The sequence below is a fragment of the Numenius arquata genome, chromosome Z, assembly GCF_964106895.1.
Source record: "Numenius arquata chromosome Z, bNumArq3.hap1.1, whole genome shotgun sequence".
NCBI lineage: Eukaryota > Metazoa > Chordata > Aves > Charadriiformes > Scolopacidae > Numenius > Numenius arquata.
Window position 1 is genome coordinate 3,787,861 of NC_133616.1, and position 142,058 is coordinate 3,929,918.

The 142,058-nt window shown below is 44.8% G+C and overlaps 4 protein-coding genes across 9 annotated transcripts; 3 read left to right on the plus strand and 1 right to left on the minus strand.

Annotated features, from left to right (window-relative positions):
* The first annotated feature begins 4,507 nt into the window (after positions 1–4,507).
* LOC141476956 (immediate early response 3-interacting protein 1-like) lies at positions 4,508–9,117 on the plus strand. Its single transcript, XM_074165921.1, has 3 exons — positions 4,508–4,629; positions 5,945–6,046; positions 7,763–9,117. The coding sequence occupies exons 1-3, from the start codon at positions 4,539–4,541 to the stop codon at positions 7,816–7,818; spliced, it is 249 nt and encodes an 82-aa protein (XP_074022022.1). The 5' UTR covers positions 4,508–4,538; the 3' UTR covers positions 7,819–9,117.
* Positions 9,118–11,013: 1,896 nt separating this feature from the next.
* HDHD2 (haloacid dehalogenase like hydrolase domain containing 2) lies at positions 11,014–30,225 on the plus strand. Of its 5 annotated transcripts, none has more exons than XM_074165920.1 (7): positions 11,014–11,076; positions 15,267–15,368; positions 17,489–17,697; positions 20,580–20,664; positions 25,498–25,714; positions 26,083–26,146; positions 27,967–30,225. In XM_074165920.1, the coding sequence occupies exons 2-7, from the start codon at positions 15,268–15,270 to the stop codon at positions 28,068–28,070; spliced, it is 780 nt and encodes a 259-aa protein (XP_074022021.1). In that variant the 5' UTR covers positions 11,014–11,076; position 15,267; the 3' UTR covers positions 28,071–30,225. The 5 variants fall into 5 exon arrangements, with proteins under 5 accessions (XP_074022021.1, XP_074022019.1, XP_074022018.1 ...); XM_074165918.1 differs by having other exon boundaries at positions 11,031–11,076; positions 15,263–15,368; positions 27,967–29,853; XM_074165917.1 differs by lacking the exon at positions 11,014–11,076 and adding an exon at positions 11,086–11,303 and having other exon boundaries at positions 15,263–15,368; positions 27,967–29,853.
* Positions 30,226–30,388: 163 nt separating this feature from the next.
* Positions 30,389–65,486, minus strand: KATNAL2 (katanin catalytic subunit A1 like 2). Its single transcript, XM_074166184.1, has 16 exons — positions 65,436–65,486; positions 58,421–58,491; positions 57,855–58,021; positions 56,097–56,139; positions 55,556–55,679; positions 53,970–54,065; positions 53,424–53,522; positions 52,754–52,831; positions 49,500–49,598; positions 48,933–48,996; positions 47,317–47,435; positions 43,584–43,675; positions 41,548–41,658; positions 32,429–32,591; positions 30,849–30,951; positions 30,389–30,528 (listed from the first exon to the last, which is right to left on the minus strand). Exons 1-16 carry the CDS (start codon positions 65,484–65,486, stop codon positions 30,389–30,391), a joined length of 1,620 nt encoding a protein of 539 aa, XP_074022285.1.
* A 5,842-nt stretch (positions 65,487–71,328) lies between these two features.
* Positions 71,329–105,945, plus strand: PIAS2 (protein inhibitor of activated STAT 2). 2 transcript variants are annotated; one of them, XM_074165651.1, is made up of 14 exons: positions 71,329–71,404; positions 80,448–80,922; positions 84,112–84,196; positions 84,854–84,904; positions 85,031–85,121; positions 90,411–90,545; positions 93,829–93,934; positions 94,176–94,249; positions 95,131–95,291; positions 96,598–96,731; positions 97,164–97,335; positions 99,507–99,646; positions 101,460–101,497; positions 103,955–105,945. In XM_074165651.1, exons 1-14 carry the CDS (start codon positions 71,381–71,383, stop codon positions 104,150–104,152), a joined length of 1,884 nt encoding a protein of 627 aa, XP_074021752.1. In that variant the 5' UTR covers positions 71,329–71,380; the 3' UTR covers positions 104,153–105,945. The 2 variants fall into 2 exon arrangements, with proteins under 2 accessions (XP_074021752.1, XP_074021751.1); XM_074165650.1 differs by having other exon boundaries at positions 103,952–104,842.
* The last annotated feature ends 36,113 nt before the right edge of the window (positions 105,946–142,058 follow it).

Here is a 142,058-nt window from a genome sequence, read left to right on the forward strand (position 1 = left end):
CCCCTCTTGGCCTGCTTTTGCTATCCACTGTCTCCCAGCTGAGACACGGACTGGAAAATCCCTGAAAAATGTCTGAAAAATACCTAACATGGTACAGAGCATAACAGGCTTCGGTTCTGGGCTGGTGTACTCCAGCAGGAGCACAGCACGAGCCGTGACTTGGGGGAAGATGCCAGTAATCACGGTACAATATAATGTAGCGTAATGTAATCCTGCACTATCGATAATAACAAGATGAATAGTTATACCAATAACTAGTGCCTCTGTGTGCACACCCACACTAGATGACAAATGACTTTTAAAGGCTGTTACAGTGACACAGCCAAGCACGATAAACATAGGAAATGGCATCAATAAATTCAGGTGTAAATTCACAACTTTGTATTTGTTTTTTTTTTCCTTTGCTCTTCAATCTGCTTTTGTGCACAGAGCCGTATTAACGTCCTCTGAAGGTACAAATGTTAGGAAAGCTGTCTGGCTGTGGTTTTGGCGGGGATGGCTACTCAACGTTCCAAATCAGCAAGGGCAGAGGTGCTGCTGTGGAGCACATTTAGAGTCATGGGCAAGACAAAGATCTTTTCTGCACGGGGCTGCTGAAGGGTAAGAACCAGATGCACATTCTATCAAATGTACAAAATTTTGCTGCATTCCCAGCTTTCGTGGTTTAAACAAACAACTTTATCGCTGTCTACAACTACCTGAAAGGAGGGTGTAGCCAGGGGGGGTTGGTCTCTTCTCCCAAGGAACAGGCGATGGGACAAGAGGAAATGGCCTCAAGTTGCACCAGGGGATGTTCAGATTGGATATTAGGAACAATTTTTACAAGGAAAGGGTTATTAAGCATTGGAATGGGCTGCCCAGGGCAGTGGTGGAGTCACCATCCCTGGAGGTATTTAAAAGCCGGGCAGACGTGGGGCTGAGGGACACGGGTTAGGGGTGGTTTTGTCAGTGTTAGGTTCATGGTTGGACTCAATGATCTGAAAGGTCCCTTCCAACCTGGACAATTCTATGATTCTATGAACTGGACATATATTCAGCTGAATATTCAATTTGTGCTTACAAGAGATGCGTTACCTCTGTAGGACGCGTTGTCAACCTTTGCAGCAGTTCGGCTCTGCAATAGGTGTGATGACTGAAGGATGACAAGGCTTTAGTTTAGCTGCAAAGTGTAGCTATGGGATTTATTTACAGCACATAACTGAGCCACAGAACCTACATTTTTCACATACACAGAATTTTTCAGTTAATGGAGTGACTCACTGTAAAGGTTGGTGCAGAGGCGGGTATAAGGACTTGGCTCCTTGATACAGTATGCTGTTCCACGTAGCGCAAAGGTTTGTGTCAGTTCAGAGCCCCATGAAGGTAAAACTGCAACGTAGCAAGCTTTCTTCTCAACTCTAATGGCGAATATTTAAAGTTTGCTCATCTTCAGCTCATACGGTGTTAACAGGCCCATGTGCAAATATCAAAAGGAGGAAATCGTCAAAGCTAGTTCAGAAAATAAACTCAGGAGCTGGTGGCAAGTGAAGCAATGGATTTAGGGATTGAAGTCATGAGGAGACTTCCTTTGGCCTGGTGTTTGTTCACCAGGAATAAACTGGTGAGGGCTGGAGTCCCTGTGCTGTGAGGACAGGCTGAGAGAGTTTCGAGTGTTCAGCCTGGAGAAGAGAAGGCTCCGGGGAGACCTTAGAGCCCCTTCCAGTCCCTAAAGGGGCTCCAGGAAAGCTGGGGAGGGACTCTTGATCAAGGAGGGGAGCCACAGGATGAGGGGGAACAGTTTTAGACTGAAAGAAGGGAGATTGAGATGTCAGGAAGAAATTCTTTGCTGTGAGGGTGGTGAGACCCTGGCCCAGGTTGCCCAGAGAAGCTGTGGCTGCCCCATCCCTGGAGGTGTTCAAGGCCAGGTTGGATGGGGCTTTGAGCAACCTGGTCTGGTGGGAGGTGTCTCTGCCCAGGGCAGGGGGTTGGAACTCAATGGTCTTTAAGGTCCCTTCCAACCCAAACCATTCTATGATTCTATGAACTAACATCATCCTCAAAACTCGCGTGCAACAAGCTCGAGGCTCGTTAATGGCAGAGGATAGTCAGACCCGCAGAGCTGAGCTCTGTCTGATGATATTGAACAATAAATGGGAAAGAAAAAATAATACCAAGGTGTTCACAATATTTCACCGGCCCGAAGTTTAGTCCTTTGACATCTGTAAGGTGGTTTAAAACTCTCCTTTAAGGTGACTGACTGTGCTCTGCAGATGACATCGCAGGAATTCACTGCAATGAAACATAACACCTTACTGAAGAAAAAAAAATAAAAAAATGCTATTCTTCTAATGCAGGCGACTTTGTCTGGTTTTCCCTTCGACCACGTAACACGATGCTTCAGAGCTAAGACTTGTGTGGTGGTTCAGTTGCCATGATGGATTTTACAAAGGGGAAAATCACGTCAAGTTTATGTATGTTCGATAGCAGCTGCTCTTTGGAAATATATCTTAATTGTGGGTAAAAATACTAAGCCATAACTTGTATACTTATTTTAAAAACCTAATTTTTTTTATTTCTCAGTGCCATAATTCGAAACATTATCTCTTCACTGAGGTTAGTATTTATTTATAGGTTGGATACTGTAAGGAGGTAGCCCAGGAAATGCTACTTGATGATGGTGGTTATTAGACCTGCCTGTTAGTGACCCCTCATATTTATCTGTATTTAATTATAGAATTACTGCCATCGGGCCCTAAGTTATGTCTGAGAGCAAAAGGCACTTCCATTTGTGAGACCATTAGCTTCCAGCACTCATAACGTCTTAAAAAACAGTAACGACCTTTGGGATGAAATCTTTTCAGCCCAATATTGACTTGCTCTATGTGTGTGTGTAGTTTGGTAAAAATCAAGATCAGCCTTTTTTATTATTTATAGACATACGGAAAAAGATGGTTTGGATGATTAAGAAAACCTTTTTGCAAACTTCGGAGGCCTCTGGGTAACTAGAACTGGCTCCATTTTAAGATGTTAAACTGATAGTTTTGAGGAGGTTTGTAGTTATACCCAGTTTAAAAATCTAGATGGGAAATAAAGAATTACTGTTGTAATTCCTGAGCTTGCAAAGTGTGTGTTCACATGTGCCGCGACACCTGAGTGGTGTCCTGAACTGCTGACATGCACGAAGCCAAGCGTACACATACGCATTTGCAGAATCAGAGCCAACATTTGGAAATGTTTTGAGCTTTCATACAACAAAACACCTCAGCATATGCTTAAATAATATTGATCCTACTGGAAGCGCAATAGATGTTTTACTTGCTTTCCTGAATTGAGACTATACTCCTTTTTGAGACTGGAATGGCAAATAATTTTGACCAGACGACAAAACTCTGATGAATCTGTTTTTGTTCTCTATTCTCTCGTAATTAATACTAGCAATTTGGGGGGCAAGTTAGTAACAAAATACTCTATGTCTCTGATGATGGGGTGCTTTTCTCCATCATACGGTCCCGACGCTCGATTCGTCGCTGAAGTATTGGATCACCTTGCGCTTGTTGGTGAGTGGATCTTAACCCAGAACTGAAGCGTGGAGATATATAATAGTAATAAAGATAATAATAATAATAATGACAATGATGATGATTGATGATGATAATACTAAAAAAAATAAAAATCATAGAATCATAGAATGGTCTAGGTTGGAAGGGACCTTTCAGATCATTGAGTCCAACCATCAACCTAACACTGACAAAACCACCCCTAACCCATGTCCCTCAGCACCACGTCTGCCCGGCTTTTAAATACCTCCAGGGATGGTGACTCCAGCACTGCCCTGGGCAGCCTCTTCCAAGGCTTGACAACCCTTTTGGTGAAGAAATTTTTCCTGATATCCATCCTAAACCTCCCCTGGCACAACTTTAGGCCGTTTCCTCTTGTCCTATTGCCTGTTCCTTGGGAGAAGGGACTGACAATAAGAATGACAATGAGAATATAATATTGATCAGCTGTGAGTAATTAACCCAGAAGGCTCTGGCAGGGCAAGGAATCGAGCTGGGGTCTGAATTTCACTGAACTTCACTGAATTTTTAGAGTTGGAAGGAACCATAAAGATCATCTAGTCCAACTCCCCTGCCGAAGCAGGATTGCCCAGAGCATGTCAGAGCACGTTACTCAGGACTGCATCCAGGCGGGTCTTGAAAATCTCCAGAGAAGGGGACTCCACAACCTCCCTGGGCAGCCTGTTCCAGGGCTCTGGCACCCTCACCGTAAAGAAGTTTCTTCTCATATTTGAGTGGAACCTCCTATGTTCCTATGTCTCTCCAGTCCACGTTAAGCCCAAACTTGTCATTTCTTACGGCGGGGAACGAGCCTGAAAAACCACCGAAGCGCAGGGATTTGGGGGTGGGGGGCGGGGCTTGGGGAGGGGGCGGGGGAGATGGGCGGAGCCGCCCTCGCCCCCTCCCCAAGCCCCGCCCCCCCCCCCCCGGATCCCGCCCCGCCACGTCCCGCTCGGTCGCCGGTTCCCGCCCCGGCGGCGCATCGCGGCGGCGGCGGGGGCCATGGCGTTCACCCTTTACTCCCTGCTGCAGGCCGCTCTCCTCGTCGTTAACGCCGTCGCCGTGTTGCACGAGGAACGGTTCCTCCGACACGGTGAGTCCGCCACACACCGACCCCCGGGGAAAAAACGGGGGTAGGCCCGGCCGCGGCGCCGCTTCTTCCCTCCCCGCCCCCCCCCCCACCCCCCCATCCCCCCGGGCTTCCCCACACACGGCCTCGGGAGGTACCGGCCGTCTCCCGGTGGGCCCCGGGGAGGGTGGCAGAGGGCTGGGAGGCCGCTGCCGGCCCACCGGGCTCCGCCGTTCCCCGCCCCCCCCACCCCCCCCCGCCGCCGCCGCCGCCTTCCCTTACCGGGTGTCGCCCTTCCTGGCGTCGCTTCGGGCTTGAGGCTGGACCTTCTGCCGGTGCGGTTGGTGTCGCTCGTGCCATTGCTTTGTCTCCTTTTTTTCCATAATTTCCTTTGTTTTTATATTTTTGTTACTGTTTCGTCTCCGTTTGTTCCTCCCCACCCCATTCCATGACTACGGTGTCATAGCGCGAGGTGGGTTCTTTGGTCTCCTCATGATGGGGGGTGGGTGGGTGGGATGATGGGGCTTCTTGGGTCTTCACGCCCGCAATCCCAACGGTACCGAAGATCCCCAAAGCTGGGACATTCTCATCCTTCAAAAGATGACCAAAACCCTGCAAAAAAAACCCAAAAACAAACAACAACAAAAACCCACACAGAAAAGCCACCGACACAAAGATCTGCAAAACACAGCTAAAAAAAATACCAATGATTCCAGGGTTTCTCCATCCGGAGAATCCTGACTTCTCCAAGTCAGGCTGAGCTTGGGTTTTTGGCCGGAGCACAGAGAGTGGTCCCGTTTTCCCGTTCTCCTGTAGGATTCAGCAGGGACGGGTCTGCTCAGGGTGGGTTTGGGGTGTTTTCTCCCTTTTCCAAGGAGCGGGCGGAGGAGGGGGGACGGGACACTGAGGGATCGAGCCACTTGTTGGTCCCCAGTCACCTGGGACCAACTGCCGAGCTCATCCGGGTGGGAAGAGCGGCCGGTGAGGGAGAGGACTAGGAACAGGTTGTTTGTTTTTATGTTGTGGATGTTTTTTCTTGTTTTCGAAGCCCAAATAAACTCATTTATTTCTCCCGCGCCCTGGGAACAGCGGCGTATTTAAAAGGTAAAGGGTCTCCTGTACAGAATCATCGATCTGTCGTTATTGTGGCGTTCATTAAAAGGTTTAACAATTTTCAGTATATTTTTTTTTAAAAACCTGATCTTGAAATAAAGCAAGTTGCAGTTCGTTTTTACTAATGTTACTGATAACCATAATCAAGATAAATCACTCATTACTATCACTTATTTTATGGTTTTGGGTTTTTTCTCACGTGTCTGGTGGTTTTGGTGTGACACAGTGGGCTGGGGAAGCGACCAAGGGATTGGAGGATTTGGAGAGGAACCAGGAATTAAAGCACAGCTAACGAACCTCATTCGATCCATACGAACCGTGATGAGAGGTAAGGTGACCATCTTCTGTTTAAACAGTACTGCCTGTAAAGTTTTCCTTCTGTGCTTTAATGAAGTTACATCGGAATTTTGACTCTTTTAGCAAAGAGCTGATATTTCATAGAATCACAGAATGGTTTGGGTTGGAAGGGACCTTAAAGACCACCCAGTTCCAACCCCCTGCCCTGGGCAGGGACACCTCCTACCAGACCAGGTTGCTCAAAGCCCCGTCCAACCTGGCCTTGAACCCCTCCAGGGATGGGGCAGCCACAGCTTCTCTGGGCAACCTGGGCCAGGGTCTCACCACCCTCACAGTCAACAATTTCTTCCCCAGATCTCATCTCAATCTCCCCTCTTTCAGTGTCAAACCCTTCCCCCTCGTCCTTTGGCTCCCCTCCCTGATCAAGAGTCCCTCCCCAGCTTTCCTGGCGCCCCTTGAGGGACTGGAAGTGGCTCTGAGGTCTCCCCGGAGCCTTCTCTTCTCCAGGCTGAACCCCCCAACTCTCTCAGCCTGTCCTCACAGCAGAGGGGCTCCAGCCCTCGCAGCATCTCCGTAGCCTCCTCTGGCCCTGCTCCAACAGGTCCATGTCCTTCTGCTGTTGGTGGCCCCAGAGCTGGAGGCAGCACTGCAGGGGGGTCTCCCCAGAGAGGAGCAGAGGGGCAGAATCCCCCCCCTCACCCTGCTGGCCACACTGCTGGGGATGCAGCCCAGGATGTGGGTGGCTTTCTGGGCTGCCAGCACACGTTGCTGGCTCATGTTGAGCTTCTCATCCACCAACACCCCTAAGTCCTTCTCCTCAGGGCTGCTCTCTGTCCATTCTCTGCCCAGCCTAGATTTGTGCTTGGGATTGCCATGACCCAGGTGCAGGAACTTGCACTTGGCCTGGTTGAACTTCATGAGGTTCGTACAGGCGAAATTTCTGCCCATCATTTCCAATGTCTCTTTCCTTTGGGTTCCTCTCTCCACGTGTGGGCTCTGCAGAGGAGGATGCAGGTCCCACCTAAGGTGCCCTCAGCTTGATAAAGTATAAAACATTCCCCGATGCAGACTCTGGCTTGTGGTGCCACTGCTGTGTCTTGTCTTTTCTTGGAGTTTGGGTGGAAGCTTAGTGATCAATCAGAGCGTGCTATTAGCTTTGCCTTGGCTAAATTCAATTTTACATGAACTACCTGGGGGGGGGGAAATGTAATTCCTGGGATTCCTAAAGGTAATCCAGGCTTACATGGCTTAAAGGATAGTGGGGAAAAAAAGAGTCTTAATTTGTAAGCAACTTGCAGGTTTTTTACTATAAAGCACACCAAAAATTCTTTTTATAGGTGATGACAAACAGGAATTAACAAATCTTACCTGTCTTGCTCACCGCAGAGTGAAAACTGATATATTTCTTCTAAATCGCAGTGAAGCCAAGGATAGAAACCGACTTTGAGGTGGTTTTGTTTCATTTGGAGGAAGGACCTTTTTTGGGTCAAAGTTATAACATGATGGGCCATATACAAATATTTATGCTGTTGCTTCCTAATTTTTAGTATCCCAGGCTTTGATCCTGGCTCCTCCCACTAATCCCGATATTTGCATAAGAAAATACAGTGTGTTTTTACAATTTTGACTGATTTTGCTCCTTAAAAGGCAGTTTCCCAAGAGAGGAAGTTCTATCACTTTGTGATGTGCAGAAGATGATGTTCACAATTGCTCTTTTATTTTTTTTTTTTTTTTTTTTTTTCTACAGTGCCATTAATAGCCGTGAACTCCATCACAATCGTTCTCCTCCTGTTGTTTGGTTGAAGATGCCTGGTGAAAGTCAATTTTGGATGCCCAAAGAAGCGAGTTGCTCATCACCACCGCTCCTGAGTTTCCTGGGATCCAGCACGGTTTAGCTGACAGCTTGACGCTCGACTTAAAATAATAAAAGACACTCTTGTTTGTATTTAATCCTATTTCCAAACGTTCACATGCAGTTTCATTGGATGGGGATCAATGCCACGGCGCTGCAAATATACCGGACTCCTGACAAATTGTGTTGCCGCCTGTGATTGGCGTTGGCTGTTGCGAGCGGTGACGGTCGATAGGATGCAGTCTTTAAACCTCTCGTTACTCAGGGATTAATTTCCTTCAGTAGACATCGCGATTTAATTTTTACATTAAGGAAAACAACAGTGTTCGTTTTTTAATTTCAGTGACTACACGATGCTATTTAATACGAATTGGGCTCTGAAAACACGATATAAGTTATTGAAGTTGGGTTGTAATACTGAGGGAGACAAAACTTGCTGGTAAAAATCCTGATTTGCTTCACTTCGGAAATCAAACTTTCCCGGTTTGATTGAGAACAGGATTTTTCTCTTGGTGTTCGATTAAGACTTTCCAAATCCAAGAATGTTTGGTGTTGATGGTGAAGTAGGTTGAAAACAGGGGCGATTGCTATGCAAAAAATCTTTAAAAAGTTGTACCTACAGCTGGGCAACTCTGTGTTAATTTAGACTAGCAGGTGATAATTAGCAATTAGCATTTGTTACTGTTCTGTCAGAAGTTATGATACTTTTTAACTTCTGTTAAAACTTGCAGCTTCCTCTGTTGCTCCTCCTTCCCTCGCCTTCCATCTTCCTTCGTTAAATTAACAGTTAACTGAAACTAGGGGGTATTACCTTGCAGTTCTGTGGCAGAGATGGTCGCTAATTGGTTTGGTACAGATCTTGCCCCAATTAAGGCTGCTGGGTTAGCAAGTGTAGCAAGTCTGGATTGAAGAAGGCTGGTTCTCCTGTACTTTTTAAGAAAAGTTAGAAGTCTTTAAAGCCTCAGCTGAAGTGTTGTAGCTTATTTTTAAAGAGGGGGAGGCTGAGGGAAACCTGGCAGTTTCATTATTTTAAAAGAGCTTAGTTTATCCTCTCTTCTTTCAACGTCTTAATGATTATAGCATATGCTGTTGTATACACAGGTAAATCTGTAAAATGTGTAAATGGATTTAATCATCTTTGATTGCAGTGTTTTACAGAGTAGAGTATATGCAGGAGGAGAGTTTTCTGTTGTTTCTTTTTTTTCTTTTTTTTAGTGAAAACTTGTAAATAAATTCTGAATTTCTAAGTTAAGCACTCTCTTTCATAACTCGCCCTATATCAGTGTACAGTGGGGGTATCTCAAAACTCAGCTTCATCCTGCTCCAGATACCAGAGTTACTGTTCTTACATGCTGTACTTTTTTCTTTTCCCTGTGGCACTTTTATCATCTTTTCATGATGAAGCTGTATTTTTGGTTTATTTAGCAAACCTAGTGAGTCGTGGTAATGTTGGCCAGAAGCATTATAGGATCACACGGGGCTTTAAAGTCTGGAGTAGGTAGATCTGTTATAAAATATTTCTTCATAATAATCTTCATGTAATTCACAGGTGACGAGGGTTTGGTCTGGATCAGTTATTTTCATATATCTTCATGGAAACCGGGCAATGTGTGCATGGAACAGATAAAACATGGAAGGTGTGCAGCCTTCTTGTATTTTTGACAAAATTTTACAAATAAGCAGTGGTTGATGTGTCCACTGCCTCGGAGTATGGAATGGTTTGAAGCACAGCTTGGGTGTCATCTATAATGATTGTTAAAACACTAGTTCTTACTAAAATAAGACCTAGTACTAAAGATTACAAGCAGCTGCTTTAGAAACAGGCGAAAAACATTTTTCCTTCCACCTTCCCGTCCTTTCCGAAAGGCTGAAGTTTCCATCCATGGCATGCAGCACGTGGGCTGATCACTTCAAAATCAAATTAGGCACGTGCAGTAAAAAGGAGCAGCGGTTCTGCGCAGTGTTTGAGGCAAAACTGGGTCATGTTTTACCTGGCAGATGCAAAATAGTGACTCAAAGTGGAGCAACGGCTGAAGATTCAGGTCTCCCAGGTAATGAGCAGGGATGAGGGCAAAAGGGTAGACAGCAAAGAGGTGGAGAAAGGAGTGTAGAGATAAACAGCCAGGGAATAACGACACTGTCACTGCCTCCTCATGTGGCTTTGAGCAGTTCCGCTGTGAATAAGTTCAAACAAGGCCGCCTCTTCTCCTGGAGAAGAGAAGGCTCCCGGGAGACCTTATAGCAGCCCTCTAATACCTAAAAGGGCTCCAGGAGAGATGGGGAGAGACTCTTGATCAGGGAGGGGAGCCAAAGGACCAGGGGGAAGGGTTTGACACTGAAAGAGGGGAGATTGAGATGAGATCTCAGGAAGAAATTCTTTGCTGTGAGGGTGGTGAGACCCTGGCCCAGGTTGCCCAGAGAAGCTGTGGCTGCCCCATCCCTGGTGGTGTTCAAGACCAGGTTGGACAGGGCTTTGTGCAACCTGGTCTGGTGGGAGGTGTCCCTGCCCAGGGCAGGGGGTTGGAACTGGATGATCTTTAAGGTCCTTTCCAGTTCTAACCGTTCTCTGGTTCTATGAATTTAGTAAATGGGGGCACATCATTACTAAATCCTAACTACAATAACTTAAATCCAACTGCAGCTACCCATGTGTTCTGTACGTTGCCTCTCCTGCGGGCGAACAGGGCGTGCTCCGCTGCCACCACAGCTAGAGAGTGGCCTCCACAGACTGGAGCTTGCTACCATCCCGGGGGAAGCACAGTCCTTAACAATTACATCTCATCTTCACAGTCTCCACGCACACCTCGCCGGGCGGCTCCAGCCGGGGTGCCCAGGCCGGCTGGGGCATGAGGCGGCTGCTTCTCCGCCGTCCTTCCCTCGCCGCACCTGACTGGGCTCCATGGCGGTTCCCGCCCTTCGCTCTGAGGCGCCGCGCGCCTTCCGCCCCTCCTTGGCCCCCTCGGGCTGCCCGGTGCGCTGCCTGTTGCCGGCCGCACCGGCGGCCGCCGCCGTCCCGCCTGTCGCCCGCCGCCTCAGCCCGGCCGGTCGTACCGGCCCCAGACAGCCGAGTACCGCCGCCCTCCCGCCGTTGTGGCTGCCGCGCCGGCGGTCAGGCGGGCCCCGGCGCTCGGGCGGGCAGCCCCGGCTCCGTGAGGGCGCTGTGGGGCGGGGCGGCGTTGGGCAGGCGGCGTTGGGGCGGCCGGAGGCAGGTTAGTCTCGGGGAAGGGGCGGGGAGGGCCGCCGCGGCCGCGGTGCTCTCCCCTCTCGCCCGAGTGGGCTCGCCCGCCGCTTGCGGGCGCGAACGGGTGGGCGGAACCATCCGCCTCAAGGGAAAGGGGAGCCCGGCGAGCACGAGGGCTCCCCCGCCAGGGAATGGACCGGCTCACCTGACCATTGTAAACTGGCGGAGGGAGGCGGTACCATCTCCTTGGCCGGGGTGTGTGTGTGGGGGTGTGCGTGTTGGGGGGGGGGGTGTGTGTGTGTGTTGGGGGGTGGGGGTGTGTGTGGGGTGTGTGTGTTGGGGGGTGGGGGTGTGTGTGTGTGGGGGGGGGTGGAGGTGAGGGGGTGTGGGGGGGGGGTTGGGGTGGGGTGTGTGTAGGGGGGGCTGTGTGTGGGGGGGGGGGGTGGGGTGTGGGGGGGGGGGGCTGTGTGTGTGGGGTGTGTGTGGCTGTGTGTGACTGTGTGTGGCTGTGTGTCTGGGGTGTGTGTGTGTGGGGGGGGTGTATGTGTGTGTGTTGGGGTGTGTGTGTGTGTGGGGTGTGTGTGTGTGTGTTGGAGGGTGGGGGGGGGGGTGGGGGGTGCGGGAGTGTGTGTGTGGGGTGTGTGTGTGGTAGATGTCTCCTCATGCCATTCCCTTCACGGAGGGAGAAAGGGAGGGGATGGCGGCCGTCCTTGTGGGGCAGGGGACGGGCCCCGGGGCTCCCCGGTGAGAAGGGAGGCACTCGCTGCTCCTCAGGGAGCAATGGCAGCCCCGCAGGGGAGGCCGTGCGGCCTCTCTGGGTGGCCCTGGAGCCCCGCTCCCCTTAGCGTAGGCCGGGGCAGCTCTGCTGCCATGTCCTGGGCCTCCCCGGTGGAGCTTTGCTGCTCGGCCTGTGCCGTTATCTGAGGGAAAGGCCCCCAAGGGGTCGAGGCCTCTTTCCCCATCAGTTGTGAGCCCCTTGTTGCGGCCCTGTACGGCACGTTGGCCCCTCAGGCCGCCAAGGGCCAGTTGGGGTCCGACCAGATGGTCCCTCGGATCCTGACCAGCCTAAATTATCATATATGGCTTTATCCCATTGCTGTAACTGTCATGCCAGCGTGAAGGTGAAGTTCCTGTGATGTGTTGGGCTGCCATTGTGAAAACTGAGGTACTGGAGGTTTCTTTAGGATTTCTTGCTAGGCCATGAGCTTTTTAGTGAATTAAAGAATAAGGCTAGGTATGGCTTGAAGGTTTGCTTAGCAAATATAACTTGGCTGACCACAAATAGGGGCCTACACCCCTGCAGAGCTACGATAAGTAACAAGACAGGAAGGTACCTATGTAGATAGCAATTGTGAGGCCAGCACAATGTTATCTTATCTCTGACAAATGGGGGGGCTCCAAGAGGGAGGTAGCATATGGTAATGAGTTACTGGAAACTAATGAATATGTTAAAACTCCTTGCATGAATATGTATGTATGGTATGCATATATGTTGTTAAACTGACTCTGTCGGGCACGCACATTTGGAGGAGCTATCCCCTGTGCGTCCAGCGCTGCAATAAAGGATACCTGCTTAATAGTCATCCCGACTATTGAGTCCTGATTTCGTCTTTCACGGCATCATTAGTTAAAATTAGGCCATGCTGAAAGCTGGTTCTGCAAACAACCGCTGTACTGCCCAAATAAATTCACTGTGAACAGGAGAATCAGTGGAGGTCTAGGATAAAAGAGGAATAATGATAATGATAAGCTCTACAGAGAGACCTAGATAGATTGGACCATTGGGCCAAAATCAATGGCATGAGTTTCAACAAGGGCAAGTGCCAGGTTCTGCACTTGGGCCACAACAACCCCGTGCATTGCTACAGGCTTGGGGAAGTGTGGCTGGAAAGCTGCCTGGAAGAAAGAGACCTGGGGGTTCTAATTGACAAGCGGCTGAATATGAGCCAGCAGTGTGCCCAGGTGGCCAAGAAAGCCAACGGCATCCTGGCTTGTATTAGAAACAGCGTGACCAGCAGAAGCAGGGAGGTGATTGTGCCCCTGTACTCAGCACTGGTGAGGCCACACCTGGAGTATTGTGTCCAGTTTTGGGCACCTCAATCCAAGAGAGATATCGAGGTGCTGGAACGAGTGCAGAGGAGGGCAACGAAGCTGGTGAAGGGCCTGGAAAACAAATCCTATGAAGAGCGGTTGAAGGATCTGGGACTGTTTAGTTTGAGGAAGAGGAGGCTGAGGGGAGACCTCATCACTCTCTACAACTGCTTGAAAGGACACTGTAGAGAGGTTGGTGCTGGTCTCTTCTCACAGGTAATTAATGACAGAACGAGAGGGAATGGCTTCAAGCTCCAGCAGGGTAGGTTTAGACTGAACAGTAGGAAAGAATTTTTCACAGAAAGAGTGGTCGGGCATTGGAACAGGCTGCCCAGGGAGGTGGTTGAGTCACCATCCCTGGATGTGTTTAAGAGACGTTTAGATGTGGTGTTGGGGGATATGATATAGGGGAGAACTTTGTAGTGTAGGGTAGATGGTTGGACTCGATGATCCCAAGGGTCTTTTCCAACCTGGATGATTCTATGATAATAATAATAATAATAGAAATCCCATTTCTGCTAACCTAGGATATTCTGTCCCCATCCTTAGCCGTGCTATCTGTGCAGGCCCGGTGCAGTTGCTCTGCAGTCATGTGTCTTTGGCTAGAGAATTTATATAAATAGCACCTTCTTCAGTCCTCTTCTTAACTTCTCTCAGCACTCAGAATTCCCTGTGCTGGGGGTTGGTTTTTTTTGTCATGGAGTCATGCAAATTCCATTCTGTTCAGGCACTTTGTCTGCACTAAGTATTTTACTCAGAGAAGTTGCCTTAGAAACCCGGTGCCCTCTTTTCCCGTGCAATTGATGAAGCTTCCTTAGGAGTCCTGTTGTCGGCTTTGTATCATAGGCATTTAACTTTGGCCTGTGTAGCAACAGACATACTATAAAATATGCGTATTTATTGCAGGGAAGCAGCAGGAATAACTAAAGTGGAATCTCAAAGATTTCTGCACCTGTGTCTTGTACCTGAGACATCGAATTCACCTGATACTGATCATTGACAAAACTGTCTCCAAAGATAAAACTGTCCTGATAGAAACTTGAATTTTTTAAGGCAGGTTCTAGTCATTCTGTCGACTACTCTGCATGCTTTTTAAAAGTACATACATGTTATGTGTTCTGTCTGTAACCAAAAGGGCTCCACATAAAATTGTGATGACTTGCTAGTGATGGCAGATCAGATGGCCGGTACTGTCTAATAAACATGAGAGAAGCTCCTGTGTTGGAAATTTGCTAAGAAACAGCTCAGCAAACTTGCTTGTGGAGCAGAATAACAGCACTTGCAGCAAACATAAGGAGAAGTACTAGTTTCTGAAGACAGCTTTTTAGCCAGACGACTTGCACATTATCTCACTGTTTTCTTCCCTAGTGCCTTTAGCTTTTGAACACTGGCTTCTGTTTTGGGCTGAGTGTCCTGTACCTGCTTGTGAGACACAGAAGCTCGCTGTAGAAAGACTGCTTGACTGTCCCCTTTGCAAGAGGCAGGAGTAACCCTTTGGGAAACTGAACATCCCTGAACCCTGAGAGCTTCCAGGTTAAATCCATGCTGGTATACAGGCAATCAACCACTGAATATCCTGAGAGTTAGGGCCCCTCAATTGCGGGCTGGATCACCGTAGATCTCGCTTACAAAAAATAAAATTAACAACACCCACTTCTGCGGAGCATTTTGAGCTTTATAGTTGGAGCGCTGTATCATCGCTCAGTAGTATTGTATTTATTTTTTACTTGAACGGCGCCGTTGGTGTCGATGGGACTTGCCGAAATGTGCTTGCTGAGGCCTTGAACCAGCAATACCACACCTAATGATCCTCTTCCCAACCCTCTTAGTTGTTTAGAGAATTTTTTGACGTGCACAAATAAAGGCACTTAAAAAACAAATAGCACCTGATTTCCATATATAGAGTCTTTGGGAAAATACCACCCCATCAATTATGTATTTTTTTTAAACGCTGCCTTTTATTTCTCTGTCTAAAGGGGCCAATTTAATACTGCGAGTAATGTTCTGAGTAATACCGGGCTTGGCACAAATGAGGCGCTTAACTGAGTTCCTTATTTTTATTATCCATTGTCTGCTAACCAGTTTTTTTGTTGTTTCATTTATTTGCCTTTTCCCTGGGGAAGGAAGGATGGCAGCTCGGCGTGCGCTGAAAGCTGTCTTGGTGGATCTCAACGGCACACTTCACATTGAAGACTCAGCTGTGCCAGGCGCGCAGGAAGCTCTTAAAAGGCAAGCTACCGTTTTGTTTTTTTTATTTCCTCTGATAGGTTGTGTCAGCGCTGTTTGCACAAAGACCCTTCTTTAAGTAAAGCCGTGGTAACAGCTTCTGCCTTTTTATGCTGTCGTTTATAAGGAAATATGCAGCCAAATTCTGCTTTTATTTACAGTTGTATTAATACCAAGAGAAATCAGCAAAGGGCCTAGATATTGAAAAGTTGCCATGTATCACCTGAGCCCCTGCAGCTTTCCTAAGTTGCTCTCTAGGACTTTTCTAGATAGAAAAAGACAATATTCAGAGTGTTTTCCTCTAATTCATATGGGACTACAGCCTTAGCTGAAGTGGCAAGTAGTTAAATTAACCTGAACTACCCCATCTACACCACAGGCACTTCAGCTGAGCTGTTCCTCACTCAGTGCTTTGTTTAACTACAAGAACCTCATTGTCTGAGCCTTTCATTATTAGTGGAATAACAGAGAGAATAACTTGGCCCAGAGAGCAAGGCATCCTTTGCAGTGTTCTCATTTCATTTGGTCTTTCAGCCAAGTTTTATTATTTTTTAAGATTTTATTTCTGCTAGGTAAATGACCTCAGTCGTTTTTGAGTTTGAGAAGCACTTGATAATACAGCCTATCCTTTGTGGGAATTTCAACACATTAATAAACAGGACAGTTAAGTACTTCTTTGTCTTCTGATGAAAGGGTGCCTAAAGAAATCGAGGCATAGTCAAATGACTTAATCTGTCCAAGTCAGTGGCAAAAAAAACAAAAAAGGATATGCAACCCCAGAGATCTTTGTGCTGTATTATGACACTGTTTTCCTGGAGAAGACATCTTGCAATGGATGGAAAAAAACACGAAGTGATATATACTGCCACGGTGAGTGAGGGAGAACACATTAAGATGCTGGGACAGTAAGAATTAATCAGGGGAGAGGACTAGGGTTGAATTAAGGAAGAGAAAGAGAAGTTTTTACTGGAGTTGTATTGGCTGCTTAGATTTTTATAAAGCTAGACTGTTGCTCAGAGGAAAAGTTCACAGAGGGATTAGGAAACTGCATTTCTTCTCACAAATAATTTTGTGGAAATAATTATCTCCTGAAGATGTAAAATTGCAAGGAAGTAAAAACTGCTCAAGTGTTGGGCATTCATTCATTACCCTTTTACTCACTGGACCTTGTCTGCTTGGTGTTTCATGCTGCAGGGAGAGCTTGTGCCAGGTGAGAGTCAACGTTCTCAAAAATCCATATATATAAAAAAGTGATGATATGGTCGGGAAGAGCTTGGTATCAGTCCAGTCTGTTTCTCACCTCCAAGCCTCTGGGCCTTGGACTGGACAGAAGAAATGGCTTCTGTAGAATCAGAAGACAAACTGTTCTCTAAAGCCACTGGTCCTCCTTTGTCTTCTGCTTGATTCCTCTTGAGTGGTGCCCTTGCAGGCCCTGTACTGGCTTTGACAAGGGAGGGAGTTAGAGAAGGGATATTTATTTCCAGGAGGGATTCAATTTTTAGCGTTCCTTCTCAGTATTGAGGTCCATAGGAAAAAAAAAAATTATTAGCAGCCAGGGGACTCTTTTACCAGCTCATCCTTGTGAAGGGTCAGTGTATCTGAAAAATAAGAGGAAGAAGTGGCAGGTGCAAGCAAGTCTTCAGCGATGATCAACTTTATTCTGATGTTCTCCGTGCAGTCATGATGCCAGTGTTTGTTTCTATAGCAACAAAGAGAGAAAGTGATGATGGGGGAATAATTAAAGGGAATGGTGTTGAAATTGTCACTTAAAATTATTTGATTGTTTGGTAGCGTGTACTGTCGGTGTAGGGCAATAATGGGGTTTCACGTGGTATTGGTGTTCCTCAGGAAAGGGAGAAGTGGCTACAAAAGCTGACATAAAATTGCCACAGAGGTGACACAGGCTCCTTGAGCATCCTGCATCTCTGGATGAGCCGCAGCTGCTGTGACATTCTCTCAGCACGTGGAGTTCAATGTATTAATTTAGCAACAAGGTTCTTCTGTTTATTTATTTTGGTTCAGGATGCTTTAGACAAACAGTCCTTTTTCAGTCCCAGAGAGAGGTGCAAGTGTGTAAACAGAGGGATGCTGTGGCCAATTTGCTGTTGCTCTTCATCCATCAGGCTGCGCCGCGCTCCCGTTACCATTCGGTTTGTGACTAACACGACGAAGGAATGCAAGAGGGACCTGCTGGAGAGGCTGACGAAACTGGGGTTTGACATCACAGAAAATGAGATCTTCACGTCGCTGACGGCAGCCAGAAACCTCCTGGAGCAAAAGCAGGTGCGGCCCCTCCTCCTGGTGGATGATAAGGCCCTGCCTGATTTCACAGGTGAGGTGGAAGTTACTGAGCAACTAAGGAAACATGGCGCTCTCCGTTTTGTAGGATGACAATCGTATATGTCACCAGCCATGGTGAAGCTTGACATGTGGAACTCTCCAGAGTCATAAAGGTCCTTTTCTTCTTTCTAAATTAACATTAAACGGTCTGCAGTCACAGCTTCTTGGGGAGTAGTGGAAATGGCAGCCAAAGCCTTCAAATGATCAGGAATTTGGGTAAAATTCAATATTTTTTATTAATTTCCAGTGTAAGAAAAAGTAATACTTATCACTAGATCACTGGACATTTATTGCACCTACCAGTGCTGGTTTGTTTTATAGCAAGGATGTGTCAATTTGTTGGACATCAGGTTTCCCTCAGCTATTGCGCAGAGGTTTCACTCATAAAGAGCTGAAAAGCCAGCGTGCAGGCACACGCAGGAGGCTTTCTCTCTTAATAGATTGTTACTAAGATGTAAAATCTCCAGGTAATTATTGTCACTTATTTTGTATTGAACATCTCAGCCCATGTACTTTGATACCTTAATTGGTGACAAGAGGTTCATCTCCATAACTTCTCTGGATTGACATCTCTAAAGACCTGGTTAAAACTTGCTTTATTTTGAGATGTTCCCATTTCCCTCCCTCTGTAAGGGGAGTAGAAGATGGTATATTTGAACTTGGACATGTCTGGCAGGTGCCTGAGCTGGGATAGTTAATTTTTGACTTAACCATGTTGTTGTTTCAAGGCTGGTGGAGATACCCATGTTTTTAAAATACTCACGAGTTGAAAACCATATCTTGTATATTCAGTCTTTTGTTTAAAGTCAAGGCATTAAAAAATGTGGATGGCTCCCCGCAGCTCCCTGTCCCTTGCCTTACAAACTGAAATCCTTGCGGCTGCGTAATTTAAGTAGGTTCTGGTCTTGCTGGGAGCTAGAAATTTCCTGTTAAATTTTAGTGCCATAGTATAGTCAGTAATCTTCTGAAAAAAAAGTGCCCAGGAGAACAGCCTCTTTGGGCTCTGAGAGCAATGAAACCTGATGATCTGCTCTACCTAACGTCGTATCCTGAGAAATATGCCCCCAGCAATATTCTGTGTTTGTGTTCTCAGGGAGGCTTTCTTGGGTCAGAAACAGCAGAGACAGCAGCTATTTCACTGCAGGTATTTAAATCAGCTTAGTCTCCATGTGTCTGGGATCTTTCCGTCAGTTTTACAGTAGCTGATGCTAATTTTGTAGAAGGTGGCAAAGGCAGAGACATCAGCAGAGTACATTGGTGGCATTATCTGGATTGCTTGGGTCTGGAATGGATTGTTGAGTTTCTTTTTGCTACGAGCGGTTTGGCTCGTATTCTCTCAGTGCTGCTTTTGAAACATTTAAGTACAATGGAGAACGCTTTAAATTCCTTTTAATGGCTGCTGTTGAACTATTCTTTGCTGATGTCTCCGTAAAGTTGGTCACAGATGGATGAATATAATCCATTCTTGGTTAAAGGTCCCAGATGCTTTTTGGAGATGTCACCAATTCCATGTGGCATCTCTGAGTGTACATTTTGCTGTCTGAGCTAATTGAAGGACATGCTGCAGGAGACATCAGCCAGTGGGCTGCGGTGACCTTCTCCAGAGACCTAGGAGCTATAGTTGTCCCAGTAAAGGTGTGAAGGTGGAACAAAAACCCCAGCAAATGCAGGATGCAGCTGATAACTTAACCTCTTACAAATAAAACTCTCTGTTACTCCCATTTCTCCTGTGGATGCTACTCTGCTTCCATTGCTGGTTTTGTTCAGAGGTGGCACCACCGTGTAGAAACAGTCATGGTCCTCTGGAGCAGTGCAGGACAAAGCAGGCCCAAGCCGTTCTCGAGGGGACTAATCCACATTGAAAGATAGACCTTCCAGAGGAGCCCAGACTAATCTAGTGTAACACCTTCCAGGTCATGCTGCGATACCATCTTTGCCATCATAACCAGGCTGATAGAGAGACTGAGAGACCTGGGGCTGTTCAGCCTGGAGAGGAGAAGACTGAGAGGGGACCTCATCAATGCTGAGCATTCTCTAAGGGGCGCATGGCAAGAGGATGGGGCCAGACTCTTCTCAGTGGTGCCTGGTGACAGGACAAGGGGCAACGGGCACAAACTGGAATACGGGAAATTCCATCTCAACATGAGGAAAAGCTTCTTCACTTTTGAGGGTGGCAGAGCCCTGGAAGAGGCTGCCCAGAGAGGTGGTGGAGTCTCCTTCTCTGGAGACATTCCAAACTGGCCTGGACGTGTTCATGTCCAGCCTGCTCATGGTGACCCTGCTTTGGCAGGGGGTTGGACTAGATGATTTCCAGAGGTCCCTTCCAACAACGTAGCATTCTCTGATTCTGTGATATGTAGAACAAGAGTCAGACTTTATAGCCTAAGTGGAGTTTTCTCCTCTTAGGAGAGAGTTTCTTCTCTCTTAGTTTCTTCTCTTTAAAGTGGAGTTTAAGTAGAGGGAATAGAAAAACTGGATGGAATTCACTAGTCTTCCTGCTTTACTGTCTTAGAAAGCAGATGAATATATGTAGAAAGGGATTCTCAGATAACAAAAATTCATTCAGTTGAAAAAGTGATTTGTGGATTCTGCTGCATTTTGGTGAAAGAATCACTGTTCAACGCTCGCCGTTACGACTGTCCAGCTGCAGAGCTGTGTCCATCGTGAGGGACGGCAGTCTGGATGGATCGACACCTTTTCCACAGATGCTTTCCTCGTTTCTAAAAGGCATAAAACTGGTCTATGTGATGTGTCTGTGTCAGAAAACGCTTAGGTTTTTTTTTGCTGTAAAGCGATTTATTGTGCTTGCTGAGTGGGTACGGCTAAGTATGAGTGAAATTCAGTTCACTCAAGAGTCACGTTTTGGTTTTCCAGGGGTAGCCACCGATGACCCCAATGCAGTGGTGGTAGGACTGGCTCCTGAGCACTTTCACTATGAGATGATGAACAGAGCGTTTCGGTAAGTGGCTTTCTTTCTCCTCATGGCTTTCGGAGTTGTGGCTGTCTTTGTGCTGGGCTCTGCACCTCTACACAGCCGAGGAAATTCTTCTCATGCGGAGAAAAGAAGGTGGCAATGTCACTGTTACGTAGCATGTCTTCTTCCTTGTCTGAGAGAGAGACACCAACCTTGCTGAATATGGGGCCTTAACCATGAACTTCAGGCAGTGCAGCCTTGGTTTTCCTGGCTTTCAGTCTGTAAATTAACTATAGAAGTACAGTCATGGTTGTCGTTGAGGTGAAAAAGTCAGCAGTGCTTCAAGAGGAGATACACAAACCCAAGGATGTTGGGAAGTATTTGAGAGATGGCTTCCAAGTTCAAACCTCAGCCTTTGGAGCCCAAATATTATAGAGAAGGAAATCCAGTATTTAGGGCAGATTATTCCTTACCTACCTAATGCAGGTTTTCTAGCAACATCTGCTGGAGCGTTTTGCCTTCAGGAGTGGACATCACAATGTCCTGGGCTACTTGAACTATGGATCAGATTTGGTCTTGTCTGTGCAACCCCATGGACGCTCCAGGCCTGGGGCAGAGTGGCTGGAGCTGCCCGTTGGAAAAGGACCTGGGGGTGTTGGTCGACAGCAGCTGAATATGAGCCAGCAGTGTGCCCAGGTGGCCAAGAAGGCCACCAGCATCCTGGCCTCTATCAGGGTGGCCAGCAGGACTGGGGCAGTGACCGTCCCCCTGTACCGGGCACTGGTGAGGCCCCACCTCGAGGGCTGGGTCCAGTTTTGGGCCCCTCGTGACCAGAAGGACATTGAGGCACTGGAGCATGTCCAGAGAAGGGCAACGGAGCTGGTGAGGGGTCTGGAGCACAAGTCTTTTGAGGAGCGGCTGAGGGAGCTGGGGGTGTCCAGCCTGGAGAAAAGGAGGCTGAGGGGAGACCTTCTCACTCTCTACAACTCCCTGAAAGGAGGGTGTAGCCAGGGGGGGTCGGTCTCTTCTCCTAAGTCACAGGCGATAGGACAAGAGGAAGCAGCCTCAAGGTGCACCAAAAGAGGTTTAGGATGGGTGTTAGGAACAATTTTTACACGGAAAGGGTTATCAAGCCTTGGAAGAGGCTGCCCAGGGCAGTGGTGGAGTCACCATCCCTGGAGGTATTTAAAAGCCGGGCAGACATGGTGCTGAGGGACATGGGTTAGTGGTGGTTTTGTTAGCATTGGTTGATGGTTGGACTCAATGATCTGAAAGGCCCCTTCCAACCTGGACAATTCTATGATTCTGTGATTTCTAAAGCTCTTTGTCTTGTGTGTTGATTAAGGGGTAAATAAGATAAAATTTATCTGTAGCCGTACGGGTGCAATAGTGTGTGCAAAGGTGCACGGCCACGTGTCCTTCTCCCAGTTGTAGCTCTGCACAGCGCTCTCGGTTTCAACTTGAAAAAAGCCCTTAGCTTCAAAAGACGTGAACATGAGCCTGTTACTGAGTTTATCCCCGGTGATGTGCCTTTTGTTACTACATCCAAAGAGGGAGTATCGATTACTGCTCACCAGGATCTTGCGGAGGCTCCTTGGAGTAGGAAACCGGCACTGTCCTTATCTGCCTGCCAGTTCTGTGCCATAAGGACGTGTATTGACCCAAACTGACTCCCCGTCTGCCTCATTAGCGCATCTTGCCGGTGGCATCGATTTTAGGGTTTTACAGTGCGCTCATGAGCGGACTCTTAATTTCACAATCATGAATTCCAGTGCTTACATCATTTTATTTATTGATATTTCTGTCATGAATATATTAACTGTCGAGTAATAGTCGTTAGCTGCCTGGGGCTGGAGACTGGGGCACTCGAAACAAGAGTCATCGCAGAGTCCCTGCGGGCCCCAGGCTTCCCCAGGCCAGCAGAGGGGGGAAAGCCTGTGGAGCTGGCCCTCTGGAGGTGGCTGAGGTTGTCCCAGGCTGGATTTGGGCTTATTGCATTAAAGGCAGAATGGAATGCTTGCTCTGGTGATGGAAGGAAGGTGCTGAAGGCCAAATCCAGCCCCCCGTGGCGGGCAGTGGGTTTTTTCCACTGGGTTTCCCCCCCAGTCTTCTGTTGAGAGGACACTGTTCTGCTGGTGTCCATTTTGTTTGGTCTAATGGAAATACTAACCATTGCCCACATTTTCTTCTTCTTGAGCTTTATGCCGTGTCCTTTATTCCTTGCCCTTTACTGCTCAGATAATTAAATCACTTGGGATTTGCTTTGCTCACAGCAAAACTTTCAGGTGAATCTGATTAAATGCAGGTACCTACCGTGCCGATGCCAGCATCTGAGCTGCTGACCCGGGCTCCTGAGGGAGGGAGGAGGCCCCTGCAAGGCATCATTCATTTTTCCCCTAGTAGTGCTTAAAATAGGACAGTTGAACTGTGCCCTAGAAGTGTTTTTTTTTCCTCTCCACTGACTGTGAAGAGCCCAGGCTGACTAATTACCCGGTAGGCAACTACCCGGTTGATATCCAACATTAGGTTAGGTAAATCTAACCCAATATAAGTCCCAAGACGAGATAGACAGAGAAATGCCATTCTCCAGGCACTGTTTAAAATGACTGAGACTAAATTTCTGTATACGTGGGATTTTGATGTCACACTTAAAAGAATTCTCTCAGGTGAGATCTTTCCTGCGAACTGCTGAATATAAGTGGTTGTGGTGCTGCTGTCAAATTAAATTTTCCTGTGTCCTAGAGGCATCCTCCCATCGTGAACACGTCTGGCTGCTCACAGATACACTTGCCAGCTCTCTTCTTGTTGAGCTAGCTTTGGAAAGCATTGATTTGTGATAATTAAGTGCAATGAAGTATTATCATTTGTGTAGTGCTCAGAGTTCCCAGCAGGTGGGAAGGAGCAGACGGCCTCCAAGGAGAACACAACTCACCTAAGGCAGCCTCTTTGGGTAGAGCTCCAGAAAGGCGGTGAAGGGGCAAAGCAAGATTTTATGTGGTTTTTGGGCCCCTCACAACAGGAAAGACATTGAGGTGCTGGAGCGTGTCCAGAGAAGGGCAACGGAGCTGGTGAGGGGTCTGGAGCACAAGTCTTGTGAGGAGCAGCTGAGGGAGCTGGGGGTGTTCAGCCTGGAGAAAAGGAGGCTGAGGGGAGACCTTCTCGCTCTCTACAACTCCCTGAAAGGAGGGTGTAGCCGGGGCGGGGGGCAGTTTCTTCGCCCAAGGAACAGGTGATGGGACACTCCGGACAATGCCGTGTTCTGTGCAGATTTTTAACAGGTAGGTCAGCTGTCAGAGGAGGAACCCCGAGGAGGGTGCATGCTCTGTGACAGGAAGGCGTGAGGATCTGGGCTGTTGGGCAGGGAGCAGTTCCCAGTGTGAACCTCAGGAAGTTCAACCAGTCCGAGTGCAAGGTCCTGCACCAGGTTCAGTGCAACCCCAAGCACAAATCCAGGGTGGGTGGAGAATGGATGGAGAGCAGCCCTGAGGAGAAGGACTTGGGGGTGTTGGTGGATGCGAAGCTCAACATGAGCTGGCAACATGCGCTGGCAGCCCAGAAACCCCTTGCATCCTGGGCTGCATCCCCAGCAGCGTGGCCAGCAGGGTGAGGGAGGGGATTCTGTCCCTCTGCTCTGCTCTGGGGAGACCCCCCTGCAGTGCTGCCTCCAGCTCTGGGGCCACCAACATCAGGACATGAACTTGTTGGAATGAGTCTAGCAGAGGGCCACAAAGATGCTGTGAGGGCTGGAGCCCCTCTGATGTGAGGACAGGCTGAGAGAGCTGGGGGGGTTCAGCCTGGAGAAGAGAAGGCTCCGGGGAGACCTTAGAGCCCCTTCCAGTCCCTAAAGGGGCTCCAGGAAAGCTGGGGAGGGACTCTTGATCAGGGAGGGGAGCCACGGGACGAGGGGAAATGGCTTCAAACTGGAAGAGGGGAGATTGAGATGAGATCTGGGGAAGAACTTCTTTGCTGTGAGGGTGGTGAGACCCTGGCCCAGGTTGCCCAGAGAAGCTGTGGCTGCCCCATCTCTGGAGGTGTTCAAGGCCAGGTTGGAGGGGGCTTTGAGCAACCTGTTCTGGTGGGAGGTGTCCCTGCCCATGGCAGGGGCTTGGAACGGGATGGTCTTTAAGGTTCTTTCCAACTCAAATCATTCTATGATTCTAAATCCAGTTTCATTTCTAAAAGGCTCAGTAATAGCGCTATTAACTGGGGAATTTGGTGGAATACGAACACACCTAATATCTTTGTGCTTTTTCATGTAACTTGTTATTGTCATTCCTCCAACGTTAAAATATAAAGTTAAGGTAAGATGATTTATCCTGTACCTGGGACTATCCTGAACACCCATCCCTGCTGGAAACAGGTAGCTGTTTGCTGTTAGAGGTGATACTAACACCCCGAAGAGCTGCCGGGCTGTGGATTTCCTGGCAGCAGAGTCTAGAAGGCCCTACTGGGTTCTTGGTCCAGGCGAGAAGATTAAGGCTCTGCCCATCAACCTGCTACCTACAGCCCCTACCTGGGGTTAATGTATTTTAACTTATTTGCATGGCGACATCGGCTGGGTTCTAATGTTGGGATGTTTGCCTTAGTGAAAAATGAGGCAGCTTAGAGTAATGGACCTTATTGCAGAGATACAGGCAGGACTTAAAAATCCTGCTAGAATCCTCAAGATAAGGAATTCTTTATTTGGGGGGTTTATTTATTAGCTGTTCCTGGGGAAAAGAAAGGAAGGAACTTTGTTAAACTCTCCAGATGAATGCAGGCTTGCATTATAATTTGGGTCTTCGTGAAAGTCAGTGTCATCAACTTAAAATGAAAGTCAGTTCGGGCCTTCAACTGTGAATATAATTTCTTTAATATAATTTTTGGTACTTTCTTTAGGTTGGTTTTGGATGGTGCTCCTCTCATAGCTATACATAAAGCCAGGTATTTCAAGAAAAAAGATGGCTTGGCTCTGGGACCTGGACCTTTTGTAGCCGGGCTGGAGTATGCGGCGGACGCCAAAGCGACGGTGGTGGGGAAGCCGGAGAAAACCTTCTTTCTGGAAGCTTTGCGGGGGACCGACTGTACCCCAGAGGAGGCCGTCATGATTGGTGACGTACGTGGGGGACCTTGTCACCTGCCTTTTCACGTGGTTCTCATCTCCTCTGTGTGCCGTTGTCTCCCAAATGCCATGAACGGGTCTTTCTAAAAGCACTGGGATTGAACGAGGGTTGAAAATTGAACCGGCAAAACTTGCAGGATTTAAGGTGTAGTCCATGGGGCGGGTTCTCTTCATTCAGTTGCTAAAAGCCCGTAGTAAATCTTTCCCGTGACGGTTTCCCTAACAGGTAGCTAAAGATTTGACCCCGTGCAGCTGCTTTTAAGTGGGTGGTTAGTGATGTGCAAAGCAGAGAACGTCATGAGAAATATGTTGAGAAGGAGGGCCTGTGACCACTAACCAGCTCATCTCCTCTTCTGTCCCAGGACTGCAGGGATGACGTTGGTGGTGCCCAGAACGCGGGCATGCGTGGGATTTTGGTCAGGACTGGTAAGTATGCAGTGGAACAGTCATTTTGGGAGACGGCTGATATTGTAGGTGTGAATTTTTTTCCTCTAACAACTCTAAAATCCCGAGCACTGGTCAAAGAACAGAGAGAACCTCTACTGTGACATCTTAGATCACCGAAATCAGTCTTAGCAACGCAACCACTGATCCTTCAGGAGCTCTGGTGACATTCTGTAGTGATTACACTGGTCATAGAAGTCATTTTCCTTCAGACAAAAGTGGAACCCGAAGGGAGTAACAGGTATTATCCATGTTATGCATGGTACCATGGAGTGGGGAAGGTGTTTCTGAGGTGGCAGCTGCTCATGCCACACAGTCCGTTGTGTTGAAAGTGAAAGCAAGTGATCGTACTCTTCCACATAAAACCCAGAAGGGAAGGTGATAACATTGTTATTTCAAGAACCTATAACATGACTGTCTGAATAGTCAGTGAGTGAATAGTGCCAGTGCATAAGTAACACTAATTTTGAACCAAACCTGCCCCTGGAGGAATCTTCAGTCATGGCCAAGTTGCCCATGAGGCAGCAGTGTGCCCTTGTGGCCGAGAAGGTGAGTGGTCTCCTGGGGGACATTAAGAAAAGCGTGGCCAGCAGGTGGAGGGAGGTCATCCTCCCCCTCTGCTCTGCCCTGGTGAGGTCCCATCTGGAGCACTGGGTCCAGTTCTGGGCTCCCCAGTTCAAGAAGGACAGGCAACTGCTGGAGAGAGTCCAACGGAGGCTACAAAGATGATCGAGGGGCTGGAGCATCTCTCTGATGAGGAAAGGCTGAGAGACCTGGGGCTGTTCAGCCTGGAGAAGAGGAGACTGAGAGGGGACCTCATCAATGCTGAGCAATATCTAAAGGGTGCATGGCAAGAGGATGGGGCCAGACTCTTCTCAGTGGTGCCCAGTGACAGGACAAGAGGTAAGGGGCACAAACTGGAACACAGGGAATTCCATCTCAACATGAGGAAAAGCTTCTTCACTTTTGAGGGTGGCAGAGCCCTGGAAGAGGCTGCCCAGAGAGGGTGTGGAGTCTCCTTCTCTGGAGACATTCAAAATGGACACGTTCCTGTCCAGCATGCTTGTGGTGACCCTGCTTTGGCAGGGGGTTGGACTAGATGACCTCCAGAGGTCCCTTCCAACCCCCACCATTCCATGATTCAGTCAGGCTCAGTGTTTGTTTATCACGGAATCACGGAATTGTCAGAGTTGGAAGGGACCTCTAGAGATCATCTAGTCCAACTCCCCTGCTGAAGCAGGGTTGCCCAGAGCACATCACTCAGGACTGCATCAAGGCGGGTCTTGAAAATCTCCAGAGAAGGGGACTCCACGACCTCCCTGGGCAGCCTGTTCCAGGGCTCTGGCACCCTCACCGGAAAGAAGTTTCTCCTCGTATTTAAATGGAACCTCCTATGTTCCAGCTTGTGCCCATTGCCCCTCGTCCTATCGCTGGAAACCACTGAAAAGAGTCCGGCTCCATCATCCTTCAACCCACCCTTTAGGTACCTGTAAACATAGATAAGGTCTCCCCTCAGCCTTCTCTTCTCCAGGCTAAAGAGCCCCAGCTCTCTCAGCCTTTCCTCATAAGGGAGATGCTCCAATCCCTTAATCACCTTAGTTGCCCTTCGTTGGACTCTCTCCAGTAGTTCCCTTTCTGTTTAGGGAAGATTGTGAGATGTTTGTTGCAGAAGAACCTCAGATGGGAACTCCTCCTACCACGCCTGGTTGTTACTGATCTGAGGAGGCTGTAGTTTTCAGGGAAAAAAAAAAAAGATACCCAAAGGAGCTTGGAAAATGCATCTTTTTGTTAATCTGTTCCAGGTAAATATCGACGGGCAGATGAAGACAAAATCAATCCTGCTCCTTACTTAACCTGTGAGAATTTTCCAGCGGCGGTGGAGCATATCCTAGAGCATCTGCTGTGAGGAAGGGAATAGTTAGTTTGAAGAAACATCCGTATCACATAATTTCCTTTACTTTGGCTTCAAAAATTAAGGTCGCAGGATCAATGCATGCATCAGCAGCCCAACCGTGAGCTCCTTCCATTCGGCAGAGCTGGGAAGCCCCTTTCCTGTAGTAGTTTCAGGAGGATGCGATGAGGGACCGCAGATGTTCAGCAGGTGAGATAGAGGGGCTACGAACTGCTGAATAAGCTAAATGGAAAAAAAAGACCACAACAAAACACTGGAAATACTCAAATATAAACCTCCAAGACTAACAGAGCCTTAGTCAGCCTGTAGTGATTTCACTGAGCACGCCTCTGCTCTGCTCTAATTTAAAGGTAGAGATTATGCACATTGAGAAGTGACTTTTAAATTAAAACATCACCATTGTTTAATAATAACTATTGTTTGATATCTTTCCTCTCATTAGAACAGATGCTGGGGTTTTTTTTGTTTTTCAGATTTTACATCAAGTTAAAACTGTCAGCACTTTACAGATGTTTTAATTAGATTCTGTTATTAAAAAGAATGGTACAGAAACAAAAAATCTGGTATTAAATGCCTCAGAGACTGTGAATTTTTGAAATTAGACTTCAGCGGGGTCCTATTAATGCTACAGTTGCAAAATTTCACTATTGTTGGCGGGGTTTTTTTTGTTTCTTTTTAATGTTATGGAAAAAAATCCTTCACGAGCCATGGGGACAGATTCCAGTTTTTCCACAGTTGGTTAGTAGAGCCGTAAAATGAAATTTAATTCTGTAGTAGGCAGTGCTTTTCCTACGCGCTAAATCCCCCAACACAAACCAACTTTGTAATGACGGTAAATATCTTTTCTGGTCCATTTGCAAACTGTAATAATCAAAGTCCTTTACAGTTTGTTTTACAGTGCTCCTGAGTGTTAAATTATTAGATTGTAATTATACATTGCTGGAGTAGTAACCCTATTGAAAATATAGTTTTGTGTTAATGAGCCGTTGCTTGTTCTTGTTAAGAAAAATCATGTTGATGGATGAAAGGGAAGCTCTCCTTAGATGAAAGATTGTCTGCGGGCTCAGATTTAATTTCTGTCCGAGACACAACGTGTGGATGGAGCAGACTTTGCACTAGAAATACAAGAAATGATAACCCTCCCAGGAACAAAAAACGCCTTTAGATACCGTTTGGAATAAATTCACACATCTCATAAGTGGTGTTGCTTTACGGCTTGGAGTACACCAGGGAGGTTTTTGGTCAGGTTCAGGAGGAGAGAGATCGACAAGAAAAATCCCGTGGAGACATTTCCCAGGAAGACTTGTGACAACTGAGTGACACTGGAATGAAAAATAAGAGACTGTTGGCGCTTCAGAGGTCCCAGAGCTGGAAATCATGGAAAATCGTGGTACCTATCTCACAAGCCCATGCAAGGAAGACACTGGGAGAACCGCAAAGAGGGTAACTGTCTTGCCAAGTGAGAGAGGGGCAAGCAATGAGACCTGAGAGCCTGAAAAAATGACTGATTATAGAGTTTCTAATTAAAAGATTAAAGGACGTGTGGCAGTCCTGACTCTTATAAGCAGAAAAGTCTCCCGCTTGGCTAATACCTCTGAGCTGCAAAGACTCGCTGTTTGTGAACAGCGGGTAACCACCAAGCCAGTTTCTAGTTAGATTGACCTAAATCGACTGGTTTTCTACAATGTCTCCAAGTTCCTCTAATTCCTTGCCTTGGAAATAACCCAAACCAACTGGAAAACAACGCATTTGGCACATGGAGGCTTTGATTTTAGCTAAAAATGACAAACTAAAAAAATCCACAAGGTATTGCTATGGTCCCGAATTTCACCAAAAGTAGTCACATTTCATTAAAAAGGGTGCAGGTGTCTACTGGTTGTGATGCTCTGGTGAGTCTCAGAAAGGGAGAATTACACTAATTATCTAACTGTTCTTAACAAGCTTTCTGCTCCGGTTCTTCTACCCCAAACCTGTAGTAGGTACCTGTAGTACCCCAAACAGTAAGAACTGTTGTGAATAAAGACAGAGAAGCAATCGATCTTTTAAGTCTTTATCCATAAAACTAAGGCTGGAGCCTTCATTACACAGCAACTGCCATCACGTTATTTCCATGAAGGATGTTTTTTTTCAATGGTCATTGGAAATGGCTAATAAAAAAATAACCAAACACCCTTCCAGTTAAACCCCCTGGCATTTGTCACTGCGTTCTCTTCCCTGGAAACAGCAGCATTTCCTTCCCCATCACCATTGGATCCTTTGGCGGCAAAAGGCTTGGAAGTTTTCAGTCTTTTGGGGTTTTTTTTTTTTTCTTTTTAAACTGACTCAAATTCTCTCTGCCAAGCTGTGTATTTCTGGCTTAGGTTCTTTGCCGATGGCTTGGTGTGGGCGATGACATCCAGGAAATCTGCTGTTGTGATTGTCTCTAATCGGATCACGGGGAAGTTACTGTTACCTAAAGAGAAAAAAAATGACTAAATACTGTTATTATTATCAAAAGACATGCGTTTATGTCCCTGCCTAGTGCAACACTTAATATACGAAAACAGTATAAAGAAAAATTTATATTTGTGCACAGAGCACAGATACAGCTTTAAAAAAAGCCCTAATTTTCCAAAACATTAGCTTAGGTGGGTGTTTTAGAAGGACAAAGTTTAAAACTTTTCTAAGCAGATAACAGAGCTCCACCTGCTGGGGCTAAAATTGTAATTCCCAGAGTTAGAGCAGGAGATCAGCGTTTCCCAGACGGAATTCTCCGCTGGGAGCTGGGGTTACCTGGCTGGTGATTTTCAAGAGCGTCGAAAATTTTCCTCACTGGTCTCATGGCTGCTTCCTTGCACACGAGTTTTATGTCTGAGCCAGAGTAGCCCTCTGTTTCCTGGGATCAGAAGGACACATTACAGCTTGCAGGCTTACAAATCGCACAGCAATGGCATTTACAAGCATATATATTTTATATAGATATATATATAAAATATGTATAAAGACTATTCCTGTCTAAAATACGTGTGTGTATATAGATACATACACACATAATATTTTTATGTTTACCTATTATGATGCTTGTTCTTGTTTTGATTTCCCACAGTAGGAGCAAGGAAAATACTGGGCATTTTCTTTATAAAGGGCAATTTCCCATAGATCAAGTAAACCCCACCTTTCTGTGTCTGTTCCCAGCTTCCCTGTTAATAAATAACTATATTCCCTTATTAACATTTATGAAACAGAAACTGAGCAGCATCGTCTCCGTGAACAGATGTAAAAAGGGCCAAATGGACCCTCTATAAATACAAGATATTTAGAAATAATTATTTACAAGATACTTTTCAAAGAATTCAGGGTGTGACAAAGGGCTGAATGAAGAAAGCCTGGGTTTCCAGTGAATCTCTTCGCTGTCTAAATGCTCTTTTCTCCCGCAGCAGTGCAGCTGTGACAAACCTTCCCCACACAATTAACTGCTCATTACCCCGATGAATTGGAAGCGCTCCCAGCTTGGTGAGAAGAGCGATAAAATATCCTGTTGCTGGAAGTCTCCCTGTATTTAAGGCTGCAAAGTTGGCCCAGCAGAGAGGATGAGAACACACCAGTTTGCCAGCAGAGCTGCGTGAAACCAGTGCTTTCCACGGCCGGGTGGAACGCTCGGCCCCGTGTCTCGCTGGTCTGCCTTTGGCTGGAGGCTCAAACCAAGCTGAGGTCCTACCTCCAGCTCTGCATCTCATCATGGTTGCCCACAGAGGTGATGTCCCAACTCCCTGGACCTCTTCTGCCATGACATAATGCCACTGCTGTGGGTGATACATCACAGAATCATGGAATGGTAGGGGTTGGCAGGGACCTCTGGAAATCATCTAGTCCAAGCCCCTGCCAAAGCAGGGTCACCCAGAGCAGGTTGCACAGGAATGCGTCCAGGTAGGGCTTGGAATGTCTCCAGAGAAGGAGACTCCACACCCTCTCTGGGCAGCCTCTTCCAGGGCTCTGCCACCCTCACAGGAAAGAAGCTTTTCCTTGTGTTCAGATGGAATTTCCCATGTTCCAGTTTGTGCCCGTTGCCCCTTGTCCTGTCACCGGTCACCACTGAGAAGAGTCTGACCCCATCCTCTTGACATCCACCTTTCAGATATTGCTCAGCATTGATGAGGCCCCCTCTCAGTCTTCTCTTCTCCAGGCTGAACAGCCCCAGGCCTCTCAGCCTTTCCTCAGCAGAGAGATGCTCCAGCCCCTTGATCATCTTTTTAGCCTCCGCTGGACTCTCTCCAGCAGTTCCCTGTCCTTGAACTGTCACTCTTGCTGACTGTTCCCACCCAGAAAGACCTCAAGCACCAAGTGGGCATTGTCCCATCACTCTGCTGCCTCACCTGGCCCAGCAAGCAGTAGTCCAGATCTGTTCTCAGCTCCACTCCTCTGCTGTTGCTCAGAGGGGGCAGCCAGTGCTGGATCATCGCCCGCCGGGCCTCTTTACTGGGGAGGTCCACCAAAATCCTCTTCTCCAACCGCCGTAGCATGGCAGAGTCTAACTCCCTGCAAGCAAACGAGGAGAGGAATCATCTCAGCGCATCTCGTTGAGGGAGACTCGGCGTCAACAGCGAGCTCCTCGCTGCAGGGACCGACGCTTTTCAACCCCACCTGTAACTGTGTCAACCTAATTTCAAACAAAAAAAAAAAAAAAAAAGAAAAAAAAAAGGATTAATTATCCAGGGTATTCCTGTTGTAGTTCTCTTCCCTGGTTCTGGTACTCATCTGCAGCATCTCTCATCAGTAACAACCTCTCCCTTTCTCCCCTTGCTATTAAGGAGACACTACGAATTGTCTGGGGCACTGTTGGGACTAATTAATCGCTACTTTGTGAGGGATGCTTAGTGGGTACGAAATACAGGCTGAAGGTCTTGGATGCGAGGGCCACGTTTATGGCAGATCGAGATGTTGAGCTGAGACTGCTCCTGCAATACAAATTATAAATAATGCAGCCACAAAGGAAAATATCCTTATGAAAAGGATCATCTGAAGGACGGACAGGCTGGATAAATACGTCAGCGAGCCAAAAAAGCACGATGCTGTCAATATCAACCCTGATCAAGGTGTTTTACCTAAAAAAAAAAATGAAGGAAAAAGAAAAAATACAAAATTTTAGGACTGCTCTTCATTTTCACTTGCTTGTGATGCACAAAAGAAGCGTGAAAGAAAAGCGAATGTTTCTTTCTGTTCCTTTCTCAATGCTTTTCACCACCCTCTAGAACTAGCCCTTCTTGCCAGTGCCACAGACTCTGTGGAGCCTCAGAAGGATGCCCAGATGCCAGCTCCTCCCCCTCAAGCATCCAAACAGTTCACTTCAATCTAATTTTTTCCCCAAGTTTGAATCGAAGGGTAACACAACCCAACAACAGAGTACAAATTCCTGCTCCAGTCCATCCCTCGTCACTTGCGTAGTGGGAACGGTCTACAAGTACCTCAGTCATCCATACAATTTTCTAGAAGAAATAGCTGCTACAAAATATTTACTCGCTCTAAAAGTCTCCAGTGCCTTCCAGGAACTGCTCTGAGCTGTGATCCTTCCAAGGCCTGTACCAGTCTTTCTCTGCTGGCGCCATTCATGACAGATCCATAGCACAACAACAGACCTTATTTCTGTCACCTTTGGTGACTTGTCCTTGGTTTTTAATAGCAAATGTTTTCTACTGGCATAGCACATGATAAAGAAAACCAAACAAATGGGCTCCCAAAAAATAGAACCATAGAATGGTTTAGGTTGGAAGGGACCTTAAAGACCATCCGGTTCAAACCCCCTGCCACTGGCAGAGACACCTCCCACCAGACCAGGTTGATCAAAGCCCCATCCAACCTGGCCTTGAACCCCTCCAGGGATGGGGCAGCCACAGGTTCTCTGGGCAACCTGGGCCAGGGTCTCACCACCCTCACAGCAAAGAATTTCTTCCCCACATCTCATCTCAATCTCTCCTCTTTCCATTTAAAACCCTTCCCCCTCATACTGTGGTTCCCCTCCTGGATCAAGAGTCCCTCCTCAGCTTTCCTGGAGCTAGGAACTAGAAGGCCACTGTAAGGTCTCCCTGGAGCCTTCTCTTCTCCAGGCTGAACCCCCCCAACTCTCTCAGCCTGTCCTCACAGCGGAAGGGCTCCAGCCCTCACAGCATCTCCATGGCCTCCTCTGGCCCTGCTCCAACAGGTCCATGTCCTTCTGCTGTTGGTGGCCCCAGAGCTGGAGGCAGCCCTGCAGGGGGAGTCTCCCCAGAGCAGAGCAGAGGGGCAGAATCCCCCCCTCCCCTGCTGGCCACGCTGCTGGGGATGCAGCCCAGGATGCGGGGGGCTTTCTGGGCTGCCAGCGCACGTTGCCAGCTCGTGTTGAAGGTGTATCGGTGCCTGTTGAGGATTTCCACAGACCTCAGCAGGAGCAGAAGCACTTCTTCCCCAGAAAAGGACCTCTCGCTTTGGGAGAGCTGTTCCACATGCAGTGAGCCAACGGCAATGGAAGGGAAGATCAAGAGGAACTCAGAGAAAAACTGGAATTCACTCAGCTCCGTCCCAGTACTTCTAATCGAGGCCTCAAAAGTAAACACATGATTTCACTAACCAATGGCTTTTGGTATATTGATATTATTGATATTTTTAGGCTGTTAAAGATGCCGTCCAACATTCAGGCCAACGCCTCTTGCACAGGTTTCTGCCCAGAATGGACAAAGAACTCTGTGAGTCCCAGCTCTCCTTCCAGATGTATTTTTCAGCTCAACTTCTTCTCAAAATTGCTTTGCTCGGCTGGAAATAATCACTCTCTGGCTGACCAAGCCCTGTGCTGTTATTTACCCATATCACCATCCTCTGCATGAGCAGGGCAGATCTTCTCAGGGTTTTAGAGGTGCCTGAGGAGGTTCTCTAACCTCCACCTTGCAGGCAGAGGACAACCACAGCCAGAGTCTCTGCAAATACCCAACAAATCCTCTAAATGATGACATTTTCTGTCACTCCTCCTGCTTCAGAGCACCGCTGGGGTGTCCCCAAGGATCACAGTTTCATGAGCTCCCTGCCATGTTCTGGAAATAAGTCCCCCTGATACACAGAATTTGCTTTATTTATCCGGAAAAGTTACACTGACCTTGCTTGTTGGCTAAAGAGGAAAATAAAGCCATAATATTTTTGTTACCTTAAGTGTTTAGGTTTGCTAAATTGTTTTGTTAGTGATGAAATGCAAGGTTAAGTGACATTAACAGAATAGAACAATAAGCACCGAGCCAACCAAAATATTCTCGGAAACAACAGCCAATAAAAGCGTTAAGAAATGCTCATGAAAAGACACCCAAAGCTGTACGGAACCTATAAAACAGGTGACTTTTCGGAGCTCCCTCAGGTTGACATCAGGAGGCATCGTGCCGTGTTTTCACTCACAAATTTCATGACGATAAACAAGACAAACACCTACTTTAGGCAGAAATTAAGAGACCTCAACAACTCTAGAGGTGAAGCCAGAAACAGCAACAAGGGCCGATAGTTCCAGAATTAATCCCTGGCCAGTGCCATCGCCACCACAGAGCTCTGGAGGAAAAGGCACCACGAACAAGCTTCTCACTCTTCCCGCCTCCTGTCCTCCCATGCACACAGGCTGGGCAGAGATCCCCCCACTAGCTGAGGGCTTATTCTCACTCCACATCTTCTCCTGCTCCTCTGAGGGCTTCCCCACACTGTCCTCCATTCTCCTTCCTGCTGAGAGTGATGGAAAGGGCTTGCTATGGGCTAATCATAGAATGTTTTGGGTTGGAAGGGACCTTAAAGATCATCGAGTTCCAACCCCCCCTGCCATGGGCAGGGACACCTCCCACCAGAACACGTTGCTCAGAGCCCCCTCCAACCTGGCCTTGAACCCCTCCAGGGATGGGGCAGCCACAGCTTCTCTGGGCAACCTGGGCCAGGGTCTCACCACCCTCACAGCAAGAACTTCTTCCTGAGATCTAATCCCAGATCTGATTTGGATTTCACAGCCCAGATCTTCAACCCATCTTGGCCACGCAAAACATTCACGGCCAGGATGGGCAGGGCTCTGAGCAACCTGATCTAGTTGAAGATGTCCCTGCTCATGGCAGGGGGTTGGACTAGATGGCCTTCAAAGGTCCCTTCCAACCCAAACCATTCTGTGATTCACCCACCCTGAGTGTGGAGAGGGAGAAAAGCACTGCAATGGAAGTCGAATTAAATAATACACTAATACATTAGGAGACATTCATTGCGTGGTTAAGGATCACTTTGTTTCTTCCCTAATTAGGCCTTTATTTTATATAATTACGTTGACTCATTTCAACAAGTAATTTGTCGATAGGGAGTGCCTCGCTGACAAGCAGCAGGAAGCGAGGCTGGGCAGCAAACGCGGGCTGCAGAGGAAGATCAATAGCTGCAGCGCAGCTTAGGAAAGCGTAAAGAGCTTTGTTTAGGCTTCTTTTCATTCATCTAAAAGCAGCTTGGGACTAGGGTTTTTTTTTTTTTTTTTTCCCCCATGATCAATAAAGATCCAAGTTAAACAAATCTCTTGAAATCCAGCTTAATACCAAATGTTTGCAAGAGCACAGTCCTGTGCTGGGAAGCCACAACCTCAGACTGTAGGACGTGGGGTTCTGACACTTTGTTATGAAATATATGAAGCGCAGCTGAAGTTTGGGGTCTTACAGTCGGGCTGAACGTCACCTAATACACATTAAAATTAACTGTAAAAATATAATTGGGACCTTAAAGGGGGTTCAAACCCCGCTGACCTCTCTGGAAGCAGACACTCCCAAATTCCTTGAGGCCGTGAGCCTCAACAAAAATGCTCGAGGCTCTGTCTTTTTGTCCCTCTAAGTCACCTTTCTGAGCACACACTCAGCAATACCTTAAAGCATGTTCTCTGCAGCAGGCACATTTCTGCTGGACAACCCAGTCATCACCTGTAGCTTGGATTTGCTTAAGAGAGGGCAAAATCCAGCCTGCCCATGAGTGATGTTGACAAAGTCCAAAATGAACTTTTGAGATGGGTCTGTGCAAACCTCATGAAGTTCAACGAGGCCAAGTGCAAATTCTGCACCTGGGTCAAGGCAACCACAAGCACAAATCCAGTCTGGGTGGAGAATGGACAGAGAGCAGCCCTGAGGAGAAGGACTTGGGGATGTTGGTGGATGAGAAGCTCAACATGAGCCAGCAACGTGCATTGGCAGCCCAGAAAGCCACCCGCATCCTGGGCTGCATCCCCAGCAGCGTGGCCAGCAGGGCGAGGGGGGGATTCTGCCCCTCTGCTCCGCTCTGGGGAGACCCCCCTGCAGGGCTGCCTCCAGCTCTGGGGCCACCAACAGCAGAAGGACATGGACCTGTTGAATGGGTCCAAAGGAGGCCACAGAGATGCTGCGAGGGCTGGAGCCCCTCAGGTGTGAGGACAGGCTGAGAGAGTTGGGGGGGTTCAGCCTGGAGAAGAGAAGGCTCCGGGGAGACCTTAGAGCCCCTTCCAGTCCCTAAAGGGGCTCCAGGAAAGCTGGGGAGGGACTCTGGATCAGGGAGGGGAGCCACAAGACAAGGTGGAACGGTTTTACACTGACAGAGGGGAGATTGAGATGAGATCTGGGGAAGAAATTCTTTGCTGTGAGGGTGGTGAGACCCTGGCCCAGGTTGCCCAGAGAAGCTGTGGCTGCCCCATCCCTGGAGGGGCTCAAGGCCAGGTTGGACGGAGCTTTGAGCAACCTGTTCTGGTGGGAGGTGTCCCTGCCCATGGCACGGGGGTTGGAATATGGTGATCTTTAAGGTCTCTTCCAACCCAAACCATTCTATGATTCTGTGAAATTTGTACAAAACTTTTGAAAGCAGGAGCTGGCTTCTCCCAGTGGCTCAGGGCCACCCTTGTACCAACAGAGATTTCCAGCTTTATGTCAGAGCAGTTCCCCTAAAATAGAAAACTTGTCCTTTTGGATTTACCTTAAAAAACAACTGTGTCACCTTTGACATTTCAGAGAAGCAAATTTTACGGAAGTTAGCACTTCAGAATTGATCCAAAATCAAATGTGTAAAATGCTCAAGAATGTGTTCTGTAATTTTTGCATGAATTTCCGGAAAGAGTTTATTGGTTGAATAAGGCAGACCCACAGAAAGAAGACGCATATGGGTGACTTGTAGCATCATTGAATCATAGAATTGTCCAGGTTGGAAGGGACCTTTCAGATCATTGAGTCCAACCATCAACCCAACATTGACAAAACCACCACTAACCCATGTCCCTCAGCACCACGTCTGCCCGGCTTTTAAACAGCTCCAGGGATGGTGACTCCACCACTGCCCTGGGCAGCCTCTTCCAAGACTTGACAACCCTCTCGGTGAAGAAATTTTTCCCAATATCCATCCTAAACCTCCCCTGGCGCAGCTTGAGGCTGTTTCCTCTTGTCCCATCACCTGTTCCTTGGGAGGAGAGACCGACACACCCCCCCCCGGCTAGACTCTCCTTTCAGGGAGCTGTAGAGAGCAAAGCGTATGGAGGGAGCTCAGCCTCACGCTTAACACACCTCCGTGACGCCTCCATCCAGCACCAGCCACACAGTGACCTTCAGACCCATTGCTATCCCTGAACTTTTCATTTCTGTGCAAGAGTAGAAATACATGGATCCTCTAAAGACAACTGATCCTTTTTAATACTGCCACACTGCAGCGTTACATATGAAGCTTAGGTCCTCATGGGATAATTTAAAAGACCATGGAAGGTGTAAATGAATTGCTTGGAGTTTCTCTTTCTAAAAGGGTAATGATGCTACAATAACATAAACATTTATAGCACGTTATTAATGAACCACAAAGAGATGAATGGGTTATTAATGTATTAATTATCTTTCAAACTTAAATACTCACAGAGTAGCTATTTATTTTTCAGAATTTTCTAACACAGCTTAGGATAATTAAATCAAATTCTGTTCAGTTCCTTTCATGTAGATACTGTAACACAAGTTTGGAGTTTGTACTGATTTAAATTCGTGAGTTTGTCCAAGGCATAAATCCCTCAAACCAACACACAGACTCTGCCATTGCTCTGAATTGCTGCATCTCTTGTGTCACAGAACCACAGAATGGTTTGGGTTGGAAGGCATCTGGTCCCTTCCAACCATCTAGTTGGAGACCATCTAGTCCAACCCCACTGCCATGAGCAGGGACATCTTCAACTAGATCAAGTTGCTCAGAGCCCCAGCCAACCTGGCCTTGAATGTTTCCAGGGATGGGACATCTCCCACCTCTCTGGGCAACCTGGGACAGGGTCTCACCACTCTCAGAGTAAAAAATTTCTTCCTGTCATCTAGTCTAAATCTCCCCTCCATTACCCCTTGTTCTATCACAAGAGGTCCTTGTGATAGTCCTTGAACTTAAAAAGTTCATCCCCATCTTTCCTGTAGGTCCCCTTTAAGGTCTCCCCGGAGCCTTCTCTTCTCCAGGCTGAACCCCCCCAACTCTCTCAGCCTGTCCTCACACCTGAGGGGCTCCAGCCCTCACAGCATCTCTGTGGCCTCCTTTGGACCCATTCAACAGGTCCATGTCCTTCTGCTGTTGGTGGCCCCAGAGCTGGAGGCAGCCCTGCAGGGGGGTCTCCCCAGAGCGGAGCAGAGGGGCAGAATCCCCCCCTTGCCCTGCTGGCCACGCTGCTGGGGATGCAGCCCAGGATGCGGGGGTCTTTCTGGTCTCCCAGCACATGTTGAAGCTCATGTTGAGCTTCTCATCCACCAACATCCCTAAGTCTTTCTCCTCAGCGCTGCCCTCCATCTCTTCATCCCCCAGCCTGTATTGATACCAGGTGTTGCCCCCGCCCAGGTGCAGACTTTGTATTTGGCCTTGTTGAACCTCATGAAGTTCACACGGGCCCTCTTCACGAGCTTGTCCAGTTCCCCCTGGATGGCATCCCATCCCTCAGGCGTGTCAACTGCACCACTCAGCTTGGTGTTGTCTGCTGTTGACTGTCTCATAGCAGGGGAAACTTGCCTTCTGCCTTAGGTATCAAAATTATGTGAGTTGAACACTGCCCACAAAATTAATGAAAGATGATGGAGTGGGGTTACCACAAACTTTGCAAGAGATTGTTAGGTGGTGTGTCCATGAGCACCAAGCTGATGCTTTTTCATACGTACTCAAAAGCAAGGAGCTGTGGATACACCACGTCATTCAGACTTGGACACTCCCTACAGCCAGCAACAGCCTGATCGCAGTCTGAAGTCCTCTAGCCACAGAGAGAGGCTTTTCCAACCCATCTCATTTGGCAACCTCACGAGAACCAGCCAAAAATCACTAATGGTGAAAAACAACACCCCAACCAGGGATGAAGCCTGGGTGCAGAGCCTCCAGTTGCTCCCAGCCACTCTTGGATGCCCTGCTCTGTCACACTGTGGTGCCAGGTTAGTGTCACATCAATGAACAATGTGCCTTTCAGTCCATTTTCAAGTATCGCCACTCCAAATGCTGCTGAGCTGCTGCTCACACAAGGTCATTCCTCTGAACACCAGCCATTGGGTTCCGCCAAACATTTCCCAAACCACAGTTCGCAGCTCCCTGGAAACAGGTCTTCTCCTCTTTGGACTCCTAACTCGATCACCTCTACATGTAAGAGGTGAATAGGCCCAGCTAGATCTGCGTGCCTTTGGGGACATGGATATCAAGAAAGACCTCAGTGCTATGATGATCAACAAACTGCAAAAACATTAGCCACTAGCCATCAGCCATTCTGCCCCCAGCAGACACTTTGTATTTCTCTTTTTCATGTGTACTTCAGGGAAAGGAAGAAAAAAACCCCACAAGAAAAACCCCTTCTTATGCCTCAGTCACCATTTCTGCAGACATCTGCCTCCAAGACTGTCCCTCACCGAACAGGTAATTTCCACAGTTTACTTTGCTGAGGTTCCCCTCTCTGCTTTCAATGCAGATTTCTCAGCAGGAAAAGATGTTCTTCTACTGGAGATTTCGTGGATTGGTAGCCCAGGGACAGGAGGAATCTCAGGCCAGGGAGAAATCCAAAGACTAGTTCCAGACATATGAAAACTTAACTTCAAAAACAAGCCCATCCTTAGTGTGCTGAAGAATTTTTTCCCCTCAACTTTTAAAATTCACATTTGATACCAATAAAATCCAACATTCCTATTTATGGAGTATCCTTCTAAGCACTAGATGTTTTAAGCACCTTACAGTTCCAGGCTGAAACCCTTCTTAGCTTAAACATAGTAAATAACTTGCCTGTAAAGTCAAATACTCCATTTTAAATATTAGCAGCTGGTAGCACCAGCATATGTTGACTTTATTATGGATTATTCTCATGTGGCACAAATAGCAAGAATTGTAGAGTTTAAAAGTAAAAGCTCCAAATTAATCTTTAAATGCTTTAACCAAATATCAAGGCTTTTTTTTTTTTTTTTCTGCAAAAGTCTAAATAAAATCTTTATCTGTGCTTAGAAGCTCATACAAATGTATTCAAAAATGTACTCTCTGGATCTCTTACCATGGCAGATTGGAAGCTGCTAAAACAAATACAAGATCATCAGATCGGGCCAAGCCATCCATCTGCACCAGTAATTCTGTTTTCATCCGCCGACTTCCTTCGTGTTCACCGCTACCAAGATTCAGAGAAACATTATTTGCCCAGTGCATTAAAGTAATCATCTTTATTTATGCAGTGTCGTTCACAGCAACTGAGCCCTTGCCACAGTTTTGCCCCAGTTCAAAGCATGATTAAGCTCCATTAGCCAACATCTAAGCATTAAAATCAAGCTTTCTAATGATTACTTAAATGGACTCTTTTCAGTGCATTAAAGTGAGGAGAATTCACTATTACTGAATCCAAAGAAAGTATTTATTTTTATTTTTTTTTCTTCATATTAATCCCCATGTAACGTTGATGTTTACTGGAAAACAGCTAAGGCTTTGATTGATTCATCTATATAAGAGAATTTTAATAATTTGATAGTTTTCATTAAATAACTAACACATCTACCTATTCAGGACAACTACTGGCATTTCCCTGTGAGTGAATGTTAAGTGCCCATAAGACGATACTGAATAAGAAGATACCTCCTACCGAACTCAATATTTTGCAAAATGTTCTATCAAAAGCAAACAGAAAAATATGCTCTATCGAAACCAGTTTAAAAATGGGGCCGTGACCACCCAGAAAGACTCCTTCCTCAAAAAGAGGAGGGGAACTGAAGCAAAACGCTAAGAATTCTGGCCATGCTCCAGGTAACCATTTTTTTTTTTTCAGGAAAAACAAGTTTGAACTCTTGGTCCCAGGTGTGGAGTTCTTGGAAACTCCTGGATCAAACCCAGAGAAAACGTCAGGGCCTTAGATGGCGAGAGCTGCAATTCGGCTTTAATGGCTTGTTTCTACGAAGGCATCCACGCATCGGTGCCAAGTCAATATGTAACCAGGATGTGTAAAAATAACTACATATTCTTAGATAACAATTTTTATTAGAATATATAATCCCGTGATGTTAATGAGAGCTTTTAAAAGTATATATGAAGGGAAAATTTGGCCCATAATTTATAGCTATTAACTGACAATTATTATAAGTTGTGTCTTTACGATATGGCATATTCTATTTATAAACCTTTGTGAGCATATAATTTGCAGTACATTAAATCCACTGTAATGGATTTCTAATGGTTATAACAATATTTTTCTATTTCTCCTGCTCCTTCCCCATCCCTAACCTTTGCAATCTGTTTTTTAACAATAAACTGCCTACACCATGGATGACAATAACAACATCCTCCCAATCCTGCATCTGGAAGTTCTGACAATGCCACCAAGATCTCTCCCGTTAAAGAAAATGCCATCCCACCGTGTAGGCTCAATCTTACCCTGCAACACGTAACCTCTCCAAAGTGTCCCAAAATCAGCTGCTTCTTACTCGCCTCTAACAAATCATCTGGTTTTCACCCCCACTGCCTTTAAAATAAGAGATTTAAAATCCCTAAAATGAGGGATTTGAAGTGGAAATAAAGTGCAGCACCGCTGGTTGTATGCTCCTGCACCTCCCTTCTTTTCACAGTCTTGCTGGACCCGTAGTCCTTTGCTAACCTTCACGCAGACTGTTTTTCACGCTCGCTTCTCTGCTGATCTCGTCTACTGTGACTGAAACACTCACTGCATCCCACTCTTTAAATCCCCCCAGCGCATGCAAGGCTTCCACGAAGCAGCGCTTTTGGAGCCGATTCTGACAATAAACACACTGCGAGGCTCCTGAAGTTGACAACAGAGCGAAAGACAAAATACTTAAAAAGTCGTGAAAATTACCATTATCGCTCAAAGCAGTTATAATGTCAATAAAATCTAAAAGGCAGGACTTTCAGGGGCCCAGTTGTGCTGCTGTTGAAGTTTATAGAGTAGCCTCAGGCTTTAGTTTGGGGGAAGATTTGTTTCTAATGGATACACTCTATGATTAAAGCACCTGAACACACACACTACAGAAAAGATGCAGGGAAAGGAGGACAAATATTTTCCTAAAGCCAGAAGAAGCGCTCACAATCAGTTACCCAGAAATAGTGCCTCTTTGACTCATAACTGACTCCAGCTCATCCAAGAAAATTGTGGAAGGAGCATGGTACCGGGCAAGCTCAAATAATACCTGTTTGGAGAGAAGAGGAAACATGACAAGAGAAGATTAACAAGAAAATTAACACAAAAAGGCATTAAGGGCCATGGGCACAGAGGATAAATAACAGTACCCACTTTCCAAACTTCTAGGACAAAAAGGCGTATCTGCTGGGAAAAAGCGCTGGGGAGGCTGAGGGTCCCCGAATCCTCTCAAATTCTGAAAGGTTTGTAAAGGAGATAGAAAGAACACAGGCTCGTAATCCTGTCTTTATGTATAAATCTTTCTGGCTAAATCCTATCAGAGTACCCTGCGAATAATGGGATAGAAGAAAGTGATCCATCAGAGGATTCTGGGAACTCCTAAACTGTTATCAGAGATTAAACATCCGTCTTTTGTTGTTGCTCCATTTGTAGTTTTTTAAATAAGGATTTGAGGAAAAAAAATATTAAAAATCAGCAGAACCATGATGAAATAAAATGGACTGATTCTCTTGCTAACAACCAAGTAGCTCTTACGTTTTTCCTGGTGAAAAAACCCCATCAACTGCTTGAACAATCAAGATTAAAAAATGGAATATTAAGGTGACACACAAAACCCATGTCTGCCCTTTTCAGAAAAAAGTTTAATCTATTTTTCTGTAAACATGGAGAGGTTTATATTAGCAGTAAAAAAAAAATTGTCAGTTCTTCTTAAGAATTCTTTGAGTTTTTAAATAAATATCACTAACAATATATATTAATCCAGCACTTTTTAATCTGAACACTTAAAAAAACCCAAATTTAAAATTATATATATAATTTCCTACACTTTGGATATGAAGCACAGGGTTTAAATTATTTGCCCAGAGTCACAAGTATCACAGAGTCACAGAGTCACAGAATGTTTTTGGTTGGAAGGGACCTTTGAGATCATCAAGTCCAACCAACAACAAAAAAAAAAAATTTAAAAAAACCCCAACACCAAACCCAAACAAACACCCACAACCACACACCACACCCACCCACAAACAGACACAAACCAACAATCTCGGGCACTAGAGCATGCCCTGAAGTGCCACGTCTACACGTTTCTTAAATACCTCCAGGGATGGCGACTCCACCACCTCCCTGGGCAGGCTGGTCCAGTGCCTGACCACTCTCTGAGTAAAGTCGTTCTTCCTAATATCTAACTTAAACCTCCCCTGCCACAACTTCAGATCATTTTCTCTGGTCCTGCCATTATTCCCTTGGGAGAAGAGGCCAACACCCACCTCTCTACACCCTCCTTTCAGGTAGTTGTAGAGGGCAATGAGGTCTCCTCTCAGCCTCCTCTTCTCCAAACTAAACATGCCCAGTTCCCTCAGCCTCTCCTCATATGACTTGTTCTCTAGACCCCTCACCAGCTTGGTGGCTCTCCTCTGGACACGCTCCAGCAGCTCCATGTCCTTCCTGTAGTGAGGGGCCCAGAACTGAACACAGCACTCGAGGTGAGGCCTCACCAGTGCCCAGTACAGAGGCACCATCACTGCCCTGCTCCTGCTGGCCACGCTGTTCCTGATACAGGCCAGGATGCCGTTGGCCTTCTTGGCCACCTGGGCACACCGCTGGCTCATGTTCAGCCGGCTGTCCACCAACACCGCCAGGTCCTTTTCTGCTGGGCAGCTTTCCAGCCACTCTTCCCCAAGCCTGTAGCGTTGCCTGGGGTTGTTGTGACCGAAGTAGTCCGTGACCAGTCTAAAATTTTCCTACAAATCTAAAATATAAAATTACACCAATACAGCTCAGAACTGAGGAAAACAGGAGGAGCCAACGTTCTTCCAAATGACCACAAAACCCACCAAGACTTCACACAAGTTCAGAAAACTCCTGTCCCAGCCTCATGTCATTTTAGGATATAAATTCACACAATCCTTTTCTTCAAGCTGTCCCAATACACAATCTTACTTCATTTCTGGATTCTGCCAAAAACTCAACTAAAGGTGAAATGCCACAAATTCAGTATCATTGCAAAACGCTGCGGTGTGTTCACAAAAACCCTTTTGGAAAACCAGACTGTCCCATCCCTGCTCCTGCCAGAAGGGAAACTTCGAGGAAGCTACTGAGACAGACGTCAAGAGGATCAATAACATCGGAGGCGAATGTCAGAAGAAAAATGTGCCATTTAAAAGGACAAAGGACACATGAAGAATAATTATGTGTTGCAGACATTGCCTAAATTACAAGAGAGATTAACAATGTTTGTAATGCCATTTCATCAATGACCTGGATGAGGGGACAGAGTGTACCCTCAGCAAGTTTGCCGATGACACAAAACTGGGAGGGGTGGCTGACACACCAGAAGGCTGTGCCGCCATACAGCGAGAGCTGGACAGGCTGGAGAGTTGGGCAGAGAGGAACCTGATGAACTTCAACAAGGGCAAGCGTAGGGTGCTGCACCTGGGGAGGAATAACCCCCTGCACCAGTACAGGTTAGGGACTGACTTGCTGGAGAGCAGCTCTGAGGAAAAAGACCTGGGAGTCCTGGTGGACAACAAGGTGCCCATGAGCCAGCAATGTGCCCTTGTGGCCAAGAAGGCCAGTGGCCTCCTGGGGTGCATTAAAAAGATCATGGCCAGCAGGTGGAGGGAGGCCATCCTCCCCCTCTGCTCTGCCCTGGTGAGGTCCCATCTGGAGCACTGGGTCCAGTTCTGGGCTCCCCAGTTCAAGAACGACAGGGAACTGCTGGAGAGAGTCCAGTGGAGGCTACGAAGATGATCGAGGGGCTGGAGCATCTCTCTGATGAGGAAAGGCTGAGAGGCTTGGGGCTGTTCAGCCTGGAGAAGAGGAGACTGAGAGGGGACCTCATCAATGCTGAGCAATATCTAAAGGGTGCATAGCAAGAGGATGGGGCCAGACTCTTCTCAGTGGTGCCCAGTGACAGGACAAGAGGCAACAGGCACAAAGTGCAACACAGGAAATTCCATCTCAACATGAGGAGGAACTTCTTTCCTGTGAGGGTGGCAGAGCCCTGGAAGAGGCTGCCCAGAGAGGATGTGGAGTCTCCCTCTCTGGAGACATTCCAAACCCACCTGGACACGTTCCTTTGCAACCTGCTCTGGGTGACCCTGCTTTGGAAGGGGGTTGGACTAGATGATCTCTGAAGGTCTCTTCCAACCCCTGCCAGTCTGTGATTCTGTGATTTGCCAAGTACAATCTGTTACTATTATTCATTTTCTGGAGCTCTGTATCTACCTGAAGAGTACCCTAAGAGATGAGCGTAAAGAAAAGCTAAGAATTTGTGGATTTCATACACCGAAATGGTGGACATTACAAAGAGTTTAGGATGGGCATCTTCGGGCAAGGATGCAACACCTGAATCCCTGAATTTTTTTGTACCACAGTTGAGCCATGCATGCTACTTCCTAGTCTATATGCAAAAAATGCATTTACCATCAAACCACCTTCCTTAAAACAACATTACATCTGTGTTTGACTGTAAGATCTTTGTGACAAGGGAATCCTGTGCCAATTCTGTGCCCTGAAGACTAAGAATAGCAGGGAATTTGGGAACCTAAATAACATGTTTTGTCCAAGATGGGAAAGATTACGAAAATTAATGGAATACTAACTTTCCAGTTCTGTGTTAAAACTCCAGTTCTTTAAGTAGGAACCTGATGTTTATTAAAGTACAATAAATAAGATAATAATTCTTACCCGGACAAGTTTTTCTGAATCCCCCCTCCATTTGCTGACGATGGTGGATGCTGATATGTTGAAAAAAGTTGTATTGCATTCTGTGGCAACAGCCTTAGCAAGCAAAGTTTTTCCAGTACCTACAAACAGCAGCATTGAAGAAAGTCACTCTCTAAAGAAGTAAAATGCAAATATTTGAATAATTCCCTTCATCCTACTATCGGTCAGGTAAAACCACTAAAATAGAAAACGTCATTGAATCATAGAAAATAGAATGGTTTGGGTGGGAAGGGACCTTTGAAGGCAATCAACCCCCTTGCAATGAGCAGGGACATCTTCAACTAGATCAGGTTGCTCAAAACCTTGTCCAACCTGACCTGGAATGTTTACAGGGAAGGGGCATCTAACACCTCTCTAGGCAACATGGGCCAGTGTCTCACCACCCTTCACCTGTGGCCTCCAAACTGTCTGGAGAAACTCAGGTAATACAGCACTGCAAATGCTTTCCCCAAATTTTGAAGTACTCCATGCTGAAATGGTCAAGATGCCTTCTGTGGCAAGAACGTCTAAGGGCAGAATCATAGAATTGTCCAGATTGGAAGGGATCCTTCAGATCATCAAGTCCAACCATCAACCTAACACTGACAAAAACCGTCGCTAACTGATGTCCCTCAGCACCACATCTGCCCGGCTTTTCAATACCTCCAGGGATGGTGACTCCACCACTGCCCTGGGCAGCCTCTTCCAAGGCTTAATAACCCTTTCCGTGTAAAAATTGTTCCTAATATCCAATCTGAACCTCCTTTGGTGCACCTTGAGGCCATTTCCTCTTGTCCCATCGCCTGTTCCTTGGGAGAAGAGACCGACCCCCCCTGGCTACACCCTCCTTTCAGGGAGTTGTAGAGAGCCAGAAGATCTCCCCTCAGCCTCCTTTTCTCCAGGCTGAACACCCCCAGCTCCCTCAGCCGCTCCCACAAGACTTGTGCTCCAGACCCCTCACCAGCTCCGTTGCCCTTCTCTGGACACGCTCCAGCACCTCAATGTCTTTCTTGTTGTGAGGAGCCCAAAACTGGACACAGCACTTGACGTGGGGCCTCTCCAGTGCCCAGTATAGGGGGATGGTCACTGCCCCAGTCTTGCTGGCCACACTGTTCCTGATACAGGCCAGGAAGGTGTTGTCATGGGGAAAACACCCAGCTAGCACAGCAGAGGGCAAAACTTCTACCCCATTTCCAAAAGAACCCTCAAATGTAGAAGAAAGAAAGTACATTTTCCTTAAGAAGGTGAGTCCATGCCACATTTATTCACATTTTGTAAGATCAGGTCAAGTCAAACTTGATTAGTAAGTAAAAACAGCGATATGAGTTCTCACTCCTTTGAATGTTTAGTATAAATACTGTTTGTGGAAGATTCAAGTGTAGAAATAGTCACTGGAATAGTTGTGAGAAAGGCAAATGGAGTTGTTTGAGTGTCAGAGATGACAGACGTAATCATGCAACGTTGTCTCCTTTTATTTCACAGTACAGAACATCTTCTTTATTAATTCACTTGATCTAATTAGCATCAATGATTTATCCATGGGACAAAAGCAGAAGCAGCGATAAACGAGCTGATACAGTATATAAAACTCTCCATACCTGGTGGTCCATACAGCAATAATCCTTTCCAAGGAGACAGAATGCCTGTAAACAGCTGGGGGTACTGTGGAAAGGAAAAAGTAAACCAGGGATTAAAAATGTATCATGTATTAAAAGATGCAAGGGATTCTAACCCCCTACCCCATGCATTTAGGAAATGTAAGACATTTGAAGAGAGGGGGATAAAACCACTCCAAAACAACATAATATATATGATCTGAGTACTGAGAAAAACACTCTATTTACCATTTGAAATCTGTTTTAAGTGCATTTTTCAAATGCAATTGGTTTGATGTTCTCTCCTACAAGTCATTTCCCATGGTGTTCATATAAGCCAAATCCAGCACCTCTTACATTGCCAAAGGTGCCAAAGAATAGGACCCAACACTTATAATTTTAATACTGAAAGGCAATGTTCCTATAGGAGACTGCATACACCATTGTCAGATGAAACAGGAACAGTTCTAATATGAACTGCTACAAAAGCACTGAAATACTGAGAACTCTAAAACACCACTGTAACGACAAGGAATATGCTAACGAGCCCAGAACTATTTAGTGCCTTACCCTTATGGGATAAACAACCGCTTCCTTGACTAGCCTTTTAGCTGCATCCAGTCCTATAATGTCATCCCACTTCACATTTGGATTATGGAGATAAATGTCCTGCAACACACATCGCATCCTGTTAGTAAAACTTAAGTTCTTCTGCACTAGGGTAATGAAAGTAAAACACTTGACTCAGTTAGGAATCACAGAATCATAGAATGGTTGGAGTTGGAAGGGACCTTAAAGATCATCCAATTCCAGCCCCCTGCCCTGGGCAGGGACTCCTCCCACCGGACCAGGTTGATCAAAGCCCCGTCCAACCTGGCCTTGAACACCTCCAGGGATGGGGCAGCCACAGCTTCTCTGGGCAACCTGGGCCAGGGTCTCACCACCCTCACAGCAAAGAATTTCTTCCTGACATCTCATCTCAATCTCCCCTCTTTCCATTTAAAACCATTCCCCCTCATCCTGTGGCTCCACTCCCTGATCGAGAGTCCCTCCCCATCTCTCCTGTAGCCCCTTTAGGAACTGGAAGGCCACTATAAGGTCTCCCCGGAGCCTTCTCTTCTCCAGGCTGAACCCCCCCAGCTCTCTCAGCCTGTCCTCACATCAGAGGGGCTCCAGCCCTTGAGCATCTTCGTGGCCTCCTCCGGCCCCGCTCCAACAGGTCCATGTCCTACTTGTGCTGAGGATTCCAGAGCTGGACACAGTACTCCAGGTGGGGTCTTCCCAGAGCAGAGCAGAGGGGTAGAACCACCTCCCTCGCTCTGCTGGCCATGCTCCTGGGGATGCAGCCCAGGATGCGGGTGGCTTTCTGGGCTGCCAGCGCACATAAAATACTTTTGTTTGTTTTAAACTTAATGCTCAGTAACTTTATCGCTGCACCTATTACTTACGTTATTACTTATGTAACAGTGAAAAATTGATATTTACTCCACACTAAGCAAGATTTTATATGCTGCAAGAAAATGTGCGAGAAACTCTGTAACAGGAGGAAAAATTTGCCCTGAGCATCTATCAAAAGATAGTCGGTAATTAGTCTATGCCCTGAAGCACTCATTAAATTAATTTCATTTAATTCATTGAACTTTCCAAATCTTCTATGCATCTTTCCATTTTCCTTAGTAATATTCGGTGATTTTATGTTTCAGAGACTAATTGTTCTGCAGAAAATATCATATCCTCAATATAAATACTTGGGATAAATTCTGCTCTCCAATAAAAACAGGGAGACCCCAGAGACTGAAGAAAAATTATGTGCTTATATCCGAGGGGAAAATTTGATTTAATACAATTAGAAAAATTATTTATATAGAATAGATTACACTTTCCCTTTCTATTAACAGCAAATTAAGATGAATCAGATTTATGAGACTAAGTAGAGACTTCCATAACTGTTTCCAAATTAAATTAGATTGTTGTGAAATAGATACCACATGCTATTTATTTTTATTGATTTGCACAGTGTTGATTACCATAGCAACTAGGAACATACCAGCACAATTTAAAAAACATAACATAATGAAGGTTAAAGCAACCTTATTGCTTTCTGCAAAAGCACCAGCAAGAACAACACTATTTTAAAGGTTTACCATAAATTAAGAACCAGACAGGAATTGAAATGAATGAGAATTTTCTTACTTTAAGGTTGGAAATGTCTTAGAGTTCAGTTCTACTAAATTGCAAATCCAAAGCTTGCAGACCACAAATTTGGGCTGTTTGCAGCTATAAAAGTCAGAAAAAGTCTTAGAGGCTTTTTAAACAGCTGATTTTAAGTACATGGGAGCAACAGCTGATACCATTTCTGATGCTTATATCCAGAAAGAGTCACAGAATCATAGAATGGCTTAGGTTGGAAGGAACCTTAAAGATCATCTAGTTTCAAACCCCCTGCCCTGGGCAGGGACACCTCCCACCAGACTCATCCAACCTGGCCTTGAACACTTCCAGGGACAGGGCGGCCACACTATCCAATATCATGATACTATGAAGCCTTTTGGATCTCATGGGGTTTGGGAGGTGATGCATGCGAAGCGTTTACCTGCTTCATAGCCAGGATGATCCCCAGTAGCCCAGGGCCCGTTTGTTTGATTGCACCTTGACCCATGAGTGAAATGAAATGGTGCTCATGAAGCTGGGATTCCAAATTGCCCATCCTGGAAGGATCCCATCCCCTAGAAGGAATCTGCCCTGGGACACGGCGTATTACCGATGCTGCTGATGCAGCTCCTGTACCGGGATGAGGGACAGGCCCTGCTTGCAGAGCCTACAGTAACAGCTTCTCTCAAGTTGTGCCAAGCGAGAAGAGACAAAGAGTCCAGCTCACGCAGGCAGCACAATCATAGAATCATTGAATTGTCCAGGTTGGAAGGGATCCTTCAGATCATCAAGTCCAACCATCAACCCAACACTGACAAAACCACCACTAACCCATGTCCCTCAGCACCATGTCTGCCCGGCTTTTAAATACCTCCAGGGATGGTGACTCCACCACTGCCCTGGGCAGCCTCTTCCAAGGCATGACAACCCTTTCCGGGAAGAAATGTTTCCTAATATCCATCCTAAACCTCCCCTGGTGCAACAACCTGAGGCCGTTTCCTCTAGTCCTATCGCCTGTTCCTTGGGAGAAGAGACCAACCCCCCCGGCTACACCCTCCTTTCAGGGAGCTGTAGAGAGCGAGAAGGTCTCCCCTCAGCCTCCTTTTCTCCAGGCTAAATGCAAGGCACTGGACTAGTATTAAAAAGAATGTGGGAATATCAGTGTCTAATCATTTTGGTACATGGCGTCTAGTAGATAAACTCAGAATCAGGATATTGCTGTGATGCTGGCACACCATCCACACTGAATATAGCCCAACAGCACCCACAGAGTTGTACCAAGGTTTTTCCCACCATTTGATCACAGTTAGATAATACATTAGTTTAGTTGGTATTAGCTAATGTATTTAAATCTTTTTTCAGTGAAGCATTGTACATTTTCTGTAGCAATAAGAACAAAGGGAAAAGCTACAACAGTCTCATGGGTACAGCATGATTAGATTACATGCTCGCCATTAGAAAGGAATGGTCTTAATTACTTCCTCCCATTGTGTATCAGAAAGAGATGTTGTTACATGTAAAGAAATGACTTGTTGGGGGCTGCATGATAAGAAAAATAGCTTGCACATTCAAGAATAAGCGCTCTCAGTGACAGTAAAAAGAAACAAACAGCATTGTCAGTTGACAAAGATAAGCAAGATCTCTACACAACCGAAATGGAGATCTGATCTTACTTTGCTTACAACCGTTGCAAGTTCTCTCATCTCACCAGTCATGCCAATAAAAGCACTAAGGGGTTTCAATAATCGGTCCTAAAAAAGACAAACAGAAGTTCTTGTCAGACTTCAATTATTTTTAAATAGATGAACTATGAAATAGTTTCAAAAAAAGCTGATACATCATAATAATATGAACATTTAAAGCTGTAAAAATATGGATAATAATAAAGATTTTAAAGTAAGACATATTTGCAGTAACTCAACATTTCCTCTGATAGAATTTAATCCTGAATTAATATTAAAATGAGCAGCTCTCTTATTACACATGTAGGACATGTGTCAAGGAGTGATTAATTTACTGAAATTTTTCTGTCTCAACCATCTAAACTCTGTTCTTGTCTCAGCTGAGACCTTATGTGAACGCTAAACAACATACTGGATTTTTTTTTGGTGAATCATAAGGTATAATTTGTATTTGTCATCCTTGTCAAAGAGTAAAAAACTGTCAACAAATTAGACCGGTATCAAGTATGACTGTCCGCTCTAGAAGGAGATACACCACTTGGAAGTCTAAGCCCTTTTTTAGCACTTGGGAATGAAGGCAACACCACTGCAGTATTTTATTTTGCTCCTGATTATATCAAACTGATGCTCACTGGATAGAAATATGAACAGAAACACTTACTGAAGGATCTGGATCACAATTAAGGCTGTTCAAGGCTATTCCATTTGACGATATTTTTACAGCATCCTGAATCATCCCATGGAAGTCAATTACTTGGCCCTAAAGGAGAAAATAATGTTTTGGTAGGCTTTAACTGTTAAAACTGCGATGGTACAGTCCTAAATACGGCACAAACTAACCACAGAATCTGGGGTAGCAACAGGGAAAGAGCACACATCTCCTCAGTCATTGCAACGATTTAACTGCAGAGTCTCTTATCATCTCATTCAGGAATTTAAAATTTATCTTCAATTTTTACTACTTCCTGGGTTTTAAAAACAGAAATATTCTTCCTTCTTGATGATGTTTGGAATACTATTTAATGCAAGCAGAGTCTTCTACGCAAACAATTACTGCCCAAATCATAAAACTGACCCTTCAGCTAATTATACAACAACATTTTATACAAAAACATACACAAAAAGCTTGCATTTGATAATTTGTGAAAAAAATTCATGTGTTTTCTCTACATTTCTATCATGAATCACATACTAGGTTTCCACCAACCCTTCTTGGGTGAGCGCTGTCTCCTCCGCTTTTGTCTATTGCCGAGATGCTTAAGCCAAAGTCAGGTTGCTCCAGAGTAATTCCGCTGTCATGGTTCTAAAGAAAAATCGGTTTTAAAACAGATGTGATGCCAAGTAGGTGAGTTGCAGGTATTCCCACTACAGGCACCATCCCACCTCTTCGTACGTGCCCAGATCAGCTGTATCATCACATGGAAGCCGCAAAAGTAATCCTGTATTTGTCAGGCAAACACCATTGTCCAATTAGACTTCATCTGAGTGGTGACAGCAGTGGTGAAAGCCATGGGTCTAGAGCTCAGCATTCAAGTTACTTCATGCACAGAGCTTCCATTTTAAATTGCAAAAATCTGCATTTTACATAGCCATGAGGAGAAACACTTAATGAACTGTGGAAACAACAGGCACAGCATGTCAACTCAGAAATGAGGAGCTATTTTAGGATTATAAGTTACTTTGACATCCACGTCACAGCAGTTCTTGCTGTAAAATCCAAAAACTAGTGGTTGGGTTTTTTTAGGGTGAGAAGTGGTCAGAGCTGAGATCTTCCCTATACAGGAATATACACAACTGCTGGAGCGGGGCCAAAGGAGGCCACGGAGATGCTGCGAGGGCTGGAGCCCCACTGCTGTGAGGACAGGCCGAGAGAGTTGGGGGGGTTCAGCCTGGAGAAGAGAAGGCTCTGGGGAGACCTTAGAGCCCCTTCCAGTCCCTAAAGGGGCTCCAGGAAAGCTGGGGAGGGACTCTTGATCAGGGAGCGGAGCCATAGGATGAGGGGGAAGGGTTTTAAACTGAAAGAGGGGAGATTGAGATGAGATCTGGGGAAGAACTTCTTTGCTGTGAGGGTGGTGAGACCCTGGCCCAGGTTGCCCAGAGAAGCTGTGGCTGCCCCATCCCTGGAGGGGTTCAAGGCCAGGCTGGACGAGGCTTTGAGCAACCTGATCTGGTGGGAGGTGTCCCTGCCACTAGATGGTCTTTAAGGTCCTTTCCAACCCAAACCATTCTATGATTCTGTGATCATTCTATGATTCTATGACTTAAAAAAATAAAAACAAGAAGAGGTTCTCCTTCAGCCTTGCCTCCCCAGCAACCTGCTGTTCCTGCTCCCTCCTCTGTAGTGGGTGCTAATAAAGTAGTCTTCACAGCCATCGTAACAAAATGAGACTCACAAAACTGAAAATTACAGAGCCAAATTACTCCCCCAGATTCAAACACCTTGTGCACTGTGAAGATGCTTACAACTGAAACCAGACTTTCCACAACTTGAAACCACTTTCCACTCTCCACCAAAGAATGAATCTACTGGTAATGGGAAAACTCTGGTTGTTTTCAGTGTAGGTTGGATTATGACTCCTTTTCCTCTAATTTTTGCTTGCGACTTGCTCCCCAGCTCACAGCCAGAAAGTGTGAAGTCTTGCATCTATAATCCTTAAATTACAACATTAGTACACCCCATTAGTTACACAATTATTACTTGCGTAACTCGCATCCTCTTGCTGCCTATAGCCTCTCAAAATAAAATCACATTAATTTCAACTGTAAACCTGCCAAGATAGAACACGTTTAAACCTGTTTGGGGCTGTCCTTGGTGGATGATTTAAATCCTGTTGTACCCCCGGGTGAAGTTTTTGACACTGGTCTTTGCACTGTCTGATGTTTGAACCTTGGGAGATTCTGAGAAGAGCTGGCTACCCTAGAATTAAAAAAAAAAAAAAAAAAAAGTATCTTGAAAGGCATTCACAACTTCTTTTTTCCTTCAAAATACCGAAAGATTAAAAGGTAGAGTTTTCAAATAAAGCAGTTTGGGGCTAACCTTACTCCCACTGAAGTTAAAGCATCAATTGCAACCACAGCAAAGTTCAACACTCACTGTTTTCAAACATACCACCCTACCATATCCCCACTGCAGAAACTTTGTAAATTGTCTGCGTCTCCATTTCAGAAATAAGTCTCTGTTTTCCTCTAAAAGATACAGAAAAATGCACCACGCAGTCACCATCATGACTCTAGGCTTTGGTATTCCTGTGGTACTAAATTATTTTCACCACATTGCATATGGCTTTTAAAGGAAAATTTTCTACCCAGGGAAAACCCCACGCATTTCTCTTACCTTCTTGGTCTTCCTCCAGTGCTCAGCTGTTGTTTATTTTCCGCTGTGGCAAAATTAATATTAAAATAGAAAATAATTACGGATACAAAAACGGGGCAACTTGATTTCCCCCCTCCCCTTCATTAATGACCTTGGAAATAACAATGCATAAACAGGAACAGCAGGATTATAAATGTTTTGAAAGCAAACTGATATTGGAGAGAGCAGTTTGGCTTCAGGCTCTTTAAATTTTAGGCTCCATTCAGTCTTTGGCTTCTTTGCTTACATTTGAAAGTTAATGTGACTTTCACAGTAAAATGGACATGACCAGAAATTAAATCAAGCACAATAAACTAATTTAATGTATCATACAGAATGCTTATTTAATGCTAGTAATTATTGCATCACTCTTCTTAATAATAATTTTAACATGTTCAACATACCAAGACAGCATAAATGTCACATTGCAATGGTGTTTATCAAACTATTTGAAACAATTTCTGTCAAAGAAAAGCTTTTTTTCCTAAAATGTCAAACTCAGGAAGCCCAGATCTGAACTCATGAACCCAAGGGTTTATCAAGGGTGTCATACAAGCATGTACCGAGTGTCTTTTTGGGAATTGTTTTGTCACTTGGATCATGGATCAAGCCTTGGCTACCACTCCGTTTGACTAAGAATAAGTATGATGTGACAAATGCTTTGTAATACATTTTCCTTCTTGATTCATAACAAGTCTCTTTGGTTTGGCTGTTCCCCTTTGTATTAACACCAATCAAAGTTCAAACTGATTCAATATTCTAGCCATAAATCTCTTTTTCATGCAAATGACGTTTGCTTCCAGCTAGTACTGATCTTCTACATCACCGTGAATGTAATGATGACTACTAGCTTTAGTACCTTTCAAAATCATTTCACTTGTACAGGAAATTTTATGATATTGACATAATGTTTCATTTACTTGTGATTTCAAAGTTGTTGGCAGCCACATGAAACAATGACAACTGCTCAGAGGTGTTCCCGGGCCAATCATCCCCTTTTCTGATGACGATATTTTTCTTACAAGACAAATAGAGATCTTGGTGTTTTCTGTACCCTCCAAGCTCTTCATAAGTGATTCTTATACAGTTATTCTTATGGCTTCTATTTTGTGCTCAAGTACAAACCCATTCAGGCTCTCAGGCTCATAAAAGAATACTCATATTCTGATTTGCCTTGTTCTGTATCACTCATTTATACCTCAGACTTTAAGTCCTTTGGGGCAAATAAACCTATTACTCGTTTGGCACATTACCTTTAGTATAAGAAAATGTGCAAAATAAATGGTTGATGAGACTAGTGGTGATAAACTTTTAAGCACTAGCTTGGATGAGCTGAGACACAGTATTTCATTTAAGTGCTTTATTTTAATTTAAAAATTAAATTCAAAATAGATCAGACTTACTATTCCATCCTCATGAGAAGGAAGATACAAGAAATTAAAATATATCTATGCGATAATACTTTGTGCTTACATGACAGTTCCAATATCAAAGCAGTTTTTAAATGACAGAAAAATATCACCTTATTCCTCTCCATAAAGAGAGAAGGAAGAGCAGAAGGGCTCAAAGCCCCGTCTCTCGATTCTTATGTCCTGTGTGCTAGAACTATAGCTCTGTACCTGTAAGAGTTCAAACATTAAATGCTGACATGCACATGAGAAATGCAGTGTGTAAATCAGGCAAATACACTTTTTAGGCTTTGAGAAACAAATGTTTTCTTTCCGGAAAACAGCCACATACCAGTGTCCAGGACTTTTTTGGTAATTTTCGGATACTTTTGAAATTTTACAAAGTAATAGCTTTCATATTCCATCAAAATTGTCTCAAGATCAATGTTGTCACAAACTTCAAAGCCACGTAAACTTAATTTTGCCTCTTGTTCCAAAGCATTTGCAGCATCGACATAGCTGGAAATGTAAGTAAAACAAACAAACAAACTTCAAAAACCTGAGAATCATTATCTTATTCTGATATTTGAGAGAAAAAGCAAATAATAGCATTAGTATGTATATGGTATTTTTGACCTGTCCACAATTCTATTTATTACAAAGGCATAAACTCTATTTAAAAACCCTTTGCTAATTGCTCTAAAGTATTTTTAAATTATATAGGATATTTTTGTTCCAGAAAATGAAACAATTTAGCAAAGTAAACTGCCAAGATATATAATAATATCTCACATAAATTCTCACATGAAACAAAAGGGCCATGCTATCCATTCACCCAAGAGAGGGCAGAAAGACACATTATGGGAAGTCAGACACACTCACACACAAATATAGAGCACTATTAGTTAAAAAACATACCCTTCCTCCATTAAATAATGCAAAATTAGAATGAGGAGATTTTTTCGACGAGCTTGCGTTCGCATCTCATCCTGTGAATTAAGACAGAACTCTAGATTAAATGTAATATTCTCTTTATTGCTGTAAACAGCATCTAAATGTAGCCTGTGGAAACAAACAAATTAAAACAGCAGCATGTAAGAACTGTAAACCAACTCACTGTTAATAAACAGAAGGAAAGTGGTTTTCAATGTAATTTTTCTTACACATCATCAGGGCTACTGGATGGGTAGAAACCTTTTCCTAGAGAAGAGAAAATTACTTTGAGGTTGAAAAAATAACTCACTTCCCTTACTATGGTTATGGATCTCCAATATCTTCAGGCTGCTGTGAAATTCAGGGTAGGACTCTTGCAGACCTCGTGCACAGTGTCTCCAAGCACCATGCAAGGAAATCTTGTGCTCCAGCACGGCTGTGTCACTCCCTCTAGAAACTAGAAACCCATTTTCTGAGTGCTTGGAGAATGGGGGATGAAGAAAAGGTCTGGGATCTGTATAACTGCGCTAAGAAGAGCAGCTGTACACTGTTGACACATCCCAATTCATGGACCTTGATATACAAACACAAGTGAAATACAGAGTACTTGAAGAATTAGTAGTTTGGGATAACACCAAACTTGCCTGACTTTAACACAGGAGTCACCAAAGTCACAGAATCAAAAAATCATAGAATGGTTTGGGTTGGACTGGACCTTAAAGACCATCAAGTTCCCACCCCCCTGCCCTGGGCAGGGACACCTCCCACCAGACCAGGTTGATCAAAGCCCTGTCCAACCTGGCCTTGAACACCTCCAGGGATGGGGCAGCCACAGCTTCCCTGGGCAACCTGGGCCAGGGTCTCACCACCCTCACAGCAAAGAATTTCTTCCTGACATCTCATCTCAATCTCCCCTCTTTCAGTTTAAAACCCTTCCCCCTCATCCTATGGCTCCCCTCCCTGATCAAGAGTCCCTCCCCATCTCTCCTGGAGCCCCTTTAGGGACTGAAAGGGGCTCTAAGGTCTCCCTGGAGCCTTCTCTCCTCCAGGCTGAAGCCCCCCAATTCTCTCAGCCTGTCCTCACAGCAAAGGTGCTTCCAACATGCTGAAATTTCAATACAGAGTTAGTCCCTTGGATTTCTTCATGCATATTGAAGAATCCGAAGTCATTCACAAATTGCTCAGCATTAAAAACAAGGCAGCATAAAACATCTTGGCCATCATTCAGTGAAGCTACATCTGGGGGAGCATAATTGCAATATGAAGAATATTGAAGGGGGCACTGGAAACAGAAATCTCAAAAATTACTGGAACAAACCCACCGACAAAACCACAAACCTTTGTCCTCTTCATAGTGGAAACAGAGCCTCAGCGTCTGTAGCGATAATTTCTGCTGCTCTCTGCCACTGCCTGGCACACAAGCCAAAGAATTACTACTGACAAAGGCTTATGCTTTTATATCCCACAGGATGCATAAAAGGAATATCCGTACAGAATGACAATTGCCCTATTGTTCCAGGTCTTTTGGAAGGAAGTATCATTGTAGTAAACTGTGGATACAGGAGAATCATTTCTTCCTACAAGCAAAAGTCCTTTTTGGTGGTGCAACGTACTGTAAAACCAATTTACCTCTTTCCTTCCTCAAGTTAGACCTACCTGCTCCCTCTGCTTTGTACACAGCAGTGGATATCATATACCATTCTACTGCTAATTAAAACTCAGCTATGTTATTTTAAAACTAACACCTCTCCATGTGTTTGCCAACCTGTAAAAAGTATTGGGTAGAGCAGGCAAAAGGTCTCCCACTGCAGCAGATACTTTCTGGGATGTTTGCTTCAGACGTGGGGCCACCTAGTGATACAAGCAGGAAAGAGATGGCTTTTGCTTTTAACGACGTTTCCTGCAGGGTGAAAGCATATTTGTATTTCACTATTGATAAAAAGAATGGTAGAATCCTAATTCTGGGTTTCTAGATAACTAATCAAACTGGCTGGGGAAAAAAGAAGACCTCATACCCCACAGGGCTGGAGATGCAAAAAGGAAGCTGGAGTCATATCTTGCTGAGAGTCCCACCTGCATATTCTTCTAAATGCAACTGCTCCCGCTGTTTTATGCTGAGAAAAATTAACTGTTGTGTTTGCTCACATATCAAAAGGCAAGATCACAGCTACCTCTGAATATTTAAACACAGAATGAAAACACAGCGGTTGCCACAGAAGACAAATACATCAAGTGTTTCACGTTTGAGTATTTACAGTAATACTCAGATGAGAGAGGAACTGCATCTGCCTGATGAACTGACAGGGCTTACAATCCATGCCTGGAACTTTCCTTGGAGAGAATTTGTATTTTGGCGTGTCTTCTGCTGTCAATCCCACCAAGTTACTCCTGCTACCCCTAGAGGTGTTTTAAGTTCTGGTGCAGACAGCAATACAGTGATGGGCATCATCTCAAATACTCTTCCAGGTCAAGACTTGCTTTGGGTATAGGATAACATTGTGTCTAGGTATGAAAAACCCACTTCAGCTTTAACATAGTAATGTTCTTCCTGTTCTGTTGGCCAAGCAGAAGCAAAAGCGAATCTTTACATCAAAAAAGAGCCACATTCAAAAATCAGAAGAGAGTTTAAACTGAGACGTTCATTCTGTCTTTATCTTGTGTTAATAAAAATGCAATCAGCGATAGCTGGTTTTGAGAAGTCAGATACGTGTCCAAAGAAAATTAACTAAGCTGTTAATAAGTTAATCAACTGACAAAGACTTGCATCAGATTGGATCTGAAAAACAAAACAAGAGATACCAATATAATAGGAAAGACACCGAGATTCTGGAGCAGGTCCAGAGAAGGGCAATGGAACTGGTGAGGGGTCTGGAGCACAAGTCTTGTGAGGAGCAGCTGAGGGAGCTGGGGTATTCAGCCTGGAGAAAAGGAGGCTGAGGGGAGACCTTCTCGCTCTCTACAACTCCCTGAAAGGAGGGTGTAGCCGGGGGGGGTCGGTCTCTTCTCCCAAGGAACAGGCCATAGGACAAGAGGAAACAGCCTCCAGTTGCACCAGGGGAGGTTTAGGACGGATATTAGGAAAATTTCTTCCCGGAAAGGGTTGTCAAGCCTTGGAAGGGGCTGCCCAGGGCAGTGGTGGAGTCACCATCCCCGGAGGTATTGAAAAGCCAGGCAGATGTGGTGCTGAGGGACATGGGTTAGTGGTGGTTTTGTCAGTGTTAGGTTGATGGTTGGACTCGATGACTCAATTCTATGATTCTAGTATCTCTGGTCCCAGTTCTGTGAGGTTTATATAAAACAAAGACAAATCAAGAACCTTTCAACATGTAACTGTTACCAAACCATAAATCTTGTGAGTCAGTGGTGCATGGACCGTTGCTTTCTTGACCAACCTCACAAAGCCATGTCTCCCTGCCTTTCACCAGTCTGATTCTACCACGTACCCTTTCCAAGAGGTAGAGGAACCTCTGCACACACCAGTGCCACCAGCAGCTTTAGCTGTCCACTTAAACAGCTCTCTGATGACACTGGTCTCCTTTACAAGACTCCAGTTTATTCTCTAGCGACTGACCCCCACTGCAAATGTCCCCAAAACAAGGTGCCTGCCAGAGGACAGATATTGACGCTGCCCAGGACTTCTGCTGTGCTTAGAGAAGAACTGGTAAATCTTACACAGAATGAAAAAAATAGGAGTACTTACGAATGCAAAGTTACTTAAAATTCAGTTTAGTTTTATAGTGATTTAGCCTTCCTTTTTAATTAGTATTTAGAATTGCATGTTGTTTATAGCCACTGGTATTTCAATAGATGTTTAAGTGTTTAAAGTTTAATAAGCTTCTATTCTTAAAAGAACAAAAAAATGTATGTAATTAAATTTTCAATTACTATAGGGGATTTTGGGGTCTATGCAATTAATAAAAGCTTAAGGCACTTAAGCATGATCTTGTTTTAAAAACTAAATAGTTGAGCACTTAACTAATTAGCTCCAACACTTATAGTGTATTTTATTTATTTCTAGCTTAACAAAAGTGGTATGTATTCCTATCTTTGAGCCGTTTAAAATTAAACCCTAATAGAGTCATGCATCTTGAAATGCAGTTTATCCATTTCCATACCTTTTACTAAAATGCATTTACATTATAAATCAACCTCGTCTCTTGTGTAGTTCCATCAAATTAATGGACCTACTAAAAGATTAATTTAACCCTATAATGTTTCGTTATCATTTGACCCTATATTTCTGCATTAATGTATTCGATAGAATAAAGAAAGCAGTTGCAGAGTAAGTCACCATCTGGGAAGCCTGGAAATAATAACTATACTCTTGTAACCATGTGTCCCTGTGCATCCAACAGGGCAGTCAATAAGATGGGTTCAGAGGGATCTGTGATCAGGAATTCAGCCAAGAAGCAACCAGTTGGCTCTGTAATCACACAGGGAAAGATTTTATCGTAACACACATGCAGAGTCCCTTCCCTCTCTTGCCTTTGGGATCCCAGGATACCTGCTAAGTACGGGATTCCTCAGGATCAAGATGGCACCGTGCACCAGGATGCACAGAGTAGCTGAGGCACGACAAACTCGCTCAGCTTTCCTCTTCCCTCCACCACCCGATATCCCCAGAGCTTTCCCTCCTCCCTAACCCTTTGCTTCTTATATTTGCAACCTTGTCAGGCTTTTTAGAAGCCTGATGGTCAATTATTGTTTGGCTTGCTGACAGTATTTTTTTTGAGAAACATGAGCAGAGGAGGGAGATGGTGAGCTTCCAACAATGTATAACTTGGCTGCCACTGAATAGAATTTCCCAGTACAAAGAAAAGGCGCTTCTTTACTCTCTTCTCTCTTCCAAATTATACAAGCCTGCTGCAAACAATAGAGTTGGCAAAGTCTCTGAAGAAGGATTACAAATAGCTTTCATAATTAAAGACATATAGCAAGTTCAGCAGAGAAGTTACGGCTGTCCTAGCAGTAACGCTAGGATGCATTCCAGAGGTGCTAACATTTAAAATCTAAAGTCATTTTACAATTTGAGTTTGGTGCACTAAAACCAGATTTCTCCCCCCACTGCAATAGTTACGTGTTGTCTTTCATTAATTCATGCTCCAACGTTAAGGGCTGCTCACAGACCGCTATTGTCTCCCTCCTTTAACAGGAGCATTGCTGATGCCAAGTTTTACACTGCCAAGACTTCACTAATTTGAAGTGATATGTGTTATGAATACATAAAAATGAATGGACACAAAGTGTGATGAATTATTAAACAATACAAAATAAGGATGCAAATTAATTAATTTACAAAGTCATTAATAAGCATTAATTCTCCCACTCATTTCTATTAATTTGCAAAGTTCTACTGCAGTTTGCAATAATACTGCTTTTCAAGAGTGATTTACAGAACAAACCCAGGAAATATTTAACGATTAAACCCAGTGAAATGCCTCACAAAACAGATTTCTTTGATCACAAGACTACACTGGGTAGGTGTGAACACCCATAGAATTGTAATGTATATAGGAATTTATTTTTTTAAACAGTTTTCTTCCCACACTGGAAGATGATAATAATCCCTATTCTATAGAACAGATTAATGGAAAAATGCAATACAGATAAGGGCAGAGCTGGGGAACTAGGAATTCCAGTAATTATTTAGTGTTACAAGTTAGAGATGTAGCAGCCTAATTTTTAGACACTGCACTGGAATACTGGAATTCAGAAACCCAAAATTAAGTATCTAGGCTCCCTCCACAGAAGTCAAGAACTTTAGAGCAAGAATGAAAAAAGCCTCTCGGCAGCCTCAGGTTGTTACTTAATCACTGACTGGCTTCAACAAAGTAGACTCCAAATTTCTCCCCCCTTGAAGAATATGAACACCTCCCTCTACTCTGTACCCAAAACGTAAACTCTGATCTTCACATCCATCCTCCCAAAAGGCTATGGAGAACTCATCTTACAAAGTAAACCAACCCAAACCCAGCTCGGGGGGGAGGAGTTCTTGAGCTCCAGGTTCTATCACCACAAATGTTTCTGCATTTAGCAACCAAAACCATCCTTGGGACCAGGTTCACCCAAATCCCCACTGGTGAGGTTACAAATTAGCCCCCTTTTTCTCCTGTCTTCCTTCTGTACGTTAACACAATTTCAATATCCCACCTCAGGGCACCATTCTCAGTGGTTGGCACCAAAATCCACTTCAGGGTTCAGCGGGACACTGTGCTTAAGGTTAGGTAAATACATTCCTAGGTAACTATATAATCTACTAATCTAAGAGGTTAACACAAGCTGAAATTCAGCCTCAGAATCCCTCGCAAAACTACCTTTTTGGGAGCAATCCCGTCCTATTCAGGCACACTGGGGATTTGTGTATGCATGCAGAGCACTTAACACTTTTCTGGGAAGGGATTTTAGCAGTCCTGCAGTGCAGCCCCAAAGTCTCTTAGCGCTCAAACTCCAGTTGATTTTGACCAGCAGGTGGAAGCAAAAGAACAGGTTAAGAAAAATATAGCAAAATCCTGCGGCTTCTGGGCTTCCTAGAGCTCGACCCATCCGTGGGATGGAGGCACGGTAGAGCTGTACAGCCCTGACCGATGGAAAATGGAGCTGAAGAAGGAAGGAATACGGACTAGCCCCCTTTCACTGTATCTCCTGCCATGACCATGCAGCGGACGGGGCCTGTGGGGAGCAAGAGCATGCCATGCCCTGAGGGGCGGTCAGGACAAGAAGCCCTTCCCTCGTGCGAAGGGAAAACAAAAGAGAAAGGGGGGCCGTGGAGAACCCTCACCCTGAAGGAGCGCCAGGACCGCCGTCACAGCGACACCCCGGAACGCCTCCGTGCCCGACCCGGCCCACACACGACCTGTCCGCTCCCAGCCGCCATGGCGGCGCCACCGTCCCACGCGCATGCGCACTGCGCAACACTCCCCTCCGCGCATGCGCAGAAGTGCCCGCGGTCCGATTTCCATAGCAACGGGGACGCGCGGCCGCCCGGCCTGCCGGTCCTTACCGCCTCCTTCGCCTGGTAGGCGGTTCTCAGCGTTTGGCAGGACAGCTCCATGGCGGCGAGCAAGCGGGACCGATCGCGGGCAGCGGGACCGGCCGCGGGCGGCTATTGCCCTCGGGGAGAGTCGCCGGGGAGCGCCCGGTCCCGCACCCCGCGGAGGCCAGCGGGCGCCGTGACGAAAAGGCCCGCCCCACCTCCCTCACGCAACCAATCCGGGCGCCGAAGGGTGAAAGATTGCCCGAAGAATCGCCCAATTACGAGTGGAGCAAAGGGCGGCAGTTTAAAGGATAGGCCAATCAGAGCGGGGAGGCAAGGCGGGGCTGGCAGTTGTGTCGGCCAATCCGCTCTAGGCTCACCTGAGGGAGGAGGCGGGGATGGCGGGCTGAGGGGGCCGGCGGTGGCCCGGCCCGGCCCGGCCCAGCCCAAGCCAAGCCAAGCCAGCACAGCCCACTGTTAAACACGTCCAGCGCACCCAGACAGGCGAGGTGCGCCTGAGAAGAAGCAGAGTGCGGTCAGCACTTCGCATCAAAGGTGACAGTGGGCCTTAAAATGGGGGCCACCAGCGCCCTGGTGCTGAGGGAATGCAAGGGCTGTGAGAAGGGCCCTCTACAGAGCACCTGAAAGCTGTTGTCAGACTTGGCTGCCTGTTTAGCCTGGAGAAGAGAAGCTTGAGGGGACCTCATCAATGCTTATCAATATCTAAACAGTGGGTGTCAGGAGGACGGGGCCAGACTCTTCCCAGTGGTGCCCAGTGACAGGACAAGGGGCAATGGGATCAAAGTGCAACACAGGAAATTCCATCTCAACATGAGGAAAAACTTCCTTTGAGGGTTTCAGAGCCCTGGAAGAGGCTGCTCAGAGAGGTGGTGGTGGAGTCTCCTCCTGTGGAGATACTCAAACCCCACCTGGATGTGTTCCTGTGCAATCTGCTCTGGGTGGACCTCCTTTGGCAGGGGGTTGGACTACATGATCTCCAGAGGTCTCTTCCAACCCCAGTGATTCTGTGATTGCTGCAGCCTCCTGGATTCAGGGTGTCAATTACTCTTGGGGTGATTCGTGCTTGCTGGAAACTGATTGTCCTCAGTGCAGCTGTATTTCCCTGAAAATACATGGAAGGGAAGTTAGAGCATGAAAAAGACTTGTGCAGTAACAGAGCATGAAGCAGGACAGCAATGCTCAAAAAGACGAAGAGCAACCTTCTGGAAACACCCTGTTCTCTGGTATGTGTGCGCTTTCCAGCCAGGCAGCTGCAGGTACAAGCTCTCCCCAAATCCTGCCCGTTGGAGACCAACAGCTACTCAGTTCCACCAGCTGTTTTTGGACAGGGTAACTATCAGATTCTTCACGTCCATACTGTGCTACGCTTGTTTAGCATCCTCAAAACTGTGTTCTGTGAGGCATCCAGACCTTCCTCCAAACTCCATCTGCTTAGTTTAACCGTCAACACCCCAAAAGGCCTTATCCTTCTGGTGCAACCCTGTTCCTACACAGGAATGTTTCTCCAGCTCTTTTCTTACACCTTCCTAATCCAGTATGTGCCAACACAAGCTTTCTGTTACCTCAGGATCCCTTCACTAAGTACCTCCAACTGCATATACGTCTCACAGCCCTTCTCTCTCTCTCCTTTCATTATGTCTTCATTTCAAGGATGTCCTAAGCAAAAACACGACTGCAGCATATGTTCACTGCTCAGTTAGTTGTGCTGCAAATGTAACATACTTTTCATCCTGTTAAGCATGTAATTTAAGACCTTTTATTAAATTTGTCCCTTAAAACACGGAATTTTCGAAGTGGATCAGATTAACATCCCTGCATCCAGCTTAGGTCCTCTCCTGCTAGACTTTATGTTTAATTTTGTGGCCGTAATGTGGTAGTAGAGTAAGTAACGTGTTTGTTTTCTGTTATGGGGGGCTTCTTTTTTATGGCTGTGAAAAAGAAGTTCCTATAATTGAAGTTAGAATTCAAGCCATCCCAATTAGATTTCCAAGAACATATAATTCCTGTTGAGGGAATAGCCTGGGTTCTTGGCTTTGCCTGGCTGGAGAGAGTTTTCTTCCATGTTTCTTAAAGGGGTAGTGGTATCTTAATACGTGTTTCATTGCTGTTTTGATGGATAAAGTCTGTGAAATCCTCACGAAATTTCAGGGAATTAAATCTGCAAGGGCAGGATTCTGCAGTTGAACAGTGCTGGTTGGCAGGATCAAGCCGTCCCCAAGCAATTCAAGAACCTACAATGAAAGCTTGCCAGGGCACTCATTATTTAGGCCTTATGTTCAATAGATGTCATTTAATAAAAATAATAATCATCAGGTAAGCTACTTTATAGTAAACATTTAAATACTTACCTGCTTATAATCCAAATATAGGTGCGTCACCCTGGGATGTTAGGATAGGCAAGCAAAACTAATTAGCGTGTATTTCACCACCAAAACTGATAAGAATATAAAAAATAAAGAAGAATAAATTAGGTTTCTAATTTGCATTTTTTTCTGCTAAACTAATATTAGAGTCTGACATTGCTGCGGTTATGTATAATTATATATAACTTTGCTGTATGTCTTGACGTAACAGGTTGTATCCCATCTAAGCTCTGTTTTGTCAATTAGCTGCACTGAAAGTGCAGATGGCAAAGCACTCACACGAACAATTTCTTTCCAATAAATAAAGTGTCCAACTCAGAATACCTTGTCTTGTAACCAGGGTCCACGTTTTCACAGGGAAGCAGAGCAATTACGGGGGGCTGTGAGCTTCCGTGCTCTAGACCTAACACAGGAAACGTGTGGGCTCTGAGCACCAACCACCCCGTTATATTTTTGCCATCCTCTCTCTCCAATGGTACCTTAGAAAATAAATGGCTGTGGGGTAGGAAAGACAAGAGGAAAGCCTCAGGTTGGCTTATAAAGTTTTTTCCTTTAGACACAGCGCACACAAAAAAAATCTACCTTCAACCCAGTCATCTCAGATGGCCCCCCAATCCCGTCACCACTCGTAATTAGCACTCATTTGTCTATTAGCAGCTGGGGAAGCGGCACAGGAGGAGTTTGTTGAGGTGTTAACGCTGATGAGTGTAATCGCTGGGAGCGGCTGTAGGATGGGTTTTTTTTTTTTAATTAGGTTTTGTTTTTCTTTAACCGTCTGCAGTGTGTTTGAGATGCTGAGATGTCCCTACTTCAGTAGGTGGCACAGCTGTGGGAAGAGTCAGTGCTTGTAGGAACATTCTGTGTATAGTCCTGGAAAGATTATTAGAGCAGGTTGAAGCCCAGATGTATTTGGGTTTTGTCCCTCCCCCTAACAAGCCTAACTCAATTTAGGGAGCAGGATGCTTATAGCACCTACAGGCTCCCTTCTTACCCTAATTAGAGCCTACTGGGAAAATTAACCCATCCCTGTGGTGATGCCCTCTTGGGTGGGAGCGTGAAGTGGCTGCCCTGCAGAAGGGCAGGCTGCCCGCTCCTCTGATGGCTAACGCTGGGCCGAGTTTTAAAGCCTGCATTGCAAAACCAGAAAGGACTCAAGGGGAGAGCGTGGGGAATGCTTTAGGAGCCGCAGCAGGGGGCTGCGAGAGGAGAAAGAGGAAGGGAAGGAAGAAGTATCGGAGGCATAAGCGCAGGAAGCAATGGTACTATCAGGAGCTGGAAGAATGCCTGACCTTTGAGGCAGGTTTCCTAAAAGTTTGGTGGGAAGAGAAATGCTGGAACGGTTGAAACTGTGGCGGTCTGGTCTCTGGGGAGAGGATTTTGATGAACGTGAGCAAAAAGGGAGACTGATTCTAGTTACTGGAAAAAGCAGAAGAGGGAGATCTGAGAGAAACCTTGGTGTGGAGAGGAGATAATGGAGTGGGAGAGGATAGCCCTGTGCTTTTTTGGTGGAGTAGGGAAAAAACTTTGAGGAGGAGCAGGAGTATGGAGCATGTGGGTTTTTTTCAAGGATATGGCGATGAGTAGGAGGAAGGTTGTGAGGGAATGCTGGGGGAAAATAAAATATGATGAGAAGAGAGAAGTCCTCTAAGGAATGATTTTCTTCAAGCAAAAAAATTAGGATAAGTTAATATTAGTAATAATCTCTTATTATCTTATACATGTGAGGTGTTAAAACACAAACTATAATCTGTTTGCTCTTATCCTAATGGATATTGGGGATGAGATGAATGGGAAGGTTGAAAGCTGTGGTTATGGAGTGAGAGGTGAGAGAAGAAATGCCTGGTGGTGGCATAAGCTTGAACATCGGTGTCTATCCTGGTGTATTTGAAGGAAGAAACGTGTGAGGGCGCGGGAAAGAAGGAGAGAGAGAAGGCTTTGGTGCTTTAGTGATCTACAAGATCCTGACCTGTAGCTCGTCCCTTTGGTCTGGTATTGAATTGCAGGGGGGGAAAAAAAAGGAACGTTTGGTGGACTTTGGAGCTGGACTTGCGTGGCGGAGTGGCAGGTGGCACCCTGTATTCGGCTGCAAATTCCTGGTTTTGACTAACGAAAGAGGTTTGAAGTTAATTGCGTTTGAATTTTCAAGGAAATTGATGTTATAAGAGCAAGAACAGAACCAGGTTACGCGGAGGACGACCAGCTACCTGTGGTTACGGTTTAAAAACTTTAGCAGAACTGAAGTTAGCTGATAGTAAATAAAAAGGAAAGCCTGCCTCAAGAAGATATTGGAAAATTACCTCTAATAATGTTAATTATTGAGTTCCTTTGTGTCCAGATATTGAGTGACCGTGGCCAGCATGTACCGCAGGAGTCAGTAGCCTCTGTAGAATCTCAATTATTTGTTCCCAAAAATTACCTGCCGGAATCCCTCAAAAAAAAAAAAAAAAAAAAGTGCCTTGGCTCTTGGACCCTTAAAGAAGCTCCCGGTGTTGTGTGCTCATATCTGTTCTGAGACATTATGGTTGTCGTTACCGCTCTGAATCCGTCAACCGTGCAAAAACTGCTGCCTTTTTGTTAATATGGGCGAATATATTTTGCGTTTCAGACCTTTTTTTCCCCCCCCCCTTCCCGATGCTTCTCTTCAGCTTCTCGTGTGGGTCGGTTTGGCCGCTTGCCTGATTGTTGGCTCAGTCTTTGCCTCTTTTTTTTTTTTTTTTTTTTGTATTTTATTTTTTTATTGCAGTAAATCAGTCGTTTGGTTTAACGGCCCGGTTGCCAATGAAACTGAATATTGTGACTAGGTAATTATTGTGACTAGATAATGATCTCTGGCTGCTTTTCGAAAACAATATTCTCAGCTGCACCTCGGTGTTTATTTTTCTGTAAATGTCTCAACATTTCCCTTGCAGCAGGAAACCCGTTATCCATTTTTGAAGCTTGCTGCCAGTGACATTTTTCGCTTCGTTGGTTTTTTTTGTTTTTTTTTTTTATTAATACGACGTGTCACGCCATCATTATAACACAAATTATGAGAATGTCCGTGAGGAGGTGGATGAGACCGAGAGAGCCTCCGCATCACAGCGCGAGTCCAACCTTCCCATTTATACACGCTTCAATGGCAAGGCTGTATTATTTGCCGGTTTTTCCTTGGATTTTTTTTTTTTTTTTTTGGTGAATTTAATTCTTTTTTAACCAATTGGTTAAACCTCAGAGTTTTGGAGAGCGGCGCCCTCCCGGGGGGGGGGGGGGGAAGGGGGGACGGGCACGTCCCCGGAGCCCTTGGCCGCCCTGGAGCTGCCCTTTCCCCGCGGGTTTAGGCCTTGCCCGGGACCCCGGGGGTCGGTGAGGGGGACGGCGGGCCGGTACCGGAGGGTTTTTACCTCAGGATTTCCCTCAGGGCCGCCCCGCCGGGGGGAGAGGCGGCACAGTGAGGGCGGCGCGGTGCTCCCCCCCCCCCCCCCCCCCCCCCCCCCCCCCGCCGCCGGAGCCGCCCTCCCCCGTCACGTGCCGGGGGCGCGCACCGGGTGCAGGATGGTGGTGGCGGCGGCGGCGGGGCCCGGCGGCGGCGGCAGCAGCAGCGGGTAGAAAATGGCGGATTTCGAGGAGCTGCGGGTGAGAAGGAGGAGGAGGAGGAGGTGGGGGAGGCGCGGGATAAGATGTCGCCCCATCGTTCCCGGGATGGGAGCGTGCGGGGGGGGGGGGGGGGAGGGTAGCTCACCCATCCCACCCACCCCCGGCCTTTCCTCACGGGGAGACCCCGCCGCGCTCCTCGGTGCCTGATGGGGGGGGGGGGGGCGGCGGCGGCCCGTAACAGCCGCCCGGAAACCGTCGGGGTTCCGTGGCCGCCTGCACCTTCCCCGGGGAGGGGAAGCCGGGCCCGCCTGGAACGGGGGAGTCTGAGAGGAAACCCTCCCTGTCACTGCCCCGGGACGGGACGGGACGGCTCGGGGAGCTCGTTTACCGTCTCCGCCGGCTGGGTTGTGCTGGTGTGTGTTTGTGTGGGGTGCTCTCTCTCTTCCCCTCCCCGGCTCCCGACATCTTAGAAGCCGTTTTGGTGGTTGTCCGCGGCCCGAGAGGGCGAGAAGCCGGGCCCCGGCCCGCTGTGCGGTGGCCGGGAGCACCCCTACAGCCTGCTGAAGGGAGGGTGCCGGGGGATAACCGAATCTTTGAAAAGACTACTCATTATTTAATCTTCTAAAAAAAAAAAATATAAAATTCATTAACTGCTTTCTAACCGGGAAAACCGCACCTCTGAAGCATGAAATCCAGTATTTTCTTTTCAGCCCTGTTTTATCTTCAAATGAATGCCTTTTATATAGCACTTGTGGACTTTCTGTAACAGATTTCTCGGTGGGGGGTGGGTGTGTGGCCTTTTGTATTTTAAAAGTGTGTACACAAAGAGCTGACTACATCCTTTCTGGTTCTTTCCTTACGTTTTCTTGAACAATCTGTGAGTATCTTTGTTGGGAAGGAGAATGTCCTTCTGCAGCATCCACACCTGCAGAAGTGCTGCCGAGGGAATACTACATGCACACCGAACCCCTCCAGACCTGGACTTCCCTACAAAAGGAATAAAAGCCAATTAAATTGGAACCGCTGTGAGTTAGGCTTTAGTGTGGAGAAAGGTCTGATGGCCGAGCTGACAGTAGTCTGACCAACAGTGGGGAAATATGCTGTAGTCGCCAGAGAGTTTCCTACACTAAGGGTTTTTCCGGCGCTGACACTGCTGGGCTTGAAGTGGCTGTAGTGTAGCTGAGGAGCTCAGTCATAAAAAATCTCATGGAAAGAACGGAGTTGCTTTATTTGAGGACAGCAGTGCTCTATCTCAACCTTAGGTTTAAGAAGGGCTGGCTTATTTTTTTCCCCTAAGTTAAATGTGGGGTTTTTTTTCCAAACTTCTTTGTGTTTACATGTTTTCTTGTTTACTGTCCTCACTCATTTCCAGCCCTCTTTCCAAGCTCTCCCAAAGGGTGTAGCCTTGTAGGTGGCTAAACCCCAGTATAAACTTTGTAGCAGGGATGACTCTTCTTTGTGTCGCTCCTCTTCCCCAAGCTTGAGCTGTGAGCGTTTTCCAAAGCGCTATAATCACTTATCTTGGTATGTCTAAGTATTGATAGACTCTGGGAATTGGGTACCTAAACGCCTTTGAAATTATATATATATATGCACCTGAGTTGCTTGCCAAAAGTAATGCAGGAAGTATGGGGGGGGGGAAGGCAACTAGGTTTCAGGCCAACTACAGGACTGCTCATTCGTCACTCAAAAGAAGAGGTATCAGTAGTTAAAAAAAAAAATAAAAAATAGTAGTCTGAAGAAATGTTCTCATTCATCTTATTTGTAAACTGGACTGCCTGTGAAATGCATCTGTTAGCCTGGAGCTTCTCTAAATGTTCAATATCTGGCTGATAATAATTAATGGCCCATCTTGGGAAAGCTGTAGATATTTTCTGGAAGAGAACATAAGAAAGGCCTTGAAAACATGAGGCAGTCTACTGCCTTTTATTTGGGTTTGGTTTTTTTTTTTGGGGGTGGAGGATACATTTTATTGTGTCTGCTTGAATACCAGCCACTTGGTTTGCAGGCTTAAGGTTTTTTTCAGACAACCAATTCTTCCTGCTTTTGGCCAAAGAGAGACACCCCTAACAAACTTAATGAATTGACCTTTAGGAGTGATCTTAAACTACTGCTTTATAGATTAAAGTACGTGACGTTTTTATGGCAGTATTGTTTGCTGCTCTCTTGTTGATTGCAATTTCCTGTAGTATGTGATCTCTACCTGCCTTATAAAAGGCCACTGGGGCAATTTTGAGAATTGAATTTATTTTACTAAATCGTTAAGGACTGACTAAAGGCAGGAGGTCAGAGTTCTCTCTTAAATCCAGTTTTTGAGGGCAACGTGTAGGGGCAGCGTTTTTATATTTTCAGGGCAAAGGATTGTTTTAATATTTGTTAGTACCATCCCTACCACCCTTTGGACCTTCAGAGTAGAAGTTTTGAGGAGCTATGATGAAAGGGTTGTAACTGAGAGGATGTAGTGGAAGAAAAAGAAACTGAAAGGAACCTGCTTTTCCATCATGTTGGAAATCTTTGGTTTTGTTAAAGGATTCAGAACTACAGTTGCTACTTTTCAAGATATTGGTGAAAATGTGCAAAATAAGGCTTACCCTTCCAGACCTTCAGATTAACCCTTAATTAATTAGTAGTGTTTATTGAATTCTGTAGGTTACCAGTTTCTGGAATATCAGGGAGTTGCTGAGAAGATGTAGCGAGCACAACTGTATCTTGTATTTTGAGGTACAGTTTCCAGACCTGGTGTTCGCAGATGTTTTTTTAAACATGGCTCATGCCTTTATCTGTAATCCTCACTCAAGAGCAGCCCGATGAACGTCAGAGGGATTACAGAGGCATAGATGGATGTGGAACAGAAGTCAGAGTTCTGGTGTGGAGGCCAGAGACGGCATACAAACGCGTTTTTGAACGGAATTGGCCCAGGAATGGGGGAACTACAACTCTTCCCGAGTGCCATCTCTGAGAAAACAATTCCAGCTCCCAACAAATTCTGGACTTGCTGAGATTTGGCTTGAAGCTGTGGTTTGCATTGCAGAAAAATACGGTAGATAAAAGGATCGGTTATATATTTTTACTTAAAGAGAGAGAATATCTCTCGGGTCCCTGAAGTTTCAGTTGGCATCCTGACTGTAATTTGGAAGCAGATAATACAGAGTGCACGCTGTCCTTGAAGTATTGAACATCCCTAGTTTAGGACATAACAGCTTCAGTGTCATTGTTTGTATTTAATAGGGTTTTGAAGTAATGTGTTATGAAAAAGAAAAACAAACCAAAACCATAGGTAAATGAATATGCCTGTGCCAAAACTAATTTGTGTGACACTAACATTGAGTTTCATGGCCGTTGTGGGGAAAAAACCCCTCATTTTAGTGATAAGAGATGGAAGTGTGCTCATATGTCCTATGTGAAAGGGGAGATTACACAAAATTTACTGGAAAGTTGGGGTTTATAGCTGCTGAATGCAAGTTCTAATTGTTTTTTAATTGTTGCTCTTGTACACCCAGTACTGAAGTCATGCGATTCAAGTGTGAAGAGCAATGTGGTTCAGATACCGTATTAAAATACAGAATTTGAAGTTTCATTCTTTTTGTGTACTGGATTTCTTGTTTGTACCAGACCTGGTGTCTTTCGGCTCCTCTTGCTTTATTTTTCCAGTCTGAATGGACAGCGTTTGCCCGTTTACCAGGTGAAGCAGTGCTTAGTGCTAAATTGTTAGCCCAGGAGAAAACACTGAGAGCTATTTTCACATGTCCTCTTCAAGCTCGTTGCCAAACACTCTCTTGTACTCTGTTTTATTTTAGCTGCATTAATAACACTGTATTGTCTATGCTGAATAGTTTGGGGGGGTTGAGATATAAATCAAATTCTGCTTGTTGATCTGGGGTAAGCTTAAAATGGTGAACAGGATAGGTATTGAGAAGTTTCTGTTGGTGATGTAGTGATCTTTAGGTTGCAGTTAACATTAAGTGTATTAAATAAGATAACCTCTGATAAAATACTGTTAATAACGTATGATAATATACTGTTATCTTGTATCTGTACATAATTCCCCTATTTTTCCTGGGTGCATAGTTGCTTTTTCAGACCAGTGAGGCTTATTGTACCTTAAAAGTTTGTTGTATCTAGAATAATTAACAATTAATGGTTGCACTGAGATACAGTGATGAGGGAGAGGAAGGAGATAACGTAGTTTATGCTCCTTAAAAACTGATGCTGCAATGAAATGGGTCAAGCTTTGCTTTAAGTATCTTATGTGAAATGAATGCAAGTATTTGACTTGGGATTTTCACTGTTATATTAAATGCATGCAACTTTGAAGACTAATGCCTTATTTTGAAGTCAGGCTGGAGGAATATCCCTCTAATACTGAGGACCTGATGGTCATGCTGGTTGTACCAACTGATGTGTTCTTCAGAGCTACTCTTACTGTGCTGTACTACTTATGAAGATGTCACTAGTTAAATCTTTATTCTTTTCCAGGACTTGCAGTTTTTTATCTATAGTTACATCAGTTTCCAGAATGCATTTGTATTGAGTGTTAGCGTTGAGGTCTTCAACCATCCCAAGGCACAACTTACTCTTTCTTACCACTGTTCTATGTTTGTAGCGCGCTGTAAATCACTGTGTATGCAAACTTACTTCAAAAGATGTCACAGAAGTGCTTCTCCGCTATAAGTGTCCACAAAAGGGCTTGAAGTCATAGGTGAGGATTTGTGGGGTTGGTCCTTGGTGCGTCCCTTCCTTACGTGGCCTTCAGAAAACGTCCTGCTGGGGCTGAAGCAAAGGTCTTGGGTGGTGGAGACTGAGGAGAACTTTTGAGTCGCCTTGGGTTGCTTCTGCAGGTTCAAGTGTAGGGTTCACTACCTGAGCAGTTGCAGTTGCCCTGGAAGCTACACTTGTTGGTTCTTGTTGTAGATGTATGTCAGGAATTTAACGGGCATTTTTGGTTGCCTTCCATTTATATATGTAAGTACAATGACTGTTAAAATTGCAGGTAGCTTTGGCGAAGGGAGTGTGGAGAGTCACGTACCTCTTGAGAGGTTTGAGAGAGATGTTTGATCCCTTACTTTGCTCTGAAACATGCCTGCCCTTAATTTCAGCGCTGCGTAAGCATTTTCTGGACTCCTTAACATCATCGTCCCTGTGAAATGAATGCCATTCCAGATACACCTACGGCTTAATGCTTCGGAACAATATTTCTGCTTATGAATCATGGTTGCTATAGTTTAACAATAAGAAACAAAAAAAAACCCGTGGAACTTCTTATGACCTTCAAGTATGAATTTCAAGGGAAAAAATGTTTCTGGAATATAAAAGTACTGGAATTATCCAGTCTGATTTCCTTCCTTAAAGTTCTGTCAAACTACTCATTGTGTTCATGGAGGAACATTAAAAGTAAAATGGCTTTGGTCTTCTGTGTTAAAAAAGCTTTTTATTGGACTGTGCAGCTGTAAAGAATTTCTCTTAAGAGAAAATTGATGGCATTTACATGACACAACTTGAATGTCTAATCTTAATTCAGGGATGTGAAAAGCATGTTAATAGCTAGGCTGCAGTCTGCTGCAATATTGCTGGAACCTCAAAAGAAAATAACTCCGTAGAGTTTGTTGGGAGTAATATCTGTCTTGCACCACGATTATAAATGCTCCTAAGCATACGTTATGCCTCCATAAAAACTTGTTGATTATAACGAGTGTCCACTTTGATATATCTGTAAATGGAGTAATAAGCTCAAACGTGTAGATCACTGTTCATGCACGTTGTTGTTGTCTTAAAGGGAACATGGAATCAGCTTGGGGGGAGGGAATGTTGCAAAAACCAGTGTTTAATTACTTCCAGTAAAACTCACTTTTGCAAGACTTCTTTTAAAACCATACCTAAGGTTTTTTTGTGTTGATGGACGAAACAGTGCATTTTTTTTTTTTTATACTCCCAGGCGTTTTTAATGGAGGTGTCAATTTAAAAATCTTGCTGACTATGGTATTGAAGCCAGCCGGTGTGTTCTAATAAAATGAAATCCATTTTGTAACAAAATGCCAGTTTGTGGAATAAAACGTTAGCTGTTTCAAGGCGTGACTGACTGCCCATTTCACCTTGATTAACTTGCAGGAATGCACAGAAGGCAGCAGACAGGGTAATAGCCAGTATTTTGCAATACATGCTGATTCCTTCATCTCTACGTAAAGGATTATTTTATTCATTTGCATTCTGATTATGGAATCCGGAATCATGCTTGCTCCCTGCATCTGAAGTAAAGGGGCTGATGTTGCCATCAAGCTTATGCAGCTATCTATGGAAACACGCAACATGAAGTTCTCAGTAAATTCTTGAATATCAGTATTATCTTTTAATACTGTTTCTCTTTTATGTGGCATAAAGCTCTGATAGTACCTCAAGCTGTTTTTATGAATACTGAAATGCTTTATTTTCTTCACTCTGACTGTGAGACTAAGGAAAAGTAGCAGGGGACACTAAGGTGGCCAGGTGGACACTAACCTTCTCCAGCAGCTTGCAAGCTGGGTGGATTTCTGTCTCTGTCTCCTCTTTTTGTGTCTCATTTCACTGTTGAGGGAAGTTGCTGGAGTGAAATCAAGGTGACATCTGCTGTTGGTTCCTTCTTCAGAAGGTAGGATGAGCCACTCAGCGCCTCCTGTGACACTGCTGTCACTGGCAATTGCAAGTTACTTCCATGGATGGGGTGTTGGGAGAATACTGCTGGGTTAGCTCCTTGATGCTGGGTGCATCACCCAGTACCCAGACTGGCTGGCTGGAAATGTTGCAATTGGGTATCTGAAATGAATAACTTTGTCCCTTCAGCAATGAGGCAAGGGTGTGCCCGATGAGAGTACTACCATGTACCATGGTATTTTAGATGGTTATTTTGATATGCACAAATAATGTGGCCTTTGAAAAGGCAGGTCCTGGCTGTTTGCTCCTCCTGTCTTGTAATGGCACAAATACAGGTTGGGTGGAGAATAGATGGAGAGCAGCCCTGAGGAGAAGGACTTGAGAGTGTTGGTGGATGAGAAGCTCAACATGAGCCGGCAATGTGCACTGGCAGCCCAGAAAGCCCCTGCATCCTGGGCTGCATCAAAAGAAGTGTGGCCAGCGGGGGGGGGGGGGGGGGGGGGGGCATTCCACCCCTCTGCTCCACTCTCATGAGACCCCACCTGGAGTACTGTGTCCAGCTTTGGAGTCCTCAACACAGGAAGGACATGGACCTGTTGTAATGGGTTCATCAGAGGCCACGAAAATGATCAGAGTGCTGGAGCCCCTCTGCTGTGAGGACAGGCTGAGAGAGTTGGGGTTGTTCAGTCTGGAGAAGAGAAGGCTCCAGGGAGACCTTATAATGGCCTTCCATTACCTGAAGGGGGCCTACAGGAGAGGGGAGAGACTCTTTATCAGGGAATGTAGTGATAAGACAAGGGGGAATGGTTTCAAATCGAAAGAGGGGAGATTTAGATGTGATATTCAGAACTTCTTTGCTGTGAGGGTGGTGAGACTCTGGCCCAGGTTGCCCAGAGAAGCTGTGGCTGCCCCATCCCTGGAGGGGTTCAAGGCCAGGTTGAATGGGGCTTTGATCAACCTGGTCTGGTGGGAGGTGTCCCTGCCCACAGCAGGGGTGTTGGTACTGGATGGTCTTTAAGGTCCCTTCCAACTCTAACCATTCTATGATTCTGTGAAGTTCAGTTTTCATCTGGCTCAATTCCCTCATCTGTCTTACTTTAAAAAACAATATTCTGAACATTAAGGAGAGAGTTCAGATTTTTTTTTTTGGTGGCTGACTGGCCAGTTGTGTTAAAACTTCAGCTGAGATCAAATCTATGTTAGAATATGTGGGTGTAAACTCTGTAACTGTATAGTAAGGATTAGGGAAAGTAAACCCAAAACATTGCATTTTGAGTTGTATCCCTTCTGAAACCAATGCCTGAAGCTTTAACTGTTGTATATTGGACTGCTATTTAAAAGTCAAACAATGCACTTTTGAACTGTTTTTAAAAATATCTTTTATGGTCCCAGATGTCTACTACTTTGTACCTTCTGTTTGGGCCTTCATCTGCCAGTCCTTGAACCTGGAGTTGGTACAGTAGAGCAGTACAGATTAAAGTGAGATGTTCTTTCATCTTCTAAACTTAACCTCCTTGTTATGGTGGAAGAATCCCACAGAAATAGGAAATGGCTTAGAAGAATTCTGGACAATTTTATACCTCTGAAAAGAGAGCGTGCTCACAAAAACGTGAGATGATGTGACTATGTTAAGTTACTCGTTTTTAGTAATGGGGGGAGAAGATTACTTCTTGCATAGTGGGCTTTATTTATTAATATTTTAAAATAAGGATCTTTATGAAATTCGTAGTTCAATCCTTGGTCTTTTAAAACTAACTCTGATAATCAAATAAATAGCACAGTTTCCTTTAAAGACGTCTTTCAATGTCCCACAATACCAGAAGGTGATACAAAAAGGACAGGTAGTTTTCTGTGGTGATGTGGAAAAATCAGTTACATTGGTTAAACAGTTTGTTTGTATGTATAATTTATCTTTTTAAAAGTGTACACTTTTCTGTGCCATCCTTTCAAGAGCGGAACCCGGTGTGCCAGTCTCTGTTCATGCGTGCATATCACATGCTACCCAAAATAAAGAATGTTTCAGAATAAACTACATGTAACTTAAACAGTTGCTTATTTTATTTCTTAAAACGTGTTGGAAGACAGGTGAGAATACTCATTCATCTGATTACTTGTTTTGTTTGTTTCATGAAGTGAGACAGATTTTGTGTTAGAGCTTGTGCTTCTGTCTGTGAATTTTTAAGATAACACTGCATGGCTTGCAATAAGATGTTATTTTGGAGTGTAAGAACAATTAGAAGTCTCCGAAATTAATAACAAACCAAGCTCTACCTTCATCCTGGACACTTTGTTTCAAACTAACTATTCTCTTGTGTTGGGTAAGGGAGTGGGTAGTATCTAAGATAACAAGTGTGGAACTAATAATGATGGAAGCTCAGATGCTTCACGATGCTCCTCAGAAAAGTCTACTCAGGGTACTGTTGGTTCACTTTTGCTTATCTCTCTTTTTTCTTTCTAGAATATGGTATCAAGTTTTCGTGTTTCTGAACTACAAGTGTTGTTGGGGTTTGCTGGACGTAATAAAAGCGGGCGGAAACATGACCTCCTGATGAGGGCACTGCACTTACTGAAGAGTGGCTGCAGCCCAGCAGTTCAGATAAAAATCCGAGAACTCTATAGGCGTCGGTACCCAAGGACGATTGAAGGACTTTCGGACTTATCAGCTATAAAACCGTCGGTTTTCAATTTGGACAATAGTTCTTCTCCTATTGAGCCTGACCTGGCGGTTGCTGGCATTCACCCGCTCCCTTCGACTTCCGTCACGCCTCAGTCACCTTCCTCGCCTGTCAGTTCCGTGCTCCTCCAAGACACTAAGCCCCACTTTGAGATGCAGCAGCCATCCCCTCCAATTCCACCTGTTCATCCTGACGTTCAACTGAAAAGCCTCCCTTTTTACGATGTGCTTGACGTGCTCATAAAACCTACAAGTCTAGGTAGGTGTTTAATAGCTCTGCAGGTCGCTTAATTCCTGAAATAGGTGTTGCTTATGACTACTAAGCCCAGACTTAAATTGCTTCTTGCAGCTGGGAAAAGGAGGAAACTCCCTTCTCTTCTCATCCCTACTCTTGCCCCATCTCCACCACTCGTCCCCAAAAACCACACTTCAGAAAATAGTGTTCTCTTCTGTAAATATTATATGAATAAAGATCTTTATCTTTCAAATATTAAATAATAGAGTAGAATCGTTGAGCTGGAAAGTACCTACAGTGGTCATTTAACTGCCTGAGCGCTTCAGGGCTGCCCAGAACTTAAAGACTAAAGTTAAGGGCCAAGAGTAATAGTTAATTGTCTAAACATCTCTTAAGTATGGACAGTCTCGGGGTGTTGACCACCTCTCTAGGAAGCTTGTTCTGGTGCTTGACCACCCTCTCGGTAAAGAAGTGCTTCCTAATACCTACTTTGAACCTTCACTTTTGGCTGAAAGATTTGGAGCTGAAGTCTCTGCCTGGTACAAGTGAGGAACTCATCTATCAGGGCCAACAGGAAAAGGGTTCCCGGGTTGGAAATTAGTTAGTTGCAACAAGGTAAAGAGGACAAGTTCACTGGTATGTTAGTTCAGGCTTATTTCACTGCAACAATTCTACAGGTTTGGATATCTGGCACTGAAATAATACTTTGTGCAGCAAAGTCCAGTGTTGTATGGGATTAGTGAAGGTTTCTCAGCCTATGGGTTGTTGCAAAACCATATGTTAAAATGTCGAGTGGACCTTTGGCTTCCAAATAACCTGAAATCTCACTTCAGCTTCCTCAAATGCCCCACTATTAAACATATTTAATTATTTGGAAATGTGTTGTTTTCTGTCTTGAAATTCAGCCTGTCTTACCTTATGTGGTAGAAAATGTTCCCAAACTGTTTAGTAATATTTTTTTGAAATGCTTTCAGCCTTTTGCAAGCTCTTTGCATCCTCTTAAACATTTTAGTTTCTTAACTGATAATAGAGCCTTTTAGGCTGTAACTTATGCTTCCATGAGGCATATACTGATGCTTGGTCATCCTCTAGTACCCGAATCAGCAAATGTTACCAAGAATAGTTATTCACAATTGTAGAATCATAGAATGGTTCGGGTTGGAAGGGACCTTAGAGATCATCCAGCTCCAACCCCCTGCCATGGGCAGGGACACCTCCCACCAGACCAGGTTGCTCAAAGACCCGTCCAACCTGGCCTTGAACACCTCCAGAGATGGGGCAGCCACAGCTTCTCTGGGCAACCTGGGCCAGGGTCTCACCACCCTCACAGCAAAGAATTTCTTCCCCAGATCTCATCTCAATCTCCCCTCTTTCAGTTTAAAACCCTCCCCCCTCGTCCTGTGGCTCCTCTCCGTGATCAAGAGTCCCTCCCCAGCTTTCCTGGAGCCCCTTGAGGGACTGGAAGGGGCTCTAAGGTCTCCCCAGAGCCTTCTCTTCTCCAGGCTGAAGCCCCCCAACTCTCTCAGCCTGTCCTCACAGCAGAGGGGCTCCAGCCCTCGCAGCATCTCCATGGCCTCTTCTGGCCCCGTTCCAACAGGTCCGTGTGTGCTGAGGACTCCAGAGCGGGATGCAGTGCTCCAGGTGGGGTCTCACCAGAGCCTCTTGTCATCAGGAGTGAGGATTATCTAGTCCTGTAACATTCGGGTCCTCTTAGGACATAGGCGAGGGGGACAAGATTAATTTAACTGAGTACTTGCTTGCCTTCAAATTCTTTCCAGAGCACGGTTCCTGGAGGTAGCAGCAGCCAGAGTGACAACTCGGATCCGGGGAACTGATATGGAGGAATGGCTTGTACAAATAATTGGCCCTTCTGATGTTGAAAGGATATGAACGTTGTCTCAAAATCACTCTAACGTGGATTCATTTGGAAACGAGGCTTTATATAAGATTTTTAGATTGAGATGGATATCTTATAGTCCCAGTTAGTAGGCTTGTGTGATTGGGACGTGGAAGAAACAAGTTTTTTATGTCTGAGAATTACGGATTGGGACCAAATAGGTCGGAACTAGGAGTATAGTCCGCTTCACTGTGACTCTTTAAGAGATGGATGTAGGTATTCTTTTGCACTAATATGAGAACATGAGAGCAGGTGTAGGTGTGGGGTTTAGTTTTAACCCACACTCAATTCAGTAACAAAAGATTTTCTTGATCTTTTGAACACACGGTTAAGTATTATTTTGAAATATAAAATGCTGTCTATGGTGCGTGTGTGTAAGTGCACAATGTAGCTGTTTTGAATTGTTTGAGGAACTTGGTGTGTGCATTTGTTCCACTTGCGTTCTATTTCATGTTTGTGTCCTCTGTGTGTGTGTTTTCTGGGCATAAAGATAATCTTCTGTGAACATCACAGTGTACAAGACAGTCTGGCTCTTCCAAATTTGCCTGGTTTAGTTGTGCTGTTTCTGCATTTGTCCTCCTTGCTGGTTATTTTAAAGTCTTGGACAAGTCCAATCTACCATTATTTCAGGTCGAGATTTCTAACTTCTCAAGTTGAAATAAAGTAAAGAAGTAATATGTACATATTATAAACATTTAATGCTAAAATGTTACTGCTTGCCATCACTGACAGACAAGTAGGATTCTGATATAAAAGCTGTATTTACTTATTTTTTTTTTTCCCAAATGCTGATGAGGGGTAATTCCCAGACTTGAAGTCTTCTCTGGCATTAGGGGTTGTGCTCCCTCCCCAAAGGCTGAGTTACCTTTAGCTGTTTCTGAATTGAATCCCATCCCAATTGGAATTCCAGCTGTTCCATTAATAACTTCTGGTGCACATTCTCTTTTTGTAGTACCTTAAAATAGTTGTAAACATCTTCTTTGTGATCCTCTTTTCATCAGGTATCCAGTGTTATATTTTGTTGTGTGTTTGTTTGACCCTTTCTCCTGTGGGAGGAGGGATTATAATGCGCCTTGCCAAGCTGCTTTAGTGCTGAAGTGTAATGTGATATTAAGCCAGCTGAATATAGTTGAATGAATGATTTGTTCCATTGCTTTCCTGTTGACAGTTGCACGCAGCTCAACCCCCAATTTGATTATATTAAGTGACTTATGCCTTGTTCCAGGAAAAACTCAATTGCAGATCCTGTTTTAATCAATGACTTTAATCACCATGGTTAAACCTCTTTTGTTTCTCTCTTTTTTTTTTTTTTCTAGTACAGAGCAGTATTCAGAGGTTCCAAGAGAAGTTTTTTATCTTTGCTTTAACACCTCAGCAGGTCAGAGAAATCTGTATTTCCAGGTAAGAACGGGGTTTTTTGGTTCATTTTATGCCTCGCATAAGCTTGCAGATGCAGAGCGATAATCCTCACTGAAGTTACGCTGAGTTTATCTATTCTGTTTTCATAGAATGGTTCAGGTTGGAAGGGACCTTAAAGATCATCCAGTTCCAAACCCCTCCCACTAGACCAGGAGGTTTTCTTCAGGAACTGCTGAGCACAGAATTTGTGTGTGGGTGGGGTAAATCCTACCCCACTAAAGAGTTAACAATTACTCAGTTCCAAATATTTGTGACTATTTAGGGAGGTGGCAAGGTTTTCTTCCCCGCATGTTTCCTGGCTGCAGGAATAAAAGGCTGCTTTTATCTTTTGTCCCAGGATTCATGTTGTTGCAAGACTTAGGGTGTAAGCCAAGAGAATTCATAGGGTTTTTTCCTCTCCGGCAACATCTTATTTTGTTGTTACTATAAACTCTTGACAGAGGGTGCTGATCCTAAAGTCCTGCTTGGCTTGCAGGAGCTAAACAGCGGTGTCGCTCGTAAGGCTTCTTCACAGCTCAATAAAATTAAGAGCAAAGTTTAGTGATGTTGGGGCACGTGTGCCAGTTTTTTCTGCATGTGACTGGAATATGAGATCTGCTGTCTAAATGGGTGCTTCTCTTTTTCTTTCTCTTGTCACAGGGACTTCTTACCAGGGGGCAGGAGAGATTACACAGTCCAAGTCCAATTAAGGTACCTTTTTCATTGTGTTCTCTTATCGCTTCTTAATTAGCCAATGTAATATAAGTCTAGATGTTTGCAGGGACAGATGAATGTGGTGACACTTGAAAATGACACTTTCTCTTTTTGGGGCTGTAGGTTATGCCTAGCAGAGACAAGCTGCCCTCAAGAAGATAATTACCCTAATAGTTTGTGTATTAAAGTAAATGGGAAGCTGTTTCCGTTGCCGGTAAGTTTGTTTGTACGTATTTGTGGCTTCTTCGTGACTTTTTGTGGTGTGTGATTTTTATTTTTTGTTTCTGTAATGTTAGCTTGCTAAAACAATTGAGCTGTTTATTGTAACTAGAGAAATTTGAGTGATAACTAACGTTAGGCGTATGGTTTGTACGTTTGCTGTGTGAGATCAGCCATTACTACTCGTAATTATGTTACAGCCACTGCATGGATTAATTGTGTTTTAGCCACCTATAGCAAGTTGGCAGTCATACACTTCACTGATTTCTGATGTTGGAAAAATTAGTACAGAAGCAGGGTCGCCTCAAGGCTTGAATATACGCAAAAAGGGAAAAGCGCGCTCATTATTCTTGGAAAAATCCCTGCAATGGGTGTCTGTCCAATAGAACAGAGAGAAACTCTTACACAACCCATTCTGAAATAGTTCTAGAAGCTATAACGGATGGAAAAAGTAGTAGTACAGAGTTTTCTTTCCCAGCAGCAGGTTTGAAAAGTGCTGTGTGGAGAGAGGTGTGAAACCTCCTGTTCAGAATGTTTGTCACCTTCTCGGTGTGTCAGGTGTGTTGTCCTGTACCCTCCCTCCTGCCATATACAACCCACAACTGCTTTTTTTTGGCCTCTACTCACCTTAAATGATACTTTCAAGCTTCTCTTCCCCTTACTTCTTTAGCCATTGCATCTCTGTTCTTCTCTTACACACTGAAGACAGATAAGACTTCTTTCATGTGTTTTCTAGTAAATTTTTTTTCCGCAAATGCCAGTTACGTTCTTTGTGAGGAATGAGGATTTTCTCTTTTTTTTTTTCTGCAGATTGTCTTCCTTTCTTTAAGCAGCCCACCCAGAAGAATTTGGTCTGATGTTATCCTGTAGACATCAGTGTCTGCTGATTCTCAGTCTTGCTAAGATAGTTTACACCCTGCTGTAATATGTTATGCTGTCCATTTTGTATGTAACATCCACCGGTCTTAGCAAAAATTGTTTGTAATCTTGGATTCTTGCTTTGCTTTAGATCTGAACCCTGTAAGTTCTTCCTGCGCATCATAAGGTGATTCTTTAATATGTTCAGCAGAAACTTGAGAAAGTGAATAAATGACTATTGTGTTGGCAACTTCCTTTCTTCTCTTCCTTCCGTTGAGCTGGATGACAAATACAGTCTCAGTCTGAGTGCTCCTGCACATATTTTTTTGTTGGTTTCGTCACTGTCTGCATCTCTCTGGTGGTTCCTTTCTTCTGCAGGAAATGTAAAATAACTTCTTTGCCTCAAAGACCGCTATTGTCTAACTCAGTAGTGTTGCTGTTAGGTAATTAATCAGTGATGCCAACCTCTATTGCCAATTTGTACAGTTCTTAAGTCTTCCTTCTTTCCCTGGTGTAGCAGTTCACACCTTTGCAGATGTCTGTAAATCATTCTGGGTCATCTCCTTGGCTGCCATCCTTACTAGAAACTTCAGAGAATTGCTGTCAGTGTGCCGGCAGTGCTTCAGGTTGCACCAAATCATAGTAACACAGTGTTTTCTTGTCTTCCTACAACTATCTGTGTCCTCTTATAGCGTCTCTTCTGACTTCAAAGGAGTCAATGTAGAGCCTTTCATTCTGTTGTCATGGCAAGTAACAAGGATTTTATCCATAATGCACTACAGGAGGTGGATATTCTGTTGACTTCTCTTCTAGGCAAGACAAAATGCAAAATTCCAAAAAGGTAATTTGTTTTTCTTCTCAGGGGACCCCCCCTAGACCACTGCGGGTCTCTTCCAAAGGACAAAATCAAATACGTCAGGGCAGGTTGGAAATAGCCAGATAGAAGGGCAGTCGCTCTTTTCTGTTGATGGAATCTGCTATAGCCAGAAAAATCTACCTACTAATACTGTTCTTGCAAGACGCATGGAAGACTTAAAGACCCAAATAACATTGGCGTTTTCTAGCCAGTAGTATTGGCAACCTAATTAAACAGTGCTAGACCGTGCTGGTTGTGACAGGCAAGCACAGTGCTCCTCTCTTGAGTCCTGTAAAAGACAAAAAGTTGGGAAGTGTAAAAGAAGTTGCATCCTTGCTCCCTTGAAATCAGGGCAGCTTTGTTTTAGGTTGGAGACCAGCAGGATTACTGTGGCTGGTACAGTATGAGTGGAAATACTCTCCTAAATATTGCGGGGATGGTGGGTTTGTCCACATAAGCTCATTACAAAGGCACCCTAGTAGGGAAGGGCCTAGTAGGGCAAAGCGATATGCTCTGTAAAAGGCTGCAGCTGTTATGTCTGATTAAAGAAATGGCAAATCATTCATTCTTTTTAATGTGAAATTGTCACGCATACCTCTGCTGCCTCTGTGTTTGGTGATAAAGCACATGTGGTTCCTGAGAGCTACTGGAACACTCATCTGGGGTGACAACCATGTTGGAGAGAGTTCTTCAGCAATTGTTGTCTGCAGCTCTGGCCTGGCAGACCATAGTCCCTTTCCTGTTACTGAGCAACAGTCCTGTCTGAAATGAATGAAGGGCTGTGGTGACACACAGCCAGGGCTTGGTTGTGAGGTGAAATGTACGGACTATGCTTTGGAAACCTAGGAAATGATGCGACAACTGCCGAGTAGTCTTCCTTGGATTAAAGGCACTGACTTGGTGTCCCGGTTTGAAGTAAAACCGAACCAATTTTCTGTTCTGTAACTTTACATCCTAGCTAGGCCTCCTCTAACTCTCTGAAATTAACGGCATATTGTGGAGAAAACTGCTCGTTCTCAGAATGATAAGACCAATGTTTGTGCTCCATGCCAAGGAACGATATGCAGGGAGGCCCTTGCTTATACTTATTGCTGTAACAACCAAGGTCAGCCAATTTCATTATTTGCCCCCTTAGAGGGTCGGAAACGGAAAAAACGTAAAGAGGTCACATCGGTGGGGAGGAGTGGACAGGACAGGTGACCCAAACCTGACCAACTGGGGTATTCCATCCCATCTGCCCCATGCTCAGTATAAAGGCTGAGGGATCAAAGGGTCAGCCCCTTCCTGCGATGGCCGATGTCCAGAGAGGACTCTGTTCATCTGCCTTTGATCCCGATCCATGTGTTCTGGACTCCAGAGCTGGAATCCAGTTCCCATTTGTCACTGAGTCCAGTCTGGGACTTCCCCAGTGCCTGCTGGTGATGTGACTGTCATCCTGGGAGCTTGATACGGTTTTGTATATATTGTATCTATTTCATTATTTTCTTCTTTATTTTTATTTTAATATTAATTCTTCATTAAAGTAGTTTAGTTCATTCTAAACTTCTGAATCTCCTTATCTCTTTCTCCTCCTCTCTCCTCTTTTTGGGGGGGAAGAGGGAGGGGCAAGGGCCATCTGTCGGTCCGGTTTTGGTAAATTTGGCTGAAACCACGACACTTGGTCAGTGAGTAGAAGAGGCTGTTTAGTTCTGTTTTATTATTGTCAGATTTAGCTTCTTCCAAAATGACTCTTTTTCCAAAGACTAGGCTGTGAATGTGAGTGTGTTTCTGGGTAAAAAAAAAATAATACACGTGTGTGGGTTTTCAGCGTATCCTTTCTGGGAGAGTTTTCTGTGTAGAACAACACTGTCCTTAACCACATGAAATCTGGCAGTCGGTTCTGAACAAGACATAGGGCTGCAACCTCTTGCTGGTGTCCTTCTGGTGCAGGGTGAGTGTTTGAGCTGAGTGGACTGTGGGGGGGGTCTGCGTGAGCTCAGAACGGAGATTCTCAGAGTTCCTGCTGCAGACAGGCTTCCTTCCACAGCGACAGGCGCAGGGAGAGGGGAATAAGCTGCTGCTTCATGTAGCACAAGTGCTTTCTGCTCATGATATGCTGGAGAACGTGTCCTTGCCGAGAAGCCAAAGGGAACTGGATGGCTCCCGATTTAAATTTGCAAACAACATATAGGAAATAAAACTACAGAGAAAAGCTATCTAGTGTTCCGGGCCTGGGGCAGAGTGACTGGAGCTGCCCAGTGGAAAAGGACCTGGGGGTGTTCATTGGCAGCTGCTGAATGTGAGCCAGCAGTGTGCCCAGGTAGCAATCAGGCCACCAGCATCCTGGCCTGTATCAGGAACAGTGTGACCAGCAGGGCTGGGGCAGTGACCGTCCCCCTGTACTGGGCACTGATGAGGCCCCACCTCGAGTGCTGGGTCCAGTTTTGGGCCCCTCACAACAAGAAGGACACTGAGGTGGTGGAGTGCGTGCAGAGAAGGGCAACGGAGCTGGTGAGGGGTCTGGAGCACAAGTCTTGTGAGGAGCAGCTGAGGGAGCTGGGGTTGTTCAGCCTGGAGAAAAGGAGGCTGAGGGGAGACCTTCTCGCTCTCTACAACTCCCTGAAAGGAGGGTGTAGCCAGGGGGGGGTCGGTCTCTTCTCCCAAGGAACAGGCGATGGGACAAGAGGAAATGGCCTCAAGGTGCACCAAAGGAGGTTCAGATTGGATACTAGGAACAATTCTTACACGGAAAGGGTTATTAAGCATTGGAATGGGCTGCCCAGGGCAGTGGTGGAGTCACCATCCCTGGAGGTATTTAAAAGCCGGGCAGACGTGGTGCTGAGGGACATGGGTTAGTGGTGGTTTTGTCAGTATTAGGTTGATGGTTGGACTTGATGATCTGAAAGGTTCTTTGCAACCTGGACAATTCTATGAAATTCTTCATCAAAGCTGAACGCAAGTAAAATCTAGTTTGCTGTTGTCTGCAGAAACAAAATAAAGCCCATTAGCTCTTAAATACAGCTGATATTCTACCTGCAGCCCTTCTTCAGGGGCTGTAGCAGAGTACAGGTGACAACCTGTCGCTAAAAGGGCTGGAGTGTAGGTTATGGGAGGCAAAGTGGATACCAAGGAGATGTGGACCTCTTGGAACAAGAATTTATTGTTTCTGAAATAGAATCAGCAAAGTGTTTTCTGGTTTTCTGAAACACTGAATTAAACACAGCAAGTCATGGGGAGTTGTCACTAAGGCTGTTTCCTTGTGATTTTCCACTCTTTCAGTGGGATGGGGACAGAAAAAAGGGAAAAAGCATCAAAATTGCTTTTTACTCTTCCAGTGAAATCACCTGGACCGTGTTTTCTTCCACCTTTTGAGCACTTCCATAAAACCACTTTAAAACAGAAAATGCTTCAAAATTGTGGTAGACTTATGGTATAAGACTGTCAAAGACTGGTGTTTCTCAGAGTGAAAGTGCTGAATTTAGTCTGTAGGTTTACCTCCTTGTAGACCTGTTTAACAAGTCTGTTTCAGCAGGTTTCAGAGTGCGGTGGGGAGACTCAGTAATGCTTTCCTTCTCCTTTCCTTCTCCGTAGGGATACGCTCCGCCGCCAAAAAATGGAATTGAACAGAAGCGACCTGGGCGCCCCTTGAATATAACATCTCTAGTTAGGTTGTCGTCAGCAGTGCCAAACCAGATCTCCATTTCCTGGGCTTCTGAAATTGGAAAGGTAAACTTTATATTCTGTAGGATGTTGAAAAATTGTTTAAAAAAGAGATAGGTGTTTGCTTTTGAAGTTTGTGTGTTTTCTAATGAAGTAATACTGATTAGTTTTACAACATCAATCTTTATTTCATAGGAAGAACTGGTTAATGGATATTTACATCTCTATTCTTCTGAGATTTGGTTTTTTTTTAATGTGAAAATGGCCTCTCTATGAGTTGATTTAAAATTGCACTTGCCAATAAACCAAAACGGGTGGAATTTCCAGCTCAGAAAGCTCTTAAATGGCAGGTTGCTGGAAAGGGTTTACTGGGGGATGTGTCAGGCTGTTGGTGGCAGCTGTTTCTGGGATTGATGGATCTCAAATGTGCTTGGTTAGTCCATATTGTGTGGGGGGTGTGTGTGTGTTTGCAATGCAGGATATCTGAGCAGCATGTGTTTTCTTGTAAAGGAAGAGTATTCTGGAAGTTTGGTTGACTTGAGGGAAAAGTGACTCAATGTGCAGAAGGATGGAGAGCTGGGGGGTTAAAAAAGAGAAAATGGAAGCCTCTTCATTATGTCATGCTAAACTTCATGGAAGCTGCAGTTGGGGAGAAGACTAGACTTCAGGTGGCAGGAGAGAAAGCGAGTGGTGACTGTTACTTTTTAGTGCCTGCAGTTGTTAATCCGAGTTGAAAAGCAATTAGCCTTTAAAATGGCTGCATGGCTGTTTAGAAATCCCCCTATGGATTTCCTAAGGAAAGAAAGGGAGAGTGTGAGGAGTTTCTGAATTCTTCCTAAGTTTAAATAGCTGTTGCAGCAGCCCTTTCAGCTGTTGGTAAGTCAAGAACCACATATTCCTCTGTCTGTGTCTAGTTGTGTAAATTCTTCTGGATTTAATTATCAGAGTAGCTTAGCTCATACTTTTCTTCATAATCAAAATTTGTGGACCAGAAACACCACATGTTTCAAAGTGAGACTCCGATATAACTGAAAGAGGGGAGATTGAGATGGGATCTCAGGAAGAACTTCTTTGCTGTGAGGGTGGTGAGACCCTGTCCCAGGTTGCCCAGAGAAGCTGTGGCTGCCCCATCCCTGGAGGGGTTCAAGGCCAGGCTGGACAGTGCTTTGATCAACCTGGTCTGGTGGGAGGTGTCCGATGATCTTTAAGGTTCCTTCCAACCCAAACCATTCTACGATTCCATGACAAACTTTTATATACTAATTAAAATTTTAAAAAGAAATTGGAGAGGAAGCTAATGTCCAGAAAATAAATGAAAGGCAGTGCTGACAGAAGAGGATTTTTTCTGAAACCAGAGGTGGAGGAAAAGATCTAAGCTGTTGCTTCCCAATCATAAAGCACAAGAATCTTGACATGACGGCAAGGATGTGTGTGGCCCTGGCCTCTCCTGCTGATACCTGCTTTCTTCGTCCCCTGTATCTGCCCAAATATACTCTCCTGGAAGAAGATTAATTGGAGGAATTCCCCCTTGCCCTGAGAGGTGAAGTGGGTTCTTTGGTTTAATGTTGGTGCTCTGCTCTGAGCGTCAGAACTAGCTATCCATCCTCTAAATGAGAGCCTTGGGGATGGTGTGGAGTGTCACTGGCCTTGCATCGTTAAGAGCTTATTGGCATGTACTTGACTGATAGCAGAGGGTTTCTGAGCAGAGGAGGCAGTAACTCCACAGAGCTGGTCAGACTTGAGCCTCTACAATTCTTTCCATAGGCAATAAACAGTGCAATGTATGGTCATTCTTTAAGGAAAAAAAATACCTTTTTTTCATAATAGTTTCCCATGCATTTAGATAACTTTGGTCATCTAAAGAGCTGGGTTTCCTATAGGTGGTAATGGAGGAGGAGGAACGTCAGTGTTCTTGTTTAAAATTCCCATGCAGTACCCAGGCAGTATAGGAGCCATAAGAAGGTGGCTGCCAGGGAGTGGAAATAAGGATTCACAGGTTGTGTTTGTTATACAGATGAAACCATTATTATTCTGCAGTAGTAGGACTTGCAGAATTTTCTTTTCATTACTGACCCTGAAGAAAGAGCGAATGCTGAAAAAAAGGAGCTGGCAAACGGTGTGAATTGGGGAAAAGCAATAAATGCTGGGAAATGTGGTGAATGTGAGGGGAGGGGACATGGTGTAATCATGGAATGGTTTGGGTTGGAAGGGACCTTAAAGATCATCCAGTTCCAAACCTCTGCCATGGGCAGGGACACCTCCCACCAGACCAGGTTGCTCAAAGCCCCCTCCAACCTGGCCTTGAACCCCCCCAGGGATGGGGCAGCCACAGCTTCTCTGGGCAACCTGGGCCAGGGTCTCACCACCCTCACAGCAAAGAATTTCTTCCTGACATCTCATCTCAATCTCCCCTCTGTCAGTGTAAAACCGTTCCACCTTGTCTTGTGGCTCCCCTCCCTGATCCAGAGTCCCTTCCCAGCTTTCCTGGAGCCCCTTTAGGGACTGGAAGGGGCTCTAAGGTCTCCCTGGAGCCTTCTCTTCTCCAGGCTGAACCCCCCACCTCTCTCAGCCTGTCCTCACAGCAGAGGGGCTCCAGCCCTCGGAACATCTTTGTGGCCTCCTCTGGCCCAGCTCCAACAAGTCCATGTCCTTCTGCTGTTGGTGGCCCCAGAGCTGGAGGCAGCCCTGCAGGGGGGTCTCCCCAGAGAGGAGCAGAGGGGCAGAATCCTCCCCTCGCCCTGCTGGCCACGCTGCTGGGATGCAGCCCAGGATGCGGGGAGCTTTCTGGGCTGCCAGCGCACGTTGCCAGCTCATGTTGAGCTTCTCATCCACCAATAAGGCTTAGCTTAAAAGTGCAGAGCAAGTGAAAGAGAAGGTACAGAGAAATTGGTGCAGCTGTGTCACAGCTGAAGGTGTTGCGTTTGCACCTGAAGGAGCATTCTTCTTCTGTTGCATCATTGTCTTTGAGCTCCTCTTAACAGATTGGCACTGGATAAAGGGAAGGATTTAGGAGTCTAAGGTGACATGTTCCTAAAGACTAGATGTATGAGAAGGTGTCACCATTGTGAATCATACTTCCAAGAAAAGAGCCTGGGTTGTCTGTTGGTTGTGGAGTTAATTCTTCTTGCTTAAGGCACAACTGGAGGAGGACATCTGGACGTGATTGGCAGGAAAATTCTGGCAGACTATTGGCCTCTTGCACAGCAATTAAGTCATCTGTCAATGCTTTTCAAAACTGTTAAGCAAAAAATCGGCTTGTTTTTGTTTTTACTGTGTAAATACTAACCTGTTTTGATAGTGGCAGTGCTGTATAAAATCAATATTTAATCGTTAATCACTCTTTTTGTAGAATTACTCCATGTCTGTGTACCTCGTTCGTCAGCTCACTTCAGCGATGCTTTTGCAGAGGTTAAAAATGAAAGGTATCAGAAACCCCGATCATTCCAGAGCACTAAGTAAGTCCAATTAATTTGCCTCTCTGTACTTTCTGAGGGTGGTTGGTGGCTCTTTAAAACCAGAACTGACAATACTTGGGGGATTCGCGGCATTCTGAAAAGAAAGTCCATGCCCAGAGTATCATTGCTATGAACTAGTTTCCTAGATGCTTAACTTTTTTAGATAGCTGGAAATAAAGTACGTGTACTGGCCCATCAAGATTAGCATTTTAAATAATGACGTCTGAATTTATTTTAATAGTTAAAGAAAAACTAACTGCAGATCCTGACAGTGAGATTGCCACTACCAGTCTGCGGGTATCTCTGATGTGTCCTGTAAGTATGGCTGGAAATTACCATACAGAGAGTGGTATTTTCGTCTTTAGTGTGGAGTTGAGCTGCTTTGAAAAGGCTCAGCTTTAGAACTTAACTGGCTTTTGGTTTATACTGATTAATTAAGATAAAATAGTGGGGAGAAGGGCATGTCTACAAGCACCTGATTGTCGCAGCATTCAGTCAGTTCTGATTTAGAACTGAGAATGTTCAGTCAGAAACAAGTTGCTACTTGCGTATAGTGAGGCCTTTAGAAGGACTAATCTCCTGTAGTGAGGCACTGAGACTAATTGGGCAGGTTGATGGAATAATTAAAGGATACAGTGATAAATAAAACTTCTGATGTTGGTGGTATTGCTTATACTGCCAGATACTGGAACAAACAACAAAATTACCAAGGTAATGCTGCCTCGGGGTTTCTCTTCCCAGGTAGAAACTGGCCTTGTGTTTGTGACTGGTCTGTTAAGCTAAATGTTAAAATGGGTATCAATCAGTTCTGAGTAATAACTGGAGCTCACAAAACCCTTTAAAATATTTGGCTAAAAATAAAAGATAAAAATGTGGCTCAAAGAAAAAGATAGAAGCAGGTGCTCCAGTAGGTCTTTTCGTAAGAATGAAGTCCTAAAAATAACACTGATGCAGGTCAATCAGAAATATTTCTGACTGTTTTTGACTCGGTGAAGACTTTGAGGGTGGCTTTATTCCTCCTCTAAGCGCGCTGCGTGCGCTTTGATAGCGTGGATTCGCCTGCGGTGACCTTAGTGCTGGGCACCTCTGTAGTGAGCAGAGAGAGTTACCGCACCAACTGGCTCTGATTTCGGTGTTAGCCATCTAGGGATACTTCTGTCTGCTCTTCTGACACTCTTCCAATTAATCTCCTGTAGCTGGGAAAAATGAGACTGACAATCCCCTGCCGGGCTGTGACTTGCACACACCTGCAATGTTTCGATGCTGCTCTTTATCTTCAAATGAATGAAAAGAAGCCGACCTGGATCTGCCCTGTCTGTGACAAAAAGGCAGCTTATGAGAGCCTAATATTAGATGGGTAAGAGACGGGGTTTGCAGATTACACAGTTACTTAAAATTTTTCATGATGTATTTAATAGCTACTTTTGGGACTTAAGACTTAGCAATTTCATACTATTTTCTTTGTAAAAAAACTTTAGACTGGGAAAAACTATTAGACTGTTAAATTCTGTTGCCATGTAATGAACAACATAAGTTTTTCTTCCAACTGCATCATCAAACTCAGGAGCCTTGGTAGATTTCCTCTGGAGAAATCCAAATGTAACATTTAAGGATACGTCTCCCTCTTACATGACTTAATCTCTGAAGCTATTAACTTTTAAAATTTAACTCATAAACAAGCATCAAACTTGACTGAAATGAGGATGATTTCTGCTTCTGTATGGAAATCTATGAATTGCAGTAATGTTGGAATGGAATATGGGTAGGTTGGAATACTGTTAGTTTTTGGTGTCTGTGAAGGCTGTGATTACAGGCTTTCAGGTGAGATGAACTAGGAAGAGTGCATGCAATGGGTTGAAGGTGATCATAATTAGTTTTTCAGCTGTGTCTCCTTTTATAGAATCATAGAATGGTTTGGGTTGGAAGGGACCTTAAAGATCATCCAGTTCCAACTCCCCTGCCCTGGGCAGGGACACCTCCCACCAGACCAGGTTGCTCAAAGCCCCCTCCAACCTGGCCTTGAACCCCTCCAGGGATGGGGCAGCCACAGCTTCTCTGGGCAACCTGGGCCAGGGTCTCACCACCCTCACAGCAAAGAATTTCTTCCCCAGATCTCATCTAAATGTGTCCCCTCTTTCAGTGTAAAACTGTTCCCCCTTGTCCTATGGCTCCCCTCCCTGATCCAGAGTCCCTCCCCAGTTTTCCTGGAGCCCCTTTAGGGACTGGAAGGGGCTCTAAGGTCTCCCCGGAGCCTTCTCTTCTCCAGGCTGAACCCCCCCAACTCTCTTAGGCTGTCCTCACAGCAGAGGGGCTCCAGCCCTCACAGCATCTTCGTGGCCTCATCTGGACCCATTCCAACTGGTCCATGTCCTTCTGCTGTTGGTGGCCCCAGAGCTGGAGGCAGCACTGCAGGGGGGTCTCCCCAAAGCGGAGCAGAGGGGCAGAATTCCCAACCCCCTTGCCCTGCTGGCCACACTGCTGGGGATGCAGCCCAGGATGTGGGGGACTTTCTGGGCTGCAAGTGCATATTGCTTGCTCATGTTGAGCTTCTCATCCACCAACTCACCCAAGTCCTTCTCCTCAGGGCTGCTCTCAATCTTTTCGATTAGAATAAAAAACTTCCCTTGGAATTAAAAGTGAAACCATTCCACTTTATTTTTCAGGCTCTTTATGGAAATCCTTAATGAATGTTCAGATGTGGATGAGATCAAATTCCAAGAAGATGGCTCCTGGTGCCCCATGAGGCCAAAGAAAGAAGCTGTGAAAGTCTCAAGTCCACAGTGCACCAAAATAGAAAGTACGTCCGTCTGAGTACCAGTTGCAAACTGACAAAAAGCCTTGGAGACTTAGTTGTTGCTTGGATAATGTGTATGGATGTTGACGAAAGTTTAATACTTCTAACCTTCTTGTCATTTAAAGCTAAAAAGAAATGGTTGTATCTATAAAAATGTGCATTTTGGGGCTTTGTCTTTGCTCTTTATAATAGCAATTAAGAAAACGAGAGGTTGTTCTTGTTTTAGGTCCTTAAACAAGATTAAAACTTGTACTTTAATACTCTCAACGTGACAGTACTAATAAAAGAGTTTGTGGATCATAATGTTCTCTGTAGTGGCCAGGAAAATGAAACTAAAAAATCCTAAATCAGGATTTGAGTTCCTGCTTCTGTTGCAAGTAGAAACTGTTGTCAACAACCTTTAAAAACCAGTGATATTTTATTTTTCTTCTTCAGGTTCCAGTGTTGTTACCAAACCGTGTTCTGTGACAGTGGCCAATGAGGTAAACAAGAAGAAAGTTGACGTTATTGACTTGACAATAGAAAGCTCTTCTGACGAAGAGGAAGATCCTCCTGCCAAAAGGAAGTGCATATTTATGTCTGAAACACAAGGGAGCCCAACTAAAGGGTTTGTCAATTTTAAAGTTAGTTGTTATTCTGTAATATCGCAAACTGATGTGTAGACACATGGACTTGTAACCTCTCTTTGGGAATCCATCTCCACACTTGCACAGGAGGATTTCTAGGCCTCTCCTTGCAGAAGGTTGTATTGATACGGTACCTCTGTACAGGCAAAATGCTATTAAATAGTTTGACATCTCACAAAAGACTTGCGCTGACTGTTGCTGTGTTTGCAGGGATCTTTCTCCCTAGGAGAGGAAGCTGGTTAAGATAATGGACAGGATTCTCCCGAGAAAGCAGATTATGCTGAGTGGAGAAGCTTTATGCATTCTTGCTAAGTTAGTGTCGTCTTAAAGGCTTTTGTCTCGCTCTCTGTTATACCCTTTAATTAATCTGCCAGGAAGTGAGGCTGCGTTTTGTGTTTCATCCGTCCTGTCAGTCTTGGAAAGGAGACTCTTTGCTGTTTTGAATCAAGATCAGCTTTTCCTCCATCTCTCTGTTAGACTCCGGAATGTCTTGGACTCTTGGCCGTGATTGTCAATCAGTCCTGCACTTTGCTTAGCCCAACCAACAACTTCCCAAGTCCTTTGCCAACTGCTCTGTCTTTGTAGTCACGCCTGACTTAGTAGAGAAGCCGGGGCTTAGCCTGTGGCTATTGTCCCTTCTTCTGTCTGTCCCAATCTGTGCAGCTCTGCTGCGGTGGCTTCCATGAAGTTCTTGCTCTTGGCCTGGAGGGCGCAGGAGACCTGCAAGGGGAGAGTGGCACTGGTGAGGCTCACCAGCATTCACCGTTCCACGAGGCGATTCCAAGTGTCACCTTTTAGTTCATGGCTTATTAGTTGGTGTTGCTGCATGTGTGAGGTGTGTGTCTGTCTCTCAGCGTAGCAGCTTATGTCTTGCACTAAAATAATTCTAATGAACCCAAACCCCTTCTGTTTTGTCAGCTCTCGAAGTGATGAGCAGGCGAACCATGTCTCTAGTCCACAGGAATGTGTGGTCTTTGGTGAGCAAATGGTTGCTCATCTTCAACTTTCAGCAGTGATACTGAAACACTTGCTTTTTGTGAGGATTGTGGAGGAGTCCTTCTGCAAGAGACTTTCTTATTTTTTATAAGAGAAAAATAGCTACAAATATATCTCTTAGTGAAGTTTCAGAAGGCACCAAGACTTCCTTCCATGCTCCTGTCTTTGAGGTAGACAAGAAAACTGGTTGCAGGTGGCCATCTGTGACCAATGCATTTTCCTTATTGTCCGAGTACAGAAATGGTGTGTTTTCATTCTTCAAATCCTACTCAAAGCCAGGCTTTTGGGGAATAGCTTATCTCCCATCAGCAATGTTCCCTGAATTCTAGTTTTTGCAAAAACGTGGGGGCCTTCATGTAGGCAGAAGAGACGTAGGTTTAAGTAGAAGAGGTGCTTGAGAAGGGAGGCCCTGAAATCCAAGCTTCTGAAATCAGAGGTAGCATAAATGGTGGGCTGGAGGGAGTGACGCTGAGCAGTTGGGACTCTGGGTTTTTCCACCTGGCTTGGAGTTTATGAAATATTTTACGCGTGTGGCTGGTGCCTGAACGCCTGTGGTGTCATCTTTTAACAGTGCTATGAAGTAGTCAAGCAGAAGGTGGGGATGCAAAAGGGTTTTAACTGGTTTGTATGTTCCTGGAGAGCTGAATGTAAGCTTGGGGTCAGGCTGTGAGTAAAGCTGGGTTGGATATTTAACTCCTACGGGTGTCACCTGTGCTCTGGGGGCTGAATAATGTTTAGTTGTGCCCTTGGCATGACAGGTTAGAACCCAGGAAGAGTTTTTGTGGAGAAATCGGAAACGAGTGCATTCCTCCGGCTCTGGCATCCTGCGCATCCCTCCCAGGGTGCTCCAGAGGCAGAGGTTTCCATTTCTGTCTCTGAAGGGTGGACTGTCACGAACGACTCCAGCACCATACTTTGTTTTAACACTGACTTGCTCGTAGGTCACAGCCACTGTTGAGAGCCAAGATACGGTCATTTTATTATGAAGACTGTTATGAAAGTCGAAATTAGAGTGGAAAACTGTGTAGTGAGTAGCCGCGCTGTAGTCGTATCGTAACACAGTGACCTTGTGAACACGAGTGCACGGCGGTGCCTGATTTCTCTTTTCTTGACTAACGACCAGGTTGTCTGTAATTTCCCACGCTGTTCGAAACAGGGTTCTGATGTATCAGCCATCTACTGTCAGAGTGCCCAGCGTGACAACCGTCGATGCCGCCGCCATTCCTCCTTCATTAACCGACTACCCAGTACCATTCCATCACCCACCAATATCCAGTATTTCATCGGACTTGCCAGGTAGGTGGTGGCTATTTTTCATGTTTGTTTGTGACAGCCTTATTCATTTGTGGGGTGGGTAAAAACTGGAGAATCGATCAACTGTTGTATTTTTTTGTTTGCTTGTTTTAATGGCACAAGACTCTATGTGCGCTGATGGGATGTCTAGACAAGTCCAGTACAGGCTGTCTTTCCAGTTTTGCAACAGCGTTGCTTCTGGGGGTACAAACTGGCATTTTTGGAACGACAGCCAGTAAATGCTTCTCGCTGCATTCAGTTAGACTCTCGTGTAAACGGTTGTTCCGTGTGGTAGACGCGAGAGAGAGAGTAGCTGCTTATTGAAGTTATAGAAGCAATGGCACTGGCTCATCCCAACCCCAGGTGTTAATTGTAGCTGTGATTCTAGTGGTGCTCTGTTCTAGACTGTATGAAAAAGGTTAAGGTGAGCTACAATATGTAAGCTGACCTCTATCGACTTTCTTTACCTAGACATACCCTAAATGCCTATGATGTATTCTTCAACCCTGCTGCTAAATATCAGACAAAAGGTGGGGATACTGATTGTTTTCTATCCTGGCTCCTTGAAAAGAAAACTGTATTTGAGGGGACTGGGGGTTTCTCTTTGCCGGCTGTAACGAACCCAGAGCCCAGGAAATGGTGACTTGTGGTGACAGGCGTCACATTGGCCTCCTGTACTTCCCTCTTCCCCACCTTCGCTTCCCTCCTCCATTGCCTGTCTCCATTTCTCCCCTGCAACAACTCTGGGTTTTTTCCTCTTCTTTCAGCACCAGTTTGGCAATGGGATGGATATCATTCCCCTTGTTTCTCTGTCCATTTTGGTTCCCTTACTGCTCCCTCCCTCCACTTCTCCCTTGTTAAGAAATCGTTTATCTTGCCAAATTGGATAGAAAGAAGTCTAGAACTGTTTTGTCCATCTCAACTGAAGTTCTAGAACTTGCGAAAACACAAGAAAACTGTAAATTCTCTAAAAGCAGCTGACCTTGAATCTCCTTCAAAACTTTTCTCTAATGGAGAAGAGGAGGAGAGATGCCACTGACTGGAGCAGATTCAGAGGTGAGGGAGGAGGGAGGGAGGAAGCTTGCCATTTCTTTCCGTTGACATAGCAAACACAAGGCCAATATTTAGAAAAGAACCAAAAAAAAAAAAAAAGCTGTAATTTCTCATTGGTTTCATAATTTTGAACATCTTGCCCTAAAATTCTTACACGCTAACGGTGTATAAGACGGACGCTACTTGTCACTGCTCTCGGAGGATATACGTTGAACTACTTGTAGTTTCCTCTTCTTCATTCCTTTTATTTGTCTAGACACAAAACGGGGATGATATTAGAAATGTTTCCTTATTGGCTGCCCGTGGGTGGAGGAAGAGACCTGCTGCTTGTTTTTGGACTTGTGCATGTTGTGACTTTACTTCATTCCAGCATCTTTAATGTGATGACACTCTTCATGTCCCAGTTTGGCCAAGTCAGGTACAATATGCAGTGACACTCGCATTATGAACCAACAGCTCCAAACGGCAACCTCCATCTAAGCAACCACATTGAACCACCCTGCAATACCCAGTGAATAATACATCATTTTGTCATCCTCATTCTTAAAAAGAGCCACTTGTACTAGATAACTCGTTTCGCTGCTGCCTGAAGTAGTCATTGAGAGTGGTGTCACAGTGGTATATTCCATTTCGAAACTGTGTAACAATCGCAAAATCTGTTCTATGACCACAAAAAAAAGTTCCTTAAATTTATTGTGTAGGAATAAAAGGAAAGACTCATCAATTTATTATCCTTCTCTTTTTTTTTTTTTTTTTCCCCTAGGTCTGGATTTTCTTTCCCTAATCCCAGTTGATTCACAGGTATGTTTCTGAACTGCTACGGTTTTTGTGACATAGTGTTTAAGTAACTGTCGGGGTGCTGTCGTCATCCGTATAGTGTTTGCTGTCCCTTGCTTAGACCTAACCACAGACCAGGAAAACCCATTTTCCCAGCAAGAAGTGGTAATGAAGATGCGTTAAGGGAGGATTCAGTTTAGCCTTGCTGTGATACATCCAGGCTTGAAACCTCACTCTTTATTGATAGTTTGTCTTTCTAAAGCGGATATAAGGGGATATTGCACAGGGCTAACTTGTACATACCCATCCTGTGAGGACAGGCTGAGAGAGTTGGGGAGGTTCAGCCTGGAGAAGAGAAGGCTCCGGGGAGACCTTAGAGCCCCTTCCAGTCCCTAAAGGGGCTCCAGGAAAGCTGGGGAGGGACTCTTGATCAGGGAGGGGAGCCACAGGACGAGGGGGAAGGGTTTTAAACTGCAAGAGGGGAGATTGAGATGAGACCTCAGGAAGATACTCTTTGCTGCGAGGGTGGTGAGAGCCTGGCCCAGGTTGCCCAGAGAAGCTGTGGCTGCCCCATCCCTGGAGGGGTTCAAGGCCAGGTCAGATGGGGCTTTGAGCAACCTGGTCTGGTGGGAGGTGTCCCTGGGCTGGAACTGGATAATCATTAAGATCCCTTCCAACCCAAACCATTCCATGATCATGTATTTCATGCTCTTAGTTCATACCATCTATGTGTAGGCCTGTAATTACACTTTGTTGATTGCTGTTTCTGTTGGTTTTGATATTAGGAGATTAAGTTTTAAAGAAAGTATCTTGATTAATTCGAAGGGCATATGACTGAGCATTTTTATAATGAATTGTTCCACATGACACCTAAACCCCATTGGTTTTGGATTACATGGAAATTTTGTAGGTCAAAAGGAAGTAGGTGGTGCTTTTTCATCCCTGGAAACTTAAACTTCACACATTTAGGGAGAATGATTCTTCCTGTAACTAGCTTTTACGCAGCCGGACTAAAGCCTTGAAATGTGGGGGAATAATACTGGCTCCCTAATTAAGACAGGAGGATCTGAAGCAGAGCCTCTGTAGAAGATGACAGTAGCAGGACTCTAGAACTTGACTTTCTTGTGCCTTAAAAAAAAAAAAAAAAAAAAAAAAAAAAAAAAAAAAAAGATGAACCTCCTTCTTTTCTTTCCACTTACTGCATCTTGCAATACTCTGTGCCTGCCCTTTTGAGATCTGAACTGCCAAAAAGCGGGACTAACAGAAGTTTGTTCATGTGGGAGACAGGAAGCAGGTAACGCTGCTCTGAAGTGTCCGCTTTGGACACTTCAGTCAGTTCAGGCTCAGTTCCAAAGGTAAACCCGAGATTGGAACTCACAGGGTAAGAGAAATTAGGATGTGCTGAGTAAAATGTCTGTGTGTGTGTTGGAGTGTCTTATTTTATCCTCCCTGACACCTGGCACCCTCCTTCTGTTTCTAAATGCTTAAAATGTTTAGCTCTGCTTTGAGAAGGCTTGTCTTCCACTTCAGGAAATTTAAATCAAATTAGTAATTTTTCTTAATCCAACTTGATCAGGGCTCGTTTGTCACTGCTAAAATGTTTAGAGCCCTGCATGTATCATGGCAGCTATATACTATGAAAATGTTAATTAGTACAGCTGCTGCCATTTGAGGGGATGAAATTATTCTAACCTCCATTGAAGTAGCAAAAAGCTTTCTGCTGCCTTTCCTGACGAAAGGAGCCTGAAAAATATGCATTTGTGCCCAGTCTCTAGTGGGAGGTGTCCCTGCCTGTGATGGGGGAGTTGGAACTAGAGGATCTTTAAGGTCCCTTCCAACTCTAACCATTCCATGATTCCCCTCCAGTCCCTAAATGGGCTCCAGGAAAGCTGGGGAGGGACTCTTGATCAGGGAGGGGGGCCATAGGACGAGGGGGAAGGGTTTTACACTGAAAGAGGGGAGATTGAGATGAGATCTCAGGAAGAAATTCTTTGCTGTGAGGGTGGTGAGACCCTGGCCCAGGTTGCCCGGAGAAGCTGTGGCTGCCCCATCCCTGGAGGGGTTCAAGGCCAGTTTGGAGGGGGCTTTGATCAACCTGGTCTGGTGGGAGGTGTCCCTGCCCATGGCAGGGGGCGTTGGAACTGGATGGTCTTTAAGGTCCCTTCCAACCCAAACCATTCTGTGATCACAGGCAGTGAATATTCTCTAAATGTGAAGGGGGTCTTTTTGTGATCATCCTGTGGTCCTTAATGCACTAGGAAATGCTGAAGCTAATAAGAATAAATGGGGAGGATGAGGGGTGGGCTTGCGGCTCCCATCTCTGCTTGCTTACTTGCCGGTTTGCAGAACTCAGGTCCTTGCTCTGCACGGGTTAACGAGGTTCTGCTGGTTTTGTGCGGGTTCTAGGGAAGATGTATCTTCAGAGCATACATTTCCCTCGTGCAGTTAGTCTCTTCATTCTTCGTTGTTTGTTTCAAGCAGTACTGTCCTCCTATGTTTTTGGATAGTCTCACCTCAACCTTAACAAGCAGCACGCCTGGCAGCAGCATCATCACCTCCACCAGCCACCAGGAGAGCAACACGCACGTTAGCTCCTCCGGCAGGAGCGAGACGGGAGTGATAACCAGCAGCAGCAGCAGCGGAGGCGGCAGCGCTCCGGACATCATCTCGCTGGACTGAAACCAGGGGCGGCCCCCAGTGGTGGTGGTGGTGGTGGTGGTGGGACACGCTCCAGGAGAGATCTCACCCGACAGAGCTGCCACTCCCACCTCTGTGACTTCAGCACCTCGGAAGTTTATTCTGGTAATTTATTGAAATGATTTGCCTTCTGGAAAACGCAGTCAATTCATCTACACTAGGAACAGAAGTGATGGATTATTATTATTTTTTTGTTGTTGTTCTTGCTCATTAAATAGCTGGTATCGAAAAGGCCCCTTCAGAACACGCTTCTATGTTTTGGGCTTGTTCTGGGGAAACTGACTTTTTTTTTGTTGCTGGGTGGATTCCACACGCGGTTTTAAATTTTGTTGTAAACCACAGCAATAATGTAAAAACTAAAAAAACCTTTTTTTTTTTTTAAAAAAAAAAGGCACTTAACCACTCTAGAACAAGAAGAACAACCTGGACAAAAGTGCAGAAGTGTATGCATTGGTGATTTTTTTGATATTTTCACTGGGGCCTGTAATAAACTTCATTTGAGACAATGAAGCTTCGTGAAATAGCCATGACTTGTGTTTTAAGTCTCTCGTTCCCCACTTCCCACCGGGGGGGATGCAGGGGAAGCCTCTGTAAATGGGATTATTTGGGGGTTGTTTATTGGGGGTTTTTTTTCCTCATTTTGTGTTTTTCATAAATGCAACAAAATCCTAAGCTGTGACTTCTTCCTCTTTGTGTTCTTTGGGCTGGGGAAGGGACAAACTATGCAAACCCTGCATTACACCATCTCTGTGCTGTCAGGTCACAACTACGACAAGTCTCCACCACCAAAACCTCCAAACTATGCACAGTTGAATTTCTGGTTGGATAACTTTTAAGAATTAATAGAATAAAATAAAAAAACAAAAACCAAAACTTTCAAACTCAAATTCAGATTATAAAGTCCTTGGTGGTCCTCTTTGAAGCTGCTACCCCTCACCAGATGACCAAGTGAAGTGTGTGCTTTCTCCGGCAGCTGTAAGGAGACAAAACAGGGATTACTTTCTCCTGCGTAGGATTATTTTGTAGGATCTCTTGCTCCCGGCTTCTGTCACTGTTGGATTCTGCTTGGGAATACCACCCCCTGACCTGCCCTGGGGGAGGCTTGGCTTTTTGGAAGATACTCCACAGTATTCCCACCAAACTGGAATTACGTGTTTAGGGCTTAATAATGCTTTGTCCCCCATTCCATGGCCTCCTAATTGTGGCTTTTCTAAGTCAATGGGAACAATTTCCTCCTGTTTTAGTCCTCTCATGAATTTTTGGTGTCTCCCCTGTATGTGGAAGAGGTTACAGACCAGGAAAACCGAGTTCCATTTCCATAATGCTGGAATAATGGTATTGTTCAAATATGTTGACAGCAGATTTTTTCAAGCGTTGTGTTTGAGTAACTGTATTTGAGATGATTCCTTCCTTAATTACCAGCTTTCACTTTTTTTTTTCTAATTTTCTGTTCCTTTTTTATTTCTTTAGTTAAATGTCTGATGCTTTTTGCCTTCCATTACCGTGACGGTATTTGAACAAAGTACACGGATGAGAAATACGGAAGCAGGATGTGTTGTATCTCTTGTCTGCCCCATGCTCCCACCTTTAACGCTGCGTTTACTGTTCCTCGTTGCCTTTTATTTTTTTTTGTATGATCTTTCACAGCAGTCTTTAATTCACATGTTGGTCTTAATATCGCATCCAATCTTCTCTTTTCCTTATCTGTTGAATTTTTTGTACCTGTTAAGGATCGGTTTTTAGCATGATTTATTTCCAATAAAGCCATGCTACTCATGGGAGTTTTTTTTTACTAATGGCCTGCAGCCCATCAGTGCTTTCTGCATCACGATTGCACAGTGAGTTGAGCTATAAATAGAGCGTGGAGACAGAGAGGTTCCAGAGTCGTGCTGAATAAAGCGTTTAAAACTGGTGTCTGTTGCTGGAGATGCTGTTTGTATCCTTAATGCCAACCTGAAGCGTGGGTCAGGCAAGTGCTGAACTGGCTGAAGGGATGTATTAGAACATGTGCTCTAAACCAGTCGTGGCATTATAAAATATGGCTGGAATTTTGTTAATTTTTGTGGCTTGAGACCTGCCTGGCAGAAAAGGACCTGGGGATGTTGGTTCAGAGCTGGCTGAATATGAGCCAGCAGTGTGCCCAGGTGGCCAAGAAGGCCAACAGCATCCTGGCCTCTATTAGAAACAGTGTGAACAGCGGGACTGGGGCAGTGACCGTCCCCCTGTACTGGGCACTGGTGAGGCCCCACCTGGAGTGCTGGGTCCAGTTTTGGGCCTCTCACAACAAGAAAGATTGAGGTGCTGGAGTGTGTCCAAGAGAAGGGCAACGGAGCTGGTGAGGGGTCTGGAGCACAAGTCTTGTGAGGAGCAGCTGAAGGAGCTGGGGGTGTTCAGCCTGGAGAAAAGGAAGCTGAGGGGAGACCACCTCGCTCTCTCCAACTCCCTGAAAGGAAGGTGGGGGGGTTCTGTCTCTTCTCCCAAGGAACAGGCGATGGGACAAGAGGAAACGGCCTCAAGCTGCACCAGGGGAGGTTTAGGATGGATATTAGGAAACATTTCTTCACTGAAAGGGTTGTCAAGCCTTGGAAGAGGCTGCCCAGGGCAGTGGTGGAGTCACCATCCCTGGAGGTATTGAAAAGCCGGGCAGACGTGGTGCTGAGGGACATGGGTTAGTGGTGGTTTTGTCAGTGTTAGGTCGATGGTTGGACTCGATGATCTGAAAGGTCCGTTCCAACCTGGACAATTCTGTGATTATCCCCTGTTAGTAGTTAATTATCGCGGCTGAGTTATGGTTGTGTTTTTCAGCTGTCTGGGCAGGAGTTTTGCAGCTGCATTTCACTTTAAACCTTCTAGACCCATGACAAATGCAAACTTAAAGTCACTTGAGCCTCACCCGTTTCGCAGACAGTGAGAGTGTCGGAGGCTGTGGCGTGAGGCAAGATTTCAGGTGAACAGTGCAGTTGTCCTGAAGCGCTGATTGTACCTAAATGAGGTTTTGGTTTATTTTTCTTTCAACAAGTTGTAAAACTCATCAGAATATCTGTCTGAGAAGTTCTAACATGAGAAAACTCTTGAAGAAAAGGTTAGATAATTTCTTACCTCTCTGTTTCCGCTATGGAAGTAGCTGGTTACTGTTTTGAGTGGACTCTGTCAAAGAGACCTTCAAACCAACTGCGGAAGGAAAGCAAGGCTTATGAGACTAATACATAAAGTCCCGCTGCTGCACGGATAAGCAGCGTGCAATGAGCCGTGCTGCAAGAACTAGTCCTTTTTTCCCCACCCATCTGTTGGCTACATCTTTTTCTGCATTTCCTAGAAGTGAGCTGGCTGCTGAAATACTAGATACAGAAAGGCTGTTTTTATACAGCGGAAGAGTAGTAGCCTGAGCTACTTCTGATTTTCATACTTCACAGAATCACAGACTGGCAGGGGCTGGAAGGGACCTCTGGAGATCATCTCCTCCAACCACCCTGCCCAGAGCAGGTCCACCCAGAGCAGGTTGCACAGAAATGTGTCCAGGCGGGGTTTGAATGTCTCCAGAAAAGGAGGCTCTACCACCTCTCCGGGCAGCCTCTTCCAGGGCTCTGCCACCCTCACAGGAAAGAAGTTCCTCCTCATGTTTAGATGGAACTTCCCATGTTCAAGTTTGTGCCCATTACCTCTTGTCCTGTCCCTGGGCACCACTGAAAAAAGACTGGCCCCATCCTCCTGACACCCACCCTTGAAGTATTTATAGGCCTTGATCAGATCCCCCCTCAGGCTTCTCTTTAGATGTGGTGTTGGGGGATATGATATAGGGGAGAACTTTGTAGAGTAGGGTAGATGGTTGGACTCGATGATCCCAAGGGTCTCTTCCAACCTGGACGATTCTATGATTCTATGATTCTATGAAAAAGGCCCAAGTCCCTCAGCCTTTCCTCATCAGAGAGATGCTCCAGGCCCCTCAGCATCTTTGTAGCCCTCTGCTGTCCCCTCTCCAGCAGTTCCCTGTCCTTCTTGAACTGGGGAGTCCAGCACTGGACCAGTACTCCAGATGGGGCCTCCCCAGGGCAGAGCAGAGGGGGAGGATGACCTCCCTTGACCTGCTGGTCACACTCTTCCTGAGGCACCCCAGGATGCCATTGGCCTTTTTGGCCACAAGGGCACGTTGCTGGTTCATGGTCATCCTGTTGTCCGCCAGGACTCCCAGGTCTTTTTCTACAGAGCTGTTCTCCTGGGATAAAGCTGCCTGAAACAATCATGAACGCACGGAGGCAGGACTGTGCTGCCCAGCGATAAAGCCCCAGCACCAGCAGGTTCTGCACTTGCCCAGCAGCCAGAATTCAGGCATTTCCAACATGAGCAGGGATTTTTCCTGTAACTACCTTTAAATCTAGGATGCTGGAAAGCTCACCTGTAACTGCAAAGCCTTTTGTGATCCATCTTCAAGAGGCACAAAAGGATTCAAGTTGGGAAATGAAAAGCTGCATCTTCTGGCTGAAATAACAAAACCTGACAGTTCAACAAGAATTTCTGCAACAGCAACAAAGAAGGGAGCTGCTTCCTGGGTTAAAAGACAACTGTGGATTAGGCAAACTGTAAAGAACACCAATTACTGTGAGGCAACTGATATTTTAAAATATTGCATAGACGTTTGTATACTTTAAAAGGAAGCAATAGCTGGTTGGGTTTTTTTCTCCCCCATCCAGGTGACTTTCACAGTAGACCAGATCTGAGCAATCATGGACGACAAGTCCATGCTAACAGCTAACACTCACCTGAACCATAGGATCAGACTTGGCCAGACACTTTAGACCTTCTACTAGTTTTGGTAGCTCAGCAGGTGGGGTTTTTTTTCTGCTTCAACAGCAACACATACAACTGGACTAACACTAACTTTCATCATTCTCATGTTGTGGGCATGTTCAAAGGTGGTGATGGTACCCATCTTCAAAAACTGGTCAACACCAACTAGACCAACAATGTCGCCACAAGATACATCCTCAATGGGTTTGACGTAACAACCCATTATCAAAACGGTTCTACAAAGACAGAGGATGAGCGAAAGTCCTTGAGTACTTGGTTTATCCCCAGTTATTTCCAAAAGGCTAAGCCTTTTCACACAAAGGAAAGTTGCTGATTCTTTGCCTATAATCCCTCTGGTTTTATTAAACAGGAGAGGCGGACTTTTATAAAGAAATATAACCTTCATTTCATAAGGATTCAAAAAATTAAAAGCAAGGATTTGTTTTTGCATGCATTGCTATTCAGAAGAAATATACTATTTCCATCTACCTTTGAATGGGTTTTTAGGTAAAGATCTTCCTTCTTACCAGGTGTGTAGTTTGGTCCCACGATTCAAACTTTCTGTCCTGTAGAAACAATACCAGAGAAGATTCACCCACACCAAAGGCATAGAAACGCCCTTTACCAGATACGGAGACCATTGGGGAAACCTACATCATCAAAGGGGCCTTTGGGATCACAGTTTTTGACACCTGCAATAAAATATAAATCTGCATCAGGCATGTTCTCTGCGAGACCTCAAAACTTGGAATTACATCCATATGATTCCCAAAATTCAATGACACAATATTAACAGCACTTTTTTAGTTGGTAAAGGAGAAATGTGTGTGGACAGATGAATTATGGCTATGGTAGCTATCAGAGATTCTTCATTAAGGCAACGGATCATCACCACTGTTGTTGCTTTCAATACTGAGACCTCTCTTAGTACTTATTCCCTGCTTGCCCACGCTTCCCTCTTCTGGCTCCATGATACCACTAAATCTCTACTACTGTGACCTAGTCCTTGGAGAAGTTTTGTTACAGATGCCCTGTAATCCATTAGAATCCAGAAGACAAAATACAACACTAGAAGTTTGCGTCCTCAGTGATGATATGGAGGATACGGTCAGAAGCAGGACCTCTACCCAGCAATCCTGTTCTGGCTTTGGGAGAAAGAGTTAAGAGTTGATTAGAGGATTAAACACGTGCCATCACAGATAAGCTTCTCTTCTGCTCATACTGGACTTGAAGGTTACTTCAAATGTCATTTATTTATTTCAACATTTGCGGATTTCTGAGGGAAGTGACAAATCTATGCAAATCCAAAAAATGCAGATCCTCTTGAAAATACTCAAGTTGATGATCATATTACAAATGAATTCTTCAAAATTTAACTCCTTTCTATGAATGTCAGACCAACAGCCCCTTCTATCAGATTCGGATTCAGCTATTTGCTCTTTATGTAGTCACGGTCTCAGCCACACCTTCAGACAACTGGGAGATGGTTCCATTTTTTAGCAGATTTTTGTCCTCCACCTTTAAAGCTGAGAGTGAATCAGGGAACAGTAACAACACATTGCCCACCAGGGGACAGGTTAGAAGTGTTTGAAAGTAAAGTATCTTGTTCTGATTCTGACTGTGACTGAGGAGAAATCACAGGATTCATCAGGTGACCTCAATCAAAGCTCCTGAGAGAATGAGAGTACGGAACTTACAGAATCACAGAATGGTTTGGTTTGGAAGGGACCTTAAAGATCCACCCAGTCCCTGCCCTGGGCAGGGACACCTCCCACCAGACCAGGTTGATCAAAGCCCCCTCCAACCTGGCCTTGAACCCCTCCAGGGATGGGGCAACCACAACTTCTCTGGGCAACCTGGGCCAGGGTCTCACCACCCTCACAGCAAAGAATTTCTTCCTAATATCGCATCTAAATCTCTCCTCTTTCAATTTAAAACCATTCCCCCTCATCCTCTTGCTACATCCCCTCATCAAGAGTCCCTCCCCATCTTTCCTGTAGCCCCCTTTAGGGATTGGAAGTTCATAGTTTTAGACTTAGTATTACCAATAGCTGTTCAGATTTTTTGGCGTGTTTTTGTAAGTATGAAAAGCGGAGGCATAACTTAAAATACAGCTCAGATTTTGCATCACAAAATGTCAACTACCACCAAAATGAAGAATCCACCTGCGGAGACAGAACAGCTCATCCCTGCCAAACGTTACAGGAGGGTTAGTGCGCACGACTGCAAGCAGCAGCTCTCATCATCTTTCTTTTCCACACACATCCTTCTCCTCTCCTCCCACCCCTGCCCCTCACTTGGCAACGTCTCCCTCCCAAACCTGCTCTTGATCTCCCGGAGCTTTTCAGGTGAGCCACTCCTCCTGGTTTCCAGGAAGCCAACATACCAGCTCTAGAAACTGGTGGTCTCGCTCAGTCGAAAACCTCTTTAAGGACTTAACTACCAAAAAGCAACATTTTTACAGCCCCTCTCACAAATAGTATCCCAGAATTTTTTCTCATTTCCACAATCCTTCTATCTCTTGCTAAGAAGAATTCCCCTCCTTCAATGTGCCGGAACAAAATTCTTGACCCTCAGAAGCCCTGGTAATTAACTATGAAACACATGACAACTTGGCAAAGGAAGATGAAGTCTTACTGATCTCAGCCTGTCTCATCCTGTACTGAGAGTCACCTGTAGGTCATGGGAGTGCAGGTAACGTGGTTATCCTTGCAAATCCCTTTCATGCATGAAGTGCTTCACAGGGACATGGAAAAAGACAGAACTGGGAGAAAAAAAATGATAAGAGTATTAAACAAACAAACACAAAAATCACACAACACATCAGTAGTTCATGCTAGTTGCTCAAGTGAAGAAAAATATACCACAAGAAACGCTTAAATAGGTTCCTCACCTGTGTTTGAGTTGCAACTGACACAGAGATAATGAAACACATTTTCTATCGCTGCACCAACAAAGGTTTCCAACACAGTCTGGGTCTTAACAAGTGCATCTGAACAGAGAACTCGTCTTCTTCCACGGATAAGATACTAATTTTCAAAAAAACCAACATGGCCCAGCTCAAAATATTATTATATTACAAAACAGGGGTTTTTTTACATGAACAGATACACTTCTGATACATATCTTATTACTGCATTATTTCTGTGCTAACTTTGGATCTTCAGTTCAACTTTCTCAGTATAAATTTTCTCAAGAAAATGGTTCTTAGGAAAAATAGGAATACTTCTAATTAAAACAGCCAAGTTCTTTTCAGAGATGAGACATATGAAAACTAAGCAGCAGCCTGGCCTCTAACCCCCAAAATGTACTACTTCCCCACTCTCCCTGACATTTATAGTTTTTTTCCTACTTCAGAGTCTGCAGTGGAGAAAACAATCAACACCCCCTTCTTTTTTTTCTGCTAAAGTCAGTATAACCAATTTTAGAGTATGCTTACGGTTTTGTCACTGATCCCCCTCAAATGAAGGCACTTCGTTTCTTAATTTGTTCTGCTAGGTTACTCTTTGATTTAATAAAAAAGCAAAGGTATTTCTTTTCTAGGATGTTCTAGGGTGTCCTGGCATTCAAAGACTCACTCAAGCAAAATTTACACACATAGAAGTAAGACCTTGAAATATTTTTCTTCTCTTTCCCTTCCATTTAGAAAAAACAGCATCACTTTTTCTTTTATAATTTTTCCCCATTTTTAAATTGCACTCTGCTAAAAAAAAATCAGTACTCTTAGCGAGAATTAAGTATAGTACTAGAGCTGTGCTATATACGCTTATTTCATAGTGTAAATAAATACTTAAAGTGTTGAGAAGTACACCTACCAGCTCTTTGTATTTGCTAATTTTACACTTTCTTGATGGAACAAGTGAAATTTACTTCTGATAAATATGTAACTAGCACAGATAACATATTTTGAACTGAAATCTGTATTTTTCCCATTGTCTCCAAGTTTCCAATATATTTACATACACAGGCTGCACTAGTTTTCTTTTGGGGCAAGGAACAAAGAAGACCACAACTGTTTCTTTCTTCCTTATATTTTAAGCATACAGGCCTGCTACGCTTGTCCATTTACATTAATTCTAAATGTAAACTTCACACACGTGTTCCTCTAACAGAGCTCGACGTTCTCCTGTGTTGACACTATGCATATAATCTGACATAGGATGGTACCGGAGTTGTAAAATCCTTGATTTGTGCCTAAAAACAATGGAGCGTTGCTCTCCAGCTGGAATAATTATGTGTGTTAAAAAAGTAGAATGAAAACAGATACATGGAGTGACTGTTACACAAGATATGGATGTAAAATGTTAGCTTTATGGGTTTAGTTGCTTGGTGTTTCAAGCATTTTGATGTTTCAAGTCATTAATATATTACTATCACTTTGTGGTGGAGCCGGAGCAACTTGCATTTGATATGGAAAAGAATCCCTAAGTCATGGTGAAGGAGAGGAGAGGAGAGCTGAGAAGCACCGTGAGATAAGGCTGGGGTCAGGCAGAACTGGGGTGGGGGGTAAGGCAAAGTACAAGGGGAATCTACACCCAAGTTTAAGGGATTAGATGGGCTGTGGGACCCAAAGCTCTACAATATTATACCTCAAAAGACACCATCCCAGTTAGGGAGGTGAAGATGCAAGCCTCTGTGTCACCTCAAAGCTTCTGCTGACAGGTGTCCCGGCAAGCCAACATCAACAGCATGAACACATTTTTATATATTTCAAACTTTCCACCCTTTTCCTCAACTACAAGACTGCTTCCCTTCCCAGAAACTGAAGGTCCGGTGTCTTAAATATTACCGCATTAGTACTTTTTGTCAGGCCTAAAACTACATAATACACCTGGGCACAGAGCTTTCAGCCTGTAGGAAAATATTAAGAGCCGAATTTAGGTAAGTGGCATTCCTTTATTATTGTTTGGTTCATCCCTTGGCCTAAATGACTATTTTTAAGAGCTTAACACCGCTGGCTCACTTTTAATTCACTTTGTTATATCACAGCAGCTCTTCTTGTTCTGTGTCTGTTCTTGTGTCTGTTTGTGGGTGGGGTGGGGTGTGGTTGTGGGCATTTGGTTTGGTGTTGGTGTTCTGGGATTTTTTGGGTGTGGTTTTTTTTTGTTTTGGTTTGGTTTTTTTGTTGGTTGGACTCGATGATCTCAAAGGTCCCATCCAACCAAAAATATTCTATGATTCTGTGGTTCTTGTTAATATAACTGGGTAAACCATTCTTAAGTTTCTATTAAATAGCTTGTTAATAAAATATAGCAAAGATAAAGAGCTCAGTTCAAACATTAATGTCTTACCAGGTCTTCTGGCAGGGACTTCAGGATTATGTATTAATAAATGCTACCCACTTCCAGACATTTTATTTACCACTTTATTTACACAAATGCCAAAACAGAGTTTACCATTTGTACTGTTCTATAACAGAGGCACTGGCATCACAATTTTTTAGAGTCATAAATACAACTGAAAACACAAAGCCAGATTAAAAATTAATAGCAATTTTAATTTTAAATGTTTTTTATTAAGAGCTGTTGCAGAGTTTCTGTTCTGCTGTGATAAGCAGCAAGCGGATCAAAGTTATCTTGCTATGGAATGCTTGCTGCAGAGGGGTTAAGATCTTCCGCATGCAACGGCAAGAAAAAGCAAAGGAGACGAAAGCAGTGCTTGTAGAAGGGAGACACATCACAGCTTTATTACAAGCAGAACATTGCTTTTGCCAAAACTCTCAAGTTTCATGGCCACTACAGCCAGACAATGACCTTGCCCCTTTTAACTAACCTCATCTGGGTAGTCCATATCCCTGGCTATCAGTTACGCCTCCAGAGTAGTCCGCCTTCCTCTCCTGTAGGGCATCTCTTTCTTGTAAAGATGTTCAAATTCTTATTGCAAGGAACCATTACATAGCTTTGATTCAGAAATACATATTCTAAAACCAAAGAAAAATGAAAACACTTATTAGAGCTGACATAACTAACTAGAATGTCCATTTCAGGAAACAATAATACTTATACAATGAAAGATTACAATAATAAAAAAAAATAAAACAAACGGAAAGTGTTCCAATAGCATTCATCATCAAGAAATGCAAAGATGTGCAAGCACCTGTTTATCACAGAAACAGGTTGGTAAATTCCAATCCACCGGAATAAAGGGACTCAAAGCAGGTGAAACGCATTACCAGGACTGCAGTGATTTAAAAGAAGGTGCCAGGCTTGCTAAGGGGAAAAAAAAAAAAAATTAAAGACAAAACCACAGAACCCACCAGGCAGTGTTTCTAACAGACTGATTTGAAAATGCTGCTGAAGTGACTCAGGTCAGACCATCCTTCCTCTGGATCAGTGCAGCACCATATATATAACACACATATTCACAGCCTTTCCCGAGCCTCTTTGGAAGTAGTGCTTTTATCTCCTACCCCAATAAGCACTGATGATCAGGATTTTACCCCAAATCTTACACTTGAATTCGCTACAGGTAGGCGAAACGTACAGAAACGTTGTCAGCTATGCTGACAAGGTGCGCTCCCCACACCTGCAAAAGGAGGAGAGAAAGAGAAGCAGCGGCACCCTCTCCACCCGTCCACCTGCCACCCTTCTAGTAAAAAAGCATGGAGGGGAGATAAAAACTAATTAATAAGCTCCGCGGTGCCCGAGTCCCGCAGCCGCGGCCAGGACAGCCTCAACGCCACCGCCTGCCCGGGCTCCTGTCAGCACCGGGAGGGCGGGAACCGCCTTCTTCCCCCAACTCCTCCTCCTCGGCCAGCTCCCAGGGCTAAGATAAAATAAATAGAAACTCTTGAAAAGTATCATGCTCGGGCGAGGGCCAAGCGGGCTGTCCCGACCCGCCACCCCGTCCCCAGCCCGCTGCACCTGACGGGCTCGGCGGGGAAGATGGCGGCCGCGCCCCCCCTACCCCGTCCCCTCCGTTAAGGTGCGGGCAGAGCCCGGCTTGCCCGAGGGTGGGCTGGTTTCGCCTCCTCCCCACGGGAACACTCACCATCCTGGCGAACGGCTCCGGATCCCACCTGCCGCCTCAGCCGGCAACCAGCCAAGATCACCAGTCGCCAGGCTCCAGCATCCCCCGCCGCTCCTCAGCTCGACCGCCGACTGAGGTGTGCTGAGGGGCGGGCGGCCTCCCCTCACCGGCGGCGGGTCCTTGCCCCGCTTGGCCGCCGCCTGGTCCCGCTGCCACCCTTCCCCGGCGGTGAGCTGCCGGCCTCCCGGCCGCTCCACCCCGCGCCTCGAAGGCCGCCATGATCCCTTCCAGCCATCACCCCGGCCCCCCGAGGGTCTCGGCGGGCGGCGGCTCCCCCCGCCATCACAGGAGCTTTCATGAATTCTCCGGTGGCTCGTGAGCTCCAGGAGATGGAGGAGAGTCCCGGCTGCGGCCATCGGGCGCTTTCTCTCAGGTTCTGTCAGCCTCTCGGGTAAACGTTAGGTGGAGCCCCGTCCCTTCCCCTCAGCCGGGGCGGGAAGGCGCGGCGAGGGGCGGGGGGGTGGTGTGTTAGCGCCCTGCCGCTGCTGAGGAGGAGGTTTTTACCTCACGGGATGTTTAATTTCAGGTTTGGTGGCTTGCTTTAAACAGGTATTCAGGTTGGGTGCCATAACCCCTCATTAGCGACTCTTAAAAAAAGAGGTTAAATGACTGATCGGCGCCCTGCCGGAACGCCAAGGTGACGTCGCCTCCCTTTTAAAAATAACTTTCTGTCGTGAAAGGCGCCGAAGCGGTAACAGCGCTTCACGTTTCTGATACAGACTTTCACCCGAAAACGCCTTTTAGAAATATGAGGTAATGAAGTTGTCAAGCGCAGAGTGAGCGCCGGGATGTCTTCTCTGAAAGCAGCAGCTTCTGGGATCAAACCGAAGGAAAATTTATCCAGTACTGCTTCCTAGGGACTGAAGATCAGAAAAGAAGGATATCTAATCAAACTATTAGGCAAGCATATTGTTATACGTAAAGCGCTATAGATGGAATAAATGGCCGTATTGGCCATACAGAATAAATGGTCCCTCTCAGAAACCCCTTCCAGCCCCAGACGTGGAAAAATACTGTCCTGTTTCTACCAACAGAGCTTCTGCCCCAGGAGAACTTGCAGGATTTTATTCAATTAGGTAAAGTTTAATACAATCGAATACATTTAAGATATCGAAATAGCAAGAGCAAACACCCAAGAAGGAGCAGAAAGTGGGAACATGATTAGGTAATTCTGGCTTGCAGGTGTTTGGGGTTGTTGTTTTTTTTTTTTAATTAAACAGCAATTCCATTGGTTATAAATGGCCAGCAAGAGTTCAGAATTACACGTTGCCTCAAAGGCATTACTCATGTTATCAAAGAGGGGGTATTAGTTGTGCCATACTCCTCCATATAGCGATACTATAGCAGAGGAAAAGCTAGATCTCAGAGCTCCAGACCTCGTTCGGCCAGATGCTTAGCAACTTCATGTTGAATAGGCTGTAAACCTAAGTGTTTGCTGCCTTGTCAGTGCCCGTATTTGAAACAAAATAATCTATTTGACCATGCACACACGCAGTTTTAGGACTATTTCCCACTGCTGGTGGTCAGCCATGGTCCTACAAATATAATTGAAATAACTTTGTTTTTCCCTTTTATTGCATTCCAATTTATTCCAATCTGTGCAGGAAACAAACCTTACAAAACTGTTGAATAGTTTCCAAATTAACAGGCTCCCTGAAAAAACACCAACCCTCAGTGTTTACTGGCCTGTCATCTCTATAGGCATTTTATTCTTTACACAACCCCCTTTCCATTTAAAAATAACGACTTTTACGCAAAGTATCTCTCAACCTGTACACTACCCACAATAATCTTACAGGTGCTAACCAATCCTTTTCCAACATTTTTTTTTACTCGGAGCACAGCTGCCTTTTGTACTTCTAGAGCAATTATTGTCCTTATTCTCTCCTCCACAGCGTTGCCTTCAGCCATGAATATGGAGAGTGCCGTACGAAACCCATTCTGGTTGAAACTTCGCAAAAACAAACCAATCGAGTCAAGTAAATTGTGCCTGAATAGTAAAAGTTGTGCATATATAAATAGCTCAGCCCAAGGGCTGTGTGCCATTCAGCACACATTTTAAGGACATAAGTGAAATCAAAAGTGATATATTATTTTTGTATCTGCTTTCTGTACTGACTTGAATTTTTTTCATATGCTGCGAGACAGCCTAGGAGAATCTAAAATGATTTCAGGTCGGTGATTAATTGTTCTGTGTTTACAACAGCATAAGGAAAAGTAGACAGCAGGAAATTTTGAAGGTTTGAAAGCCTTTGAAAAGAGAGGTTTGTAAAAGTGTAGCTGAGCTTTTTTTTTTGTGAAAAGACGTTGGTCCAAACTGTACCAAATATTGCTTTACTGTTGCATCGAGGGTACAAAAAACTGAAGTCCTTATTCAGTAAGATGTATTGGAACAGGAAAAAGATTGCATTGCTAGATAAAACCTGTGTGGCAGGAGAAGCCGTGATGGAACAGGAGGAGATATTTTCTGCTTTCAGACTTTCGTAGAGCTTTTAATCCATTTTCACTTGCCCTGTTCTGCTCTGGATCTGCTCTTTTTCATACACATGCATAGGTGTTTCTTATGTAGTGCCTAATGCGCTTTGGTCTAGATTCTGCATTTTATTCAATTCAGATAGATTTGGCTGGCTTTGTACTGCATGGATACTTGTTTTCCATGGCTGTAACTGGTCCCATTGTCTATACAAATTAATTTTGATAACATTAAGTGGTTTAGAGGGTAGGTGTTATCAAAGGTTATTCATACATGGACTTGTGTAGGCAGGCAGGACCTTCTCTGCTGTCATCCAGGTTAGCCATGCAGAAGGCAGCTCTGACCTGAAAGCCAGATAGTCTGTTTGGTCTAGTTTTGAGCTAATAATGTCTGTCTTTCCTCAGGGTGTGTGTTAACTTAGAGGTGGCACTCAATTATCATTACTATATAGCTTCTATGCCAGTGCTGTTCACACCTGTCTAATCTAAATCTCCCCTGTTTCAGTTTAAAACTGTTCCCCCTCATCCTATGGCTCCCCTTCCTGATCAAGAGTCCCTCCCCAGCTTTCCTGGAGCCCCTTTAGGGACTGGAAGGGGCTCTCAGGTCTCCCTGGAGCCTTCTCTTCTCCAGGCTGAACCCTCCCAACTCTCTCAGCCTGTCCTCACAGCAGAGGGGCTCTAGCCCTTGGAGCATCTTTGTGGCCTCCTGTGGCCCTGCTCCAACAGGTCCATGGCCTTCCTGTGCTGAGGACTCCAGAGCTGGATGCAGTGCTTTAGGTGGGGCGTCCCCAGAGTGGAGCAGAGGGGCAGAATCCCCCTCCTTGCCCTGCTGGCCACGTGCAGGGGGCTTTCTGGGCTGCCACTGCATGTTGCTGGCTCATGTTGAGCTTCTCATCCACGAACACCCCCAAGTCCTTCTCCTCAGGGCTGCTCTCCATCCATTCTCCACCCAGACTGGATTTGTGCTTGGGATTGCCCCAACCCATGGGCAGGACCCTGCACTTGGCCTGGTAGAACTTCATGAGGTTTGCATGTGCCCACCTGTCCATCCTGTCCAGGTCCCTCTGGATGGCATCACTTCCCTCCAGCGTGTCAACTGCCCCACACAACTTGGTGTCATCGGCAAACTTGCTGAGGGTGCACACGATCCCGCTGCCTGTGTCACTGACAAAGATGTTAAGCGGTGCCTGTTAAGACACTGCAGTTAACTGGGATCAATCTGCAGCCTACATGGTTTATTTACCATTCGCACTTCTCCAAACCTACCATTAACACCTCTGAAGACGGTAGTAACACCTCTGAAGACAGCAGGTTTATCCATATTTTAGTAGATTAACTTTTCATAGAATCATAGAATCGTCTAGGTTGGAAGAGACCCTTGGGATCATCGAGTCCAACCATCTACCCTACTCTACAAAGTTCTCCCCTATACCATATCCCCCAACACCACATCTAAACGGTTCTTAAACACATCCAGGGATGGTGACTCAACCCCCTCCCTGGGCAGCCTGTTCCAATGCCCGACCACTCTTTCTGTGAAAAATTCTTTCCTAATGTTCAGTCTAAATCTACCCCGTTGGAGCTTGAAGCCATTCCCTCCCGTTCTGTCATTAATTACCTGTGAGAAGAGACCAGCACCAACCTCTCTACAGTGTCCTTTCAAGTAGTTGTAGAGAGTGATGAGGTCTCCCCTCAGCCTCCTCTTCCTCATACTAAACAGTCCCAGTATCTCATTTCTAGCCATGATGCATGAGAAGGAAAAAATGCAACTTTATTGCTGAGCCACTCTACAAGAAAAACTTTTGCTGATATAAGATAACTGATGAGGCAACTGTTTCTTTTCAGCCGATGATTGGCATAATTTTTGGACCACTAGCAGGGACCAGTCCTGCAAATTTTTCATCAAGCAAGCGGCAGACCATTTACCTCAAAATACCACTGTGAGTCTTCTGTTGACAATATTTCTATATGAATAAAAGCCTGTGATGGATGTGCTTATGGCAGCAAAAAGGTATCTGACCAATACAGTGTTAGAAAATCCGTGAAACTTATGCCAGTAAACCTCGTAAAGAGTAGAAAAAGTATAAAATCTGTGTTGATTTTCAGGACTGAAAAGAAAAATCCTCTGAGTTGTAACTTGAAGCTGCATGGTATAATAATTTTTGAAATGTAATGAATAAATTCACTATAAACTTTTGGGATTTTCCAGGGCAGCCCTGCTTTTAAAGCTGAAAGTTTTCTTACTCTGTCACCATAGGTTTTTTTAACTTTGTAACCTCTCATCTCAAGCAGCCTGTGGGTTTGAATGCTTGACTAAACTTAAATTCATCTTGAAATTCAGATAATCAAGGGTATGTAGTTATATATTAAGTGTGACTTTAACTTTTCTTTTCTTCGTAGGCTTTTCCTCAACAGCACGTAATTCTTTTAAAACTATTAATGAGAAAGCTGATGAGTTCTTTAGCTATTATTATTATTATTTTTAATACTATGCATTGGGTAGTTAAGCAATCTATTCAGATTTTGCCTGCACTACAGACATGCCCGGGTCCATCTCACAAAATATTAGGCATTTAAGAGAGATATCTACATTGGAAGTTTTACATAGCAATGAAGGGCGACAGGCACTTTGGGAAGGCATCTCAGCTTTTTGGTCGCCTGTGATTTGTTGTGACTGAATGACGAGTAGAATATACCACATGATGTTGTTTCTCCTCCTTCACAGGGCGGTTTGCAAGAATATCCAGTGTTGATACTAACATGTAAAAGCAGCACATATGATTTTCAAAAGTACTGACTCTGTGTTGCCTTTATTCCTTTCTCCCTAAATCAGTGAGATTGCTCTTGTCATTGTGTTGAAATAGTTTGACCCAAAATTACTGGTTTTGAAAACCCGAACTGTAAAAATGAGCATTTTGCAAAGACTAGTGTAAATTTGAAATGGGTCGTGTGATCATTTATGCCGGTGAAACACACTTGCTTGTCTACATACACCAAATGAGCAAGAACGTAACTGAACCAAGTTCATTTAGAGTTGAGGGTTGGTCTCATAAATTAGGCAGCTGACTTTAGGAAATGAATGAAAGACATTGCTAAAAAAGAACATAAATTCTTTGCCACGAGGTCCATGCTTGTGAATGAAATTTATAATGCCTCCCAACCTTATCCTAATTTATTACTACATTGCTTCTTATAATTAAGTATGATTAATTAAATTTTAACATTAAATATGGTGATACGGTTATAGAAGGAGCTATGTTTTACCAAAGATTCAAGAAAGTTTAGCTGTTGCATTCATTCAATTCTGGTGGTAAAACAGAATGAAGAGGAAGGAAAAGTATAAGGAATGAAGTGTTTTTCAGCTTCAGGTAGATATTCTACGGTGAATTAAATATGGGCTACCACTCAGCTTTCTGGTAACTTTGCTACATTAAGAACATCTGCCAAATTGCACTGAGAAGATCACATTTGTTTATCTGGGAGCAGGATATGTTTTGTAATTGATCGAAAAGAACGGTATAGGCCAAGTGGCAATGCAATAAGGCTGCCCCGACCAAAGCCAATGCGGAAATAAACACAATTTCAAGAAGATCTGTCAGGAACGAGCAGTCTCGGTGAGTCCACGTGTACAGGGTTTGAAGTCTCTAAGGAATCTCTGGATCTCTATGACTCAGGAAGCAAACAGATTATGGCTGAAGGCTCCCAGATTGAGGCAGACTGGGCAGCTAGGTTGCTAAAGCTACTGTGAGCGCTTTCAGTTCTGGGATGGAGGAGCTGACACTTTGAAGTCCTGTTGGATCAGCTGCCTGGGGCACTCAAACTTTATCTCTGGCTACAGCCGGCCAAGCAAGATGTGCCCCGTTGAGGTGATGGATATCAGAGGGCTAACGTGCAGGGTGAGATGGTCAGAAGTGCACCCTCACTAAAGTGGTGGGGAAACAACCCTTCACAATTATCATATTAATCCAGCCTGATGAAGCAAATCCAGGGTTTCACCATCTTCCTCTCTTAACACAACTGTGGTGAGGCATAATCAACTCTATGCACTTGTCTTGGGGAAAAGGTGGCTCAATATAGCCCTCTTCAATCAGAAGTGATCCAAGATAACTGTCAGAGCTGCTGTGGGGAGGTGAAAAACATTACTGCTACAAAAATGCCGTTAAATATTTCTGCTTATCTGAGTGATGATAGGATAGTTGTAAGAGATTTTTGTATCGTCTTTCATTCTTCTAGGGACTCCCGTCTTCTAACATAACTTACTCCCTCATCTAGCAGCAGTGATGAGCAGCTTACTATCATGATAAATGTGTGCACAGTAAAAAATGGCATTATAAAATCTGACTGTAATCAGGGGTAAAATCATCTGTTGTGAGGCTGAATATTTGCTCATGGTCAGTTCTTGACAAAGCAATGTTTTTCAATTTACAAGCAGAAGGATTATTTTTATAATGTCTCTCTCCCCCAGCGCTCCCTGGGAGCTGAAAAACAAAATTTGTACTCTTTAATGTCCCTGACGTAACTGTGAGGCATCCGGCTTCTGCAGAGCAGAGAATTTTGTCAGCGATGCATGAGGCAAAGCAGCATCCAAGCCGTTCTTTCAAGTTTTTATTTGGTCATAATGCCAACAGGTCAATGGGCTTGTTTTTGTCATTAGTGGGAACAGATAGGAACTTTTTTTTAATCCTTGGCCTGAGTGTGTTTCATAATCAAATGTTCCTTTAAAGCTGGGAAATTACATTAACATCAGAAAAAAGAAGAAAAAGGAAGATTTTCTCTCTTAGGCACAGCCATATGTCATTCCAGGTGGAAATACAACAGGGTGCAGCAAGGCAAGGATTGCGGAGGGACCCTGTTGAGCTTGGCTGTTGGAAAGCATATGGTGCAATAATGTTCCAGCTCTGACTGTGAATTTTCCTTCTCTTGTGTTCTCTGGCAAATATGATTGTTCTAATTTATATCCAACCATTCTGTTTGTGCCTAGGAAGAGTGCTCCTCCATCTTCAAAACTACCTATGAGAATCACAGAATCACATGGGGTTGGAAGAGACCTCTGGAGATCATCTAGTCCAACCCCCCTGTTAGAGCAGGTCCACCCAGAGCAGGTTGCACAGGAACTTGCCCAGGTGGGTTTTGAATGTCTCCAGAGAAGGAGACTCCACCACCTCCCTAGGCAGCCTATTCCAGTGCTCTGCCACCCTCAAAGGAAAGAAGTTCCTCCTTATGTTTAGGTGGGATTCTGATTAGATCAGGCCCTGTTTCAGAGAGAACCCCAGAAAGAATCACAGAATCATAGAATGGTTTGGGTTGGAAGGGACCTTAAAGATCATCCAGTTCCAACTCCCCTGCCATGGGCAGGGACACGTCCCACCAGACCAGATTGCTCAAAGCCCCATCCAGCCTGGCCTTGAGAACAGAGAAGAGGTATGAAAAATTTCCTCACTAATTGTCTGAACCACCTTTATAATGGGGAAGGGGTTACGGAGGCTTGGATTTCAATGGCCTTAATGGAGACTTTATGATGCTGAAATTCCAGGAGAAGGAATCTCTCCCCATCTTAAGCAGTAGCTGCTCCAAAAAAAACCAGTGCTGATCCTCAGCCAATTTTTGTGCCCCTGCAGTAACTCTGAGCTACAGTTGGCTTAGTCTCAGGACATCCTTCCTAGCCTTTGGAAGTGACTGCATGGAAAGTATTGCATTTCAGAATTTATTATTTATTGTTTAAATTTCTCAGTGCACTCTTCAGGGCATGAAGCTGCAGAAGTGTTAGCAAAACCCGGGTTCCTGTCATCCTGCTCTCCTGTGCTTGGCCAGGCATGGCCAGGACTACACAGAGAGCTTCACATCTCCAGGGCCTTCATTTGTGTGGAATCCAATGAAATGCTGCAGATACGTGTGTAATCAGAGATCATAGCAAAAAGTAGTAGTGATGTTTGTCTCAGTGTTGTCTTTCAGTATCAGGTCAGCGTACAAAACAGTTTCTGAATGAGGCTGTTGCTTGCGGCTTCTGAGGGAAAAGGCATAAATCTCGGGTGCTTGGCAGTTTTGAAATAAGAAGCCCACACGGGGAAGTTTGTAATCATGAGCGGTTTAATGGCTGGTTTCTGTTCTGGAGCTGGAGGGGTTTTTATGTGTCCTAAAACATATCATTATTATCTCTAATGTAACTGTGAGTCTCTGCATTGTCCGATCCTTTTTTAAAATCCTATTAAGCTTTTGTCAACTATGATTTCTGTCTGCGCAAAATCCCTCAGAGCAAAACTAACCCCTTATAAAGTTCCCTGCTCTTATACCACTGAGTGTACAGGCTTTCTATGTCGCGGTGCCCCAACGGTTAGCAACCTGAAGCCGTGTTAGCCAGCTGAAAGGAAGTTGTAGCCGCGTATTTGGGCAAGGCTGTCGTCTGCCAGCTTTGCAGTGTGGTTGCGGTACAGCTGTAATTTACAGGGCTGAAATACTGAGTTGCTCACTACCTTTCTAAAAATAGCTGTGTCTCTCTTTCTCCTTCCTTCTCATTTCTTGCTTCGCCTCATCTCCTTCTTGCCTGTTGTCCCCAGAAGTTGAAAATGCAAAGCAATGCGAACTGCCTCAAACTCACGCGCTGTAGATGCCAAACAAATGTTGCAGATTCCATTTTAAAACGGAGTCTGATTTGTGCTTCCAGGCAGCGACTTGTGAGCGTCACCTGGTGTGACGTGGCAGTGGCACGCAGAGCATTCATCAGATTTTTTATCGTGCCCTGCTGCGGGGCCGTTGTTGACACCTGTATATACTGATTGAAAGAACTGGACATCATCAGTAGCAAAATAGCACTGTTAGCACTCTCCATCTGCTGAGTTTTAAATTCTATTGTGTTTTATATTTTATTTTTTTTTCTCTGTGGTCAGGGTACTGCTTCACAGCCAGAGAAAAAGCAGGTAGCAAGGTTTTCTGGTAACAGAGAACACTGCTATGTTGATAACAATATCCCTTGGAAGCAGTAGGACCTAAACTTGTCCCTGCTCTTAAGCACCAGATTGCCTCAGCAGCCTCTGCGTGCACCTTGATGGCATTTTTAACTTGAAAGTCTTCCAATCTGCTGTGATTCTTTCAGGGGTATCTCTCTGTGAATAATCACTTAGTCTGAACTTGTAATTTCTCCTTGATCTCAAGATCTGGTAAAACAGTGTTTTCCCTTTCTTTTTTACTGCCTTTTCTGTGGGCGAAAACAAAATTCTGCAAAATTCAGAATTACCACCTTAAGGAGTTTATAATCCTTTTTGTCGATCTTCTGCTGGTCCACTGTTACCTGTGGTGGTAGTAAAAAAAGGATGAAATCGTATTTCTGTAAGTGTAAACACAGTAAGGAGTAAAACCAGTACCTAAAAAGGGACCTACGGGAGAGCTGGGGAGGGACTCTTGATGAGGGAATGTAGCAAGAGGATGAGGGGGAACAGTTTTAAACTGAAAGAGGGGAGATTGAGATGAGATCTCGGGAAGAAATTCTTTGCTGTGAGGGTGGTGAGACCCTGGCCCAGGTTGCCCAGAGAAGCTGTGGCTGCCCCATCCCTGGAGGGGTTCAAGGCCAGGCTGGACGGTGCTTTGATCAACCTGGTCTGGTGGGAGGTGTCCCTGCCCAGGGCACGGGGGTGGAACTAGATGGTCTTTAAGGTCCCTTCCAACACAAACAATTCCATGATTCTATGATTCTATGAACGCACTTTCTAAGCAGGAATGTCAAGTAAACTAAGTTACGACAGAATTACAAAGGTCGCAAATTTTACCAGAAATGGAGAAGACCTCTAACTTCTTGCCCATTACCTTATCTATGTGAGTGTATCTAGCCAAGCTCGCACATTTCTCTGGCTTTAAAACTTCAAAACTGCTTTGAGGTGTAAAACGTGATGGAGAGTCGATAAGGCAGGGACATCGCTCCAGATGTCATCAGCGATCCATTGTTATTGTTCAGTCTTACTGGAGATGCACCTGGAGGCTTTTAGCAGGAGCAGAAAGCGGCTTTGTGCTGTGTGTTAAACAAACAGGAGCAGGCAGTCCGGGCCTCACTTAGCTATTGATCTAGTAGCCCAGATTCTGCAAATTTCAACCTATTGTTTTTGTTACCACTGTATTCATGTGAGCGGCCCCAAACAAGGGTCAAGTTACTCAGGAGACCATTTTCAGGATTAACCTATAGATTCAGCGTTTAACTCAAAGTTATACAGGAAAAAAGCCTTCTTCCCCCCCCCCCCTTTTATTTTTTGCTTTTCAGGAACCATACCTATAAAAAGTTGCATTGATTTAGAATTTTAGATTTAGAATCTTGTTTGGATTTTAAGAGAGATAAACCTCTTCAAAGGCAGTCTAAATGCTTCTTTTAGGTACAAACCCAAAGCCTGATAGTAGAAATGCTCCTTAGAGAAGTTTTATTGACTCTGGAGGATTTCAGTGCCACTGAAGAAACTGAAAAAGCTGTTGCCAGCAAAGGCAAGGATTTAGCTCAAGAAAAATGCTTCCCCAACACAAACAGCTGCTTTTTTGTCACGTAAGAGAGAAAAGCTGCAAAAGAAACAGGACTTAAAGGATGGAGGGAATAAAACTGCTGCTTCCCTGCAAACATCCCTTACAAAGTCTGGAGCATAGTAGGGCTTCCCAGCTCGTGATGCAAGAGCCGAGGCAGGGGGTGGGTTTGGTGGGCTGGGCTGAAATTTGTCATCTGGAGGAAGCTGAAATCCAGCATTGGTGGAGGCTGCCTGTGATGCAGAGGTGAAGGCTGGATCTGGCTGGACGTTTAGGGGAGGTGAAAGAGGGGGGACAGCCCGCGGTTCAAAGAGCAACAGAAGCAGGAATCCATGAGTGGCAGTGGAGGAGAAACAGAGAGAAAGGGGCAATCTGGCATAACAGAAGGGCAGCCTCAGCATGTGTAGAAGGTAAATAAGTAAATCAGGATAAAATAAAGGGCAGTTTGACTGGAAAATGTCTGGTTGCTGCTGCTCTCCTGGGCTGGCTGGATTTCTTGCAGCTGGTATGTGCTGTTCTCCCTACCACATGTTTCCGATACGTTCCTGCAAACCTTTACAGGAAATCTAGCTCTAGAGTGATCTGCATTAATCTGAAAGCTTTGTTAAAAATTGTGAATCAACTCCAAACACAAAATGATTAGGTTTTAAACAGTAATTTTTATTTTTTTAAAAGTAAAATACATTTGTATGGAAGAAAACGAGTGTCCAGAGACAGGCACGGCACATCTGTAAGATGCATGCATGTTATGGGAGGGGGGGCTGCAAGCTATAGATCACTTGCAATTAGCTGCTGAACTTCACATGTGCTTTGGATTGTTTCCCTTAGGTGTGTTAGCAAGCTGTTAACACCTGCACTGAACATAATTGCAAAAAAATCTTGGAGTATTTAACTCTAATAATAGTTTCATATGTTAAGAGAATGGTGTGGAATTAGAGAAGGAGGAAATAAAGAGGGATCGTAATGGAAACTGACTGTGTGATGAAGTGTAAACAAATCAGAAGTCAAATTAAGTCCTATTAAATCTGACTCAGATATGATTTGCCTCAACTTGACTTCTCTGGGGTTGCAGCGTGTTTTTTCCTGTGCTACCTAAATAGTAGCTGAGCATTGTGCAGATGCTGCCAAATTAATGAAACAAATATTAATTTGAGCACAAGAATGAGCTTTAGGGATGAGTGATTCACTGAAGCTGCAGGTTGTATGGGACCCCATTAAACTGAATCTCAGAGGAAATCATCCAGTGTGGGGTTGGGAATGGGAGAAGAAAGGAACCTGTATCTTAGCCCTTCAAATGTGACCTTGGCTCTGCCCTTGAAGAAAGAGATTTAAGATCTTATTTCTTGTTTCCAAGTAAATCTCTTATCTAGGATCTAGCAGCCACTGTCCACCAATATGTTGAGAGATTGCAATAACGAATCTCTCCATCACATTCCAGGGGAGGCTGCTAGCAGCACTGCACCTCTCTGCCATTACACGCTCTAATTACGTGCAGGTTTTTAAAAGTGCTGAAACATGACAGAAAAGAGAAAAATAGAAAAGCCAAGAATTCAAAAAATGCTGGGCCAGGGCTTCTGAGATAAATTCCAATAGAGAAAACGCAGCTTGTTTCAGTTTGCTCTTGTTTCATGGTCAAAAAAAGAGAATACTTAGCTCTTCCTGCAGGAATGCAAAACCACAAATTCAATGAATTGCACTACAAAGGGATGATGTACCCCCCGTGAACCTGCTGCACCTTTGCTTTGAAGAACTAAATGACTCCCCAGCCACCTGTTCAGCACCGCTTTGCACCCCGTCTCTGTGCAGGAGGCCAGGTGGCTTAACTACATAACTACTTCTCAAAAGACTTTTTCACCTATATATCGAATGAGGTATTTGATGAAGTAATTAGGTGTAATATTTTGAATGAACAGTAACCAAATAACTTGATTCTTGCTCAAAAATGATCCAAATTTTGTAATGGACGGGGCCAAAATAAGCTTGTTACAGTGTACAGAAGCACCTAAACCTGTTTCTAGAATAACTCTGAGATTTCTAAAGCACGTGAAAATGTGAACGCATTGCGGTTTTGAAAGATTGCAACTATTTTTCACTAAGGTATTTATCATTATATTAATATTTAATATTAGTATTTTAATATAATATTATATTATTATATTAATATAATATTAACATCATATTATTAACATTAATATTATTTCACAGGTATTTTTGACCACCAGTGTTGGTTTCCTCCAGATTGCGCAGTGATTTTATTCTTGGCTGTTATTCTATTTACTGTAATATTAACCTATTTTTAGAAGTCCTCTTCATATTTCAGGCAGAAATGTGTATTTCTAAAGTATTGCAAAACAGTAGTGTTTTCCTGTCAGGGAAAGTGAGAAAATGGGAATAGTCAGTATTTGCATTTATATAGTGTCTTCTCTCAAAGGGCATTGAAGCACTTTGAAAATAGTAAGATGCTCAAGATCCAGGGAATTTTCATTAAAACAGTTGTATGATATTTGCTAATCTATCACTGACTACACTGAATGTGATGAAGGAGATGCAGCCAGGAATCTCTAACCTCCTGGATTTACATGGGAAAGGGAAGCTGGAGGAATGGAAAATGGTCTATCTCATTAAACAGTTGAGCTGTTTATTCTCTGACCCATAGACATAGTACATTCTGGATAATACCTGAGGAGCCACGCATGAAGGAAGGGACAACCTTAAGTTGTTGCAAAGTTGACAGCTTTTAGAGCTCGAGTCTAACTGTCTGGAGCTTTGACAATTGGATCAGTACAGCTTTGGTACCATCAACAGTTACTGGTATAGGATTTAATTAGAATAACCCCCTTTTTGTTGAATTCTGGGAATGTAGGTTTGCTAATTTTACCTCTAGCTCCTTTTCAGACCAGTTTTCACTTGGAAAGTATTTTTTAAATTGGGATACAGGAGGCTTTATTAGGTCACTGAAAGTGACAGGGTAGAGATGTAATCAACAGTTCATCACTGGGAACGAGGGTGCCAGAGGAGGTGTTGCAGGTCAGGTTAATTGATTTAATGGTACTCAGAGTCACAGACCAAGAAAATTACTTTTTATTCCATTTGCTCACCATCATCAGTTATAACCCATTTATCAACTTTCCAATGACTGCCCAAAGAATTAGGATGTATTTGCCTTACAAAACCCTCAAGAGTGTGATTCTTACTGTTTAAGATGTGAAAAAGATTGTTGTAAAGTATTTAAAATTATTGCTTTTAACTGTCATTACAATCTCTGTTAGGAAAATTATCTTTAATTGGTACAAGAAAAATAGCTTACTAAGATCTCACTGGGTCTCTCTGGGTCTTACCAACAAGGATGTAGACCCACCGAGGAGCTTTTAGCTCCGTTTTATCGAGAAAGAGAAATACAACCTCTGAAGTGAAATCTCACCCTACTGTCTTTCCCTTTAATGCTGAGCTAGAAGAGCATCTTTCTGCGTGACAAGTTTAAACACTGACACTATTTCTGCACTCTTAGAAGAACCTGTGTGGTTTTAGCAAAATGCCTTTTTTTGGACCTGTAACACAGGGCAAATCAGCAGTTCTGATTTGTGAACTCAGTTATATCTATCCTGACTCGAGATCTGAGAAGGAAATGGCTGTTGGCCTGTTTTTACCAGCAACGTGAGAACTTTGTGCTCAGTTATCAGTTCTGTTTTGCCGTTGCTTCTGTCAATGTCCCATAAGTGATTTTACGTGTAAAAATTGTGTGTGATTGTCTTTGTTGGAGAGACTGCATTTTCCATGTGATCCTGGCAAGCATTCAGTGTATTGTGGTTCCCGAACTATTATCTCCTCTTTTAAAGCAATTTCTTGTTTTTCAATCCTATTTATTTTAGAGTTAATTTAAAAATTTTATTACTGTTAATATTTCAGTTCTGATATATTTTTCAGTATCCTAGTAAGGGGCTTGTATCTAGCAATATTCTTTCTTTGCTTGAGTCATGAAGTTTATGACATTTCTAGAGTGAAACTTTCTGTTCTGAAAAGAAAAGCAATTATCTATCTGAACGGGTCCAGCAGAGGGCCATGAAGGTGATCAGAGGGCTGGAGCACCTCCCCTATGAAGACAGGCTGAGAGAGCTGGGGTTGTTCAGCCTGGCAGGAGAAGGCTCCAGGGAGACCTCATAGCAGCCTTCCAATATCTGAAGGGAGCCTCCAGGAGAGCCGGAGAGGGATTCTTTGTCAGGAAGTGTAGTGACAGGACAAGGGGTAATGGTTTTAAATTGGAAGAGGGGAGATTTAGGTTAGATATGAGGAGGAAATTCTTTCCTGTGAGGGTGGTGAGGCACTGGAACAGGTTGCCCAGGGAAGTTGTGGCTGCCCCATCCCTGGAAGTGTTTAAGGCCAGGCTGGATGGGGCTTTGAGCAACCTGCTCTAGTGGAGGTGTCCCTGCCCATGGCAGGGGGCTTGGAACTCAATGATCTTTGAGATCCCTTCCAACTCTAACCATTCTATGATTCTATGGTTCTATCATTGAGTTTAGGTAGGTGTCTATTTTAGTACTTATTGGTGTAAAGATAACTATATATACATTAAGAACCTCCAGTTCAATGGATATCTAATTTATGGAAATAAGACTACAACCAGGGGAATTTTCAGAGCATGGGTAGTTTTCTAGAGCTGCAGCTGAAATTAATACAATTAGACACCCAATTAGACACCCAACAATAAAAATACCAGTATCAAAGAGCTGATTTGAAGTATCGTAGAGCTCTATCCCTTCCATCCCTCAATAGATATATTTTGCAAGGAGTTTGTATTCTTTATGAAGAAAAATATTGCTATGTTGTTATATGTTGGAGTAATCCACAGCTTTTAGTGTCCCATGCTCTGGAATTAAACTCACATGAAAACCAGAAGTATTGTTTCTTGCAAAACATTTTGATCTCGATAAAGGTGGTGTGCCTCCTACTGCTTTTCATCTAAGCTTTTGATACCTCTTAAGGCTTAGAACAGATTGAGAGGTGTTGTTAGTTAGATGAAGGAATCTCACCTGCAGTGCTTTTCATTAGGTGAAAAAAAAGAATGGTTTCAGTTAGGGGTGAAAGCAAATCGCTTGTGGACCTGGACCTCTAAACTTGTTAGATTTTTCTGGGTCATTTAGCAAATTATTTCTCATATGATTTTTTCCACTGTTGATTAATTTTTGGCAGCACTACATAGGTAGATAGAGAGGAAAGAAAATCTGTTTTGAGACAAATCACTAAAGTTTTGTGGAATTTCAAAGCAAATTTATTAAGTGGACTTCTGGGAGCATTCATTCAAACATTACAAGAGGCTGCTAGGAGAAACTGTAGAATCTCCATCCTTGGAGATACTCAAAACTTCACTGGAGAAGGCTCTGAGCAACTTGGCACAATTTCAGAGTAGCCCTTGCTCTGAGTGGCAGGTTGTACTAGAGACCTCCAGAAGTTCCTTCTATCATAAATTAATCTGTGATTGTAAGAGGTTTGGGCTCTATAAAATGAGTTTAAATTCCAATTTAGCCAAGGAATCTCATAGTTTGAACTGAGTAGATGTGTCACCTTGATCTTAGTTCCCATTACATATTGAGAGAATATTTGATGAGTATTGATGCTCCCAGTATGTCCTTCTGTGTTCTCCATTCATTCCATAAAGCTTCTCCAACTTGATAACACTCCTTTCTTCTAGGAGTTTTTAAGTGAAATTGAAATTTTAAATGATGACCTTTAGATGAAAGCATCCTGTTTTCTTGGTTTCTTTCCCTACCAGTAACAACTAGAATGCTTTTTAGAGAGGAAAGAAATTAAAAATTCTAAAATGTTTTTTAAAGAAGAAAGAAATATTCTCTCCTATGAAGACAGGCTGAGAGAGTTGGGGTTGTTCGGCCTGGAGAAGAGAAGGCTCCGGGGAGACCTCAGAGCCCCTTCCAGTCCCTAAAGGGGCTCCAGGAAAGCTGGGGAGGGACTCTTGATCAGGGAGGGGAGCCATAGGACGAGGGGGAACAGTTTTAAACTGAAAGAGGGGAGATTGAGATGAAATGTGGGGAAGAAATTCTTTGCTGTGAGGGTGGTGAGACCCTGGCCCAGGTTGCCCAGAGAAGCTGTGGTTGCCCCATCCCTGGAGGTGTTCAAGGCCAGGTTGGACGGTGCTTTGATCAACCTGGTCTGGTGGGAGGTGTCCCTGCCCATGGCAGGGGGTTGGAACTGGATGGTCTTTAAGTTCCCTTCCAACCCAAACCATTCGGTGACTCTATGAAAACAGAGATACAAGAGGGAAGGAAGGTGATGGGTGAAAATGTCATCTGTACATTGGGTTTAATCCATGTTAGGTGTTGTAGTCTTGGCTCTACAACTTCCACATTATGGGGTCTTGAGCAAGTCACACTATCTCCAGATACCTTAACCTGCCCAGTGCTGGGGTCAAAGCTTTCTACAGATAAATCTGTGCTGTGGGCAGTGAGCCATCTGGGAGGTCAGGGGCACGGGATTTCACTTACAAGAGGACTGAGTTCAGCCCAGCCACCAGGCTACAAAGACAGAATCACAGAATGGTAGGAGTTGGAAGGGACCTTTGGAGATCATCTAGTCCAACCCCCTGCCAAAGCAGATCCACCCAGAGCAGGTTGCACAGAAATGTGTCCAGGCGGGTTTTGAATGTCTCCAGAGACGGAGACTCCACCACCTCTCTGGGAAGCCTGTTTCAGGGCTCTGCCACCCTCAAAGCAAAGAAGTTCCTCCTCATGTTGAGATGGAACTTCCCATGTTCAAGTTTGTGCCCATTTCCTCTTGTCCTGTCCCTGGGCACCACTGAAAAAAGACTGGCCCCATCCTCCTTACACCCACCCTTGAAGTATTTATAGGCCTTGATCAGATCCCCCCTCAGGCTTCTCTTCTCCAGACTAAAAGACCCAAGTCCTTTCCTCATCAGAGAGATGTTCCAGTCCCCTCATCATTTTCCAAGCCCTTTCCTGTACCCTCTCCAGCAGTTCCCTGTCCTTCTTGTACTGGGGAGCCCAGAACTGGACACAGTACAGGTGGAAGAAGGCTGAGCTGAACCCTGGTGCATAGCAATGGAGGAGGCTGCAGTGTATTTCCTATGGCCATGTATCTATATGTGTATCTATCATCTATATCATCTATATCTATCTATATCTGTACCTGCTCTTCTACATCCTTGGGTAAACTCATGGTGCCTCATTTTGGTATTGAGCAGGAATCAAAGTAATTACAAAGGTGTCAAAAAGAAGTGAATGAGGCCTTATCCACTTCTCAGAAATATAACAAACCAGAGCTCAAGAATATTAGTAGATGTTTCTGCATGGTCTTTGGTAATATTTGAATCAAACTGGGATTAATCTGACTTAGTTTTACTTGTAAAGAAGCTAGATCTGTAGTCTGAACTAGTCATTTTAGCGCTTTCTGTAGCCAATGGGGAGAGAGGAGCACACCACCCACTGGCTGATTTGCCTGCCTGTCTGCCTTAAAAAGCAATGACTTATTTCTGGAGGTGCCTGTTTTCATCTGCCGGCTATAGCTGGAATCAGGTGAACGGCTCTTCTGGAGATCTATCGCTGAGAGAAATAACATGCAATCAAATGAATTCTGCATTTTACACACCACACACATGTTCTGAGCAGGCCCACAGCAAGACCCAGCGCACGTTTCCTCCAGAAGGGAAGCTGGATTTAATTTTTTTTTTTTAAATTTCAGTTCAGAAAAAGCACAATATGTATCCTTAATTAGATGTAGATGTAATTAATGCTATCAAGATGGAGCATTAATCAGGCTTTTTGTTTGCCACTTTTAATAAATACGCTTTTCTCTCTCTCTGTATAATGCGACAGCCAGCAAATTTAGTTTCTTTTATTTGCATTAAAGAGAACAAAGTCCCACAGGTAAAGCAGTCTAGTGCTTGAACTCTGGAAGTTGGGGATGTAAAAAGAGGACATTTGGATCATGAACTTTAGGAGCTGGGTACATTTTTATGCATTTTTTTTTCTCCAAATGGAGTCTGATAGTCTGGTATATTATTTACAGTTAAGATATTTGAGTGAATGGACCTTGCATTACTATTTTGTGTAATGAGTTATCTGTGTAAATAAAAAATAGGGCTTGTAGTTCTTAATCTACACGTGGGACACTTGTTGGTTCCCCAGCGAAGCCGTTAAGGTAGGATTTGAATGAGTACAAATGAGAAAATATGATTAAGTAGAGTTGGAGGCAGAATCTCTTATAAAAGCCCCTGAGAGGGAGTGAGTAACCCTAAACATTAACTAGATTTGAGGTGGAGGTTCCTATTAGTGAATTAGGACCTAAGAATTGATCCTAAAAGTATGCAGAGTATTAAATGATACAGAGAAAAGTAATTTTAGAGATGTGATGTGGTGTTTTCAGCCTCCATAATGCTTTAATCCTCAGACCTACTGTTCTAAAACCATCAGCTGGGGTTCAGGAATGCTTACAGCAGGGATTGAAATGACCAGTTCTCTCCTCTTTTTCAGTCAAATTTTGCTCTCCCAACACCACTACTGTCCTACATACTTGTAAAGGTAGGATTCAGTACATCATTTGGATCCGCCTCTGACTGCAAGCCATGTGAAAAATTGTGTTTGATTTAAATAGTGAGACTCACTTACTACATAAGCTGATTAGTTCTATAGCAGCCTTCCAGTCCCTAAAGGGGCTCCAGGAAAGCTGGGGAGGGACTCTTGATCAGGGAGGGGAGCCATAGGACGAGGAAGAACGGTCTTAAGCTGAAAGAGGGGAGATTGGGATGAGATCTGGGGAAGAACTTCTTTGCTGTGAGGGTGGTGAGACCCTGGCCCAGGTTGCCCAGAGAAGCTGTGGCTGCCCCATCCCTGGAGGGGTTCAAGGCCAGGCTGGATGGGGCTTTGATCAACCTGGTCTGGTGGGAGGTGTCCCTGCCCATGGCAAGGGGGTTGGAACAGGATTATCTTTGATGTCCCTTCCAGCCCAAATCATTCTATGATTCTATGATGTTAACGACCCTGTTGGCTGCCCTTTCTTATGTGCTGGTACAACCCTCTCTGACTCATATGGAAAAATCTGTGCTGCACACTGGCACGTTATGAGCTCCCCAGTGGATGTTGTACACTTCTCCATGTGCAGTCATGCCAGGTGGACACGCAGGAGCTGCGGTGCAGTAGAACTTTGCAGTGGGTGGGATTCATAATCAGAGGATTGTTTGAAAGGTTTTTAGTAGTGGAAGTGCCACAGATGAATTCTTCATCTGCTCTCACTGGGTGGTATTTCATTTATCATAAGAGATCCTTGCTTTTCAAGAGTTTATTCCTTTTCAGTTCATGGCTGTAGACTTAAAAAAAAACAATTCACATCTTGTTAGCTTATTGTCATTTTTGAGAACTCATTCTCTGAAACCCACGGTTATTATTTTGCCTGAATTTCATGCTGTAAAATATAGAAAAGTTTGTGTCCTTCAGAGTGACCTTAAACAGCAGTAGCACAAAGAAAGCAATCACATGCCATTAGCAGCCTTCTGCCGGATTAATGGCCAGTGAAATCTGGTGAAGATGCCTGGAGCTTTCTAGCATCACTGTTGTGATTTTGTGCATAATTGCCCACGAGCAGCTACCCAACGCCCAGCAAAGCCTTCTTCAGCCACAACATCACGCTGTCAGGCCCGTGCCACCCCCCCATCCCTCCCCACCAGCTTTCCAGCTAAGGCAAATTGAGGCCAAGTGCCTCTCCCAATGTTACCCAGTGAGGCAGTAGCTCTCCTGCAGTTAAAATCCCCCATCTCTACATGGCTCTTAGGGTGTTTTTTTTTTTCTGTCCTGGCCACTTGTGTGACACGTCTTTATCCTTCTGCCTACTTGAACAGAGTGTTTTTGTTGGAAAATCAGCCTGTGCTGTGCAAAAATAGAGAGAGACGTGATAAAGTGTTGTCCAAAGATTTCAGCAGGGCTTGCTTGAGAATGCCACAAGTCACTTTTCCAGACCATCCTTTTGCAAATGCTTTCAGCTGACAACAGCCAGCAGGGCTGCCAAAAGAGTCCCTTCTTCTCACCCCTTCATCTCCATCTTCCCTACTGGTGCCTCCTGTGTAGCATCCCCTCTCCCGGTTCCTGGGAGCGTTTCTGTGCTTGTGCAGTGAATCCGGACTGGGAGGCTGATCCATGTGAAAAGTAGCCTTTTAAATTTTTTTTATGCTGGGTCGATTCTAAACTGAATTACTGAATTATTCTAACCTGAATTATGAAAAATCTGTGCTGTACAACGGAAAGAGCAGTGCAACGAGCGAAGATGGGTGGCTGAGAGCAGGACAGGTTTGCTTTTTCTCTTGGTAAGACCAGCTTAGGCCAGGCTGTAGTGCTTGTAATAGTTGTAATAATTCAGCCATTAAACAACCATTCTGTCCTGGCACACCATGAACATTTTCATCAAATAATCTAGTCTCGAACGACAACTTGGAAACGTTTGAGAAAGTGGTATTTTATTTTTATTTTTAATTAGGGCCCGTTAGACCAGATGCTGCACTTCCATTAAGCTACTGTGCAGATGTAGGAGAGTCAAAGAAAATCCTTTCTGTACCCAAAATGATATAATTCAGTTCTCTTCCAGAGTCAGGAGATGCTGTATCGCCCCAGGGCAGCGTGCAAGCGGTAACACAGTGCAGAGACCAGGCTTGGGATGCGGAAAATGTGAGGGGAGGAGAAAAGACCTTTGACAGACTCCCTGAGCTGTGAGGCAGAGGTCAGAGAGGGGAAGGAGCTGTTGTACTTTGGATGTTCAACTTGTCAAAATTTGTTTAGTGAAAAAACAGAAATGTTTCCCAAAGCTCCTTTTCTGGGCTCTGGGCACATCTGTTATATGTTCAGAAAAGGAATTAAAATAACAAAGGGGGGAAAAAAGTTAACCCCTTGACATCAGACACGGAGAAGGAGTGATATCCACTTCTGGCTATCAAATTCTAGCTGTGAGGGGGGAAACTTCACCATCAAGCCCACCACAAGGATGTGGGCACAAAGAATTTCCCAGTAGCGTGTTCAGGAGGTTGGATTATCACAGACGCTCTGGAGAACAGGGTCTGACATAAGTAAACGTACCAACAGAGCCCCAGTTGCACTGGGGACTTGTGCTGCTGCTGATGAGCAAAATGCCATTTAGAGTCAATGTGTCTGTATTCCATATCACCCACGGGAGTAGGCAAAATTCTCTCTCTCCATGCATAGAAGTGGAAGGTGGAATTTCTTATAGAATCATAGAGTCATAGAATGTTTTGGGTTGGAAGGGACCTTAAAGATCATAGAGTTCCAGCCCCCCTGCCCTGGACAGGGACACCTCCCACCAGACCAGGTTGCTCAAAGCCCCATCCAACCTGGCCTTGAACCCCTCCAGGGATGGGGCAGCCACAGCTTCTCTGGGCAACCTGGGCCAGGGTCTCACCACCCTCACAGCAAAGAATTTCTTCCCCAGATCTCATCTCAATCTCCCCTCTTTCAGTTTAAAACCATTCCCCCTCATCTTATCACTACGTTCCCTGATCCAGAGTCCCTCCCCAGCTTTCCTGGAGCCCCCTTTAGGAACTGAAAGGCTGCTATAAGGTCTCCCCGGAGCCTTCTCTTCTCCAGGCTGAACAACCCCAACTCTCTCAGCCTGTTCTCACAGCAGAGGGGCTCCAGCCTTTGGAGCATCTTCATAGCCTCCTCTGGACTCACTCCATCAGGTTCGTGTCCTTCCTGTGCTGAGGACTCTGGAGGTGGATACAGTGCTCCAGGTGGGGTCTCACCAAAGCAGAGTAGAAATTTCAGGGGAAAATGAATTTTTAACAGTGATAGCCTGGTTGGAACCAATTAAGATCCCAGTAACCTTCCCTCTTACTTACAAGCATTTCTAGGACTGGAGTCCAAGCAAAATGAGACAGGACATGTGGGATGTGAGGTACGGACAGAGCCTTTGACACAGTCTGAGATGGGAATGGGAGTAGGGAAAACAAGACAATGTCACTTGGAGCCCAACATAAACTCATCTGCACTAAAAAATGCCTCCTAACGAACACAATCTCTCTTCTATGCTTGCTGCCAATTGTACTTAATTAATAGGTTTCTGTGGGGGTGTTTTCCCTCACTCCATTCCTAACAGCATATTGTTCCGTAAGTGATCTTGATCTTGTTGCAGATAATTCATCGCCTGCAAGATCACAACTGCTCCAAAAAGTTGCAATATTTTGCCTTCAGAAACTAATAAATTCTTGTTGGAAAGCAATAAATAACTGTTCAAGACATCAGCCCCACAAAAGTATTTGTTCTTTCAGACGTAATCACGGTGTGTTTCCTCCATACACACACAAAAGGAGGGTGGGGGTTAGGTTGTTTTTGATCCTGTGGAGTTGATTGAGGTTTTCCTGCTGCAATCTATTAGATGGTTTCCAACCAGAGAGCATTTATGTGCAATGCACCTGTTTTCCCCACCTCCATAAGCACAGCTGCAGCAGAAAGTCCTATTCACTCCAGGGAAAACACATTTTATAATTGCTTCCCATCCCCCAGCCAGATGGGATCAAGTGAGGCAGCTGCAGTCCAGGTCCCATGAGAAATACTACAAAAAGTGCAATTAAAATAATTAGTTAATGCCTTTTTTATCCAGCATGGTAACAAATAGGGGAAAAAAGCTTGAAATAGCTATTCTACATATAAGTCCAATATGATACTGGATGCCTCCCAGGATTGCTCTAAGCTTTCCCAAGGGCTTTAAAAGAGCTTGTGGGTACGTGGCCAGTTGCTGGATTAAGGATCTCTATTACCAATGGTAACGGGGATAGATTAAAGCCACTTTGCACGGCAGGTTTTGCTGTAAGAACAACAAAAAAAGTGAGTCTGAATTGATAATGAAGTGATTTAGATTCTCTTTCCTCCCTTGGAAATCAGGATTGCCTCCCGTTGATTTAAGCATGTACTGGCTTAGGTTCTGATTAAGCAGAATTTGCCCGATGATTCAACTTTATGGGGGATGTACAAACGAAAAATACACGGCCAAATAAGTCCCTGGCAGAACTCAGTGAAATCTGGCATTTACTCAGTCGTTAGCTGCTTGTTGTTCGAGGCTTCTCTACTAACCTTCCAATGGTGCAGCAAGCGAAAATTTCTTTTGTAGGCATTTTAATTCCTTTTCCTGAAGTGTTAGTAGCAAATAAAGCGGTGTGAGTACCACGAACGGTAGCCCCAAAAAGCTGTATTATTGTCATAGCAGGTGATATTCAGTCTGCAGCCAGGTGAGATGACCAAAGGGTGAAGCGTAAACTAAAAAACCAGGGCAGATTCTCTTAACAATCCTTAGCTTCCCTGATTTCACTCTCAGATTTCATCCAGGGGTCAAATTATGCAAACATGAGTATTTTTTCATTTTATATTCCGGTTGCCGTTCCCCGCCATCCCTGTGGGGGAAGCTGGAGGGCAGGCATCTTAGTGAAGGGCATGAAAATAAAGGGATTTTGAATAACGAGTGCTTCAGGTTGTGCAAGCTGTTCCTATCTTTCACCTTCCTAACAGATGATTGCAGAATAGCCGAGCTGAGGAAGCTCTGAGTGGCTCACACAGTGATTCTGGGGTGTTAGCAGGCAATCTGTGAAGCTGTCAATGCTCTTTGCCTTTCCGTGGGTCGTCAAAGGAGTTTGTGAATGTCACTAAGCACTTTGCCATGTGGCAGGGACTTCAGAAAGCTATGTGCTATATAATTGGGCATTCCCTTTTAATAGTTCTAAATTATTTCATTTTTGTCGCTTTTTAAATTCTTCAGTTCTAGGAGAAGCTGTATTTTAAAACATCTGATTTTTGTAAATTGTCTGGAAGTATAAATCCCCCCTCTCCTCACCTCAGACCATTTTTGAATGTTACTTGGGGGAAAGAAATATCATGACTCCCGCATTTGCCTTGTCTTCCTTTTGACTGTGAGGGGAGGGTTAATGATAGAAGTAGGAAGAAGGGTTAGAGAAGGGGAGCACTAGTCATGTGGACAGAACGCCAGCAGCAAAGCTGGCACATGTTGTTTCAGTCGCATGAAAGTATGTTTTATTCATTTGCCGATGATCGTCTACAGTAGCTAAGAGAGAGAGAAAAAAAAAAGACCAGAATATTACAGCATCACAGAATGGTAGGGGTTGGAAGGGACCTCTGGAGATCATCCAGACCAATCCCCTGCCAAAGCAGGTCCATCCAGAGCAGGTTGCACAGGAATGTGTCTAGACGGGGTTTGAATGTCTCCAGAGACAAGACTTCACCACCTCTCTGGGCAGCCTCTTCCAGGGCTCTGCCACCCTCAAAGCAAAGAAGTTCCTCCTCATGTTTAGATGGAACTTCCCATGTTCAAGTTTGTGCCCATTTCCTCTTGTCCTGTCCCTGGGCACCACTGAAAAAAGACTGGCCCCATCCTCCTGACACCCACCCTTGAAGTATTTATAGGCCTTGATCAGATCCCCCCTCAGGCTTCTTTTCTCCAGACTAAAAAGGCCCAAGTCCCTCAGCCTTTCCTCATCAGAGAGATGCTCCAGTCCCTTGATCATCTTTGTAGTTTCCACTGGACTCTCTCCAGTAGTTCCCTGTTCTTCTTGAACTGGGGAGCCCAGCACTGGACCCAGTGCTCCAGATGGTTCCTCACCAGGGCAGAGCAGAGGGGGAGGATGACCTCCGTCCACCTGCTGGTCACACTCTTCCTGATGCATCCCAGGATGCCATTGGCCTTTTTGGCCACAAGGGCACATTGCTGGTTCATGGTCATCCTGTTGTCCACCAGGACTCCCAGGCCTTTTTCCTCAGAGGTGGTATCCAGCAGGTCAGCCCCCAACCTGTACTGGTGCAGGGGGTTATTCCTCCCCAGTTGGAGTACCCTACATTTGACCTTGTTGAATTTCTAAGATTTCTCTCGACCCAACTCTCCAGCCTGTCTTACTGGAAATGTAGGTGAAATTCTGTGGCTTTGTCCCCCTTCATTGGTAGGTGGCTGCAGGAAATGTGAATTGCTGTGACTGTTTCACTGGAATTAATATAGGCACTTTCAGCAGACTAAACATTAAGGGGGAAACATTCATAGCTCACTTCCTTATGTTATTTACTTGGCATTATCTTCAACTTGTTTT

Excerpts from the sequence above, each read along its gene's own strand:
- LOC141476956 (XM_074165921.1), top strand. The coding sequence starts at position 4,539 with ATGGCGTTCACCCTTTACTCCCTGCTGCAGGCCGCTCTCCTCGTCGTT. Across the intron at positions 4,630-5,944 it reads GGAACGGTTCCTCCGACACG|TGGGCTGGGGAAGCGACCAA; the intron begins GTGAGTCCGCCA and ends GGTGTGACACAG. Across the intron at positions 6,047-7,762 it reads CATACGAACCGTGATGAGAG|TGCCATTAATAGCCGTGAAC; the intron begins GTAAGGTGACCA and ends TTTTTTCTACAG.
- HDHD2 (XM_074165920.1), top strand. The coding sequence starts at position 15,268 with ATGGCAGCTCGGCGTGCGCTGAAAGCTGTCTTGGTGGATCTCAACGGC. Across the intron at positions 20,665-25,497 it reads ATGATGAACAGAGCGTTTCG|GTTGGTTTTGGATGGTGCTC; the intron begins GTAAGTGGCTTT and ends TACTTTCTTTAG. Across the intron at positions 26,147-27,966 it reads TGGGATTTTGGTCAGGACTG|GTAAATATCGACGGGCAGAT; the intron begins GTAAGTATGCAG and ends AATCTGTTCCAG.
- KATNAL2 (XM_074166184.1), bottom strand. The coding sequence starts at position 65,486 with ATGGAGCTGTCCTGCCAAACGCTGAGAACCGCCTACCAGGCGAAGGAG. Across the intron at positions 54,066-55,555 it reads CCAAGGACAGCCCCAAACAG|AACCATGACAGCGGAATTAC; the intron begins GTTTAAACGTGT and ends ATTTTTCTTTAG. Across the intron at positions 48,997-49,499 it reads CGGTTGTTTATCCCATAAGG|TACCCCCAGCTGTTTACAGG; the intron begins GTAAGGCACTAA and ends TCCTTTCCACAG.
- PIAS2 (XM_074165650.1), top strand. The coding sequence starts at position 71,381 with ATGGCGGATTTCGAGGAGCTGCGG. Across the intron at positions 97,336-99,506 it reads CAAGGGAGCCCAACTAAAGG|GGTTCTGATGTATCAGCCAT; the intron begins GTTTGTCAATTT and ends TGTTCGAAACAG. Across the intron at positions 99,647-101,459 it reads TATTTCATCGGACTTGCCAG|GTCTGGATTTTCTTTCCCTA; the intron begins GTAGGTGGTGGC and ends TTTTTCCCCTAG.